The sequence below is a fragment of the Neophocaena asiaeorientalis genome, unplaced genomic scaffold, assembly GCF_003031525.2.
Source record: "Neophocaena asiaeorientalis asiaeorientalis breed wild unplaced genomic scaffold, Neophocaena_asiaeorientalis_V1.1 scaffold5, whole genome shotgun sequence".
NCBI classification, from domain to species: Eukaryota; Metazoa; Chordata; class Mammalia; order Artiodactyla; family Phocoenidae; genus Neophocaena; species Neophocaena asiaeorientalis.
The window spans coordinates 6,194,450-6,328,924 of NW_020174698.1; the positions used below are offsets into that span (position 1 = coordinate 6,194,450).

At 40.2% G+C, this 134,475-nt stretch overlaps 1 protein-coding gene across 1 annotated transcript; it reads right to left on the bottom strand.

Moving 5' to 3' along the window:
• Positions 1-24,283: 24,283 nt before the first annotated feature.
• On the bottom strand, positions 24,284-92,280 carry TMEM200A (transmembrane protein 200A). Its single transcript, XM_024758975.1, has 2 exons — positions 92,056-92,280; positions 24,284-27,250 (listed from the first exon to the last, which is right to left on the bottom strand). Exon 2 carries the CDS (start codon positions 27,232-27,234, stop codon positions 25,759-25,761), a length of 1,476 nt encoding a protein of 491 aa, XP_024614743.1. The 5' UTR covers positions 27,235-27,250; positions 92,056-92,280; the 3' UTR covers positions 24,284-25,758.
• Positions 92,281-134,475: the final 42,195 nt, after the last annotated feature.

A 134,475-nucleotide genomic window follows, 5' to 3' on the forward strand; every position in this document is an offset into this window, starting at 1 on the left:
TACAATGGAGAAAAGACAGTCTCTTCAATAAGTGGTGCTGGGAAAACTGGACAGGTACATGTAAAAGAATGAAATTAGAACACTCCCTAACACCATACACAAAAATAAACTCAAAATGGATTAGAGACCTAAATGTAAGACCAGACACTGTAAAATCTTAGAGGAAAAAACAGGAAGAACCCTCTTTGACATAAATCACAGCAAGATCTTTTTTGATCCACCTCCTAGCATAATGGAAATAAAAAGAAACAAACAGAACCTAATGAAACGTAAAAGCTTTTGCAACGCAAAGGAAACTGAAAACAAGACAAAAAGACAACTCTCAGTATGAGAGAAAATATTTGCAAACGAATCAATGGACAAAGGATTAATCACCAAAATATATAAACAACTCATGCAGCTCAATATTAAAAAAACAAACAACCCAATCCAAAAATGGGCAGAAGACCTAAATAGACATTTCTCCAAAAAAGACATACAGATGGCCAAGAAGTACATGAAAAGCTGCTCAACATCACTAATTATTAGAGAAATGCAAATCAAAACTGCAATGAAGTTTCACCTCACACCAGTTAGAATGGGCATCATCAGAAAATCTACAAACAACAAATGCTGGAGAGGGTGTGGAGAAAAGGGAACCCTCTTGCACTGTTGGTGGGAATGTAAATTGATACAGCCACTATGGAGAACAGTATGGAGGTTCCTTAAAAAACTAAAAATAGAACTACCATACGACCCAGCAATCCCACAACAAATGTATGGACACCAAAGGGGGAAAGCAGCGGGGTGGTGGTGGTGGTGGTGTGATGAATTGGGAGGTTGGGATTGACATGTATACACTAATATGTATAAAATGGATGACTAATAAGAACTTGCTGTATTAAAAAAAAATAAAATTCAAAAATCCAAGAAAATATATAAACAGGAACAGCTTGAGACTGTTTATATTTAAATATTAAAGATGCTAATATCTTCAATGAACTACAAAATTAATACATACAATTTTTCTAAGTAATGTTGCCATGGTAACTGTAGATTCAGGATCAACTTTGAGGTTCTCATATGCTCAGAATCTTTTTCATTCTAAAAAATTTTTTATTGATTTTTTTAAAGAAATGAAATTCAGCATCTGTATGATATACCCTCTAGCTTCCTGTCAGTTATTAAACAAAATAATCATAACAGTTCTCTATTTTCTAAAAGGATGATCCAAGCAGTGTCAAAGTACTAATTCCTGCTTTTTTTTAGATTTTTTTTTTTTTGATGTGGACCATTTTTAAAGTCTTTATTGAATTTGTTACAATATCGCTTCTGTTTTATGTTTTGGTTTTTGGCCGTGAGCCATGTGAGTTCTTAGCTCCCCAACCAAGGATCGAACTTGCACCCCCTGCACTGGAAGGCGAAGTCTTAACAACTGGACCACCAGGGAAGTCTCCTAATTCCTGCTTTGACACATCATTTCTTCTTCTTTTTTTTTTAAGCAAACTGATTTAATAGTAATTTAAAATATGACAGTAGTCACTGTTAAAAAAAAATTGAAACTCTACAAGTCAGTAAGCTGGGTCCTATTCCCGTGTCTGCCAGTGTAGCTGTGACCTCGATGGATGATGATTGTAATTTAATGTCTCAGGGTTTCATATTCTCATCTGTAAATGAGATTAGTGGACTAGATCGCCTCTACTGTGCCACTGTCAATGCTTCACAGACAATGGCTGATCTGTATCATCTTTTTGATCCTGAACACTGTTCTCACTGTGTCTATCCAAGAAGCCGAACCTCTAAGAATTAGGGGACAATAGATTTACTACAGTAATTAGACCTTTCACAATTGTGGGGAGGGAGAGGGTGCTGGGGAAGTGATGGTCTCACGGGGGAGCTGAAGTATCAACAGAGTGCCTGACCGGTTAATTTGAGAAGCCAAACACAAGCAGGCACAGACGGAGCCAGCAGAGAAGTCTAGACACAGCAGGTGTCTGGAGATAGGCTTGGGCTACTGTTGGTCAACGGTGAGAAGTCAGGAAGGATGGTTGACAGAGAAGCAGAGGAGAGTGAGTTGAAACTAGAACCAACTGGCCCCTCTGACCATACGACATCCAGAGAGGGAGGCTGCTGCTAAATCCTGCTTCCCATTATCTTATACAAGGTTCTCTTTTGGCCAATTCTAACCTGGAACCATCTAAGGATGGGGATTCTAAGAAATACAGTTGCAGCTTAATTAAGATGGTAACAGAACGATGTAATACAAACCCAGCGTGACAAAGTGGTGGGAACTTTGTTCTGATTCTCTCAACTGTTTATTCAATCTTTCTATAGTCTATGTATTTTGGTAATTAATCTCAAACCCTTGGTGCAGAAAGTTAAGTAATGAACACTTTTAAAGAAGTATAGCTATGAAAACATCTGAGGATTAGGGGACCATGTGGGCAATCTCAAAGTGAAGCTTTTGGTCTAGAATTAACCTGACTGCCTGCTCACACCAGCCCCTCCCTCCTCACAGATGCCCAGACTGTGGGAAGAAAGAGTAGGAGGATTTGCAGAAATGGGACATGGAGCCAGACGGGAAGAGGAGGCAGTGGGAGGAAGTGGCAGGTGGAGATACAGGATTGAGAAAGACAGACAGAGAGTTCAGGAGGGAATAGGAGTTCAGAGGAATAGGAGTTTGGAAGAAGCAGAGAAGAGCGATGAAAGTTGGAGAAACAATACAGAATGTACATCTGGACGATTGTAAGAATTACCTTAGAAACTTTTGTTTTTCATTACAGTGAAATAGTTTACATATCCCAAGGAATACAGATCACAAATATTTAAAGATTGATGCATTATACTACATCATATATCCGCCCCCCAGCTCAAGGAAAAGGATATTGCCTACTGTTGAAGCTCTGTGGGTGCCCTCCATGGACTGCCTCTCTTGCCCTGGGAAGGAAGCCTGTATCCTGAACTTACAGCCCAGCAATACGAGGTAGCTTTTCAAAAGACTGCAAAGGAGGGTAAATGATGTGAGTGAAAGGGGAGTGGATAGGGTTTCCTTGAACGACTTTTCTTCCTCAAGAAAATGTCATGGAGTTTTTGTATCTTCTGCATAGTCAGCTGGGTGGTTCCTGGGTACATTGGTAAGGTCTGAGTGGGCTGGGAGGTGTTATTGTTCTTACTCTGACTCCAGTATGTTACAGTTTAATGTCTTTTGCATCTTTTTCCCAGCGAAACCCAGGTCCTATGGCTATTCCACCTAAGCAAGCAGAGTAACCTCACTTGCAAACAGTCACTGTCTACAAATTAGAGGCATTGACTGAGATAGTTCTTACATAGTGTCAGTATTTAATAGCCCCATCGAAGGCTGTTTCTTTGTAAATGATAAATTACCAGAACCTTTCTATAAAGAGGGATATTGTTCTGTTGCCTTTTCTGGGACTTCGAGATTGGTCTCTTCAGGTCCTTTTAGCTTCTTAGATCCTAAGCAGCCAATAAATTGAAGTCAGTCATAAGGAAGGGCTTTTCAGGTGGGTGAGGGAGAAAGTACACAGCAGAGAGAAGAAAGGCAGAGGGCGCTGAGGCTGTGACTCCTTGAGGAAGGGACAGTCTTATCCAATTTTCAGTCTTTCCCTCTGTCTTACACTTTGCCTGGCACAGAATCCTTTGTTGAATTGTTGAGCTGAAACGAGACAGATGTAATTGGTCAGCAAAGCCTCCACAGCTTTCTAGCTTAACCATGCTTTTCGATCATCTACTTTGATTCCAACTCCACTGTTTCCGAACTGTAATTGGAGTTGAAATTCACAGAGAAATCTCTCCAGCGTGACTTTGTCTGACAACTGCAGTGATGACTCAGGAGTGGCCACAGAGCAAGCCCATCGTCCTTCAAGCCTCCGAGTCTAATTGCCTCCAAAGGGTCAGAGACGAGTTGGCATTTTCCATCCTAAATCTTGGTACCCAGGTTGTCAAAATGCTCTATAGTAAACTCCTGAGACTGAGCGGACATGGGAGGGGGTGAGTGGTGAGCAGTCACCAATACCAGGCTTGACGTGTAGGGAACCTGGAACTAAAGGCAGAATGTTCAGAGTTTGGGACCCAAGTCTGCCAAGGTCAGTGTAGTTATAGGGCAGGTTTTCTCAACCTCAGCACCATTATCATTTTGAATCAGGTAATTCTTTGTTGCAGAGAGCGGTCCTGTGCACTGTAGCATGTGTGGTAGCATCTTTGACCTGCCCTCACTAGATGCCGGTAGCACCGCTCCCCACCCCACCAATCAAAAATATCTCTAGACCTTGTCAAATGTTCCCTGGGGGCAAATTCACCTCCAACTGGGAACGACTGTACATAGAATGTGTTGACAGCAGTTTTTCCCAAGACATTTTTCTAACCTACCTGCATCAGAAACACCTGGTGTGCTCATTAAAATACAGAGTCCCAGAGACCATTCCAGAATCACTGGGATGGTAGCATGTGTATGTTTGATGAGTGTCCTAAGAAATTCTTATATACATGAAATTTGCAAACCATCGTCTTCACTAATATTTGAAATAGGGATTTGTTTTGATAATTCAATAATACATGGGCTGTAAGTAAAACTTTTAATGAATTTCCTTTAAATACAGAATTTTGTTTAAGAAAGCATTTCCATGTCTCAAGGTGAGGGCTTGTTGATATCATAACTAACCCTTGCAGAGTCCCTTAACATAATATTTTCCAAAATAAAATGCAGTCATCTACCTGGCTCTGACATTCCTTACTACACTAATCAATGTCCTTTCTACTCTAGTTGGTCAGCAAAGCCTGCAAATCCTACCACTGGACGTTTATGTAAGTTTGGGCGAGAAATCCTCTGTTACTATGCAAACATATTACCTGGTAGACGAAACTCTTTAAAACTTAATACCACTTAGTTTTAAGGTTAGTTTTAGCATAGTGCATAGAGGGATGTAAATAGACATTTCCATCTAGATGAGGGATGAGATGTTTTCTGAGTTTTGAATAAAAATTAATTTTTTTTTAACCAGACAATCTCTTAAGATACTTCTGTGGAGGCAGCCTCAGTCTTAACATTCTTTGATTCATGGGGGGCTGGGCACTATGTTCCTGGTTAACTTGGAAAGGGGCTTACGTTATGAGTCCTGGCTCTGGTGGTTACAGGGAATGTGTCTACAGACATTCCTCTGGGCTTTGGAAGATGGAAGCTGCCCACTAAGATGTGGGAGAACTGAAAGTAGAACAAAAAGACTCTAAAAATTAACAGAGCCTGCCTTCCATTTTTGCTTACGGCTAACTCTGCCAATAACCACAGCTAACATTTGTAATGCATTTACTACGTATTTAATGGGCGTTATCACGTTTAATCTTCTCAACAGCCCTAGGAGGCAGGCACTCTTATTATTCCCCTTGGCAGATGAGAAAACTCCAGTTTAGAGGCAGAACCATGGCCTACATGCAGACCTCTCTTCTCAAACCCATGCTCTTACCCCTGCAGGATGGGCTGCCTAGATTCCAAAGAATTGGACTTAGAAAATACCCTCTAGGGGACAGAGGTTCACAGGCTTCTACAGGTCGAGCATGGCTTTTGATTTGGTTTACAATTTGGGCTTCTATGTTATCTGCGTCATATCTGCCTGCCGAGATGGAGGTGGGTGGTGGGATGAAGGAGCAGAGCGGTCCCGGGGGTGAGATGGGGACAGGAGGAATGCAGATGGAGTTAGCAAGACCGGGCATCTCAGAGACGGTGGAACAAGAGGCATTTCTCCCAGCTGCTGCCAACGTGGGCTGGAGCCCTTGACAAAGTTCAGAGGCATCCAATTTATTTTTCTATGCTCCGCCTTTCTGCTGGATACTCCCTTTTGTGCCTTCTTTTCCCCTCTAAGACATTCTCTTTCATCTGAGTTCACTCACTTAAAAATAAAAGGGAGGGCTTCCCTGGTGGCGCAGTGGTTGGGGGTCTGCCTGCTGATGCAGGGGACATGGGTTCGTGCCCTGGTCCGGGAAGATCCCACATGCCGCGGAGCGGCTGGGCCCGTGAGCCATGGCCGCTGAGCCTGCGCATCCGGAGCCTGTGCTCCTCAACGGGAGAGGCCACAACAGTGAGACGCCCGCGTACCGCAAAAAAAAATAAAGTAAAATAATAAAAAAAATAAAAGGGAGGCCAGGAGAATGATTCCAAGTGAATTTGTAGCTCTGCGTCCCCGCAGGGAAGGCTGAGTCTCTAGAGCCCTGCAGAGACCCCAGAGGAGGCTGTCAGTCACCTGACAGTGTGGGGGAGAGGTGAGGGCTGAAAGGGAGGCGGCTGTCAGAGCTGAGTGCCTGGAGAGAAGTGTCAGCAAGCTTGGCTGTATTTCAAACAGGAGCCAGAGAGGGAACACATGGTATCTGATCAGACAGTAGGATTTTAGTGTCCGATCAAGTGTATTAACATTAGGATTTATTTATATTGTTCTATTTTGTGCCTCCATGATTCTGTCATCTTTTACTTCCTTTGTGTTTGCTCTCCCATCTCACCTGGTCTGGAAAACTGGTACCTTCAGAGGCAGGACCTAAGCCAATGTGACTTTTCCAGTTGCTGGCATACTGTGTTACGTGGTATACTGCTTGCCGTCCCCCAAATTCCATCTCCTCAAGTCATGTAGGGGATGTCAATCAGAACCTAAAATTGAGCTATATTTGTCTTCAGAACATATTGTGCCTTTACAGTAGGACACACCCCGAGAGGGCCAGTACTGGTCTGAGGCCGCAGACAGAGCTGCCAAGGAACAGGGCCACCAGTGATTGCTCCTTCTTTTCTTCCTTCAGCCTGTAAGCCACCTGCAAATCCAAAATGTTGCAGTTGAGGGCTTTTCTAGTATTTACTTCAGGGTCTCTCGCCACTTCAGGTTGGTGCGCTTACAATTATCATTGGGGAGGATTTGGCTCTAAGTGAGCCACTAACACCTGTTTTCCTGTGCAAAGTGCCAGTCTGTGGGGAGGGTGAGCTTTCATTCCAAGGCGCTTGTGTCTTGTGCCGTGTGAGCTCTTCACTCCAACATCAGTTAAGTATATTTGTGCTTCCATGTTTGGGACAGAGACCTGCCAGTTACACAAGCAGAAAAATGCTCAAAGTGGAAGAGAAATAAAGGAGGCAGAACTTGGCTTCCACACAGGAAGTGACTCGTTTTCTGCACACACGCACACACACCCTGAAAGAGCGATGTCAGGAAACCCCAATTTCCTTTCATCCAATAGAAAGCAGCCACCACTAGGAACCCAGACTCTGGAGTTTGTTCCATAAAATAATGTGCTTTTAAAGAATCACATCAATCTTGTCTATTGCAAAGACTTCCCTCCGGGAGTGTCCACTCTCTGAATAGCCACTTCAAAGGTACAGCGCTCCCTCTAAGAGAACTGAGCTAATTACATTCATGTCTAATTCAAATGATTCCTTTTATCATGATGACAGCAGACTTTGAAATCAGTCTGAGATTCTACAGGGATTTTCCGTAATAGGAGCATAAAGACATCACAGAGAAGCAGACCTAATTACTGTGTCCCAATGCTGGCAGTATTTTATTGTCCCCACCCCCCTACTTATATTGGAAGCACTGAAAGAGAAATAGAACCACTTAATTGTTGAGTTTCCAATTTTGGAGGAAGGAGCAGGGACTCAGGTTGGGATTCATTTTGCATGGTCCTATTTTCATATTTGGAGATGTCCACTGTGTCTGAATTAAGGAATACAGTAGAAAAAGTTTGAATTTTGAGATTGTTCACTGTTTCTTTTTGTTTGTTTTTTTTCCTTTTGTTTTGTTTTTTTAGCTAGTTGCTTGGGGTCACTTTTCTTTTTAAAAAATTTTTATTGCAGTATAGTTGATTTACAATGTTGTGCTCTGAAAAGTGAATCAGTTATACATATGCATATATCCACTCTTTTTTAAAATTAATTAATTTATTTATTTTTGGCTGCGTTGGGTCTTCATTGCAGTGCACGGGCTTTCTCTAGTTGTGGAGAGCGGGGACTACTCTTCATTGCGGTGCGCGGGCTTCTCATTTCAGTGGCTTCCCTTGTTGCAGAGCACGGGCTCTAGGCACACAGGCTTCAGTAGTTGTGGCACGTGGGCTCAGTAGTTGTGGCACATGGGCTTAGTTGCTCTGCGGCAGGTGGAATCTTCATGGACCAGGGCTGGAATGTGTGTCCCCTACATTGGCAGGCGGATTCTTAACCACTGCACCACCAGGGAAGTTCTTTCCATTCTTTTTTAAGATTCTTTCCCCATACAGGTCATTACAGAGTACTGAGTAGAGTTTCTGTGCTATACAGCAGGTTCTTATTAGTTATCTGTTTTATATATAGTAGTGTGTATATGTCAACCCCAATCTCCCAATTTAAGAGCTCTTTGTTTAGAGCTTCCCTGGTGGTGCAGTGGTTGAGAGTCCGCCCGCCGATGCGGGGGACACGGGTTCGTGCCCCGGTCCAGGAAGATCCCACATGCCGCGGAGCGGCTGGGCCCGTGAGCCATGGCCACTGAGCCTGCACATCCAGAGCCTGTGCTCCGCAACGGGAGAGGCCACAACAGTGAGAGTACCACGTACCGCAAGAGCTCTTTGTTTAAAGCTGTGCCCTTTGGCTGGACTAAAGTTTTTCCTTATTTTACTGCAGCCTGTCCTCTGAGCACGTGTTGTGTAAAGACCCTCTTCTGGGTGCTCAGTTTCCCTAACCCTCATCTCCTCTGCAGCCACCAGGCACCAGGCATGGACACTTCTGAACTTAGCAGAGGCAGAGCTCGTTACAGGACAGGATAGGAGTCCCAGTGCACACAGCAGTGAGACCCCACAAAGTGACTGAATCTTAATGACTTCACTCTCTGTCCTTACATTTACCCCTCTCTGCCCCTGCTGCAGCTTTCCCCACCTCCTATCCCAGAGACGATAAAACAGGTTTCTAAGAGGGCAGTGTGCCATTCTGCAGTACCTTCTGGCAGGGAAAAAGATGGGGCCAATTTTGTGCATGATCACGGTGGAAGATGCTTCCATGGCATGTTTTTTTTAAATCCTAGGAGAGCTATCATTTTAAAATGTATTAGTCTAACAGGTTAATCATATATTTTAGAAGACACACAGGATGAAAACAACTTGAAGAAACGTGCCAGGAATACTGACACTGTTAATTCAAGGGACCAAGAATCTATAATTTTGCCCCAGGCCATCTTTCAGAAAAGACTTTCTTCCACCTTTGAGTCCACCGAGGTGTAAGACAGCCTGCTCGATTTCATTGTTCTGGAAACTCTTTCTAGGAAAATTTTGATAACTGATACAATATTTATGACTTCTGGGGAAGACAGGAAAGATCAGAGAATTTTTCTTATTTACAATTCACTCTTGAATTTTATTCATTTTAACGAAATTCAGAAACTTTAATTCAATGTCCGTTGGGCTTTATTGATATCTCTGTTTTGAAGAATATATAAAGTTATACTTAATATTTATTTTCTTTTTCCTTGAGAGAGTTATACCTAGACCTCCTCAGTCTACTTCCATATAAATATGAGAGTGATACATTATGTATGTTTAAAGTTATCATGAAAATCTGGATGCAAATACCAGGAGCTTCTTTAGTCAGCAAAAACCCTTTGGACCTTAAAGCCTGAGAATGTGGAACTGAAGGACAGAGTTGTCTCAGAACACCTTTGTAATTCACTTATCTGAATACAGATTAGTAATAATACTTGGAAGTGAACTGGCTTTCTAATAATATCAGCAATGAGAAACTCATGACTGAGACTTAACATTTCAGGATTACTCTGCCCTTCCAAACACTGGAGACCAGCTAGTGCTATAGTGAAAAACTAAGTATTGCAGTTGTCATGGAAACTGAGATCACCTTGGAGATGATTAATACCCATAGGGCTAACAGTGGAGGCTATAATCACATCATTTCTGGCCAAATTAATCATGATCAAATAAAGAGAAGCAAACACTTTTATAAAGGCCCATGAGCCCAAATCCTCTTTTCCAGACCACGTAAGTATTATCAAGTTTTGTTCTCTGTGAGTAAAGAAGTCTCCTGGTAAACAGTTATATTTTAATTTACTGAAGAACTTTTTTCTCGTTCAAACGTAGCGGGTGTTGAATGACTCTGTCAGGGTGCAGAAAAGAAAGTCCACCTCATAAAGGAAAACTCTCAAGCATTTTTTTCCTATTATTTTTTTCCTTTTTCTATACAACTTTATCTTTTGAGAATCAGGTGAATCTAGGTTATTATGATCTTTGAGGTTTTAAAAGTTTGTGGCTTTTACAGAGATTGCCCTGCTTGAGAGAGCTTTGCCAAAACCATCAAATACACTAAGATGTTATCAAGAAAGTCTATTATTGGACAGGAAGAAATTATTATTGTGTAAACAAAAGAGTTCTTAACAGAATGTCAAGACAATAAAAAAATCTTTGTCACTGGGCATGGTTGGTTGAAAATTAGACTGTCCTTGTTTTAAAAGACCATAAAGTCATTATCAACAAATATAGTGTTTCAGTTACATATTTCCCTTCGAAATTTAAGTATCAGAGAGAGAAATAATTATAGAAATAGTTGTGTTTTTCAGGTAAAGTTGTGTTTTTCAGGTAAAAAATAATATTTAAAAATATTATTAAAACTTGATAATGTCAAAGATGATTGTTGAGTTGTTTATAATTTACTTTATGATACATCCTCCTAGATGAAGTGATATTTATTACCTTAGGTGTATTAATATTGAGGAACAACATGGCTTCTGTAGCAGAAAATCTGAGAAATTGCAGAGGTTTAATTCAATAAAGATTATTTCTCAATTCCTACACAATCCAATTTTAACAGCCCACTTAATCGTAACATTACTATTTTGGAAAAACTCAGCTCTTTTTCCTTTCTGTGTAAGGAAAAACCCAGTTCTTCCCTACTGTGTTTCTCTCCCCTGTGAGTCTACCATTACTACTCACAAAAATACTTCACTTCTGGTCACCAAATATGTGGAGGTTTTTCCCCATGACAAGCAATTCTCTGCAGCCTCAGCTGGGTGTCCTACAATTTAAGTCAATTCTGATGGTATCTACCTGGAGATAGTGTCAGATCCTACAGGTAATGACTCAGTCCTACAAGACCCCCTGCCCCTGCACACACACACTTCAGATGCCAGGCACAAGCTCCGGTTCACCTATGCTTCTGACCAACCAGCTATAGATCAGGGGTTCCAAAGACCCTCCCTGGGTTTGATTCATTTGCTAGAGTGGCTCTCAGATCTCAGGGAAACACTCAAGCTTACCAGTTTTTTAAAGGATATGATAAAAGACATAGATGAACAGTCAGATGAAGAGATACATCAGAAGAGGTCTGGGAGGGCCCTGAGCTCAGGTGCTTCTGTCCCTCTGGAGTTGGGACATGTCACCCTCTTGGTGTGGATGTGTTCAACCAACATGGAAGCTCTGAACCCCCTACTATTGGGCTTTTATGGAGGCTTCTTCATGTAGGCATGATCAATTATTAACTCCATTTTCAGCTCCCTCTTTCCTCTCTGGAGGATAGGGATTGGGGCTGAAAGTTCCAAGCTTCTAATCATGGCTTGGTCTTTCTGGTGACCAGTCCCCACACAGGAGTCATACATGAGCCCACCCAGAGATGCCTCATTAAAACAAAAGATGCTCCTAAGTGTTCTTATCACTTAGGAAACGACAAGGGTTTCAGGAGCCCTGTGCCAGGAACTGGGAGCAGAGACCATTTACAGATATTTCCTGTTATTTCAATTTACAAAAAGAGTCCATGGATTTCATGTGCCTCCTTAAGGGGATCCAGTGGAAAGTACACAATACCATCTATAACATGTTCTGCCAAAAAACCTCACTGATCAGATAACCCATACATAGGACATATGGGGCAGTGAAGCCTGTCAAATAACACCAGAGGGATGCAATCAGCTAAATCCAGAATGTGGAAAATGATACAGGAAAAATACTTTGTTTCCTTCAACAAAGAAATTGCAAGAGGAAAAAAAAGGAGGAGAAATCTAAAGATTAAAAGAGACTTAAGATATATTAATCAATGGTAAGGTGTGGACTTTATTTGAATCCTGATATGAAGAAACTGACAGGGAAACAAAAGTATGAAACAGTTGGAGAAATTTTAATACCAAGTGAGTATTTGATAATATTAAGAAATTCTTGTTACACTTTTGGGTGTGATAATGATGTTGTGATTAAATTAAGATGAGAGAAGACTCCTTTAGGGCTAAATGCTGAAACATTTACAGAAGAAATGGTGTGTCTGGGACTTGCTCCAAGATAATTCAGAGGTAGCGGTAGTTGGGGTGAGACCTTTACCTTTTTGTTTTTTCAATCACTCAGCAGCAGAGACTTTGCTAATTAGTATTATGATGTTAGAAATGAGTTTCCATTGTTAAAATCAGTGGCTTTCTAAAAGCAAAATAGCTGTGAGAGATGGGCTTCTGCTTGTGAAATCTGTGGTATTCAAGCCAAGAGAATTGGCTGAAATGTTTTGGCATTACTCCTACACATTTATGAACAGGTTTTAAAGTCCTGAGATCTGTTTTATTTCATTCTTCATCTTTTACCCATAGGGATGGTGCCTGAGGATTTTATTCTTAAATTGCCCTACATCCAAGATATCGGTTCAGAAGATTCTGGTTGCATCTGTTCCTTTTTGAATAACTGGATCATGACTGTAGAAGAGTGATTCTGAAAGTACGGTTCAGGGACGTCTGGGGGCCCTGAAGGCTTGAAAGAGGTGCATGAGGTCAGAATTATTTTTTTAATGAAAAGGTTCTGTTTGCTTTTCTCACTCTCATTCCTTGATGCGTATACAGTGGAGTTTTCCAGAGTCTCCATGATATGTGAAAACAGCATTGCTCTGGCAGCTAGAGGAAGGTGTGTTTATATTTTTTTAAGTTCTCAGTTTTATCTTCCAATGCAATAAATACCCATAGATATAAGAAACATAAACAAAATCTCTTTGCAGTCTTCAATAAATTTTAAGAATATAGAAGTTCCTGAGCCCCAAAAGTTTGAGAACCCCTTATTTAGATCGTTGTCGTGTCTGCCTTGAGTGAAACTGTCATGGAGGATATTGAGGGGGTTCAGGACACGCTACCCCAAAATATGGCACCTCAGCACACTGAACATCTTAAGATGAAGAAATTTGAGAAAACGGCAGAAGCAGGAAGGTCACTCTGATACCCTCCACTCACATTTTTTCCCCGAAAGCAGGAGATAAATGTCCCATGCGAAAGGCACCCTCTCTGTATCTGGAAGGACAGGGACATTCTTACGTTCCCTACATGTCCCCACGGATAGGGAGCATAGTGCTGAAAGGCTGTATGAACAAATTTTGTTATTTCATCATTTACTATCCCCAGCCCAAACCCCTTTGTCTTGTCAATTCTTCTCATATTTATTGTTTCTTTGTCTAAAAGGGCTATAAAATCGTCCTGCTCTGGTCACTTCTTCAGGTGTCTTCATTCTCTTGGGAAGTTTCCCATGTACATGTAAAACTTTAATAAAATTCGTATGTTTTTCTCCTGTTAATCTGCCTTTGTCAGTTTAATTTTCAGACCCAGAACTTCATGGTTATTTGCGCCCACATTGGCTTAGGTCAGTCTGTAGTGGTAATGAAAACCATAAATCATATGCTCAGGAGACTTGGAATAGAGAGGTAGGAAGTTGGAGGAGAAAATAAGGCGAAGGGATGAGAAGATAGAATGGAATCCAAATTCAGGCAGAGAAGAGACGAGGAGGAGTTGGGGGAGGGGCTGGCATGGAGGGAATGAAGACTGGTTCTAGGTCCTAGAAGAACAGGTGATCTGGGACTTCAGCTCCTCCATTCCCAGCAATTCCTGGAAAAGTTCTCTGGCAGCTAAGCCAGCCCTGGTTTTCCCTTCTTGAGAAAGAAGTTTCAAGAAGAGTAGAGCCTGCAGAAGTATTATTTTCCTCTGCCCCAACTTCTTGCAAAGACTGGGATAATTTACTGGAGAACAATGCCATTCATTCCACAGTTAGAGATAAAAAGGCTAAAAATCAAAGTGTAATCAATTAATCAGTTAACTAGCATGAATTATCATTTTAGATCTTTTCCTCTTGGAAGCACAGAGGATGGAGGATATTGTTCCAAAGAGCCACGTGTAGAGATAGGAAGAGGAGAGTAGCAAAGGCTGACTTGCAAACAGACATATGTTAAAAATTTCCTAGGGCCCCCTTGGGTTGGGTCAAGTACCCCTCCTTGCCTGGATGCTTTTTCAGGTGTAGTTAAGACTGTGTGCCACTCTGCTTCTCAAGTTGTGTTTTTTTTAACTTTTTATTTTATATTGAAGTATAGTTGATTAACAATGCTGATATACAGCAAAGTGATTCAGTTATACTTATACATGTAACTATTCTTTTTCAAATTCTCCTCCCATTTAGGTTGTTACATAATATCGAGCAGGGTTCCCTGTGCCATACAGTAGTAGGTCCTTGTTGGTTATCCACTCTAAGCATAGCAGCGTGCACGTGTCAATCCCAAACTCCCTACCATAAGTTCGTTCTCTAAGTCTGTGAGTCTATTTCTGTTTTGAGAAGACTTTGTTTCGGCTTAAGGGACTTTTTTTAAAATAATGATTTTTAAAGTTCTGAGAAGATCTGTCACTGAGAAAGAAAGAAACTTAGAATATACTCAAATCCATTCAAGTATAGGTGACTTGACAATAATTTTTCAGTTTCTGGATCATATCAGAAACAGTCCTTTCAAAATTGTTTGCCTTTGGTCCTCCTGGCCTCATCCAGCCTCTTCACTCTAAGCCCATTGTTTCCACCTCCTCGTCCCTCTTGCTGTCAGCAGGCGGTTCTGTGTATCTGCAGGGCTAGCACGGGTATCTACAGAGTGGGTGGTAGATACCATCTGGTAGTGTCCAGAGCAAGGTGTGAGCTAAAGGTCATAGCATAGTGGCTATTCCCATGCAGTGAAGGAGAACTTGGTTATCTGAGCTTGTAAACTCCTTGAAGGACAGGCAATGTCTTATTTTGCTTTGTTTATACAGCACTTAACACAATGCCTAGTGCACCCTGGGCTCTCTAAAAGTGATTGTCACTGTGGCTATCCAAGAGTGCAATCATGGGAGAAATTTCAATTTCTAAGTTTTACAGTTCCATTTTGTTGGAATGTGTGTGTTTTTTAAAAATAATGACTTCGGATTGTTTCCATAACCAGTAATGCCATGCAAATAATTTTAAATGTATGAATAATAGTTGAAGAAAGTCCTGAAAGCAAAGGTGAAGCAGTAGCTTGGGGTGTCAAATCAAAAGGAAAAACCTAGACACGAATGAGAGACTAAATAAACAGGGAATATAGTAACTGGCAAGAAGAGCAGGAGAGAGAGATGTGGAAGACAGCTCTGGTAGGAATCAGCATCCATCGTCCAAATGAGTCAGGACCCAGATGCGAATTCAAGCTATGCCTAGTGGGGACAGGGGAAGAAAGAGAGCATGAGAAAAGAGTAAACCATAAATACTTATCTCAGGCTCTGAAATGAAGAAGTGGCTCAAGGAAGCCCCAGGCATGTCATGCCACTTGATTTCTGGCAGGGGCAGATATTGAAGGAATAGCATTCTAGGCAAAAGGCACACACCGTGGAAAGTCTTGAGACGGGCAAATGCTTGTTGTGTTCAATGATCAGGAAGGAAAGTGAATGGGTGGAGCTCAGTGAGGCAGGTAGTAATAGATGAGGCTGGAGGTGTAACAAGGGACAGATTATGTAGGTCCTGCCAGGGCTGGGAAGCCACGGCAGGGCATGAGAAGACAAGTGACATGACTAATCCAGCTGCCAGGTTGAGAATAGACTACACTCCAGGATGGAAGTAGGAAGACTAGTTATGTGGGTATTTCAGAATTCCAGATAAGATAAGATGATGAAGTAAACAGTGGAGGTGGGTAAGAAATGTTTGGATTATATATGTTGAGGGCAGAGCCTACAGCATTTGCTGAAATATTGGGTGTGTGTAATGAAATAAAAACTAGAGTCAATGATGATGGTAAGGTTTTGGGGCTAAGCAAATGGAATGAGGGAGTCACCATCAACTGAGAAGTTGAAGACTACAGATAGACCAGGTTTAGAGAGAAAGATGGGAGTTCAATTTTGATATGTTAACTTTCATTTGTCTAGTAGACAGCCAAGTGGAAAAGACAAGAGTCTGAGTAAAAGGGAGAGTTTGGGAGTCATGCGCATGAGATGTTTTAAAAAGCCATCTGATCACCAAGTGAGTGAGGGTAGATCCAGAAGAGAGGAGAACCAAGGAATGGGCCCTAGAACACTCCAATGTTAGTGAAGAAAGGGAAAGACCAGCCATGGAGACTGAGAAGAAGGGACTAGCAAAGCAGGAAAAACAATCAGGAGGATATGTTGTCCAAGAAACCAAAGATGAGGGAGAGAAAAACAGACAAAATGAAGCTGGTAAATTAGTAAGACAATGACTGAGAATCAATATTTCCCTTTTCCTTGCTACTACCTTGATCCAGGTCCCAACTACTCTTTCCTTCCTTCCAATATTTCCCAAACCACTCTGCAGATCACCATTAAGCATATATTTCTAGAAAACCTCCCTTGATGTATTCCTCTTATGCTTAGGAGGTCTTACCATGAGTCTAGGAACCAGTTCCTGGCCTGGCTTTTGAAGTTGTTGTGAATGTGAACTCCGTGTTCCTTTGCAACTTACCTTCTGTTCTCTCCATTTTAAACTCAGTGCTCCAGACAGGCCATGTGTCTTGCAGGCTTTACTTCTCCCTGGCTCTGGGTCTTAACCTTGGAGGTATTTCCCTCTAAAAGATTGCCCTTGAACTATTTCCTTGATTCATACAAATCCTTCAGAGTATACCTCAAGTTGTTTCTTCCCAGAGAGCATTACCTTCTTTTTGATGTTCCTTCAGGGTGTTAAGGATAGGGCAGCTCTCATAGCTGGTTTCCAATGCTGTCAACAGCATCCCATGAGTGTGTATAAGACTCTTAAGAGTCTTTTAAAAAATCTATTTCTTTATCTATTTAATAAAATGAATAAGATCTGGATTCCTTCTCACTTAACTTGGAAGACTAGATATTTACATCTTAAATTTCTATTTTCCCTCCCTTCTGGTATCTGCTGTTAGCTCATAGCTATAAAATTTCATTAAGAGCAAGTTTCTATTTCAGGTTTACATCTATGAAATGAAGGTAATTTGCATGCTCAGGTAATGTCGGAATTCCTGGGAGACTGGAGAATGAGGAAGATGTGCTATACCAATCACAAGACCTTGGTAAATGGATTGTAACCTCCGACTCTCTAGAAACACTAACCGCAGATGATCCTTTTGACAGATAAATTCATGAAATTGAAACATTATGTATACCTGGGTAACTGTTTCACTGATGAAATGGAAATAACTGCTTTATTTCAAATAGGGCTTGGGCATTAAAATTAAAAGGTAGGTATATGGGACACAAAGATAATACAAAGTTAATGTTTCAGAAAGGCCATTGACCAACTCTACAGGTACTGAATTGCTTTTGCATTACAAAAATAGTTTTCTATTGATATGTTCCATGTTTTAAAAAAGATACACACAGCTTTTGAGATTACTTTCCTTATTCATTCTAGGATCAAAATACCAAGAGTACCACTGCATTAATTCCTTCTTTATCTTCCAGCAGTTGGTTTATAGGCCAGTCCATGCCTTATATTCTAGTAAAACTTAAAATTTTATAACCAGCCACATACGTTCTCCCTTTCTTATCATAGGGTCTTTTGGGAACTGACCTATCCATAAGTGTAGGGCAATGAAATACAGCCTATATTTTTTACCATGAACAAAAAGTAAATTAATTCTCTCAGTCTCCACTGGGAGTCCAGTATGTACCAGCATTGTGCAAGACTGATGCATCTTGATGAATAAAGTCTGAAGTCTAGAAATATTGAGAAAAGAGTCTACAAAGAATTTGTTTAAATCAGTTCCAGAATTTCCTGAACTTTCCAATATACAAATAATTCAATGACATACCTGAATTGACAATAACCTCCATTCTGACCAAGAGTCAACTCTTGGTAGACTGTGGCAATAGAAGTGAAAGAACAAAAATAACAAATATGAAATGCATAATTTGAATACCCCACTGTAGCACCTTCTCAGATTTCCTTCCTTTGCTTCTACTGTGAACCCATGGCAGTGTTATCATGTTGCAGAATGGTCAGTACTCAATGTTACCTCTCCTTTAACCCATCACCCAAAGAGAACATAACCATAACATTGTGTTAATGAGAGTAAATTATAAAATATACAAATAAATTTTAAAAGCTGAAAGAGAAGAGTGTGAATAATCCACAGATTAAAGACTAAATACTTGAGAGCAGGCTATACTTGTAGGACTAGACCCTTTTGGTATAATTTTATAAATATACGATAAATTTGTGTCAGAATTTCTTAGTGTATATCACTGCCAGAACTCTAGAGTAAGAAAAGAATGTTTTACATTAAATTTATTTTGTAAGTTGCTGAACATTTTCTTAGCCAATGTAAAACACAATGTAGTATTCACACAGCAAAGTGAATATCTTTCACTTAGATTACTTCATAAGATAATATTTTTTTCTCTCTGTTAAATGATAAGGAGCGTGCTACACTTTACAGGACAATTATTTATAGCCTATATTGAATATGATCCAGGTTCTAAATGTCTTCCATATTTTTTGCTCATATGCCCTCTTAATGCCCTGACATAGTAATAGACTATAATAGCGAACTCATAAAATGCAAGAGCCTTTGAAAGACATTTCCTTAACTCTTCAACTACCTGGCTGGAAAGTTAATGTGACTTCTTAGATTATTAACATTGTAACTGATAACACAAGGTAACACATTTGGAATTTGGAAATGCTTTAGGGAAAAATGCAGGGAACTCGGGTTCTTGCCCCGGTCCGGGAAGATCCCACATGCCGCGGAGCGGCTGGGCCCGTGAGCCATGGCCGCTGAGCCTGCGCATCCGGAGCCTGTGCTCCGCAGCGGGAGAGGCCGCGACAGTGAGAGGCCCGCGTACTGCAAAAAAAAAAAAAAAATTATAAGCTTGATTTTATTCCAAAATAAAGTGTAAATGGAATGCCTTTTGCTGGGCAAGGGTTTTCAATAAGCAGAAAAACAAAACAAAACAAAACAGAAAAACCATATGGCATTCTCTTCTCTCTCTAGCCCCCAAATCCCACACTTCTTCCTTCCCTCCCCCTTGTCTTCCTGCCTTCCTTCTAGTACATGTGCTTTATTGGATACGGGTGCAAATGACTCATTTTAGTTCCATAGATCTTCAAAGATAATATAATGGCTCAGAAGGGCATACTGGCATAATTTTCATGGCAGAGTTGCATAGTTAATAAATCAAACACAGGAAATCAAGCTATAAAATAAGTATTGAAAATTCTTGTTCCAAACTCTGTGCCTTCTCTAACGTCAGCCCCTAGCATATCACCCCGTGACCTCACACACACTCCTACGATGTGATGAAGCATTCAAATTACATTTTCTGCCTGAAATTTTAGATACTTTTCTCTTTACCAGTCCTAATAAACCCAAAATCTATTCATTGGATTTTGAATGTATGTTTTTTAAAAAGGTTTTTTCAAAAAGTTTGGTTTGGTTTTAATTGATGGTGATACTGGGAATCAACAGTCCTGGATTCAAGTCTTGCCTCTGCCATGACCTTGTGTGTTCCACTGTGTGTCAGCTCACATGTCCTTATTGCTTCTTGATTCCAGATTGGGATGTTTCTATTAGCAAGTATTCTATCATTTGCACCACAAATATTGTGACCTTGCCTAGATTGTAAACCATTGCACTGCCAACAAAATCTCTGCGTTTAATTTGTAGAGTACACATCATCCTGGAGACACAGTCTATACTCTTCAGTGATGAGAAAGAATTAGAGAATTATTAGAAGTCTCAAACTATTAAATGGTGAATTAATAAGGGAAGAGACAGAAATAAAAGTAATTTTCTTAATCATTTCTGGTATAAAACAAGGGCTGGATCAACCAGTAGCAGAGGGAAACAATAGAAAGAGTATACGTAAAGTTTAAGACTGTGAGGATAGCCAAACTGAAGTGAGAATGACAAGATCCTATGTGCAGAGATTTCCTATATCTTCTTTATGACTTATTTTCTCTTATACTGTCAGCAAATAACAAACATAAATGTAAATAAGTTTACCAGAGATGTGTTTCAAGAATAGGAATTGACTTATATTAACATATAAAGGTTGAGTGACCTAATTCTGTCATGTTAATGAGCCCTATTCTTGGGCAGACATGAATTTTATTATTTAAAAAAATTTTTTTAAATTGAAGTATAGTTCATTTACAATATTGTGTTAGTTTCAGGTGTACAGCAAAGTGATTCAGATATATACATAGTTTTTCAGATTCTTTTCTATTATAGCTTATTACAAGATACTGAATATAGTTCCCAGTGCTATACAGTAGGTCCTTGTTTATTTTATATATAGTAGTGTGTACCTGTTAATCCCAAACCCCTAATTTGTCCTCCCCACCTTCCCCTTTGGTAACCATAAGTTTCTTTTCTGTGTCTGTGTGTCTGTTTCTCTTTTGTAAGTAAATTAATAGATTTCATATATAAGTGATATCATATAACATTTGCCTTTCTCTGACTTACTTCACTTAGTATAATATTCTCTAGGTTCTCTAGGTTCATCCGTGTTGCTGCAAACGGCAATATTTCATCCTTTGATTTTTAAATGACTATTTCAAGATGACATCAGCTATTGAGTAAAAGGCACTTCAGTGAAGTGGACCTTTTTTCCCTGGTGCCATCATCCTGGGAGAAAGAGCATATAGAGAGAAACGAACTGAATTATTTCAGTTTGAATTCAGATCACAAAGGACTTAAATCATCAAATGGGGATCCTATATCAAGTTTATGTACCCTATTATTGACATAAGGTCTAAAACAGGTTGACATATAAGGTGGGGGAAGGGTAACAGGGCAATTCATTGAAAGTAAGAGACAGAATAATCTGTGTATGGCTCTTACGGTTCCTACTTAGGGAACAAATGATTAAGATCTTTGAACAATCTAAATACCATAGCAGTTGAATATATACCACCGGGCAGGTCAACGTTTTAATATTTAAAATGCTATAAGTAAAATTTTGGTAAACTGGCGGATTTTTTTAAGAGCCTATTTTACTTCCTTTAGTTATTCATGGTGTGTTCCTGTAATGATTGAAAAGGGTTAAATTTGAACTGCTAAAACAAGTAGCTAAAAACTTATCTTCATCTAGTAAATTGTTAAATGCTGGCATAATATCCACTTTGATACAAAGTTGTGCTAAAAATGGGTTTTTTTAATGATTTTTACTGTTTCTTCTAAAATTATGTAGATGGGAACACTAATTTGAGCCTGAAAGCTTTTATAATCGATGGTTACTTCTAAGCCAACTATAGGGTTTTCTATTTTTTATTATGTATAAAAATCAGTACTTCCTGCTTCAAAAAAGCACTACCACTTTTATTTAAATGATTATACTTACATTAAGATTATCAGTGTTAACATAAATCTAAACTGACCATACATTCTGCTTTGGGCCACCTGCCCTCACCTAGTATAGACACTTTCGACCCTGCTTATGAGTCTGCTGACTACTGGCTCATGGGTCTGAAGCAGTTCATCTGGACTGGGGGAAAACATTAGTTCATTATGGCTGCTGTAACAAATTACACAAAAATAGTGGATTAAAACGACATGTATTTCTTCTCTTACAATTCCAGAGGCTGCAAGTCCAAAATCATTTTCACTGCACTAAAGTAAAGGTCAACCAGCAGGGCTGGTTCCTAGAGAGGCGCTGAGGGCAGAATCCACTTCCTTGGTTTTACCAGCTTCTAGAGCCTCCTTCCTTGTATTTCTCGGCTCATGGCTCCTCCCTCCATCTTTAAAGCCAGGATCTTGGCCTTCCATTCTCTAGCTGCTTGGGTCACATCATCGTCTCCTCTGCTTCCTTCTTACAAGGACCTTTGTGATTACACTGGGCCCACCTGAATAATCCAGGATAATCTCCCCCACTTTAAGATCTTTAACTTAGAGTTGCAAGTCCATTTTGCCATATGGGACATGGACACTTTTAGAGGACTTTTATTCACCCTACCACAGGGGGTATACTTGGGGGGTAGGGTGGGGGCAGTGTGAAGCTTGAAGAACTCTTAGGTGACACTTTCAGACAGTAATAGCTCACATATGTTGAGGGTTCGCTATGGGCCCACGCAGGCACCATCCTGGATCCCCTATGAGCATCAAACCATTTAATCTATAGCAATGGATCTTCATCCCAAGGCACCAAGAACCTGGGACTTTTAGAGTTAGAAAGGACTTTAAAATTTATGTTCTTACCCATCTCATTTCCCACTTGAGGAATGAAGGCTTGAAATTAAGAAATTAATTGAAATTGAATTAATTGAAATGCAGAGATGAAGTGATTTATTCAAGGCTACACAGCGAGGGTGGCAAAGCCATTGGGGGCATACTGTGCTCTTGTCACCTAATCTAGGCTAAGAACACGCAGCTTTCCTGCTTCTCAAGGGCACACCTCATGTGATGGGCACAACCCCAAATTCGTTGTTTAAATCCTAACCCCCTGTACCTCAGAATGTAACCCTATTTGGAGATAGGGCCTTTTAAAAGGTAATTAAGGTGAAATAAGGCCTCTAGGGTAGGGCCTGAATCCAACATGACTGGTGTGGTCATAAGGCAAAGATACACCAGAGACACACAGTGAGAAAGTAGCTTCTGCAAGCCAAGGAGACAGGCCTCAGGACAAGCCAAATACCTTGATCTTGCACTTCAGACCTGTGAGAAAATAAATTTCTATTGTTTAAGCCACCCAATCGGTGGTATTTTGTATGGTAGCCTGAGCAAACTAATATACCCCGGATAGGCCACAGGCCTTAGAAACTCTTTGGACTAGAGGCAGCTAGTTCATGGTCCAGATTCCTGGGGTTTCCCAGAGGAAGAAATGGAGTTTATAAGTAATCTGCAATATTTATAAAAGCCTAAGGGAAATGTACAAAATAGAGTCTAACTAAAATTCCAGGTTCCATTGCTTTGGGGTGGAATTACATCAAGTCAATATGGCGACATCAGCTATTTCATATGCGTCTAAAATTTTACTTAGCAACCTGTCTTTGATTAATTTAAAATAAGAAAATTATTTATTAATAAACTTGGTTTGTCTGGTAAGTAAAAACTCAGGCTTTTTGATGTAGTGGAGGCTGAACAGAAATCTCTGCTTTGAGCTCCCAATTCCTTTATTCAAATCTTCCAAGACCCATGCTGTTTAATCCTCTTCAAATTGCTAGAGCTCTTTCAGGGGTGAGCTGAACAAATTATACGGCTTTAGTCATTTGTCACATCAGGGGTGTTGTGAGCCATTGTTTTCAGATCTGGGAGTATCACTGACATTTGCTAGATGCTATGTATCTGGTTATTTTCCTGAAAGTCAATGAAATTTTAAGTGTAAATCATCCTAAATGTATTAGTCAGGGTTCTCCAGAGAAACTAAACCAATAGAAGATCAGCTAGATAGATAGACATTTATACACACACACATACACACACACACACACACACACACACACACACACACACATATTTATTTTGAAGGATTGGCTCTGGAGCCAAGAAATCCTAGTCTCTGCCATCTGCCTGCAAGCTAGAGAGGCTCAGGAAAGCAAGTGGTAATTCTAGCCCAAACTCAAAGACTAAGAAACCAAGGGAGCCAATGGCGTAAGTCCCAGTCTGAGTCCAAAGGCCTGAGGACCAGGAGCACTGATGTCCTAGGGCAGGAGAAAGTGGATGCCCCAGCTCAAGTAGAGGGAGGGAATTCATCCTTCCTCTGCCTTTTTGTCCTGTTCAGGCCTTCGGTGGATTGGATTAGATCCACCTGCATCGGCGAGGGCAATTATCTTTACTCAGTCTACCAACTGAAATGCTAGTCTCTTCGGGAGACACCCTAACAGACACACCTAGAAATCTGGACATCCCTTAGCCCAGTCAACTTGACACATAAAATTAACCATCACATCCAAATAACAAAATATGAAAATAGCTTAATACAACAGGTGGATGGACCTAGCTCTTTACCCTAATAGAAGCAAAAGAATAAAAGCCAGAGCACCCAATGCAGACGCTAGGGTATCAAGCACCTTCAGTAGAATGTATCTGAAAGTTTGAAAAATGGTACTTTGAACAGAAATGTATTTTATTAAAAAAAAATAGAAATGTATGAAGAACACACACTAGTATTAAGACTGGAGGTTTATTAGATGCTTTATCGTAAAGTATTAAGCCCACTCCATTACAATACACAGGCTTGATGTTCTAACAAGTAACACTGTGCCTCAGTCCGAGGAAGCTCGTGATGCTAATACAAGGTGGAATCGTGGGGAGCTACAAATACAAAGCTATCTTCCTTCTCCTCTTCCACAACAACTGCAATACTGACGTTCAGAAATGTGTATGCATTGGGAAAAACTTGTAAAATTTCCTGAGTATTCCGTCAAACAATTTTTTAAAATTAGGTTACCTTAATGGAAAACATGAACATTTTCTGATGGAAAATCCATTTTAATATTTATTATCTTCAATAACTGAGAACCACAATCCAAAATATCTATTACACCATAAGAAAGTCTTCGGAGTTATCAGAAGGCTTTCTAGCATAAGGTAAATTTCAAGGCAATGTATCAAGGACTAAATTTTCTTCAACCACCAACTTAGTGATATGCAAAGATAAAAGAAATGTCAAGGTTAGCTGATTATCTTCCAAATAACAGGATCTAAAAGATATTGGGGGAAAACAAGGATATGGGAGTGAGTGGATATTAGATGATAAGAGAGATGGCTAGGAAAAGGTACTGAGACTAGTTAGCATTAACTAGCATGTATTTTTATCCATTAGTCAATCTTTTCTTCATATATATAATTATTTCAAGATAGCGCTTCTAAACACTAAATTGGTTCATTCATTTTTCAAGTCAGTTGCAAAGAAATTTTGATTCTGAATATCTAAAGTTATAGCTGAGCATTTTGATATTTACCCCTAAGAATATCTGGCATTCTCAGCCATGGCTCTTGAATACATGGTTTCTTAATAAAATATCACTAAAATAGAACTGATGTTGAAAAAAATACTACCTACCTAGAGCTCAGGGTACTAGTCACAACCAAACTCAACCAATTCTTGTCAATTAGCTACTCAGAACTAAGCCAATTTACCCAATTCACATTATTTAGCTTGTACAGAAGCTAGATCATTTTCCTTTTAAATAATTTAACTGATCCTATATAAAAGCAATTTTTCAGAAAATGACACCTAAGATTTGCATTGAATTTGGCACTTCTAGTCTACACTTTGATACCCTGCCTCTTCTAAACTGGACACTTTGCTCTATGAATATGACCATCAGTGAAAGAACTTTAAAGTAAAGGATAGGAACTTTAATTTGGATGGAAGTATCTTGTATTCATATTAATGAAAGAACCCATGCTTTCAAGGGGACAGAAAAAAAAAATTCATATGTAGTAATATAGAGTACTGCAATCCGAAGTAATCCAAACATATAACCATCTCCATTACAGAATTAAGCAGCCAGGTCTAATACACTACAAACCATTTGATTAAAAAGGCTTATAACCAAGGCTTTAACAAGGGAACACTGGTGAAAATAGGTTTAGAATATATAGCCTTGTAAAATAAGATATGTTTTTCAACATTAAAACCTTGTTTCAGAAGTTCCCCGCTTCAAGTTGTTACTCAAAAACTCATCATGTTCAAAACTCAAATTATTGTGAGATCTTGAAATCATAAGAAGCTTCTCCTTATTGGTAAAGTCTTTCTTGATTGCGGCTTGGGGTACAAGCAGCCTCTCCATCGGGTCCTCTTTGTTCTCTAGTTTCACGTATCCTTTGCTGTTGCTTCGATCCAACCGAGGCCAACTTGGATGTTTCCGTTGTTCTGCCTGAACGGTTAAGGTGGAGTGACCCCGGTCTAAGTCTAAGGATTTCGAGTGTGACGAGAGCAAATGCAAGGATGTGTTGGACCCAAACTGTCTTCTAGCATCCCCAGGAGACAAGAGCTGTCCAGCCCCAGGTCCAAGGGCCACAGAGGACTTGTACTGACTTGACAGTGACTCCCCAACAGAATTATTCCTTGGGAGCACCATACTGACTGGCTGGAAGGACTGGCTGGTATTGGGCAAAGGGACCATAAGGGAGTCCATTGACAAATTCCTCGACCTACTTTTGAGGTTGTCAGCATCCTCAGTGATGTTATCTATACTGGGCTCATCAATGACGCAATTATTGAGTTTGATCACGGGCAAAGTAAAAGTACTGATGGACGATGACACAATTGACTTGGTTTCACATTTCTTAGGGCCACTGGTCTTATCATCAGTTGTCTGGGAAGGAGGTGGATAGAGGCCACAAACAGAGTTAGAGCTGTCAGAGAGCAAAGGTGGCATAAGATGTCCAAAACTCTTACTTTCATTTCTCACCAGCTCGTCCTCCTCAACAGAGCCGTCCATCCGAAAACTGCTCCTAAAACCTGAAAAAGAAGCAATGGTATTTGCTGCCAGTCTCGAGGCACAGGAGTTCCCATTCTGTTTTACCTCCGTTTCCCCCATTAGACCAGGGTAGATGCCATTCATATGCTTTTGCTCCTTGATTCTTAGCGTGTGGATGTCGATGACTGTGGAATAGATATCCCTCATATGTATGACTTTTGTTTCTTTGTCACGGTTCTCGTGAAGAATGGCATTAGCGCAAATGAAAATGAAAATGCCAATCCCCATTGTGAAAGGGCCAAGCATTTTCATGTTATCAGAATGCAAATGCTGCTCAAAGAAGCGAACCACCACACCACCTTGGCTCCGGATGACCTGAGTTCCGTTTGTTGACAATGTCGTCTCAGCATCGATAAAACGTTCTTTTTGAGGCCAATATCCAAGGACTGCCATTGCGATTCCTACGATGGAGATGAGGACTCCTAAAATGAGGAAGAAACCAGATGGGGAGTAAAGCCGGATTTTGCCGCGAACCACCACGACGTCGGCCCGAGGTCGACGCCTGACCGGTTTCTTCTCCTGGGCAGCAGGCGACGGGCTGAGGTTGACATGATTCTGCGATCTGGCAGAGTCTTGCCTCTTCAAGGCGGCCAGGCCAGTTATCACTCCACCAGTTGCTATCATAGTTCAGTCTTTTATGCTGAAAAGAAGAGAAAAAGACGACAATCTTAAGTATGTTCTGCGGTATGCAGAGCAGTTCAGCACTTGTTTATATAAGACGTTATGGAAAAACCCGAGCGAACGTTTTGGCCAACGCTGTATATTGTTGTTATTGCTTCGTGTAATGCAGTGGGGCCGAGGAATAAGGCTTTAATTTGGGTAGAAGTTTTGTTTATTGACTAATGTAAAATTCTGGAGATTTCCTTTTTTGGCTGAATTAGTGTTTCGATTATTAATGAAATGTGAGCTCAAGGTATATTTTACTTAAATAATTTTATCACTTATTATATAAAACAGTTCCTTGGTCACAAGATACACATATTCTCTATCTCTGTCTCTCTCTCTCTCTGTCTCTGTCTCTCTCACACACACACAATCGTCCTTCATTATCTGTTATTTTAAAGAAACAGAAAAATCCAGAACACTTAATAGGCCCCAAACAAACACTAGATTTGCAAATAGAATACATTCCAGCAACTCACAGTTCTAAGACCATTCTTGTGAAGGTCACCAATGAACTCTTAGCTACCACGTTTAATTTCTCCTGCTCAATTCTCATCTTCCTCACTTCTCTCTTTCCAGGGATATTACCTGGCCCTTCCTTTCTTGGAACTCTCTTGTCCAGCTTTTTATGATACTAAGTCTTCTGTCTCTTCCCTGACCTCACTGACTATTTCGATTCTGGCTCACCTTCTCTCACCTACAAGTAGACCACCTTCCCTCCAGTGTCCTGTCCTTGGCCATCTTCTCTTTATGCTCTCCTTTGGTATTCATTTTCCCTCCCACGCTTTCCACCATTTCCTTTAAGCTAATGAGTCCCAAGTCTGTATTTCAAACTGTAGCCTGAGTTTCAATTTCACATTTCCAGCTCTCCACTGGGGGACATATATATATATATGTACATTCATGGTCCTCTAGCAAAGCTGAACTCACCTTCCATCCCACAGCACACAGAGCTGGACTCACTCCACCCATACTACTTGATTTGTCTGACTTTTTCAATGCTCTCAGTTCTCAGGCTTGACTCTCCATAGTTACTTTTAACTCCTCCCTTCCTTCTTCCTCTCATCTTCCAATCAGGTTCTAACTCCTAGAAATTTTCACTAGAGAATGTCTCTCAATTCTACCCCTTCATTCCAATCCTGCTCTTCCCAGCCTAGTGCAGGTCTTATGAACTCTTACTAGACCATTATAATAACTTCCCAACTGGTCTTCCAAACTCCATTTCTCTTCCTCCACAATCAAGCTCACACGCTGAGGGCAGATTAATTATCCTAAAATACAGTTCCGAAGTTGTTTAAAGAGTGGAAGAATAGATAAAATATTCCCCACTACCTACCAAAGTTTTAATCTGGGATTTCAAACCCATGAATTCAACTACTGCATTTAGCTTCATCTCCAGCTGCTCTCTTTCATTTACAAAAACTAAAACGCAACCATATTGCCTGTACTCCATACTATACCATTTCTGAGACTCCGTTAATAATGTTTCATCTGTCTAGATCCCCCTTTTCACATATTTCACATATTATCCTCTGGCTAATCGCTGAAGCTGATATTCCACTTCCTTTATAAAGCCTTCTCTGACTCACTAAGCAAACCCCTACACGAGTTCATCCCTCAGAGCATTTTAGCAAGTGTTCTACGGCACTCACCATATTATAATGTCTTAGTTCTTCCACTTCTCGTGGTCAAACATCAAGTTCAATCCACATTTTTATTATCAGAAAGATTTAATATAATACCTTACACATAGCTAGTGTCAAGAGATATTTGCTAAAATGCTCAGTAAGGGAGTAATACTTTTCCTGAGATTTGCTACATAATCATAATATTACTATACTAACTTTCCTAGTTAAAAATTTGAACAAATTTAATGCCAAAATAAACAGCAACATTTTGTGACTTGGTAAAATATTTGTCATTATTTGTGATGAATAGCTCTCAAGCTGCCAAATCTGGCTGGTAGAAAACAGAGAATATTTTAAGACCCACAAGGTCTCTGGCAAATTTCTGAGAGGGTTGCTTCATGGCATCGAATTCTGTCTTGCAAAATCAAGCTCTCCTTTTGAATTTCTATTTATGATTTTTGAATTGTCCTTAAATAACAGGGTCGTGGATGGTATCTGTAGTTTTAGCTAGCTGAACTGGCTGGTGAGTAAATCCAGCCTTCATTGGAATTGTAAGTTAGATTAAAGTTAGTTGAGTATTGGAAGAACAAACCATATTATAACCCATAGCTCTAGTCTGTGAAATTCATCAAAGAACCTTTGCCAAACCTTGGCTAAAACAAAGCTTAGTGTCAACCTACGTTTTCTTGAACGAAAAACAGCTTCGAGCTCTTGAAAAAATGCTTAGATTACATAGGAGCCATCTAACTCAATTATTTCCATAATGGCAGGATAAGAATTTTGTCTAAACTCTTTCTGAATAGAATGAAAACAAGGGCAAAAGACTCGCATCTGGTTTAAAAGCAGCCTCGGTTAATTCCCATTCCATACACATTCCCAGTCCTCCCCAAGTTGGGAAAACATTTTCTGCTAGTGATGCCAATTTCTATTCCTGAAGCTGATAGAGGAAAAGGGGCTGGAAGAGAAAAAAAAATAGTTTGAGAAATACAGATGAGGAGAGAAGGTGGAAAAGTGCAGTGAGTGACTGGGCTCTTTTGTGAGCAAGCACAGCCAGTCAGAAGAGACAGGAAGAAAAAGCAAGGGCCGTTTAAGAGTGTGAACGAAGGGAGGAAAGATTCCTGGAGGAGTTTATGAATCAAGATGAGAATGAGGGGGAGACAGAGGCTCACACAGCTTCTTCAGCCAGTCCGCCCTGGCCAGCCGGACAGGGGCACCAACACGCCCAAGGATCGGCAAGCTCAGGGTGGGTGTCTGTCCTCCCTCGATTCCAATCAAGGCAATTCAACACAACGTGAGCCTCTCTTGGGATTCAGGACCCCAAGCTGACCCTGAGTTGGCAAAGCAAAAGTGCGCAAACTCAGTCCCTGCTTCAAAGAGCTTGCAAGCTAATGAAGGGGCTCATACACCTACATAAAACATAATGTGGTAACCCCTAGAATAAAAGTTTCAATCAGGGAGGACCTTGACAGCAGGCTTCATGCAGGCGAGAGCATTCTAACATTTATCACGGTAAAAAAATCAAGTGAATGGCACTTCGGGTAAGGTCAAGAAAAAGAAAGGCCGGGGAACAGAGCTCTGCCCAGCCTTTGGCACCCAGCACGGCACTGAGGGAGGGAACCAGGCAAGGCTAGAGAGGAAGGGGAGGGCCAAGTCTTGGGAGGGAGTAAGAGTCATTCCCGAATGCTTGAATGCTACACTCACACTCAGTGGAGTTGGAGGAAGATGCAAAACACAGTTGTTGTCATCTTAGGAAAATGAATCTCAACTTGTAGATGAAAGCCGTAATGAGGGACTGATATTGGGAAATAGCGTGAGGACGCTAAAGGCAGCTTTGCAATAAGAAACTTAGTGAAACTATAAAACCTAGAGGCAGTGAATGCACAGGCCTCAGCATCTTCAAACTGCAATGTCAGCTTGGTCCACTGTGTTCGGTACATGCAAAAACAGCTTAAGTCTACTTCTTTACTTATGCTGCAAAGCCACATCTCTTCCATCCTACACTTTTACGACTTTTCTTTTTTCGCTGGTGGTGAAGGGATTGGAGTATAGGGGCCCTGTTAACTACAGTTTTCTTATCGTAACAAATCATAGCATCCTTCTAAGTTTTAATAATAACAATAACGATAATCGTAATAATAGCTGACACACAGGGCTCATAGGCACCACTCGAAGTGTTTTAGGTATAAGAACATATTTATTCTCATAGCAATTCTGGAGGTGGACACAATCGTTATGATCATTATGATCTCTATTTTGCAGATGAGAAAACTGAGGCTCAGAGAGTTTAGGTGACTTGCCTAAGGTCACACAGCTCAGAGGTGGCTCCAGAGCGTATGCTCTTACAGAATTTGAGAAGGGGTTGGGCCTCTAAATTTGCTCTGAATTTGCTTTTGCTTGAGGTCTTCTTTCCCTGTCCATTTTCTTATTTTGATTCCTGTTTCTGCCAGAACACCAGACCCTAAAAAATGCTTTGTGCCTTTAAAACTGTGACTATGAACCAACTGACTTCCATTTCCATTTCATGGGGAGTAGGTGAGGGTGAAGACCCGTCCTTGGGTGAGCACTGCCCTCTCACATCTGTCTAGATCACCTTCAGCATATGAAGGTGCAGACTCAGAACAGACCACTCTCCACCCCGACTCCCCTCCTTACTCTACCATCCTGGATAGGGTAGGGCTGGGGCTTATTTCCTCAAAAATCCAAGTGAAGGCTTTTTCTACACTGAATTTCATTTTGTTAACTTGGGCACAGAGTTTTTGTTTATCAGCCTCTCTGGATCCAAGGCTTCACCCAAACTTCTGAAACTTGAAGAAAGCCCTCTGGTATTCCCCTAGAGACCTCCTCCTAGGTGGACATTGTTAATTTATGTAAATATTCATTCACGTAATCAGTAAAAACTGATATCTGGTACTGTAGTAGATATAGGCTCAAAATATGTGTCCTGGCCTAAAGAATATGATGATTAGCAGCTGTTTTTTTGAGGGGGTCATTCAACTAGCCTAACGAGAGGGTCAGCTACACTCAGTGTTTCCATATTCTCCAAAGAGATATCACGATTTTGTCAAACGCCAAGCTAAAAGACAGATATTCTTCTGTTAACAATACAAAACAAAAAAAATTAGTTCGGGTTAACTTTTAGCTACATATCAATCGTCCTATTTTTCATTTTCAGTGTTCATAAATCAGCTACAATCTTTCTAGCAACAGCTATAAAGATCAGCAGCTAAAATTTCACACAACACACCCGCTTCTTCACTGTGCAAACCAGGATCCTGTTGGGCTATCTCCAGGCCTTTGCCATCGTACCCACTCATCGTAGAGCTCAGAAATCATCAGTAGGAATTCAATTTCATTTGCTACCTTTCCCACTACAGACGCAGACTCTTGCATTCTTTGAAGCACACTTAACATCTACTCGTCTACCTTGGGCTTATCTCTCCTCTGGACCATGTTTATTGTACACCTTTCAGCTGAAAGCTCTTTCTCCTTGACAAGGAGGATTTCTGCCTGTGTATCACGTATCAACACTACACCATCGCATCTAACTGTCAGGTTTATCCTCTCCTATTCTTGCTCTGATTATACTTCTGAAAGTCTTATTGTTGTTGTCCTTTACCCTTTTTACAAGTTTAAGCACATGCTGGAATTCGCTTTTCACAGCCCTAATCCATACAAGTTTTGAATATTCACAGCCCCATGGAAGTTTATTTCTGTACACTTAAGTCTTCTTCTGACCACACTGACCTACTATTCTGACCACACGTGACCCTGTTATACACCAGATGTGATTCTAAATACATTCACATGCTCATATCTAAGGTAATGGTAAGTAAATAGACTTGCAGAGTAGAAAGCTTTAGAAGACTTTGAATCCAGACATTCCTTTTAGCCAACTAAAAACAGGAATGTTGTCTAAGATCTAACAATGAATTAGCAGAAAGAATAGGATTGGAATTTAAGTTTTCAGACTCCCAGGCCAATGTTCATTCTTGGTTAGATATTCCTCTTTGTATTATTTTTCATGCCTCGCTCAGTGCCTGGAATGTAGTTAAGTGCTCAGCAAGTTTATCTGTTGACTGTGAACTGCCTTGATGAAGGCTTGACTATGACCGAAATATGCTAGTAACTAGGGACACAAAGATAACGACACCCGATCCTTGATTTCAAGGAGTATGGGGTCCAGTGGGAAAGCAAAGTACACGTTTAAAGTAGAATGAATGAACTGCTCTGATGGAGCTATACTAGAGAATGCTCTTCCACACTATCTGGAGGAATCGAGAGAAGCTTCCAAGAAGCAGCAGCAGTTCATGGAGACCTGGTGCATCAGTAGGAGTTTGCCATGCAGATTCTAAGGCATTTTCGTTCCTCACTGTTTCACAAGAGTCCTCGCCCTACAGTTTTTCTTCATCTTCTCAGCTGAAGTGTGCCTATTATTTTAAATATATTGGATATTGTCTTACGTATACTTTGAATTTTTATTCTAATCTCGAGGTTTAAAAAGTTGACAGTGAGGCTATCTGCCAACAGGAAGTGAAAATTAATCTATGACTTCAAGACCAAACAAAAGCATTGTATTAAAACCCCATGTGGTATCCACAGGTGTGACAGATGGAAATATTTTCTGTTCAAGCTAGAACAGTTTTAGGACTTCCTTCCCTGTAGAGACATTTTAAACTTTTAGAGGAGGATTTCTAATCTATATCTTTACCAGAGCTGAAAGAGAAAATGCCTATGGGTGATAGATAGCTCAATCATATTAAAGTTTAAAAAATAAGAATAGAATAGAAATCATTTTTTAATGTGTAGCATAATGGTTTTGCCCATGGGCCTTGAAATCAGAAAGACGGGTTCACACCCTTGCTCTATCACTTGATAGCCATGCAACCTTGGGCGAGTTGTTTTAAACTTTTCTCCTCTCAGTTCCTTCATGTATAAAACGGCAAAACCCGTCTTTAATACAGAGGATACAGTACACTGGGGGCAGAAGACCTGGGGGGACTTGAATCCTTACCCACCACTTAATAGCCATCCTTGAAAAACTGGCTCAACCTTTGGAGCCTCAGTTTCCTCATCTGTAAAACGAGGATAATACCAATAAGGTTGTTGTAAAGCAAAGGAAATGATAAATGCAAAGCACAGCTCAGTGCCTGGGAACTAAGGTCTACATCAGTGATGTCAGCTGTGTCTGATTTTAAGGTCTTCTTGAGGATAAAATGAAGCATATAAAGTGTTCACTATTACACTTTACAGTAAATTCTCAATAAACAATAGCTATTAACTCTTCATTGGTTGTTATTATTAACCCTTTCATTGCTCAGGTAGGCAAACTAAAAATATATTTTAATATATTGAGTTAAATAATTAATGATGGGCCACTGTACATGGGAAGGAAATTATGAGTGCAAGTTTGTCCTGGGATTTAGAGTCAAAAACTATCTGAGTGGCGTCTGTGTATTTTAGTGGCAGAAGCATTAATAATTTGGTGGTTGCAAAGAAGAGTTGAGCGTATGTAAGAGACAGGTGGGAAATATGTTACAGAGAGAACAAAGCATGATTTTCTTTTCAATTCATTCTGTTTGTTGAGATTTGGAGACTTGTCTCTGTCAAAAAATGATAGCAATAATAAAAAGAAGGTAGAAAAACCCACACCAGTTCATCTGCTGTTTTTACTTAGTGATGCAATTAAATCATATGCCTGAGTAATCTGATGAATTCTGCAAGCACCATTCTGTTTCCATTGGGACACCTGGACATAAAACAGACTGAAAATGAAGAATATGGGTTGGGGATATGAGAACTAGAGAAGATGCTGAAAGGGTGACATAAAGTGAAAATTTACAATATGTGAATTTTGTGACAAAAAGTTTAAGCTATGATTTTATGTACATTCTGAAGACCTTTGCTGGCCTACCATGGAGAGAACGGTTTCTTAATACTTAGTATAGCTCTACTTCCACGTGAATGCTAGAACTAAAGGGAGATACAGAATTTTTTGATAATTAGCAGCGTGATACCCAGTCATTAAAGATAAAATATCATTTTATGGTCAAGTACCTCCTAAACATGCAGAAATGCTAGGAATGGAAAATGCACTTGGAAATCTATATATGTTTTTTGTTACTGATGCTTTCATAACCTGCCAGCCTGACAAACTATAAAATATGGGCCTAAACCAATTATGAGCTGTGCAACAATGACGTGGAACAATTTCTTTCCAAGGGCTAAAAGCCAGGAAGCCCATGGAACACAAAGATCTTCAGGAGGCCAAATAACAGATCCATAATGAGCTGTTAGAAAAAACTCTGCTGAGAGCCAGTGGGAGACATTTTCCACAGGAACAGAAGAAATCAGAACCTCTTTCCCCAAAGTAGAAATATACTCCCCACCCTGGATCCCAATTCTTCAAATCTGGACAAGTCCTTAGAAGGATCGTCACACTCCCTGTTCATTTTGTTTCCTGACAGGAAGTCGACTTGAAATTGGTGTAAAGAAGCTATCACTAAAGAAGTCACAAATTTACTAAGATGCAGGAAATTAGCTGAGATATTTCTGCATAAAGAGCTGAAGTATTTAAAATCACAAATTGGACTTTTTATATAGATCCCTGCTCTGCAGGAGAACATATTTCGTAACTTCACTTACAGGTAGGGTGACCATGTTTTTGAAGACGATATTGGAAAGTGAGACTCTAAAAAGTAGTAATGTCCTTTCCAGTGATTTTAAATGTCTGGAAAATCCAAACACATGCTGACGTTCCTATGGGACAAGGGAAAAAGCTGGAGGGCAGTAGGAAGTTTCAATCCCAGTTGCTCCACTTTCTAGCCAATATCTTGTATATGTCTGTCAGTTTTTCATGGAACACAGCTGTGCCAATACCGTTAAGGATGCAAAAGGTCTTACCTTCTTCTCTACTGTAAAGAAGGAACCACCTCTCACCAGAGCAAAAACACCATCTGAATTGGCAGTGAGCCATGTCATCTTTTAATCCACGGTAACAGTACGGTAGCACATCAAATTTCTTATAAAGTTTTCCAACTGTAGCTTAGTAGCTCTAAGCTACATAGCATTTTTAAAACCCTAGAAAAACATTAGGAAATAGTTCAAAGTCCATCTAGAGAACTTACATTTTTCCCCATAAGTAAAATCTGAGCAGGATTGCCTTTCAGGCAAAATAGAAAGTGGTATGAAGAGAGGCCTTGTGAGGGATGGCAAGACCAGACTCCACAGCTCACACTAAAAAAGAATCTATTAAGCTTGGAAATACAAAAGCCCCTTAGCATTTAGGGGACATATGCCACAGGTCCTTTAGAGAAACTCTACTATTGGTAAACGTATTGAAAAAAAAATACAGGCGGCAGTGGGGATGCATGTGACTATTTTTATTTTCATTTTCTTCCCTCTCTTCTCCTATTTGTACAGGTTAGTGGCAGCAAGGGGAATTGAGGAAAACATATTTTTAGGCTTTCAGTTTAAAAAAAAGTATTTGTTGGCCAGTCTGTGTTTTTCTTATCTTCTCTATTTGGGAATTACTTGTGCTCAGGGTAAAAACCCAACAGTACAAAGTGAAGAAGTCTCTCCCACCCCTGTTTTCTCTAGTTCCCTTTCCCAGAGGTAAGCAGAGTGTTGGATTTCTCCTAGCTATTTCCAGAGAGGGGGGAGAATATTTTCTCATTTGGTTTTTCACAATTGATTTATACAAGTTGTTTATATACTGAAGAAATCAGCTCTCTGGTAGTGATATGCCTGGCAAACATATTCAATTTATATTTTTACTTTTTTTCATTGTATCTTTAACCAAACAGAAGATTCCAATTGTATGTGGTTAACCTTATCAGTATGTTGATTGATGGCCTCATCTAATCATTAGAAAGACCTTCTTCAGTGTTAGATTATATTAAAAATGTTCCCATGTTTTCTTCTAATAATTTTATATGCCAATTATCTTCCATTTTAATTTTCTGACGTATCTGGAATTCCTTTTTGTGTAAGAACTGAGATAGGGATCTACTTTGTTCACAGGTAATCAGTCACTCCTTTCTCGGTTTGAAATGCTACTTCCATTACGTATTACTTTCATATAGCAGTACTATATACCAAATCTCAGGTGCATATGGATCAATATTAAGGGACTGACATATATACACTAACATGTATAAAATGGATAAATAATAAGAGCCTGCTGTATAAAAAAATAAATAAAATTAAATTAAAAAAAAAAGACTTACCATTCTGCTCCATTAATCAGTCTATTAGTTTGCCAGAACCAAACTCATTTAATTACCATTTGTATTAAAATACATATTTGAATATCTGATAAGATTAGCCCATTCTCATTCTCCTTTGCCAAAAGTTTCTTGTCTATTGTTACACATTTTATGTTGCCTACGAACTTTAGAATTTGATTTTTTAAAAATCCGGTTAGTATTTTTATTGGGATCATGCTAAATTTCTATATAACTATAGGGAAACTTGGCGTTGTTGTACCACAGCAGCATTTTATCTAAAAGGTTTTATTTTACGTTATACTTTTTTTAAACATAGATCTTTCTTAATTTTTGTTACTTTTTATTTCTTGGGTGTTTTGTCACTGGGTTTCTATTGCACATTGATGTGTTTTCTGTCAGTATCATTTCTATCTTCAAGTGATTGTTGTTTGGATGTAGGAAGGCTACTGATTTTTGTACATTAATGTAGTGCTAAGCTACTTTACGGAACTCGCTCACTTAAATAAACAAACTTTTCAATTCATTCTCTTAGTTCTAGAAATATAATTATGTCATCCAGATATATTTTTGCCTCCCCTTTCCCAATTTTAAACCTACAATTTATTATCTAACTATCCCCCACTACCCAGAGACCAAGGGTAAACAAGTACACAACAGGAAGGACATCCTTGCCTCGCTCCTATTGAATGGGAATGCCTACTGTTTCACCCCTGAAAAAGTACCAATCAATGCCTGTTTTAACTGAGACTTTTTACCTAGAATTCCAGGAGACAAAATTAACTGATTCAGAGCTGCTGAGGGAGAGGAAGACAGAGAAAATGGGCAAAGGGCAGAAAAGAAGGAAGAGGGAAAGGTGGGAAAAGTGGAGGACAAGATGGAGAAACGTATTGGGGGAGAAAATTGTGGATTATTAGTGCAAACATTAACTATCTGAAAGCATGAACAACTCCTGTATATTTCCTTAAAGTTCCTTACTTCTTTTCATCTCTTCTTTTAAAGAAACATTTATATAAGGACAGGAATTGTCCTCCTGGGGTTGCTGGGATGACTGAATCTTCTACAAATCCTGACTCTAAATAAATATATTAGCTAAAAGGGAAAAATTGAGAAGAATGATAGACTGTATGAAATGTTAGAAATATGAAAAAGACTGGAAAGAATGCTTAGCAGTAAAAATGATTCAAGAGAGACCTAACCTAACATCAACAGGGGATAAAACTGTGTTTCTAAAAACATTACACAGGCACATTACGACTTTCTACAAGGGTAGGGTATTTGGGGATCATGCCTGAGATATTTTCAGCTTCAAATATCAGTTATACTTTAGAATGGTTTGCTTCATTGGTAATTTCCTGTGAGAGATAGCAATCCAAGAGAAAAATGGACAAAAGACATTAATGGTCAATTCACAGAAGAAAAAAATACAAATGTCCAGCTAACAAATGAAAACGGCAACTCAGTAGCAAGCAAAGAAATGCAAACTAAAGCAATATCAAAAGTAAAGTTATAACTTCACTTACTAATTGGCACAAATGAAAAAAAGAGGGATTGATTATGCCCCTTATTGGTGAAGTGTACGAAAATAAACTCTAATACGCTGGCAATGAGAGGACAAATTGGTACTTTTTTGAGGTTAATTTGGGAATGACTTTCCAAAGTTTAACTGTCCATTCCCCTTGCCACGCCCCCTCATTTCACTTCTGTGAAGACATCCTTTAGAAAGACTTGCAGAAGTACACATAAAATCATGCATTCAGTGCTCCAGTAATGGCAACAGCTTGGAAATAACTTAAAGGTTCATCAACAGAAGCTTGTGCTGCATCTGTGTAATAGAATATTATGCAGATATCAAAAATGATTGATATAGACCAATAAAGAAAAATGTTCACATCATATTTTTGAGATTTTACAACAGAAATAAGAGTCCAGGCCTGTTGATGTCAAACATACAGACGTGTTTGAATATGCACTGAAGTAACTCAGGAGGCAACCTCACTGTTAACGGTGCTTATGTTTGAAGAGTGGGAGTGCGGGGGCTACCTAACAGAATGCTCACTTTCTACATATCCAAATTATTCACGTTTTTGCAAGGAGCGTGCACTGCTTTTATTTCATTTCCATTTGGGGACTCTTAATTAAATACAGAGCAAAAAAAAGGATGCTGTAACTTGTCAAATAAGATTAAAAAGGAGACCAACCCAATAGACATTTGGGTAATTCGGTGGACTTGCTAATTTAAAAACAGGTGTAATGTAGCCTTTGAGGCAAAAATGCAGAACTTGAAAAAAATAGGAAATGGTGAAAATCACTAACCAGACTAAACCAGAAATTCAGGAATGAAATATTTACTTATGGTACATCATAATCTTGAAGCACAGGAAACAATTCTTACCTACCCGGGCAATGCTTGCATTTACTGGGTGCAAGGCAACATAAAGCATGAATTAAGAATTGGTATCTGCCTTTAAACAATTTATAATCTAGAACATGCTCAAGGATAATGCTGTATATTGTAAAGCAAATCTTTTATCAGGATTGATCAGCTTTCTCTGTGCCTGGGTCATCCTGACCTATTCACACAACTCCCTTCTGGCTTTCAGAGGGGGTGTGGCTTGATTTCTTTCCCCAGAGTTCGGTCCTTGCTGAGAGCCTTTGGTTACTCTCACCTTCCAACTTTGATTCAATTATGCAAATGGGTTTCTTATGGAGATTATCTGGCAACTTCAAAATTATTATTCTCATAAAGCATGCAGCCACCAAGTCTGGACAGAGATCTTCAGCTTCATTATGAGGGGGAAACTGGGCTGGGGCTCCGGAAAGGGGTCTTCCACTTAGCCTGATTTATATTTATCTCCTCGTACAGATGACGGAGCAAGACTGAATTTTATTTAATTTTCATGCTCTGCAGTGAAATCTCTGTCTGTCCCCTCCATTTACCCTGTTTCATCTTTGTGTGCAGCACAGCCCAGTGTCTACAGAGACCCATGAGTCATCCCAGTGGGAGGGTCCTTCTGGGCAGGGCCTTATGGCAGGAGCTGGATGGAGGGGCAGGAAGGAGACCACCCTTGCACTCAAGGATTACCTCATACGTGCCTTTTCCCTGCTTAATCTGAACCTAAAGAAGGTATATTTACATTGAACTTTTCTTCAAGGCATTAACAACCCTGGGCTTATTTAAGATGAGTTTATGCCAAGGGTGAGCTTTCCTATAAATTCACATGACTTCAATCTGAGTTTTTTTTTTTTTCGTTTTTGCGGTACGCGGGCCTCTCACTGTTGTGGCCTCTCCCATTGCGGAGCACAGGCTCCGGATGCGCAGGCTCAGCGGCCATGGCTCACGGGCCCAGCCGCCATGGCTCACGGGCCCAGCCGCTCCACGGCATGTGGGATCTTCCCGGACCGGGACACGAACCCGTGTCCCCTGCATCGGCAGGCGGACTCTCAACCACTGCGCCACCAGGGAAGCCCAAATGGTGACTTTTTAATACTAATGAATCCCAGAAAGAAGGGAAAAAGTTTTATCCTGAATCTTTTCCAAGAGCACTGCCAAGAAGTTCAAATGATTTATCTGGAGACTTTGGGGGAGAGGATGTAAATTGAGAAAAGAATAAAAAGTTAAAAATGAGAAAGGTACTAGTGTTTATTGAGCTCTGATTTTTTTTTTTTTTTTAGGAACTTAATACATATTATCATATTGAATCTTCAGCAAAAGTCTGTAAGAGAGGAAAAGCTGTACCGTTTCACTGCGGCTCAGCTAGGGTAAGTAATTTGCTCAACACCACACAGCCAGGAAGTAGAAGAGCAAGATTTCAAGCCCAGATCTGTTTAGCTTAAAATCATATGATTTCTCCTTCAATTGTATTGCTTGTTAACAGAAATAGGATTAGGGGAAGGAGGCATAATTGGAAATGTTGAGAGTAAACAAGGACACGAGGGGGAGAAAGAAGAGTTTACCATCGTGAATTTAGGATGTAGTGAGGAAAAATACATTATTTATAGAAAACAAAGGTGTCACTAAAGAAAAAATACATTATTTAAAGAAAGAAATCATATGCATCTCTGAATTGCATGGCATAGTGCCACGCCCTCAATAACTTGCGATTCTTGGTGATGACAAAATGAGTTCAGCTTCTAACCTTTACAAGAGCCACTTACATAAAAATTTTCAAGATAGTATGTGGGAAGTAATCAAGTTCCTCAAAAAAAACCAAAAAACAAAACCAAGTACCACAAATACCCAAATACCACATCACCCAATACATAGATAAAAGAAAGATCAAATATCCCCAAAAGCAAGTAATGGATGGCAACACTCAATCTATTTAGCTTCTTATATATCTTATTACTTTGAGGCATAAGTTTTGGTATTTTATCTTTTTACTGCTACAGATTTTACCATCTCGCTCCAAAACTAAGGATATGAAAAACTGACTCCTGTTACCCTAAACTTATAGATAATATTTTAAAACCCAATCATCTTAAAGATTTCACTTTTCACCTAAAGTATCAGATGAGAAGTATAAACTAAGGAAATGTTAGCAAAAGGCTTTTGTTAGCACTGTTTATACAAAAGCTTTTTCTTTCTTTCCAGAGGGTAATTTGACATGATTTTTTTTTCCTTTCAATTATATTAACACAATGATTTGATCAACTAATAACTTGCGATTGTTGGTGATGACAAAATGAGTTCAGCTTCTAACCTTTACAAGAGCCACTTACATAAAAATTTTCAAGATAGTATGTGGGAAGTAATCAAGTTCCTCAAAAAAAACCAAAAAACAAAACCAAGTACCACAAATACCCAAATACCACATCACCCAATACATAGATAAAATACACTCAAATAAAGGAATACCATGTAGTCAGTTTTAAAATCTAGAAAATCATTTAATGACAGGAAGAAATGTTCAATAAATATGCTAATTGAATATAAAAAGAACAATGTGGTAGCAATCTCATTTACTCGAAAATTTATATTTTACATACACGCACACACACACCCACACACACACGAACACACACACCCAAACACACATGGCTGGAGAACAGACACCAAAATGTACACAGCTGTTTACAGTGTACTGATTAAGCTACACAAATTCCCCTGTTGTAACTAGAGATATACATAGAGAAAAGATATACATAAAGAAAATACCCAGATAAGCCATTTGGAAAAGAGCTGATTTTATGGTCTAACTAATGTAATTTCTAGTTTGCTCATCTATTAATAAACATCTCAAACAGAAAATCGCTTAAAATCTGGACTTTCATTTCTTCAGGCTCACGTGTGTCTTTATTGTCAAAAGTCAGATTACTCTGTTGTTACGTCAAGATCAACCTAAGAGCTAATACCATGAAATTAAAACTTGAAGCAGTCAACTAAATGATAAAACTCCTTGTGCAACACTGCAGACACATTAATTTTATCTCCTACCAATATAGCTGAAGTAATTCCTTTTTAATGATTTCAAAAAGGCTGACCAGCTAACTAGCTAGATACCAGGAGTATAATAAAAAAAGAAAAAACCTCATGAATTTCTTAAATAGTTGGTTAAAGGCTCCAAATGTTTGCTACAAGGAAACCATCCCTTTACTGACCAAATACAGCCTTCATAAGCGCTGGGCAGGCAACTCCCTCAGCTTTCTCTCTGTACAAGGTCTTCTGGGATGAGACAGCTCCCGTGCGTAGGAATTCATAATCCGTAACAATCAAAACAACATTTGGGTAGACACATAAAAGAGAAGACAAGTATTATGATATCGGAAAGATAAATAATTAGGAACATTCCACCAGTTCAAAAGCAACATGAAAAACGAAGCAAAACCAGTACCTAGAAAGAAACTAGCACTGGAAAATTGGTGCTCCTTCTGGAAGGAGCAGCAGAACAGTTCAGATGGAGTAGTGCCGCTCAAAGTAACACAGCATTGGTATAACCCCTGAGCTTGTTAGAAATGCAGATTCATGGGCCCTCTGCCACCTACTGCATCAGTAACCCTGGGGATGGGCTCAGTGATCTGTTTTCACAAGCCCTCTAGGTGATGCTGACGCTACTGAAGTTTGAGAGCCACTGAGATGGAGGAATTTCCTTAACAGACCCAGTCTTTACTCCGATGCAACAGTGGGGAGGGGACGGCTGACTGTATTCTTCTAAAACAGGACGCTTTTTCAGGGATAGAAGGAGGTGGGGAAGGCAATGCTGTTGTTAGAGAAATATGGCTCGAGGCAACAATGTGCAACAGTGCTGTAGGATCTGGGAGACCCCTCCTTGCTTCCTCAGTGGTCACTGCCAGCCATGAGGATGAAAGAAATGAGGAGAAAGGAAAAAGATAATTAGCATAGGATTGCAGGGGTCCCTGCACTGAGAAAATGTCCCCTTGTTCTCTCTTTATGCCTGAAATTCCTTTAATTGGGGACTGTACCTTTGTTGCACTGTCATTCTGTCCTTCATTCACGGTTAATGAAGACCAACTAAGTTCCAGATGCTTCTGGGCATTGGGGACCCAAGGCTAAAGGATGACTGTAGAGAAGCTCACAGGCCAGAATAACACATTTAAGATCAAAGTGCCAACTAACACACGAAGTCATTTGTGGTAAAATGTAATCAATCAACCATCCACCACAATGACCCAATGACCAATTCTTTCCTGTTTAGAGGAAAAGAGTGAAAAAATAAGGCAAGAGAAATGTCTCCTCCCAAGGAAAAAGGAAGACAAAAGAGGACTCTAAAAACCAAGAGGACCTGTTTTTGCCTAAATGGCTTTGACTATAGTATGACTTGCTTACCATCAACCTGGAAGAGTCTATGAACCATAAGCAGGGCTTTGCAGCTGAATACAGTGCAAAGGAATGTGCAGAAACAGGGTTGGACACTCAAAAATAATGAACTTGGCTCTGTAACATGAAATGTATAATTCCAATCCTCTTTGTTATTTAGCAGTTTATAAATAACAAATTTCCCATCTGGACAGAAAAGAATAACTGACTACTGTTACACCTAAGTCAGCTGGGTCCTGATGCTGTGTCTGTGTAGCACAATGAGGCATTTCCCTCATGCAAGGTTAGGAAGTCATGCAGCTCTATTTTTCTTCCAGACACAGGCTCTATTTCAAAAATTCTATTTTCCTAAGACACACTACGTGTAACAAGCTGATATAAGGTTCAAATCATCATTATGAATAAAGTTTGTAACCAATGTAAGTCATAACAATCCCTAACATTTACTTAGTTCTTGTAAGGTACCAGGCATTAAGCTTAGTGTTTTACATTCACTAAATTAACCCTCCTGGCAATCCTACTAGGGCCAGGTGGTGATCGTTAGGGCTGTTCATCAATATTTCAGTTCTCTTCCCAGGCTCACAGGCCCACTGTTGGTTTTCATTTTCCCAACCCCATGAAGTTAGGCAAGAGCGGTGGCTTACCTTGGTCTGTCAAATGTGAGTGAAGAGATGTATGTCCTTTCCTGGCAAAAACCTTTAAGAGCCCGTGTGTGATTTGCTGTGATCCCTTCCCCTTGCCATAATGGTCATAATGCCATAATGACAACCTTCCAGATAATGAAAAGACAATCATCCCAGGTTCTCATATAAGGGTGATGTGAAAGAGCTACTGGGCAACCCACAACGGACATGAGTGAGTAAGAAATACATCTTGTTTTAAATCATTGAGATTTGGGGACTCTTCGTTACTGCACATAACCTATTCTGACTGATACAGATAGGTACTACTGTTATTCCAGTGTTATACCCAGAGAAGCTGAGAGTCAGATGGACTGAAAAATGCCTTACTAAAACACAGAGGGTTGCTGTCACGAGGAAATGTCTTTTTGTTTAATACCTGATCCTCTGGCTTCAAAACCCAAAGGAATTCATTAGCTGATTCCTCAAAGATTCCCCCTTGTGGCTCCAGTTCATACTTTGCCAAACCGATATATCACATGACTAATAATTGCTCAGTTTGCCCTCATCTAAAGAGATTAAGCACATCACCCACTGTGACTCAGTTCGTATGTGGCTAAAGGAAAGACAAATCTAGATGTTTCTGACACTAAAGCTTGTGATTTTACCACAACGCTACATTGGTTTTATGGTTAAATGTATCCAGAAAGACTAAAAGTTCTGGCCCTTAATAGCTGTAATCTTGAGGTAATAATTTATGTTATAGCTTCAGGGTTTTTATTTGTAAAGTGAGAACACTTACTCTCTTTTCTTCATAGGTTGCTGTCAGATAGGTTGTTTAAAGGGTTTGCAAACTATACATCAATAGAATTAGGAGTCGTAAATAGTAAAACTTCAGCTCTGAGACACTCCATGGTTTATAAGTGGCTCTAAAAAATGGAAGTAATAACTTTGTATTCAGTTCTTTTAGAAGAAAAGCTTTTCATTTCCATTATTAGGTATGAAAACATTTCTAAAATATAATATTTCATTCCAGGTTCCTCAAACAATATTAAACATAATTCAATTTTCTCTTGATGACTCAGAGTTGTTTTGCTTTATTTTAATTATGAGTATCAACTATGACATGGTTTTGTGTGATACTCTGAAAGTCTTATAAAAAGTCAAGGTTTTCCCCTTAAGAGCTTATGATCAAGAATGGGAGGGGCTTCCCTGGTGGCGCAGTGGTTCAGAGTCTGCCTGCCGGTGCAGGGGACAAGGGTTCGAGACCTGGTCTGGGACGATCCCACATGCTGCGGAGCCCTTGGGCCCGTGAGCCACAATTACTGAGCCTGCGCATCTGGAGCCTGTGCTCTGCAACAACAGAGGTCACGATAGTGAGAGGCCTGCGCACCGTTATGAAGGGTGGCCCCCGCTTGCCACAACTAGAGAAAGCCCTCACACAGAAACGAAGACCCAACACAGCCATAAATAAATAAATAAATACATTAAAAAAAAAAAAAAAGAATGGGAAATGACTTTTTGAAAGCACAATCATGCCACTTTTTGAAAGCATATGGTTAGTGCTGTCACACAAGTAAGGTCCCACCAGTCTGGAGGAGGGCGAGATGACCCTGCTGTCAGCCGACACTGCCATTGGGAACAGTGGGTTCCTGCAACCATCTTTCCCTGTCCAGTTCTTGTTTGGCGCTTTGGCCTTAGAAATGAGAAAGCCAAGCAAATAGATTTATTGATACTATCTACAAATTAAGAGCAAGCAAAGTTGGAGTGAAGGCTTTGAGGATACATACGCTTTGGGCTTTATGACATCTACTTGACTTGTTTTTTGACTTTTGGGGTGTGTGTCTACTTCCTGTTTTGCTGCCCTTAATCTGTCTGCAAATTTCCAGTGAGTGTAAAGTTAGTATACTGGAACCTCTTTTATGTGTTTAGATACATGCAGCATGACTACAAGAAAATAAATCTCTTCTAGATTTTACATTCCACATACATTCTCATAAAGAGGCCACTTGTTCAGGGCTTACCAATATATTGAAATTTCTTCACCTGGAAGATTCTTTCCATATGTACCCATACATTGCCAAGTCAATTTGAACCTGAGTAAACGCGACTGTTGATGATACTTTCAAACAAATTTTTAACAAGCACTACCCACTTGTGTTCAAATTTTAATTATTTGGGGTTTTTTAACTCTGTCATTATGTCAAAAGTAAGTATAATGTCAAAAAGGATAAAATGATGAACAACTCAAACTTGATCCTCACCTCCTTGGATCTACCTGTTGAGTGGGAAAGACAGACTTTGAATAAATAATTCTGAGTTACATGTGTTAAGAAGGGAAAGTGTAAGATGACATGGAAGTGAATATCAAGGTGACCTATCTCAGTCCGAGAAGTATGAGGAAGTGACTTTACACTGAGATAGTGTAGAGAAGGGAGGGAAGAACAGCACGTTCCAGGACTCTGAAATGGTTGAGTAGCAGGTTCTCAAAGAAATGAACAGAAACAATGTGGCTCAGGCAAGGAGGTGAGTGAAAAGATAGTAAGGGCAAGATCACATGAGGTTTCATAGATCATATTAAGGGCTTTGAACTTTATCTTAGGAGACATGATGAATGGGCTTTATGCGGAGAGAGACTAGGATCAGATCTGCATTATTATAAGACTCTTGTTGCCATATGGAAAGGAGGTACAAATGATCTAGGAAGACTAGTTAAGAAGCCCTGTGGCAATCCAGGTAAGAGATGGTGGTAACTTGAATGAAGGTGGTGGCTATGGGATCAATGAGTGGACAGAACTGAGAAGGCAGTTTAGAAGGCAGAATAAATAGATCCTGGCATTAGAGTAGATGTGGGAGATAAAGGAGAGAAACTTGTCGAGATGATGCCCAGTTGCTGGCTTGAGCAACTGGATGTGGATAATGGCACCTTTTAGAAAAATAAGGAACAAATAGAAAGAAGCTGCTGGAGGGGAAATTTTAGCTTTGAACATGGTATTGGATCTTACATTCCTAGAGACTTACTGTTAACTGACGATACACGTACACACACACACACACACACACACACTCATCAAAAGCTGAAAATTTAATCCACCGATAAAACAAGCATGAGGCTTAATGACTATGAATCATAATGATGCTGTTTTTCTTAGTGACACAGAATCTTTGAATCTTTACACTAGTCAAATACTACATGATGAATGTGATTTTGGAACTAATTTATGTTCTCTTACAGTATTATTTATTTTATAACTTGAAAAAGAATCTCAGTAGCAATTAGTATGGAATATTGTTAAACTTAATTTACTACTAAGAAAACAACAACCCAAAAAAGCCTGATTCCAAAATACATGTCTTAATAAAAATCAATGTAATTATGACATTTAAAATGCAAAAAGAAAAAAAGTAGCAATGTCTATAAAATATTCAGTGTATGAAACAGTTTGAAGTCTTGGAAGAAAAGGGAATTCAATGTACTATTGTTACCAGATTATTTGTAGTTTAATCTTCAAATGACTTGTTTCAATAAAGATAAATTTTCACTAATGATGCTTATAAATACTACAATACTTCCTTACACATATATAGCACAGTAACTCATTTATACATCAGATTGCAGTTTTCTTTTAAATAAGGGCACAACCTCAGACACCCTCTAAAAATTGTCTTGTGGGCAGCAGGAAAGGAGGCATCTAATGACACTTCAGTAGAGAGAAATAGATCTCATGAGCAGGAAAGGGGTGACACATTTATCGTAATTATTTAGTAAACTATAAAAATGGTGTTCAAACGAGTCCCAGCGTCCTTTCAAAAGTTAAGGGTCTATTACATTATGGAGATTTTGGTTCTCTTTTTTCTAACTACTGACATGTAGTTTTCTTTAAATTATAAAGAGCTAGCTTCTTCACCAAGTAATGATGCAATTCATTAATAATGAAGCCTGCTGTTGGTAAGTCAAGCACACAGAATCGAGAAGCACATACTAATGGTTCATCTCTTCAGCTTCCAATTTCATCTTGTCGTCTCTACAGGGTGCAGGGGGAATTACTCTCTTCTGCTTATCCTCCTGACTTGGCACCTTATCATACACTTGGAAGGAGAAAAAAATCTCTCCCTGTCTGGGCTAGATCTCTGTTCTTTACAACCCCCACTGTCTCTAACTCCTTGACTCTCTTCCCCTTGCTCCTACTTCTTCAGAGGCTAAATTTGCAAGCCCTTACATTCCACTGAATTCTATTCTGAATGGGGCGGTAGGGGTGGGCTTTTAGCTCTCATGGATAGATTATCCATAAAAAAAAATAAAACCTTTTATACTGCCCCCAAATATTTTACAAAACAATAAAATATTTCATAATGCCGTAAAATGATTTACCTCCTATGAGTTAATAATGCCAAAAGAGTCTCTGACTCTTCCCTTCCTTTGTATTTAATATCCAAAGATTGGTTTGGAAGTTCAGTACATTCCTGGCTCCAGAAAAACAGTGTGTATGAACAAGGAAAAATACCCCTCCAGCCACATGTATGCATTTGCTGGCTGACTTGTTTATTATGCATCTACTCCATCAGGCCAGGAGCTCTAAGAGAACATTTTTGTTCATAAATTCCTAGCATAGCCCTTGATGCACAATATACTCTCAGATAACATTTCTTGAATGAAGATAAGTCTAGAGAACTGGACTTGGCCAAGTGATGCTACAACAAGTCACTTCTCTGTGCTCAAGAGGTTGGAATTCAAGAAAAACAATGCATGCACACATTCTTGTACACTGGACTGTGCAACGTACACGTAAGGAATTATAGTGTTTACAAACACCATTAATAAAAATTCACCATCTTTACTGAAATGAGTCATGTGAAAAGTAAACTAGTAATAATTTGGTAACAATAATACATTGAATTCCCTTTTCTTCCAGGGTTTCAAAGTGTTTCATATACTGAATATTTTATAGACATAGTGCCTTTTTTTCCTTTTTACATTTTAAGTGTCATAATTACATTGATTTTTTATTAAGATTTTTATTTTGGAAGCAGTTGGAAGCAGACTCTTTCTTGTTGTTTTCTTAATAGTAAATTAAGTTTAACAATTATTTCATACTAATTGCCACTGAGATTCTCCTTCAAGTACAAAATAAATAATATGTAAGAGCACAGAGATTAGTCCCCAAATTACACTCATCAGTAAGCATTTGGCTCTAGTGTAAAGATTCAAAGGTTCTATTTGGAATAGGGAAGTTAATGATATTTTAGACAGATGATATTCAAAAGTTCTAAGGTAGCAAAATGTTTGATATGTTCCAGGAACAGAAAGAAGGCCAAGCGCTTGGGGGTGAATAGCACAAGGTGAGGCTGCAGAGATGAATAGGGGGCTAGTCATGCAGGTGTACATAAGAATTGTAGAATTTGTTAAGTGTGTTTAAGTAGGTTCGTGACATGATCCAATATGCAGACATCACTTTGGCAGCTGTGAGGATAATGAATCACAAGGTGGCAAGAATGGAGTAAGAGGTAGACCATGCGAGAGATGTTGGTGGGTTGGACTAGGCTTGAGACAGGAAGTGCTGAAAAGAACAGAACAGACCACAGAATACACTGATCCATTCTACATAAAGGATAAAGGAGAAGAGCCGAGAACATCTCCAGATCTCTGGCTGGGGCTTTGTGGGGGGCAAGGGGGGATGGTTGTGCCATTAACTGAGACTGGGAAGAAGTAGAAGATTTGTGCTCTGGAGGGAAGTATCAGAATTCAAGAGTTCAGGTGTGGGCATGCTGAGTTTGAGATGCCCGTGACACATCAAAATGGAGATGTCACATAGGCACTGGCTATAGGAGCATGAAGCATAGGGGATGCCTACTTGACATCTGCATTTTATATCTCATAGCCATCTCAATGACAAAGTTTTAGCACAATTGAGACTAAAGGGTAGTCCAAAACAGAGGGAGTTTGAAGGTAGTTCTAGGGCCAAGATCTGGGCTGGAAATATAAACTCAGGGTCCTTAGTATACATCCCATGTGTAGAACGGAGAGTACCTTAGACCTTTTGTCTGATTTAAAAGTACAGATCTGGGCTTCCCTGGTGGCACAGTGGTTGAGAATCTGCCTGCCAATGCAGGGGACACGGGTTCGAGCCCTGGTCTGGGAGGATACCACGTGCTGCGGAGCAACTAGGTCCATGAGCCACAACTGCTGGGCCTGCACATCTGGAGCCTGTGCTCCGCAAAGAGAGAGGTCACGATAATGAGAGGCCTGCCCACCGCGATGAAGAGTGGGCCCCGCTTGCCGCAACTAGAGAAAGCCCTCATACAGAAACGAAGACCCAACACAGCCATTAATTAATTAATTTTAAAAGAAAAAAGTACAGATCTGATGGAATGTAAATGAGGAACTGCTGGTACTTGGATTCCAAAATTTTCATCATGGATTTTGGATACAGAATCCTCTGAAGATAACTTACTCCTAAGTAATTAATGCACATGTATATTTTGGAGAAGATATGCTATAAATATATGTTAGTTTCTCATTGAATGCAGAATCAAACATCAAACCTTTGCCTTACTAAAATATGTATTTTCACATTAAAAATAAATCTTAAAAAAAATCGACATAAGGAGTCTCAAGAAATCATTTCTCTTCAATTATATGTTCCAGAATCTTGGTTAAAAAATAAGACCACAGATCTTCCGACTTTGGTAAATTATTAGGTAACTTCTAACTCCACACTTTAAAATGGCATTGAGCTCTATTCCCCTTCATGAACAATTCATTCGTGAAGCCATGTGGTGGAGCTAAGGAAGGCAGAAATCCACACAGGAGTAGAGGAGCCACGATGACAGAGAGTGGGGTGTCAAAGGCTGGCTAGGATGAGGATGATGTACACTCATAGGCGTGGCAGCTCCAACCAGGGTGTCAAAATCTGATTGGAAGAAAGAAGGCATCGCCACAGCAGGGCATGGGGCTGTGGGGTGGGAGGTGTCTAGTCACAGAGTTTCAGAGCCCAAGCAAAGCAAGAAGCATTTCTACCTGGGACTGTGGCCCAGCACAGGGCATCAGAGCCTGAGCAAGGTGAGCTAGGACTCCCTGTGGGAGGGGACAAGGTGGCCTGACGTGGGTGTTGAGACCTGGGCAGCACGAGGAAGAAGTGCTATTGCACAGTAGCCTAGTGCAGGGAATCAGAGCACTGACAATGAAGAGGGAGTCCCCAAGGGGTGGGTTGGGAGCAGCAGTGATGAGAGATTGTGTGCCTACTGAGAGAGTCTGTGGGCAGCAGTAACACCCTGATAGCGATGAGCACACCTATCATCCAGATCTTGGTTTCTAAATACCATTTTCCACTAAAAAGAATCAGGGCTTCTGGGAGAAATGGCTAATTTTACAGCTAAGGCAGGGAAAGTATAAGATGCTCTTGGAGCAACATGTGCCTCCCCAAAAACAAGGAAATGCTCAAAGATTAATGGGGGTGTGTCAGCATAAAAGTCAGCTTGAATAAGCTTCCACTGGCCAAATAAGGGATAACTGAGCATCAAAATAAATGATAGTAACAGATTATAACCCATTAAACCATGAGACCACAATAATATAAACTCACATATGTGTAAAGTGAAAGATACTGGCATAAATTCAAAGTACCCCTCACAAAATGCTTATTAACTAAAAATGGAAAACGATGTGAAACTTTACAGTGGCACATACCCCTTTATCAAGGGATCAAAGTGAACATCATTATCATGAGATGAACTGAAATCACACATCACATGACACAATACAGCGCCATGAAGGGATCCAGAATAAGCCACTGTGGCATAAAAATTATTTTAAGCTAAAGCCATTTGAGTTCCTGAAATCCCTTATCTGCCTAAAAGCAGAGCTTCTCAAAAGAACTCAAAAAATTCAATTGTCATAAATCCCATCCCTGGGAACAACTCCAATCTTCTCTTTCAGAAAGAGAAGTTGGCACTACCGCCAAACAGATACTGTCACAAAACTATTACATATCCTATCTATTCTCCTAAGGCCCATTTATCTTTCCAAAATGTCATTTGTTTTTCCTTAAGTGCCCTTTCTCTCCACTTCCCTTCTAAGAAGTTATTTGCTCTCCCAGAGATATCTCTCTGGCCCTTCCGATTCTCTATTAAGATGGTATATAAGCCCCAAATCCTAACTGCCTCTTTGAGTCACATTTCTTTGAGAACTTCTGTGCATATGTGCATTAAATCTGTTTTTCTTTCCTCTCGCTAATCTGTCTTTTGTTAGTTTAATTCAAAGGCCTCCAAACACTGAACTAAAGACAATAAAGGAGAAGTGATTTTCCACCTCAACAACACTTCTGTGATATTCCCACCAAACCTGAATCTAGCAACAAGGGAGCATCAGACAAACCCACAGTGAGAGACATCTTACAGTAACTGGCCTTTCAAGATCATGAAAGTCTAAGAAAGACTACAGAAACATTCCAGATGGAAGGAGACTAAAGACACATGACCACTGAATCCAACACATGATTCTGGACTAGATCCTTTACGTTATAGAGACAACTGGCAAAACTTGAATATGGTCAGAAAATTAGACGGTAGTAATGTGCCAATGGGAATGTTTTGAATTTGATGGTTATATTATAGGTGAAGGTATCATGCCAACAAGTTATTTTCAAGTGGCTTAGGAAAAAATGTTCTTTGTACTATACTTGAAAAATTTCTGTAAGCATGAGATTTAAAAAAAAATAAACACCTCCCAAAATGGCATTGATTTGATTTAGTGCACCATCCAGTCATCCCAACATAGTCAATTACTGGTTTGAAACAAATCTCGAGTGTCAATGTGAGATGCCATATTGAGTTTTCCAAAAATTCCACTTGACAAAGGCAGCCTCCCGATAGTAGCCAAGTCTACAATCCACTGTGGTTTCCCTAGACCTGTGACATCACTAATAACTTATTCTTTTCTTTTAAACATCTTTATTGGAGTATAATTGGTTACAATGGTGTGTGAGTTTCTGCTTTATGACCAAGTGAATAAGCTATACATATACATATATCCCTATATCTCTTCCCTCTTGCATCTCCCTCCCTCCCACCCTTCCTATCCCACGTGGTCACAAAGCACCGAGCTGATCTCCCTGGGCTATGCGGCTGCTTCTCACTAGATATCGGTTTTACATTTGGTAGTGTATATATGTCCATGCCACTCTCTCACTTTGTCTCAGCTTACCCTTCACCCTCCCTGTGTCCTCAAGTCCATTCTCTAGTAGGTCTGTGTCTTTATTCCTGTCCTGGCCCTAGGTTCTTCATGATGTCTTTTTTTTGTTGTTGTTCCATATATATGTGTTAGCATACGGTATTTGTTTTTCCCTTTCTGACTTACTTCACTCTGTATGACAGACTCTAGGTCCATCTACCTCACTACAAATAACTCAATTTCATTTCTTTTCATGGCTGAGTAATATTCCATTGTATATATGTGCCACATCTTCTTTATCCATTCATCTGTCGATGGACACTTAGGTTGCTTCCATGTTCTGGCTACTGTAAATAGAGCTGCAATGAACATTGTGGTACATGACTCCTTTTGCATTATGGTTTTCTCAGGGTATATGCCCAGTAGTGGGATTGCTGGGTCGTCTGGTAGTTCTATTTTTAGTTTTTTAAGGAAACTCCATACTGTTCTCCATAGTGGCTGTATCAATTTACATTCCCACCAACAGTGCAAGAGGGTTCCCTTTTCTCCACACCCCTTCCAGAATTTATTGTTTGTAGGTTTTTTGATGATGGCCATTCTGACAGGTGTGAGGTGATACCTCATTGTAGTTTTGACTTGCATTTCTCTAATGATTAATGATGTTGAGCATTCTTTCATGTGTTTGTTGGCAATCTGTATATCTTCTTTGAGAAATGTCTATTCAGGTCTTCTTCCCATTTTTGGATTCGGTTGTTTGTTTCTTTGATATTGAGCTGCAGGACCTCCTTGTAAATTTTGCAGATTAATCCTTTGTCAGTTGCTTCATTTGAAAATATTTTCTCCCATTCTGAGGGTTGCCTTTTCATCTTGTTTATGGTTTCCTTTGCTGTGCAAGGGCTTTTAAGTTTCATTAGGTCCCATTTTTTAATTAATAACTTATTCTTAATTGAATAAGAAGGTCATGCCCCTGAAATTCAATCTTATCAGAATTAAGACATAAGTTCATGAGTATTTCACTTGGGCTTTTGAAGTAATCGCTCTTGTCATGTTCACTGATTATCATTTAGCTTTTTTTAAAGAAGGGATATGCCACAGGAACAGGAGCAACATCTCAATTGTGCATGGGTCTTAATACTGCAAAATTATATCACACAAAATCCTTTCACCAGATAAACTTCTTAGCACTATTAAGTAAGTTCAGAGAAATAGGAGATTTTTCTTCACACGGTTCTTTTCACATTTAAGCAACTACTATGTATTCTCTTTAAATGAAAACTTACTAGATAATGCCCACAACTCCAGTTACATCATTAGGGCTTAATAGATATACATTTTTTAATGGAAAAGTTAATGTTAAAGGTATTTAGCATTTTATCATTCTGCATAGTTTGAATCCATTTGAATTTCTGTCAGCCTTTTAGTTGTCACTTACTGAAGAGATTCTGTGTGTAAAATGAGAACAAAGTAGTGCAGCTAAAACCATGAGGTTGGTCCTCAATCCCTCCTTAAATCCTGGACCACACAGGGAATCCCCGGTCACAGAGAATTCATGAAAGACCTCCGATCACAGGAACACCTGAAAGTCTGCCCAGGAGATTAGATAATGCTCAATTCTACAACTTAACTCAAACAAATTCATTTTAGTTTCAAAAATCTTGATACTCAACCTAGCATTTCATTTTAAATAAGTGTAGTACACAATTTTGCTGTTAGCCATATTATATAAACTGCAATATGACAGACCTTCTAAAAACAAAAAATTAACTTCCATAGATTTCTTATGTTTGAAGATCACAACCTACTTCAAGAACAGGATTCACTGTTTTTACTTAAAGTGATATTTTTATTAAAGAGAGAGAGAGGTAGTGCTTTTCATATATAAGGCACCATATTCTAGAGAGAAACGCTGCCTCAAAAATCATACAGTGATTTGCTATAATTAATCCTGTCCTCCCAAATGCTAGGTCACGGGCTTTTAAGATGCTGAATTATCTTCCTCTTTTATCTAACCACCTGCTAGTCATGAGATATCAAAATACTTTATAAGAATGAGAGTCAGGAAAAAAGTCTTCTCTGTCTGAAGCATTTCCTGTTCATCAACTCTTTGAACCTGAGCCAATCCTGCCACGATGGGATGTAGGAAATACATTACTAAGTAGAACTAAGCAAGGCTGCCAGTTCTGCCCTAGTTCCTCAGAAGCCTGTCAGATCCCAGGTAGTTGTAATGACAAACTTGTGCGGAGAAGCTTGGCATGCCCAGGAATCCAAACTGTCCTGAGATCATTTATTTAAGATTACCTCTGACTTCATAAAACAGTGTATTTCATATAAAGGAAAGCATGCTAGTTCAGAGAGTAAAAATATAAAGAACCGCTTAAAGGTACATGCTAAAATTTAAAAGTAGGCTTTGAGGCATCTTACGTCAGTTCATGTCCTATGGAAAGCCAATGTCAAGACAGAATTAGAACTAAAAGAGATCACTGGGGGAAACTCCTGAAGATAAAGGGCGAGGGATTCAGGAATAGACAGAGGAAGCCTGAGACCATCATAAACCCCTGGCACCCATGAAAAGAAGGAGAAGGATTGAATAGGAGGAGGCTCGGGTGTGTACAGCCCTGAGAAAGTCTCTGCCAGCCCAGCCCCAAGCAGACCACCCACTGGAAGAGTCCCCGTTGGGCAGAACTGGCCTGGCCCCAGGCTCTGCTCAGTCATTATGCTGGGAGCAGCCCCCGGAGAGTGTGGCCCTGAGGGGAATGTTTTGGCAGATCAGAAGATGTGGCACCTACAGGCTATTGGCTAACTACTCTTACAGCAGTTCCCTCCTGAAGGGAGGTCAGAACAGAAACCTCATCAACGGCTTCAATGCAGAAACAATAAAACTAGCTAAACAGTATGAATATACTTACTACACAAGTCTTTCATGTCATTCTGCTACTTGAAAGCCTTTCAGGGTTCTCCCATTTCGACCTAATAATGTCCAAACTCCTCAGCAAAGCACATATGTTCTTTCAGGATCTGGATCCTGCTTTTTCTGGTCAACTCCATTTCCACCTCTTCTTCACAAGCATCCTACCTGTGCTCCAGCCAGGCGTATTTACTCATGCACCACATGCTGCATGCCAGTTTTGCTTCTCTGACTCTTCACACGCTCCCTTCTTTCCTGTTGTGTCTGATTCCCCAACCCCATCTAAGCCGCAACTCCTGACAAATCCATTCTGGGCTCTGGAGGCATCCAGAACCTAGAGTCAGAATTCAAGGAAAGTAGGTGAGAAATAGGAGGTCGGGATCTGAGGATGCAGGGTGGAGACCAGAGCAAGGCTAGAACTAATCAAAATGTCTGGGAAGAGGTCTGTCATAGACTTTCACCAGCCCCAGGTGTAGTTGGAGAAAAATGTCCGCCTGGGCAGAAAACCTGGAACACCCCCCTTCTGTGTCCCTCTGGTAAGTTTCTATTCATCCTTTAAGAGCCCCACTGGGTCCTGAAGCCTCTGCAACCTGATCTAATCAGAGCTCCCGCCTGACTCTCTCTACCGGGTCACTACAGTATTGTGTACACTGGGGCACTTAAACTGTACTAGGAATATGGTCTCTGTTTTTAAAATTTTATTGAAGTATAATTGATTTACAATGTCGTGTTTAATTTCTGCTGTACAGCAAAGTGATTCAGTTATACATATATGCATCCTTTTTTCATATTCTTTTCCATTATGGTTTATCACAGGATATTGAGTATAGCTTCCTGTGCTATACAGTTGGACCTTGTTGTTTATCCATCCTAAATATAATAGTTTGAATCTGCTGATCCCGAACTCCTAATCCTTCCCCCGCTCTCCATTCCACGGTTTTCACATCTATCTCCTTACTGCTCTGAACTTCTCAGCCACATCTTATCAAGCATTGTATGCCTGCACTTTGTAGTGGAGCATAGTAAGTACCAACACAAGTTTGATGAATGAACTGAATTTATCACAAGTGTTAGAATACCGACGGTATGTAAGTAATACATCAGCATAGTTGTTATATAAAAATAAAAGGATAGAGGACAGAAAATTCAAAAATCAGGTCTGAGATGTAGTCTTAAATCTGCTTCAAAAGAAAATTGTCTCAAAGTTTGTGAGAGTCAAGCTCCCTTTTCACATGAACCTTTATGTACCTTTTCTCTTTATTAAATGCCATTTTTAGGCTGATTTGCAATATACATTATTTGTCTACTTTGGGTTTTTTCTCCTCTAGATTGGTGGCAACTTGAGGGCTGTCTCTCCTATTCATTGCTGGGTTTCTTACAGCCCGAATCAGTGTTTCAAACATCGTAGGCATTTATGATATTGGCCAAATCGAGTAACTTCATGTACATAGGTATCTTCATGTACATAGGTGTACATAGATGTAAAGAGTATCTTCATGTAAAGGTGTAACTGATGTTAAATTATTGAGATAATTATTTGAATAGAGATAATTTAGGCAACAAAGGTTTGGTTTTGAATTACCTAGATCATTATTTTAATAATCTTTGCTAATGCAGACAAAATATATCTCTTAAGCACAGCAATCCTACTATAGTAAGACCCTGGCCCAAATGAGAAGAAGTTGTTAATCCTGATGCCAAACATGTGTCATATTTCACAATCTTGATCCCTGTCACTTTCCAAAGTGACTGAATCCCTGGATAAAAGGAAACATTCGGTAAGATTTTTTCCAATTAATTTTGCTTCGATCATAGTTATTCAGAAGTTACTTAAAATATGTTTAAGCATTTTCAGATGCAAAAAGATTTTTAAGAGATACATACACATGTGATTAAATGATAAAGAAAAGGGAGAAAATAATATAAAATTCAGGATATTGTTTGGGGGAGAGAAGGAAGAGGATCAGAGTACACAAGTGGTTCAGATGTATTGGAAACAGTCTAGTTTTAAGCTAGGTTGTGTGTGTTAAACTGTGCATACATTTTATATTTCTCCTTTATACATGTGGTATGTTGTATATAGTTTTCAAAATCAAATAAAAGGACAGAAATAACTTGGCTATATTATATATTAATGGAAAGGAGCCAAGGTGAAAGTTAGAAATGCAAGTTATGAAAAGACAAGGATAACTGTTGGAGGTGGATCCCAGAAGAGCAACGATTTATGGGTTCCTGAGATGGATGAATGAACCTTGGAAAAGAGGGTCATCTATTCCTTATTAGAAGTCAGGGAATGACAGAAGGATGAAAATATGAGAAGAAGCACACATTAGTTTGAGGCAGATGCAGCTGCTGACTTTGCAAGTCAAAACCAGTCAAACATTGGCAGTTTCATATGGATCTGTCCAATACGTGGAGAGGCTGTGGTCCAGCGAGGTGGTACGCATTGCAAGTCTGTCATCTGGACCAGAAAGCAGTGGGTGAGGAAACCTGGGGAGGGCGGTATGAGCTGGCATAGGAAGAGGACAAGAGGCTCCCAAGAGGACCTCTGAGCAGTGCTGAAAGCACACCCGGGGCTGGAGACCACAACTGTGTAAGGGCAGTGATGTGCAAGGTTGTGGCATTGTCTCCAGCAGCCCTGAGCAATCCAGCTGTCAGAGGTGAGTGACTGTTCACAAGGATGTGATGCACATCATTTCTCCATCTTGAAGTGACTCTCCCACCATGACACCAAATCAACTAATGGAAAGTGCATGGTAAGAAGAAATCAAAACAAACTGCTACAGCAGTGGATTTAAGTGAGTAAAGCAATTCTTCAAAGTTTCCGTAATAAGAATGACTCGGGCTTCCCTGGTGGCACAGAGGTTGAGAATCCCCCTGCCAATGCAGGGGACACGGGTTCGAGCCCTGGTCCAGGAAGATCCCTCATGGAAATCTGTGATCTGCTGTCATCAAAAATTAATTATTGTGAATGTTCTGTTACATTTATCAACAGAATTCAAAGTAGTAATTAGTGATCACTAATGCAGTCACATGTCAGATACCTCTCAGCATGGGGGGGACCATTAGTGTGAGGAGTACAAGAAAGAATGTTCCATCCATGTGCTTTTCCCAAATGTTTTTACCTGGTGCAGCTGTACCTAGAGACAGAAGGAGAGAAGCAAGGCTGCCAGTGACAGAAATAATATGAAATTAAGCCACTGCAGATTTGGAGTATGAAGGTTGCACTGACTTGTATTTATTTCTTTATACTTTTCTAAATTATCTGATTTGTTTTTTAAGAGAAAAGTTGAGTATTATTTTCACAAAACCAACAACAACAGTCTCAAAAACCAACTCCCTCATTTCCTCTTGGGAAATTTGATTTTTTTTATAACTTTTATCTCACCAATTTGGAATATTCTTAGTTCAAAAATAAAACTGGTCAAAGCCCAAAATGTCTGAGGATTTTCTCAAAATTCCAATAACAATATAAGCAAACAAAAATACATAAATAATACAATAGCCAAGACATGGAAACAACCTAAATGTCCATTGACAGATGAATGGATAAAGAAGATGTGGTACATATATACAATGGAATATTACTCAGCCATAAAAAAGAATGAAATAATGCCATTTGCAGCAACATGGATGGACCTAGAGATTATGATACTAAGTGAAGTAAGTTAGAAAGAGAAAGACAAATACCATATGATATCACTTATATGTGGAATCTAAAATATGACACAAATGAACTTATCTACAAAACAGAAACAGACTCACAGACCTATAGAACAGATTTGTGGTTGCCAAGGGGGGTGGAGGAAGGAGGGAGTGGGAGTTTGGGATTAGTAGATGCAAACTACTCTATATAGAATGGATAAACAAACAAGGTCTTACTGTATAGCACAAGGAACTATATTCAATATCCTGTGATAAACCTGTGATGAAAAAGAATGTATATATATGTATAACTGAATCACTTTGCTGTACACCTGAAACTAACACAACATTGTAAATCAACTATATTTCAATAAAGTAAATATTAGAAAATACATAGAGAAAAAGTTGGTGCAAAAGATTTTCCTTAAATTTTTTATATCTTTTTATATTATCACCTGCCAGTATCTGCAGAACACCCACTATGTGTAAGAAATTTCTGGCCCCATGTCCATAAATGTCAGAAACACTAATAAATATAAAGTCTGAGAGTGGAGAACGTTTTTTAAAGCTTTCGCTGATATTTTTAAGGCCCCTAAAAATGTAAACCGTATAGATTTTGCACACAAGTTCATAATTAAAGTATGTCTGATACTTTTGTTTGAAAATGATTTCAACACCAAATGTCCCTTATTAGCATTTTCATACTTAGTCCAAGGAGGAAGATGAAGACATTAAAGTGTTAAGTTTTAGCTACTAAGGGCACCATCACAAAATTGATATCCTTGCCCTTTTTAGAACTGCCATCAAAAAAGACCACACCATTATGCTCTCTATATTTTAACTACCATTATATGCAGCATTTGCTTTCAATTCAATCAGGGGATTTCCCTGGCGGTCCAGTGGTTAAGACTCCGTGCTTCCAATGCAGGGGGCGCGAGTTCGGTCCCTGGTCGGAGAACTAAGATTCCACATGCTGTGTGGAGTGGCCAAAGTAAATAAATAAGTAAAATAAAATAAAATCATGGGCTCTAAGGTAAAGGGCACTAAACTACAAGTCAGAAGATCAGTGTTTTTTTAAAAAAATCCAATCAGACTTTGATCCAGCTAGTAACCTTCTTGAATACATAACACAATGCAGTCAAGGAAATGAGTGGCGAGCCTCTTCTAACATCACTACCAGCAAAACCTTCCCCAGCTGACCAGTGAATTTAAAAGCAATTGTTATGAACAGATATATAGTTTATTCACCTTTTATTTAAAAAAAAACACTTCCTGATGCCAGGTTTCATAAGAGCTTTGTAAAAATTACTTAATTAAGCATTTAAGATTCTCAGCCAGAACCTGAAATATTTTCTGAGCTACTTTCACACAAATTAGTTGTTTATGTAATCATTCCCTCTGAAGAAACAATTTGTGAGATCTGTTTTTCCTGAGTATGCCTTCACAAATGTGCTATTAATGTTTCAGATAGTATAATGGAACAGACTGTCCAGGGCAGGCGATTGGAACTGCTCCAAAATTACAGATTGATTTTGACATGTTTCAGCTGGCTGGCATTTCAACTAAGGGTTCCAGCCACTTGGGAGAAGGGAAAACTACTGAAATGACCCTTTTTCCAGGAAACTCAATCTAGCTGCAAGAATTATAGCCAATCCATCCAGTATGGCTATGCAGCTAGTCAGGATTGTTTTGGTGGGGAAAGGGATGAGGGTTTTTTTTTTCATCCTATATGCAGAAACTACAATGAAGGTATTCGATATACCTAATAAAATGTACTGAGTGCTCTACTCAGTGTACTACTTTCAAAGCGTTGAGATATAGTGAAAATAATGCAAGACAGAGAGAGAAGACCAGTGTTCTGGCGTAGGTTCTAGCACGGGCCAGCTGGGTGGCCATCGGTAAGTCACTTAAGTGTTCTCAGCCTCAATGAAGGCAACAGATCACGTGGCAATAGATCACATGAACTTTCAAATCCTGACCCACTTACAAGCTTAGGATTCTGTGATTCACTGTTCACTAAAGGGTCTTGAGACTTTTGCGAGAAGGCAAGTAAATCACACCCACTACCCTTTATCTACCCAGTACTATAACTTTCATTCCCAAGACAGAACTTCTAACATCCCATACCTACTGGAAGCTCCAGAATGTAAATTCAGCCTTCACTCCAATGCTCTGTATGTACCATTTGACATCTTAACAAATGCATAAAAAATGCCAAAAAATAAATCAGCAAGGGCTCTGTCAGCCAGACGTGAAGCAAAGAGGCTAATCCGTGCCCAAAAATGTCCTCCCACGTGTAAAGAAACTGGTAATTTGGAAGTAAGAGGAATTCCCCACCTCCAAGAGCAGACTGTGCAGAGGCGGGGCGCCCCTGCCAATACCCAAACCTTTGCCCGAAGCAGAAGCAGCGTGGGGAGAGAAGAAAGCTCTTCCACCCCCGCTACTCTGAGTATTTACAGGGATGCATTCCAGCTCCTGGCAGGAACCTGCTGGCAGAAGGAAGTATTCCCTTCTGCAGGAACGGAAGGGAATTTCAGTGTGACAGTTGTGAAACAGCAAAATCAGATCAAGCCTTGATAAAAGGTCTTCCTTGCGCAGCAGTTCTGCATTTCCCTTGAAGCAGTCCCAGGCTTACAGATTCTCAGCTGGGTTTAGAGGAAGGGTGTTGGCATTTTCCACACAGAGCAGTCGAGACCCAAATCTGGGGTTGGTATAAGGTTTTTCAGAAATGGATGAAATTTGACGTCAAACTCTAACAGCTGACTCACAAATACAGTTTACTGAATCCCTTAAATAAAACCAGGGATGCAATTCACTGCTATTTCACCTCAGTGACAAAGCAATGTACAAATAACGGGCGTGGAAACTTGTTCATTACTCTAATTGAAGGGCAACATGTGCTGTTCGATATGTCAGATCAAAAAGAGGGAGAGAAATCCTTCCTGAGAAGATGAGATGACATTTCAAACGATAAAACATGACTAGAGAATTTTCAAATGTAATTTATAAAAGGCACATATTTGAACAACAAAGAAATGTGTTCCTTTGCCCAACCAGAAAACAACACGGTTCCTTCGATGGAATCATGGGTTAAAATAATTAGTGATGTCACTAAATGATATTTTGGTCACCTCCTTAATGTTGAGAAAGCTGTACACCATGTTTCCCCACTTTGTATGTCAGGCCTGAAAAATGATCTTCCTGAAAAAGGACTCTTGAGACTACTGCTTTTTAGCAGCGAACTAGTCTAAAAACGCTTAGGTAGAAAATGACAAAACACTGGTACCTTTTGTGGCTCGGGCCATGTGATCCCAAGGCAGTGTGGCCTGCTGAACACCATCTTTGATCAGGCTCTTTATACACAGCTGTTACTGGCACTGGAGGCTCGAAACTGCTGTAAACTATCTGCCCACTGCGCATGTGCCTTTGATGTTTGAGCTGGTCATTTCTGGCCCCCAGGCAATGACTCCATTTGTTGCAAAATTACTTCATCTCTCTTGCCATAACACTAGGTGTATACCTTTTTAAATAGCACTCTATTATAAGCATTGATTCACTTTTCCTTCTGGTGTGTCTCCCTAGTGCTCAGCGACAGTAAGAGAAGGCAGCATGCCTGAATACCCAGACCCTTTGGAATTCCTCCCTCTATTATCTATTACAGGTGAGCTTTCTCGGTTAAGACTTCTAACCTGAGCTCAGCTTTAAGCTTCTGTAACTACTGACCGCTGGATTCTATCCAATAGAGATACCTACATGGTTTCTTCATTCCTAATTTTGCTGGTTAATTCTGTCAATTTATTCTGATTCAATTTTGTTCCTGCAGTTTTGTGAGTCTACACTGCCTGACTCAATCTTATGGAATCCTAGCTTTACTCAACTATAAATAGTAGTTATTTACAGTCGTCACCTTATTTTGTGCCAAGAAATGAGCTACTCACTAGGGAAACCAAAATGGATGAGAAATCAAAATGAATGCAATGTCAAAAATTGACAATTTAGGGAATTCCCTGGCCATCCAGTGGTTAGGACTCTGTGCTTTCACTGCTGAAGGCTCAGGTTCCATCCCTGGTCAGGGAAATAAGATCCCACAAGCTGTGTGGCAAGGCCAAAAAAAAAAAAAAAAAAAAAAAAATTCACAATTTAGTGGGAAACACAATCAAGAAACATAAGTCATCACAGTAAGTGCCAGAAGATACCTATGCAGAGTGTTACTGTGGTAAGAGCACAGGCACATAGTGGACAAATTATTTCAGCAAAGGGTGGTCAAGTACTGCTTCTAAGATAAAGAGACAATGGAACTTTGACTTAAAGATGAATAGACGTTAGCTTAACAAAGAAAAGAGAAGAAACAAGGAGGAGGGAACAGTTGGCATAGGCATGGAAGCGTGAGTGAACCTGGCATGTTAGGGTCTGATTGCTAAAGCATGTTGGGATATTACCCATGGTGAGCCTAAGAGGTAAGCAGGTCACCAAGGGCCATCCACATCATGCTTGAGAGGCTGACCTTCATTATAAAGGCAACGGGAAACACTAAGGAGTATCCCCACCCAGGAAGTAAGACAAAGAACAGATAGGCTGAAGGTGGAACTAGAGGCAGAAAGGCTGGTTTTAAGGACTGCTGTAACCATCTAAGCAAGAAAGGACCAAAGTCTTCACTGCAGCCATTGCACTTAAAATGGATAAGAATGGGCCTCACTGAACTGAAATGACAGGTGGGATTAACAAAAGGGATTTGTAGGGATTTGCTGGGTGGGACCAGGGAAATAGTGAGCAAAGGAGTAAGAGATGATTCTCAGATACCTGGTGAAGGCATGTTTTTGGACAATAACAACAGCTACCATTTATTAAGCAGGCCAGGCAATATTTTCTAAGTGATTTACATGCATTACTTAATTTGATCTTCACAATAACCCTGGAAGATCGGTATCCGTTTGACAGAGGAGGACGATGAGGCAACAAGAGCAGAAATAATATGCCCAAGGTCACTGAGTTATCAAAGAACAAAGGAAGATTCTGACTCCAGAGCCCTGCACCAGTCCTTGGGATAAAGAATCCTGAAGGAAGTTGAAAAGGGGCAAGGAAGTAAGATCATGATTTCAACTGGATACACGCTGGGTTTTTGTTTCCAGAGTTTGTGAAATATATAAGACAAGATCTCTAGTAGGGCTAGGAAACATTATTCTGGAATTAATAGGGAGGTTCTAAGCTAAAGATACATGTTTAGGAATCTTCAGGGTACAGGTGGTACTTGGAGCCTGGGTGCAGAAAGTGTTATAAAGTTTAAAAAAAGAGGTGGAGAGAAAGAGGCGCCTTTGATCTCTGCCTGGACCTTGAAGCCTAAAGTCTCAAGTATCCAATGCCACTTTGAGTGAACACACTGCATAATTCTGTCAACTATCAAGGCACGGGGGAAAGGAAGATTGAGAACGAGGTGGTAGCAGAAAAGAGACTTGAGATTATGGTGGATCCTTGCCCTTTTGGTCCAGAAGAAAACAAAAAATTCATATAATGAACCAATGCAGTTACTATAATTGATTCGTTCTTTAAGTGTCTTTTCCTTTTCTTTCCATATTCAATGCACCTCTGCCCTGTGTGGGAGCCGAGGCTCAGAGAAAGACACAGTGCAGCCTCCTAGGGGCTGGCAGTCTGGTTGGGAGGAGGTACAGGCAAGCTGATTATTACGTACAAATCCAGGGATGCTGGATATACAGTGATTCTCAACTGCTGGCAACTTTGTCCCCAGAGGCCAAGCGGCAATGTCAGGAGATATTTTTTACTGTTCAACTTGGTCTGCTCTTAACGCTGAAGTTACTGGCAGATGGGACTAAGCATCCGAAAATGCACAGGACGACATTCCCCAACAAAGGATTACCTGGTCCAAACAATCAATAGTGGGAAGGTTGAGAAATCCTGCTCTAATGGAGGAGAGCAAAGTCCAGGGCAGAGGGACCAAACACTCAAGGGGCTGCCTTGGAGGATCAGAGCAACCTCGGCATTGGAGTGGATTCCAGCAGAAGGAATCTGCCAGGAAATGAGTGGATATCTGATCTTAGTGGACCCGTGCTCCTTGCCGAGCCGTATTTTTTTCACAGTCCCAATCCATTATCAGCATTTATTAAGCACCTAGTATATGCAATGCAATCCCCCCATGATATGGAGGAGAAATATTCATAAGAAAGGCAGGGTTCACACTCTTAAGGGTATAAAGAAAGCTAATTTAGCAAGCTTTTTCACATACTTTATCGTTTAAGCCTCAGGGTAATCCAGTGAAGCAGGTAGTACTAGCCTCACTTTGTCAATTCATTAATGGCTCACTGAGATTAAATGACATACTTCAGACCACACAGAAAGTGGTGGTGTTGCTCCAAACGCTGATGTCACCCTCTGCTTCTCCCGCCCTCTGCGTGATAGCACCCTGCAGAACATAGCTCACACTCACCTGACATGACACAAGGCACCTGGCATTTCACCAAAATGGGACTCAGTCAAGTTTGCTATTCAGCTACAGTGAAGAACTTCAGAATGCTTCCTGGTTAAAACTAGATGACTGGGGGGCTGGGGATAGGGATAGATTAGGAGTTCAGGATTAGCAGGTACACACTACTACCTATAAAATAGATAAACAACAAGGACCTACTGTATAGCACAGGGAACCATACTCAATATCTTATAATAACCTATAATGGAAAAGAATCTGAATAAATATCTATATGTATAGCTGAAACACTTTGCTATATACACCTGAAACTATCACAACATTATAAATTACCTATACTTCAATGAAAATAAAGTAAAAGAAAAGAAAAAGAACAAAAATAACTAGATGACTGAGAGGTATAATGAGATCTCGTTTCTCCAGAATCCAAACAACTGAGATAAAATAAGTAAAATTGTATGATTTATAATTATGTCTATCAGGGCTGAAATTTTATAATCAAAGAAAAATTAAATTATGTAGTCAAAAATAGTTTGAAGGCTGTTGGGCATTTAATTTTTCATACAGTTTTTTGGAAACTGATAAAGCATTCAGGGTAATTTTTAGTTAAGCAGAACATCCAAGAAATCAAAACACTTCTGGCCATTCTTGAGGTGTGCTTCACGTACTTGTAAGCAGGATAACTTTTATTAGTAACTCAATTGTCTATATGAGCAATTTTTACCTGGTTAAACCTTCCTAAGGAAGCATATTAACAAAAAACTGGGTGGAGAATTTATAGCTTTATTGTGACAAAGTGGGCCCATGTAATGAGCCCACAGAAGTTTGAACATATGTCCTTTACTTAGTTAGCACAACTAACCTGGAAATTTTACTGAGACAGTTTGAAATTTCTGGGAAAATCTGAAATTCAGTAAATCATCAGAATCTACTGATGGTGTTAAAATCTGGCTGTGATCTCCTATATCTAAAAGTAATGGTTTCTCGGGCTTCCCTGGTGGCGCAGTGGTTGAGAGTCCACCTGCTGATGCAGGGGACGTGGGTTTGTGCCCCGGTCCGGGAAGATCCCACGTGCCGCGGAGCGGCTGGGCCCGTGAGCCATGGCCGCTGAGCCTGCGCGTCCGGAGCCTGTGCTCCGCAATGGGAGAGGCCACAACAGTGAGAGACCAGCGTACCACAAAAAAAATAATAATAATTAAAAAAAAAAAAGTAATGGTTTCTCAAAATTCTGGAGCTGTATCACTGCTTTCCTCCTATCATACTCAAAAATTTTTGGTGGAGGGCCCTGGGATCCACATTAACCTTATATATTACTCTCCAGTATATAACGTTTACTTTCAATTTTTCATAAGATGATGGTACAGTTGTGGGTTGAGGGAGGCAACATAATGTCAAAGGAGCAAGAGCTCCAGTGACAGACCCCTTACTCGATGAGCAACCATGGACAAGTTCCTTCACTTTTCTAGAATATTCTTAGATGCACAATTGTTACCTCACATGGTACAGTGAGAATCAAGTGGGAAGGCATGGACAAAGTACCTAGCAAGGTACACAGAGTACACACTAACAAATGTTAGGCATTTTCCTTCACAGACAGATGAAATTCAAGTTCTAAAGTAATATTTACCTTTCCATTTGGAAAGGCCACCTTTCACAGGGGTCATGTACAATGGAGCTGGCTTGGTGAATCAAAGTTCCTGCTCCAAGCTTTCCTCAATCCTTTTCTGCAGGCTCACACCTCCCTCTTCCCCTAATGGTACAAGCACTGATATATCTACTCTGTTCAACATTATTCCCAGCATGTGCCTTCATTGCCCTTTTCAAAGTCTACACCTGGCATTCTGGACAGTGCACTACAGTAGAACATGCCCTGGGCTGAGAAACAGGAGACCCCTCAGGCCCTTCCCAATCTGCTTCCACTAATATTCCACTAATATCTTGCAGTATGACTGGATCCCAATTCTAAATCTTTGTTCTCTCATATGTAAAAATCAGAGGACTATATTAGAAGGTCTTCTATAGTCTACCTAAATCCAACAATCTATAGTTACAACCTAAAATTATATCCTAAGGTTCTAATTTGTTGAGAGGCCATGAAGATATCATTGGCTTATCTAATTATCTAAACATAATGAAGCTAGAATATAGTAGTATTTTCGAATTATGTTTATTTTATATTTATATTCAATTTACCTTTATTAGATTAATGATGAGCAGTTGCTTTTTTAATAAGTTTTCTTGTCTTCTCCTTTAACGTAGTGATCAGTGTTAAAATTACCACCATTCAGTGAGTGCCATGAGTTATATGATTTTGTAAGCACACATACCTGCAGAGGTTGATGTAATTCACATAAACTGCAATCAATATGCTTTCTGTAAGGATACTGAAATGCTTCTTTTTTTCAGTCTTAGTGATTTTAGTGTTTATAATTGATTGATGCACGTATTTTTCAAGTACTGGAATTATTTTAAAAAATCAAATATGTACTTAACGTACATAAAAATCAATAGTCATTGTTTCTAGTGACAAGATTGAGAAAGCACGGTTATCTAATTATGCCACTCACTAAATCAATCACCTTATCAGAAGTAGAAAAAATAGGGCTATATGAGTTTAGATTAGGGAGTGAAAACACACATAATCAAGAATGCACGTGTAACATCAACAGACACTGAACTTATCTAAGCAATGAATTGTCATACTCTGGAAATAGGTCCCATTTTCCCTGAGGACAGGTATAATACCTCTCTTGATCATCCATTCTGTAGGTTATCAACTTAGGAAGTGTCTACATAGCTAATTTCCTAATGTTGTAATTTAAGCACATTTCCTTTCGAATTGTTTTTTCCCTAAAGAGGGAGGTATCTGATTCTTACATTTGAAAGCTATTAATATACTTTCTCTTTTCCAGAATAATCCTAGTTCCTTTCACATTTTGCAACATCTTAAGCAGGGCTTATTGCTCATCTGAACATCAACTCCCTCACGGCCTCTTCATTTGGAGATTACTGAAGTGGACAGGATGATCTCCACTGGTGTACAGTATAAGGATGTTACTGATATTTAAAATTTCACTCTCCTCTTTCCTGGGTGGAACTTGCCTTTCTCCCTTCCACTCCCATATACTCATTATGAAAATGTCCACCTGTGAAGGGAAAATTCTCCTGAGAAGTGGAAACTAACTGTAAATTTTCAATTCTCTGAGACACTGGAATACCTACCCTTCACATCTTTGCATTCTTTCTTACTTTCACAAAGGGAAACAGAATTTTTGAAACTTCCAAAGAGAAAACAATTGGACAGCACTCTGAGTCACTCTAATCAGAAAATTTAAACCTAATAAATATACAAAACAATGAATATATCAGAAAATCTCTAAAACAAAAAAGTTTAAACCTAAATACTCCCAAACCCAATAGCCAAAGAGCCTCAGCTATGACTGTTCCAAGGAAACACAGTTAAGGGTATGGAAACTGTACCATGATTTTGGTCTAGAGTTCCCTCTACAGATTTGAGTTCCCTTAGCTCAGCCATTTGTAAACAAACTTGAAAAGTCATGTGGTTGAGTCCACATGACCACACTCAAAAGACCACACCCAATGACCTATCCTTTTAAAACACTACCCAAACAAAACAGCCTTTCTGCTACAAAGGAATTATGGGAATTTTCCCAAAGGCCTTTAATGTTGTTATGTGATTTATATTTTTATGATAAACACAATAGGGCTGGGGGACAGTTACCTACAGGTAACCCCTCCTTCTTTCTTTTCATGCATTTCAGAGTCTTGCACCACCAACTGCACATAAGGAAGACATACTATATCACAAGATGATAGAGCTAGAATGGACCATAAAGGTCAGATCCTCTTAGAATTGATAATTAAAGGGCCTTCTCCTACCCACTCACTCAGCATCAGAGGATTATTGATGAGTGAGCCATGTTGTGAGACTGCCTTCAACACAGCTGAAAGGTTTCCGATTTAGAAATAGGTTCTCAGTGAGGGAGTGCCTGGGAGTCCTGCAGGGAAATCTGTTAAAGGATCTGGCCTTCAACTGCTGCTGCTGAAGAAAAAGGAATACTGAGTTTTGAGCACAAGTTTTAAAATAACAAAGCAAAATTTGCAAAGCAAATTTACTATAAAATGTTCCAAGGTCACACCTGCTGAGATTACATTTTTACTAGTTTCTTTCTTTCTTCTTCTTTTTGGTTTTTTTTTTTTTTTTTTGGCTGTGGGGAGGTGGGAGAAAAAGTGTTTCAATGCTAATGACCTCGAGTAGCTTTTAAAGACCTACGGTTTCTTTCTAGATTTTTTGATGATGGCCATTCTGACTGGTGTGAGATGATATCTCATTGTAGTTTTGATTTGCATTTCTCTAATGATTAATGATGTTGAGCATTCTTTCATGTGTTTGTTGGCAGTCTGTATACGGACCTACTAGAGAACGGACTTGAGGATATGGGGAGGGGGAAGGGTGAGCTGTGACAAAGCGAGAGAGAGGCATGGACATATATACACTACCAAACGTAAGGTAGCTAGCTAGTGGGAAGCAGCTGCATAGCACAGGGAGATCAGCTCGGTGCTTTGTGACCGCCTGGAGGGGTGGGATAGGGAGGGTGGGAGGTAGGGAGACGCAAGAGGGAAGAGATATGGGAACATATGTATATGTATAACTGATTCACTTTGTTATAAAGCAGAAACTAACACACCATTGTAAAGCAATTATACCCCAATAAAGATGTTAAAAAAAAAAAAAAAAAGACCTACGGTTTCTTTTCTGTCCTAAAAGGGTGAAATACTTTTCCATACTTTATATTTTTCCCAACGACTATACAGTTGCTGTATAAACCCAGATACATACACATGAGTGAAATAAAGAATACAGGAAAATTCTAGATAATGTAAATGTAAGAGCCCTTTGCTCGCAAATATATTAACAATTTTCCTTAGAATATCAATATGATTTCAGAAGAACAGGAGTTTCTTTCTCAACTGAAGGATAATATTCTCAACTGTTCATTTTGCATTTCAAAGCATGACCAAAGGGCAAAAGGTCGCCCCGAAAAACTCATCTGAAAATTCTTCTTATGGTTTATTTATAATAATGTGAGATTACATAGCGTTATGAGTTAGTTGAGGCTCAGACTCTTAGAAAAGGTTTTCAAAAAGGAAAATGACAGGCAAGATCAGTGGTTGCAAGGTTATAGACCTCCTTTCATTCCAAGCAGAACATAATGTAGCTTTAAAATTACAGAAGTGCAGAGAAATTAATTTTTCTTTTCGACAATGAGCTTCTAATTAAGGACATTTTCTTTTGGGCATTTGGGTGGAGAGCAAAGACCTGGAGGAATGAGGGGCAATCCTGCTAAACAGCCTCCTCAACAAAGTGATCTGCAAACTTTTTTACAGTGAGTGTTTCACCAGAGTAGCAGCCTATCTTTATTGTGCATTAAAAGTATTTACTGGAGAAGTTTTGGCAAAATAAGACAACTGCTTTATATAATCAGGTTAACAAAAGCAATGGCCTGCCAAATCCCTGACAATAAACTGTTAGGAATTTAAAGGAACTTTGTTAGATCCCTGAAAGAATAAAGAGATAATAAAAATAATCATAGAAAGCCACCTTCCAGGTGACCATGTCCTCCAGGGCCCCGATGTCATCCTACACTGTCGCTCACTCACCTCCAGGCACAGAGTCCCAGTAAGGAGCCCTGGTCCCCATCAGACCTTGCACTAGCTTCAGGCTATAAGAAGTTAAAAGTTTTATCATGTGGTCTCCATAACTGATAATTCCTCCAAAATGCATGCATGGAGCAAAATGTTAACAAAGAAAATCCCCTTTCTAGATAAAGACTTTTTTCTGACTACTTTCTTCCATATTTATATCCAAAAGATTGTATTAAACCTGACAGTCTTCCTGTGTTTCTCTCTACCACTGGATGAGATGCTAATAAAGATAAATCCTTTTACGAAAAGATAATAAATGTACTCCAGATGTTAACTGTTGTAATATTAGAAGAAAAGCAAAAATAATCCCCAAGTGTCTGACACCGTGAAGCTTCTAAGAGAAAAAAATTCCTTCGGAAAACTTTCGGGGATAGTTATCTGCCCCTTGACAAGTTAACAAGTGTGACCCGATCTTCACGTTAAATGTTAAGCTTCATTAAAAAAATTCCAAAATATCCAATGATACATCTGAAAAACATGCTTTTCTTTCCCAAGATTGCAAAGAAATTGCAAAGGAAAGTTTTAAATATCACAAGAATCAATATTTCCTTTTTAATTAATTAAAAACTATAATTTGAAAACGTTGGTAGCAGACCACATTGCAGCCTTTAGAAAGCTATGTTTATCAAAACTTCAGTACCATGACAAATGCTTATAATAAACTAAAAAAAATTCATAAAGAATAAATTTACTTTTTATAAAGTACCGATAAAGACAACTTACAATGTTGAGAAAGTACTTAAGAAATGATTTCTTCTTTTTTCCTATTATTTGAGTATATTATTCCTGTAAAATTCTTTGGGTCCATTGGCCCTCAAAGTTTTAATATTTGTCAGAATTATTCAGAAAAAATTTAAAAGAGAATGATAATCCTCTGTACTCATAATGAAGACAGTATTCCCCACTTTCTGATATTCATTTTTATCTCTATGCCAGCCAAATGTGATTTGCGAAAACATTAAAAATGGAAACTGAAGACACTTATTGGGTTTTGAGCCTGACAGCTCATACTTTATTGATCAGTATTTTCAGAGAGACTGGGGAGTAATATCTAGATACACAGCTGAGTTATGAACTATGTTTGGGAAGCCGATTATTTCTCACTGCCAGGCATTCAAGTGTTCAACTTTCAGTTTTCTTAAGATACCTCCATGGATGTTTCAAAACATCAAAATGAAAAAGGCCAAGGAAAGGACTGGATTATCTACTGTCACTGAACACTCCCCCTCTGGCTATGTTCTGGAACGACAGGACACCCAGACTTCCTACCTCATACTGTTTCCACTTCGTGTCTCACACTGTGCCAGACCCTTTACTTACATGACCTTTTATAACCCAACCATGCTTCCAAGGAAGTCATGCTGTCCCACGCTAGGGAGAGTGAACTAAGGCTCAGAGAGGTTAAGTAACTTGACCAAGATCACATAGCTTTTAGGGTGTAAAGCGCGAATTCTCCAGTGATTTTCAAATTATCCCTGGCAATGGGACTCTTTTTTTCAAACAAAATCTCACTTAAATCATAAATAGCCCAGATAATCAAAAGTTGACTCTATATTTAAAAAATATCTTTGAAGGGGAGCCACTTCAGCCAGGTGATAGGGATTCTGGAATGAATGGAAGAGAAAACGCAGGTAAGAGATGGGATCCCACTCAGAGGTGGTCCAGCAGGTCCGGGAGCCAGCCTTTCAAAAGTTAACCTTTAATTAGCAATTCCTCAAATCTCATCGGCTAAACTATAGAACTAAAGGATAAGAACCATATAAACCTTTCTGGTGCCTACACTTAAATTTAAAAATGGCACTCTGCCTCTTTCCACAGACTGCTTTTTATATGTGCACCTCGACAGAAAAAAAAAAAAAAGGCTTTCTCCCACTCTGCAGGAATAATATCATGCTATAATGTGTGTCTGACATAGCACAAGGCAGCTTAGGGACTGTCACTCAATGTACTGCAGTTGTACAGAAAGATGGCTGACATTCTAAAAGAACTGCACTTCCAGAAAAGTTACTGGAGTCCCCAGCACAGTAATCCAGGGCTGACAGTTATTTCTCATTCATCTTCTGCACCAGACATAGTTATCCACAGGGAAGTCAACTTCCATGACTAGTTTATAAAAAGTCCTCTCTGAACCAGAAAACGGCCCCACTTCTCTCCTCAAAGGTTATCTTCAGAAATGGTTCACGCAGAGGCACAGATGTGGGGAAAAAAAATTGTTTTTTGGTTGGGAGCAAGCATGAAGACAGATCATCAAATATAGCCAGGAGTATCTGGCACTAGTTCTCAGGACACATTGCTGTGAAGGTCTTATGTAACTGATGGACACTTATGCCAGGAGGGATAAAACCAGTGGTAAGTTCACCTTCTAAGCATTCAAATAGCAAAAGAAAGGTGCCAAAGGAGGTCTGGAGGATTCTCATTGACACAGGGGACCCTGGGCAGCAAGGTGCAAACTCCCAAAGGACTCAAAGTCCAGGAGAGTTTTTTATTATATACTTTTCAATCATAACTTAAGAAAGTACTATGGACATAATAGCACTATTAAGTGTTTTGATAACTTCATACTATAAATAAGGTCATTCCTGAATCTTAAATAATCTTTTAATATGAAGAAAAATGTTAAAAAATGATAAGACTACATTAGAAGATTAGAGAAAATGTAAATGTAGTTAATCCCCTCTAATTTGACAATGCGCACACAAGGGTGATTTTTAATTTTGCACATTAGTTTCATGTACTACTGGTGAATTTCCACTGTGTCTTTTCCTGTAGGAAAATACAAAAACAAGGATGCGATGCTCCCTCAGGGTCCACTGTCACACACAGAATGGGCTAAGCTGAGCTCCCAAGTGGGGAGGCTAAAGGCAACCTCAAATAACAGGTGTCTTTTCTCTTCAATTTTAACGAGCTAAAATGCAATTGTAATAAGAGCCAGGGTAATCCTCTGAGTCTTCTGCTAGCTATCCAAGCAACTCTCTTTTAAATTATATACTTTCCTTATAGTGTCCTGGAAAAGAAAATAGCTTTAAAATGCCTGTCACATAGATAACATATGACCTAGTAATGCTTTAAAATAAAGTTATAAAATAAATAAGTCCTGGGGAATGTAATGTACAACATGGTGACTATAGTTAATAATACTGTACTGTATATTTGAAAGTAGCTGAGAGTAGATCTCAAAACTTCTCATCACAAGAAAAAAAATTTGTAACTATGCATTAATTTGATGGATGTTAATTTAAGTAGACTTATTGTGGTAAGCATTTCACAACACATACATATATTAAATCATTATGTTGTATACCTGAAACTAATATATTATACATCAATTATGTCTCAATTTTTTTTTACTTTCCTTTCTTTCTTTTTGTGGTATGTGGGCCTCTCACTGTTGTGGCCTCTCCCGTTGCGGAGCACAGGCTCCGGACGCACAGGCTCAGGGGCCATGGCTCACGGGCCCAGCCGCTCCGCGGCACGTGGGATCCTCCCGGACCGGGGCACGAACCCGTGTCCCCCGCATCGGCAGGCGGACTCTCAACCACTGCGCCACCAGGGAAGCCCTCAATTTTTAAAAAGTATATATAGGGACTTCCCTGGTAGTCCAGTGGTAAAGAATCCACCTTACAACACAGGGGATGTGGATTTGATCCCTGGTCAGGGAACTAAGATCCCACATGCTGTGGGGCAACTAAGCCTGTGTGCCACAACTACTGAGATCACGCCCCTCAACTAGAGAGCCTGCCTGCTGCAAACTACAGAGCCCATGCGCTCTGGAACCCGCACGCCACAACTACAAAGCCCACGCACCCTGGAGCCTGCGTGCCACAACTAGAGAAGAGAAAAACCCGTGCACGACTAGAGAGAAGCCCGCACGCCGCAACTAGAGAGAAACCTGCGTGCCGTGGCGAAAGATCCTGCACGCCACAATGAAGATCCCGCATGCTGCAACTAAGACCTGACACAGCCAAAAATAAATAAATCTTTAAAAAATAAATAAAATTTTAAAAATAAATAAAATTTTTTTTAAAATTTAAATTAAAAATGTATATGCAAATGCTTTTAAAAGTTCAAAGACCTACCAAATTGGAAGGCAGCAGTGGAATTGATAGTAGGAATAGATGAGTAACCAGCATGATAATGAAAATGACCTTCAGATATGCTATTCTATCATGATTTTTTTGTGAAGGTATGATTCGTGCATCTATTCTGTTCTAATTTAGCGTCAACAACTATGACATGGAATTCAAAAAAAGATTTTCAGCAATTTCTAATCCCATTTCACCCAAAAGTTTATAGGTTAAACTACATCACGGTTGCACTTGTAAGTTTAATTGGAGAAAGAAATTGAACCTAAATCTTCAGAAGGGGCTCAGGAAGGAGCAGGCAAACAAAGCTTTCTTGCTAATACCACGTACCTTTCATAAATGACATCACACCGCTGGCTTTTCTCCTACCTCCAGGGCTGCTACTTCTCTGTATGTTTCTCTAACCACCCTTAAATGTGGAAATCCCCAAAGCATGCTCCTAAGTCACCTTCTTTGTTTGGTCTCTATCTTCTCCAGGACTTTATTACCAACTACAAGCTAAGGGCTCTCAAATTTACGTCTCCATTCTAAATTTATCATCTGAGCTCCACACCCATCTGTCCAGAAGCCTACCTGCCCTTTCCCCTGGGATATCTCACCTGCAACTCCAATGTAACATGTCCAAAACTGAACTCATGAACGGAACTTAGGAAAAGTCTTCCTCACCTATATGAATACTACCACCATCCATGCTAAAATCTTGGAGGATCTTGGACCACATTTTCCCACATGCTCTCAGTTACCAATGTCTGCTGGTTCTGCCTTCAAAACCTGTCTTTAACTGTCCACTTCTCTCGAACATCACTGCCACCACCCGATCGAAGGCCCTGTTACCTCTTCCTTTATGCATTCTTGCTTCTTCCAACTCCTTCACCAGGAAACTCCTAGAATGATACCTAAATGCAAATCAGTTCACATCATTCCTCTTTTTTGCAAAGCCTGCTCTTTGGATCAAGTATCAAACCCTTACCATTTCCCTCAGGGCACTGCATAATGGCTGGCCCAGCTTACAGCTTTTCCTTCCACCGTCTCTCCCCTGCTCACTTTGACCAATAACAGGGCTTGTTTTCTGTCCTTCAGAAACAACCCAACTCCTTCCTTCCTCAACCTCCCTGCTTGGGTTTCCCTTTCTGGCAAGCATCTTCTCCAGACAAGCTCCTCTCGTCTCTGGTCCCATCTTACAAGACATTTCTCAGGGGAGCCTTCATTGACCCTCTGACACACGACCCTCTCTCCTAGCAACCTGTGTGTCTTCATGCCAAGAATCACACTTATTTTTTTAATATAAATTTTATTTATTTATTTATTTATTTATTTATTTATTTATTTATTTATTTATTTATTTATTTATGGCTGTGTTGGGTCTTCGTTGCTGCGTGCGGGCTTTCTCTAGTTGAGGCGAGTGGGGGCTACTCTTCGTTGCGGTGCATGAGCTTCTCATTGCAGTGGCTTCTCTTGTTGTGGAGCATGGGCTCAAGGCACACAGACTTCAGTAGTTGTGGCACGCGGCCTCAGTAGTTGTGGCTCACGGGCTCTAGAGCACAGGCTCAGTAGTTGTGGTGCACGTGCTTAGTTGCTCCGCAGCATGTGGCATCTTCCCAGACCAGGGCTTGAACCCATGTCCCCTGCATTGGCAGGCGGATTCTTAACCACTGCGCCACCAGGGCAGTCCCACAGTTATTATTTATGATGTAATTTTTTGCCCCCATTACTAGAGCATAAGCTCCCTGTCCACCCTGTGAACACAGCTCGCTGTTCCCCCTGCACCACACGCAGTCAGTAACCAGAACACAGCAGTTGCTCCATGAGCATCTCTTGACCAAATGAATGCTGATATTTAAGGAGGTTAACCCTGACAGTCCTGGTTCTTATTAGGTAGCTAATCTCAGGCCAAATATCACCGTGTTTCTCCTCCTTAACCCATGTATGTCACCCCGTTCTTCAAGAGCCAAGATCGGGAGGAGGAAGGCCTGGATTTTAATCCTGTATCTGCACCGAATACTTAGTAAGTGAACTTTAGCAAAAGCGGACTGCTTCTCCAGACTTCAGATTTCTTACTGTTGTATGAAAACGTCTCCTCATGGCTCTCACACTCTGGATCGGTGAATGCAGTTTCCAATCTACAGCAAAATTTGCCTCACACCCAAAGTAAAACGTCTCCTTTGGAATTCTCTGGGTTATCCTTGCTTCAAAGTCTTTATCCGTGTCACTTTCATTTGATCACTGCTGAGAATTCTGAACTGGAGTTCAGGCCCATCAAGTCGGGCCTACAGCCGAGGGGGCAGAACACCTAGGCCTCCACTCGCTGCATGTTCCCTTCTGAGACTAGTTAAGGACCATGAGGACTGAGCCCAGCAAAGCCCCCACTGTAGGTTAGGACCCTGGCAGATGCCTCTTATGGCACTCAGAGTAAAGTCCAAAGTTGCCTCGTGGCCCCAAGGCCCTCTATAAGCCCCTGCTCTGTTTTTTCTTTTACATCTTTATTGGGGTATAATTGCTTTACAATGGTGTGTTAGTTTCTGCTTTATAACAAAGTGAATCAGTTATACATATACAGTTATTGGGGTGTAATTGCTTTACCATGGTGTGTTAGTTTCTGCTTTATAACAAAGTGAATCAGTTATACATATACATATACACGTTCCCATATGGCATCTTTGCTATTCAAACATTCCAAGCCAACTCCCACCTCTCCTGCTGCCTCCTCTGGCCTTTGCACCCTCTGCTCTCTGCCTGGCACTCTCCTCTCCCCCAGACGTTCTAATGAGTCCTTCCCTCCCTTTCATTCAGACCTGATCACAGGGGCTTTCCGTGACCAGGCTACACTACCCCCATCCCAGCGTTCTCTGTCCCTGAGCTGTGCTTCATTCTTCATATTACTTGTCACAAGAAAGTATACATGTATTGTCTCTCTCCTGAGGAACTTCATTTTGTTTCCTGTTATATATCCAGTGCCTAAATTAGTAGGTACTCAGAAAATATTTATTGAATGAGTGGATGGATAAAGCAATGAATAAGTGATGTTCTATTAGCAACCGACAAGACAGCAGATCTAAAGCTGCAGGAGTATATGAAGGTCTGGAGGAGTGGTGCCCATGAGGATGTGCAGGACGAGCTTAGGTCCCTAGACCCCAAGGCTGGTGAGCCAAAGGGGCAGGGTTCATGGGGTTGTGTGTTGGGGAAGGCAGGGGGGTGTTGCCAGTCCCTGGGTCTCCTGCCAAGTGAACACTGAGTCACTGGCAGCTGGGGAACCCCCAGGGTAATATCAGTAGAAATGAGAATCGGGACGCAGGTGGCCTTGTTGCCAGAAGATGGATAGCACGTGCTGCCTTTTTTTGTCTTTGTCTTCTTTTTGTAATCTGTCTTAAAAAAAAAACCTAACCAAATTCCACATTGAAGGCTTCTGTGAAATAATGCACAGTTTCACTCATTACCATCTCCTTTCCCCAAGCTTAGACTCAGGGAGACCCAAAGATCATCTTTCAAAACTCTCACCCTTGCTCTAAGTACGTACCAGATTGCTCTCTGGACTGTGAGTTCCTCGCGAGAAGCCTGTTAACTTCCAGAACCGACCACAGTGGATGGCACTTGGCCCACTCTCCATAAATGTCTGATGACTCAATAAGTATATTTTGAACTTGGTCTCCCGTAAGACAATGAGCTTAACAAACATCACTAATTATATGCTATTATCATCTATGTTCCACTACGCCAGTGTTGGCAGAAGATTTCTGAATAGAGGTTGGTTCAACGATAGGGAGACTCATAAAATAAAGAAGGAATTTCCACATGTGTTAAATAGAGTGTGATAAAACCAACTGTTGCTAATGAAACCTTTATCTAACATGTGGACTTTCCAGAGACTTCCACCTATACTGCCTGTAAAGAAGTAATCATAGCTGTGAATTAGATTTTTATTTTCAATTTTTAATTTTGACTATAATTGAAAATTAATATTCAGAATACAGTTAACATTTTATCTAAATTTTTTTCTAAGAAATAATTTGGTCTTTTCATAAAAATACTCTGTCTTAAATGTGATTTTATATCGTAGGGTGATATTTTACTGACAGTACAGAAGATTCAATATAATTCATTCAGCAAGCATTAACTGAATGCGTACAATACACAGGTCACTACGCTAGGCACAGTTAAAAAAATATAAACTTTACATAAAAACTTCACAGGGGACTGATTAAGCTGTTTATATTTTATGGACAGAACTATACTTCCATTAATATAGAATATTTGTAGTCACATTAAAAACCCTTTGAAGGTGGAGATACTATTTATGGGATGCCTTCAGCCACATAATGATGCAGGGCACATCTTGAGCGGAACTACACGGGGAGTTTCTAACGCGAACGTTGCTTTCGTTCCCAGCTCCAACACCATCATCACCATATTGCTTAGCATTCTAAACCTCAACCACTATTTTTAATAAATGACCTCAGACATCATGCTCCAGAAGAAAAAGCCTTCTAACGGCTTCCCAGTGCCCTGAAAATAAAGCCTACCTCCCCTCCCCAATAGGCAAGGCTGGTCTTAGTTCAAATGACAAACCCAGAGAGGTCTTTCCTGACCTTCTGATCTACAGAACCCCAGGCACTCTGTTACGTCAGGTTCCTTCCTTTTCTCATAGGACTTTCTACTTCCTGAAACTGACCTGTCTTCCTCATTTAGGATGTACACTCCACCACAACCTTTCTTTTGATCTTTACCCTATCCCCAGCTCCTGGCACATAACATTTTTTTTTAATTTATTTATTATTTTTGGCTGTGTTGGGTCTTTGTTGCTGTGCGTGGGCTTTCTCTAGTTGCAGTGACCGGGGGGCTACTCTTCGTTGCAGTGTGCGGGCTTCTCATTGCGGTGGCTTCTCTTGTTGTGGAGCACGGGCTATAGAGCGCACGAGCTTCAGTAGATGTGACACGTGGGCTCAGTAGTTGTGGCTCACGGGCTTAGATGCTCTGCAGCATGTGGGACCTTCCCGGACCAGGGCTTGAACCCTGTCCCCTGCATTGGCAGGCGGATTCCCAACCACTGCGCCACCAGGGAAGCCCCCGGCACATAACATTTATTGAATCAATTATTAATGAATCAACTTCCTACAGAGCTTGCATTTACTACGTTATGCATGATGATTTGAGAACTTTTATATGTTTCATCAGAGAGCAAATAATAAATGTATAGGTCATACTTTCCTACCTGGTTTCTACACTATCATGGTGTAAGGCACACCTCACATTTGACAAAATGGGTCATAAATATAACTCAACAGCAACTACTGAATGAATCTCAGTAAATAATGATTTGGTGAACAAATGAATGAAAGTAATTTTGCTCAAATTATTGACTGAGATCCACAGAAGAAAATGGAGTCGTAACACTATAATAATATTCTCCAACTTTTAGAAGAAAACCAGAAGTATTTGTATTGTAGTTGTGAATTATTTCTGCAGTAAAAGGGCAGTTGTGGAAAAACTGAAACAGGCACTGAGAAACCACCTCAAATCGGCTGCTGTGGTAAAGTTCAATAGTTCCTTTGCAATAAACACCCCACAGAGGTCTGAATAAACTCCAAGTTCCTCCTTCTTGTGCAATAAGGCAAGGTTTATCACTCTGAAAACGAGACACTTCAGGCTTCCCTGGTGGCGCAGTGGTTGAGAGTCTGCCTGCCGATGCAGGGGACACGGGTTCGTGCCCCGGTCCGGGAAGATCCCACGTGCCGCGGAGCGGCTGGGCCCGTGAGCCACGGCCGCTGAGCCTGCGCGTCCGGAGCCTGTGCTCCGCAACGGGAGAGGCCACGGCAGTGAGAGGCCCGCGTACCGCCAAAAAACAAAACAAACAAACGAAAAAAACTAGACACTTCGATATGGTTGGCTTGCCTTTGGGAAAGGGAGTAAAACCAGAAGGTTCCAAATTCAGGATCTTTGTTTGGCTCGTTTTGCGCGGATCAGTGACTAAGAGGGCCTCGGGGCTCGGGAAGGAGCGATCTCTCAGGTGTTCACATCCTACCTTAGGGCACAGCCGACCTCAGATTCTACCCATCAGCACTAACTGCTCCTGGGTCGCCTGCTGAGAGCACAGCCCTGAACAAAACAGACCATGCTCCCTGGGGGACAGCCCCTTCACACAGTGTAGGGACCACGAGCTCAACAGTTCCAAATGTTCCACAGTTCTAGGACTGCGAGGACCTGACTGCCAAGCCACAGAGGTGGGCTTGGCAGAGCATTTGCTCCCAAAAGTGGGGCCTTTGTCCAGCATCACCTTCACACACAGGTTCTCCACGCCACGGTCTGAAGTGTGCCCTCGCACGATGTGCCTGCCTGTCATTGGCTTTAAAAAGTCATTCACAAGCTAATTTTCTCTCTGTCATGGGTCCCTATCTGAATATTCAGGACCACTTTGTGAGTAAATTTTTTTAAATCGAGTGGTCCATCACAACATTGGACCAACCTCCACTTTAAAAGAGAGGTTTGGGTACAAAGGAACCAAATCAGCAGTTGGCGGAACTGTTACTCATTTTGAAATGGTAGCTTTTCTCATTTAAGAAAAAAATAAATAAACCCCTAGTGCAGGCACGGTGAGGGGGGATTCCCCTGCACTGTCAACCACAAGTTCACTTATTCTGAAAATCAGTCTGGCATTAAGTACCAAAGGTCTTAAAATATTTATACTCTTTGACCCAGGAATTACTTTTCCATGGATCTTGCTTAAAGAAGTAATCTGAAATATGAACAAAGATTTCATCAAAATGCCAGTTATAAGACCAGTTATTTGGAAACAGCCTAACGGTCGAATCTTAAGGGAATAGTTAATAAATTATGGTAAATCATACAATCAAATATTATACAACATTAATAAAGCTTGCCAAGAAGCTGGAAAATATTTAGGACACAAGGTTAAGCAAACAGAGCTCATTGTAATATGTTATTAACTATGGAAAAACGTCATTAAATATAAAGGGGAAGAAAAATGCCAGACTCTTATGGGTGTTTTGGGGTCATGGGATTATAGGCAAATTGTCTCCCTGATTTTTTTTACAGTTACTGTATTTTCCAGAGTTTTCATTAGAAGCATGTATTGCTTTTATTAGAAATAATAACACCCCTTCAGAAATGCTAAGTCTACTGTATCACAAATACTTGCACATGTATGTTCTCATACTTGCACTGAGCTGATCTGATACTTGCTTTGCCAAGTGAGCCAAAAATGCATGCCTCTTCTATACCAAGATCAGCTTAGAGAGAGGACTGAGAATCTTTGGGTTCATACTGCATTTCGGCCCAAAGATGCTGTTTCTCAAAACTGCAAACATACCTTAGCAGCTGCCAACCTATGAGCACCTCTGTGATTAGCTCACTGTTTGTAAAAGAGCATCACTTTTCTCAGCATCACTTTCATCCCAGGAGCCCCTATTCTTCTTTACCTATTCTCATATCTCTACCAGCTTTATTTCAAGGCATCATAGTCACTGACTTGCATGCAGTTCTCTCATTAGATTATGAGATTCTTGAGATCCTTGCCATCCTGACCTCCCCAGAATCTAACAGGGTACCTGGTAAACAGTAGGAACTTAATAAATGCTATTAAATAAAATTTTACAAAATAGGAAGAAAATCACCTCAATAACTCCAAGAGAAGAATTCACTAACAGTATCATATTGTAATGGGAATCTCAGTTGGTGCATGAAATCGGGTACACTTTGGAATATCATTTGCAGTTTATGAAAGAGCACAGTAGACATGATATCCGGGAGCTGGCCCTGAAGTCCTCCTGTTGGATGGAAATGATTTCACAGAGCATCCGCACCAGACAAGGCCACTCTGTGACCGTGGTGAATCAGGACAGAAAGAAGACCACTGTGTAATCCTATCTGCACACAAAAAAACCCCACAAATATTATCCAACCCGCAAAATGACCAATATTCCCCTAATCTGGCTAATGACTATTTGCTGCATCTTTGCCAATTATAATGTCAGCGTCTCTAGTCTTGCTCCTTCTAGATGAGACTTATTAAGATACAAACTCATAGCATTAGCACTGTTGTGGCCTCTCCCGTTGCGGAGCACAGGCTCCGGACGCACAGGCTCAGCCGCTCCGCGGCATGTGGGATCTTCCCGGACCGGGGCACGAACCCGTGTCCCCTGCATCGGCAGGCGGACTCTCAACCACTGCGCCACCAGGGGAGCCCAGTCCTGCTTCTTTAAACCCTCTCCCAAATCACTTACAAGACCAAATCCTATAATCACGCATTTCTAACACCCTTTTACTGCGACACCCCATGTTTTCCTGTGGTGTACCTTTTCCCTCACTGTAACAAGTAGCAAACCCAACCTGTTCAACTACAAGTCATTTCCCCGTGGTCTCTGGCTCATTGAGAAGTTTAGTCATCCTACCTGGAAAACGCTTGTCTCTTCTTTCTGCCCACACATACTTATCGGAACTCCCAGAAGCTTCCCGTGATCAGCCTTCCAGGTTTCAGATGGTTCCACTCCTTTTAGTTTCCATAACATTTATGTTCACCTACTACTATTAAGTTTGTATTTCATAATACTGGCTGGCACTGTGATCCTGATGACTCTGAAAAGTACTGCCAACTCCGAAATCATATTATGCCATCGTGCTGCTTTAAAAGTTTACGCATGAGTTGTCCTACCTCCCCAAACAGGCTATGAATTCTCAAAACTATGTCTCAAATATTTCTTTTCACTTACCTTTTCGTCCCCTTTCTTCTCATCATATGTATACACAGTTCACTGCACACAGCGAACATCTACATCCAGTCATAAATTACACAGAGACCGATTTGACCTTGCATTTGTTGGGGAAGGATATATCACTCATATTTCATCAGTAAATAGTTTCATTTAGAGCGTCTTCAAGTATAGACCTTTATAGCTGGAGTGTATTCCACATACCTGCTACATTCAGTATGTGCTAATGCTCTTCCTCTCTCTCTAACTCTCTCCATATATGTATCTATTTCTTATTTATCATATTTCTGGGAAAAGTACCTTTGTGTATAAAGGTAAATTCAGGCCATGGCAGCTGGCAGAGGTCCCTTCTCTTCAACTGAAGTCAGTGACTAAAATTAAGCCCTCCAAACATTTGACTTGCTGACGTATCTATCCTGCATGATGATAGCGATTCTGCACTGAGGGGGAAAAACCTACTAGGTTATTAAGTTTTCTGCCAAAGCCGGATATAGTCCTGCTGGACAACGCCATTCAGGTGACCTGCTCTCAGCTCACATTAAGATGTCTAAACGTTCACTCACGATGTCCCTTCCCAACCATACAACCCTGCTGACTTCCCCCTGTCTATGGCCCAGACTTGAAATTGACCTTGCCCTGCCAGGACCAGGATGTCTCCCTGAAGATCCAGGATGAGGTGGAGATACAGATATATCTCGGTTTCCATGACAGCTCCTTGGTTTTCCAGTCTGGCTCCAGGAGCTCAGGCAGTAATTTAACTTCTCTAAGTCTTCATTTCCTTGCTCAAAAAAAAAAAAAAAAAAAAAAAAGCCAAGATATACCTCCTCCCAGGAGTCTAATGAAGACTCAGTGAGATTATGTATCTAAGGCACATGGCAGATGCTCTACAAATGTTAGCTTTTTTTTCCCTTAATAGTACCTGACAACTAATAGAACTCCGTCTCCCTCTAAGGAGTTGCCCGTTGCCCATGCCGTATTCTTATTGACTTACACCACGAAGGATATTTAAAGCAGGGCAGATGGCAGAGTTCCTGTTCTCAGATCAACAATCAAGCTCTAGTTCTATTGATCTGCCCACCTATTCAACTTCCTGATGCCGTTCCCACTCACTTTCCTCCCTGTACCCAAACCCCAAACCAAGAATCTACGCCTGTTCTATTCTTACTGTGGCACTCTTGTCCAGTTTGCCACTGAGCACGAATGCTCTACACCTTCACCCTGATAGCCTCTATTCCATCCCCTCTGTCTGACCTGGACTCCTGGCACTCTGGTTGCCTACTGGGAGGCCCAATATGGGGCCCACCCTTCAATTTGGCCTGATATACTAGATTCTGACCTTGACCTTGGGAGGTGGTGTTGCGTAGTTTAAGCACAGGCTTTTGTTTCAGACTGCCAGGGTTTGAATCCCAGGTCTACTACTTAATGACCACATAACCTTGAGCAACTTATTTACCTCCCTAACTTTCAGCTTTCTCACAGTAGAGGGCTTTTATGAGATTTCAATAACATAATGAATGTAAAGCATTTACCATGGGACTTGGCATACTAGGTAGGTCTTTAATAAATGTCAGTGCTACACATAAAAATGTTTTGCCCCTAGGACACGTGGTGGCCACAGGCCTCCTTTCGATACAGTCCAGTTGCTATGAATCTACCTACAACACACAGCCACTTCATCTACTGGCCCAGCCTACCTTCCTGGTTTGGCTCCCCTTGATCTGTTTCAACCTACCAATGTTTTTGTCAACACAGATGCTCCTTCATCCTCACCAGACCTTAATAATGTTGCTCACACATGCCAATATTCTAATTTGGGACCTATTACCTTAGGTCTCCTAAGTGGTAACCCTAATCTGTGCCTGCTGCCTCCCCTCTGCCCATTTTCCACAAATTCAATAAACTTGTATAAACAATAGTTCTGTGTTCATCATCTTACTTCCTTGTTCAAACTGTCACTGTGTCACTGGGTGTCTAATCTCATAATGCCCGAAGTAGGGGTCTCTAATCAAATGATCCCTAGAAGACCAGGACTTCTGGAAATAAAATCCCTAGGCTGGAAATAAGGCACAGGGGTATTTGCTAAAAGCACATGGACATGGATAAATGGTGGGCTCCTCATTCAATAATATTCTGGGGGCTTCCCTGGTGGCGCAGTGGTTGAGAGTCCGCCTGCCGATGCAGGGGACACGGGTTCGTGCTCCGGTCCGGGAAGATCCCACATGCCACGGAGCGGCTGGGCCTGTGAGCCATGGCCGCTGAGCCTGCGCGTCCGGAGCCTGTGCTCCACAACGGGAGGGGCCACGGCAGTGAGAGGCCCGCGTACCGCAAAAAAAAAAAAAAAAAAAAAAATTCTGGATCCTCTTAGCAAAGTCTAGACATGGAGGGAATTATTTCATCACCTAGCTTTGCCTTGGCTGGGAGGAAGGTCCCACTTCTGGAATTTGCATGGCCGTGGTCACCTGAGTTGCTTCCATGTGCAAACTTCACATCGTTGTGCAAGTGGCTGTCTCAAAATGGAGGGGGCAATTCTCCACAATAATAGGCATGTTGTTTTTGATTGGCAGCCTCATTGTCTTGGGAGATCTATATGATCTTAACAGAGATCATGTCAATCATGGTGCCTCTACCGGTCTCCTTTTCCCCATCCCACCACTAGCATCACATATATACAGGGTTGGGCACATGATCCAGTCCAAGACTGTCGCAGTGGCACTGTCTGCTGGACGCAGAGACAGATTCAATGACGTTCATAGCAGGGCCAACCATAGCCCTTTCAGGAGATTTCTATAAATGGGACATGGAAGAGACAAGACCTCTCTTTCTTATGGATCAAAAGCCAAAGGATGCAGGTTTGGAACTACCAATGGTCACCTTTATTAGCACGTAGAAAGAGGCCTCAGAATGAAGCTGATTCAGAAAGAAGAGAAGCTGAGAAATGAGGAGAGACAGAAAGAACCTTAACAAAGTCATGTGAGGCTCTGGGTTCCAGCCATGACTAAAGCAAAGTCCATGTTTGGACTTTCCAGTCGCATGAGCCAATAAATCTACTTTTTCTGCCTAACGCAGTTAAATGTAGATCCCTCAAGTGTATAACCAGATGAATCCTGATCAGCTCCCTTCCACAGGAACACAGGGGGAGGGGGAGGGGACTTGACCCCCTTTAGTGCACTTGACACCCCTTTAGTGCTTGGAGCAGAGTGACAAGGACACTGTAGGAAGGAATGCACACATCCACCTCTTCACACTTTGCTCACATTCCCATGAATTTTGTGTAATTTCACCTCTGGTGACAGTTTCCAAAGCACAATTTGCTATTGGAACATATCCCATTAATTAACAGTACAATGGTCCAAGAATCCCCAGCTTTGTATGAGGATTTCCTTTTTCCTATTGCACTCAAAACTCTTGGAAAAGTCTTATCAATGGCTGTAATAATGAAATCACCAGAACTCCTGCTGGGAATGGGGAGGGAGATGAGATCAGGAGGAAGCCCAGAACAGGAGTAATCAAACTAAAGGTTAACAATCAGAGTTCCAGATGTGTCAGGTCTTGATCTCACAATTGGAGATTCTTACCTTCCAGAATGTAACCTAAATTTTTACTCAGAAATTTGAAACTCCACTAAAATCTGATGCCACCCTTATATCTCTCTCCCATTTACACAGGGTTTCCAAAGTGTGTTCTAGCTTTTCCTGTTTCTACAGAAAGGCAACGGAGTGTACTGGTGCAAACGTGCTTTGAGAAATTAGTCCTGGTTTCATCACCTTTCTGCTTGAATAAACTCTTGTGGTTGTAATGAAAATCGATTGGCATTATGTGTGAAAAGTCATCGAAAACCATCAAGTACTAAGTGAATGTTGCTATTTATTACTTTGTTATGTATTTTTTTTTTTTTTTTTTTTTTTTTTTGCGGTACGCGGGCCTCTCACTGTTGTGGCCTCTCCTGCTGCAGAGCACAGGCTCTGGACGCGCAGGCTCAGCGGCCATGGCTCACGGGCCCAGCCGCTCCGCGGCATGTGGGATCTTCCCGGACCGGGGTACGAACCTGTGTCCCCTGCATCAGCAGGCGGACTCTCAACCACTGCGCCACCAGTGAAGCCCCTGTTATGTATTTTAAACTCATATAATCAACGATGGGCCAGATGCCCCAGGTCAGATCTCCCTGACCTTCTATTATCATGGTCATTATTCTTTCCCTGTGTCCAGCACAGCCTGTCTTCCCCCAACCCAAACTCTACTCACCCACTCCACCACCACCCACACCTCATCCTGATTTCTCCTCATAATGCAGCATTTTAAAAAGAGGATGAAAAGATCACAGTCCGAAGTTCTTGGTCTGTCGATGAAACCAGAGAGGCTCAGAAAAGCCTAGAAACACACCCAGGGCCACATCATTAGTGTCTCAGCCAGGAAAACAACTTGGCTTTTCCAACTCCCCATCCAGTGTCCTTGGAAATCCACCATCCTGCCCCCCAGTATGAACCAGTCCCCTGATGCTCAAGGACTCCTCCAGGTGCTCAGCGATCTATGGCACATTTTCCAGTCCCTTCCCCGCCAGCCTGTAAGCTCCCATAGGAGAGGCTACTTTGCTGTCCTTCAGCAAGCCTGGCACCATAACAAGGGTTCACCCATGTTTTCTGAATGCTTGGGCACATATCAGACCTTAGCAGACAAAACATATCTTAAGTGCTGAAATGAATACACTTGATAAAACTGCAAATCATATCTTCCATCATAAAATGAGGGGTCCATCTCACTGCAGATTTGTTTTTTCCATCTCTACACAAGTTCTTTTTGCAGATGTGTTCTGCTTGACAGAACTCCCCATGCAGTCTCTCATTTAGGGAGACCAACACTAAATGAAATTTATTTTAAAACTGCCTCCTCTTTTAGACTGTACGTTCTATTGATAAGTAATACGCATTACCATGAAGACTATTTTATCTTCTACTAATTTTGTTTAATAAATGTAAAAAGTGACATCTGCTTTTATTTTTGCTCTTATCTATTTTCCTAAATTAAAATGAATTTCTTTTCCTTTATGCTGAGAATTATCATGGGAATAAGAGAACTTAAACCGTTCAAATCCACTCCCTCTGTATGTCAGTAGTTATCTTTCTCCGTCCAATGAGCTGTTGTCAAAATTCTGAAACTACAAAAGTCCAAGTATAGCGATCTCACTCTGGGAAGATTCAAAAGCTTCACTAATAATTCCTCCAAGTTGGAATACAAGTGCAGCCATCATTCTTTACAATAATCTTTCCTGAAGAATCCATTCTGCTTATGGGTGCCTTTGGAATACTACATGTGTTTCTCTGGACCTGACTCGGAAGCAGCAGGTAAATCTCTATGTGCCAGCTGCCTGGAAATTGCACACAGAAGCTCCCCACACAACTCTCTTTCACTGAAAGATTTCCCCAGCCTAGGATACAAAGCTAATTATAACCAGGGTTACAAATGATACCTAAATCATCTCACAATTATGAGCTCTGTGGTAGGACTTCATTAGAGAAAATCATTCCTAACCCTTCAGTATATATATTTTGAGTGAAAAATATCTCATAACATTACTTTACTAAAGCATTTAACTATAGTTTCTACTTAATAGAAGCATTACTTTCTTTTAAGAAGAATGCCTATTCTTCATTTAAGCTGTTTGAAAAGCATGAAACTAAAGCAGATGCTTCTGTATGGGGAAAAAGTAGTGGAAAAATAAAGTAAGATTTGAGAAGTTCCGAAATTTAGCCTACTTTTTACAAAATGGTAATATATTCTAGTATCAGTAGCCAAATAACAAACTTGAAGGTCATAAGAGTTTCCATAACGCAAGACGTGACAAACCAGCAAAGTAAATAGCTTTCATAGGAGCTGGTAATAATTTATTCATAAAGCACTACAGAAAGTGTATCTCAGAACTCGGTTTGACAGCAAAACCTAAAAGTTCAATATTCTTACTGACAAATAAGAATAGTTGTTGATTCTTGAAATGTTTTCTGTATGTACAGTTGTCCACAAGTACTTCTGAAGGTCTTTAGAAGAAAAATCCGGGTAAGAGACATTTTAGCCCAACATACTTAGTCCAACACCAGACTAAGGTGTACTTGGTCTGACTTCAATGAGTAAATTACATAAATGTGAAGCATCTGACTATCTGGCATTACCAATGCCTGAAACTGGTATTGAAATAGTGAACTGTTCTTATTACAAATATCACCTCACACACACATACACATACTTCTCAGTCGAAATCTAGCAGCAGTAAATACACACAGAGAGCTTGTACCTACAAAATGTGAAATGCTGGCTTGGGCAATTAATTATAGCAAAAGAATGATTAATGGAGAAAATCTTTCAAACCCTCAGCCCTTTCTCTTAAGGACAGACTCCATAGGGAGAAGAATAGTGCTGAACTTGGCAAACAATTGCTTCGCGTCTCCATTTCGCCTACGAAGATACTACCACATACAGATATTGCTTTAGGAAACCCTGACCACACTTTGCTCTTGCCAAGGACTACTATAAATTACGCTGTGGACATCTTTACAGAGAATGCTGAGTCTCTGGAACGAAGACAAAGGAGGGTGTAGCTTGGAGAAACCCAGCCAGGCGCTCCAAGGCTCCGGGTTCTGAGAGGCTGCCCCTCACGGCTCCTCTTGCGCTCTGAGGACTGGGGAGTCCGGAACTGACGGCGGGCTTGGTTTATTTCGCAAACTTCAGGAGACAGTGTTTACCCTAACTCCGGGGTCCCAAGCGGGACGGGGGAGGGGGAATAAAGCAGCGCCCCGTTTCAGCTGCACTGACTGCCCACCCACCTCCCCACCGCCGGCAGCACCCTTTCCTTCCCCCTCACCTGTCCTGAGCTCGGGGCCTCGGGGGTCCGGGCGCCTGTCGCGGCTCTCACTCCCGGAGCTGGTGCGACGTCCGGCGCCTCCGGAGCCGAGCGAAGGAGGCGACGGGGTCGGGGGCGTCAGCAGGAAGCTCGGCAGCCGCGGGCAGTCGCGGTCTCGCTCCCCATCCCGGCGGTGCTCGGGCAGCGGTCGCGGCGCTGCCACGGCAGGCGGATGAGTCAGGCGAGGGGGCGGGCGGCGAGGTGTGCGGGCCGGCGGAGGGGAGTGGCGGCGGCGGCCTCTGGGCGGGGGGCGCGTCGCTGTCTGTGCCCGCCGTGGGTCGCCGGGACGCCGGCCGCAGCCGTAGGGCGCACGGAGTCCAAGCGCTCCCGCCCTCGGAGGTCACCCGGCGCGGTGCGCCGGGCAGGGGACAGGGAATCGCTGCTCAGTCGTCGCCGCCACCGCACAAGAAAGACAAAAGGGACCGGGGGCTGGGAAGGGAAAAGTTTTCTGCTCGGCTCCTGAAAGATGCCCACCGAACCTCACGCCCCAAGCGCCGAAGAGGAGGCTGGGGACGGGGTGCAGGGGGCCGGGCGGGCTACCAGGAGCGTGGCCACGCGATCGCGACCTGGTGCACGCCAAGCTCCAGCCGTCCACGACCCGTGGGCACTCCCCCGGCCCGGCCGCCCCCAATCTCGCCGCCAGCCTCCTCCTCGAGGATGCAGACAAAATCCAATCCTCTCCCTCCAGGACCCCCAGCCCCCAAGACCCGTGCAGCGGCCGCAAAGTTGCACTTCCAGAACAGGGAATCACCGCAGACAAAAACCTATCTTTGAGAACAAAATACCAGCTTCCAGGAGCTCTTCTCCGGGCTGGAAGGCCAGAGGGTGGAAACGGACACTCCCACCCTCGGGGCTAGCCTCTCGCTGGAACCCCAGGTCTCGGAGCCGGGGTCCCGCCAGTCCCCGGAGGAGTGGAGAAGACCCGGCTGAATCCCGGTTTTCCTGGAGCAGGCGCTGCAGGACCCTGGCTCCACGCCCCTCGGACTCTTTCTTATCAGACGCCGCCTGGGCGGGTCGGGGTCCCCCTGGCGGGCTGCGCGGGCGCTGCGCAAGCGGAGCCAAACACCGCGCGGAGCGGACACCGCGAACGTCCGCTAGCTACACCGCTCTGGAGCGCCCACCAGATCTAGCCCGGAAAGGGGCTCCGGGAGAGCGGCTCGGGGGCGAGGGTCATGGGCAGGGAGGACGAGGGCGAACCGGATCGTTGAGGGCTTCGATGAGCAGTGCTTAGGTTCAACTCCAAACATCACAGTCAAGGAGGGGTGTAGGTTAATCCTCCTTGCCCCCAAACATCCTGTGAGTGGGGACTGTGCCCTATTCATAGAGTAAAATGTTATGATAGTTACCTCCTATTCCGCAGAGACAGAACTGATGGTTATATATATGCCGGTCAATTCAATAAATAAAGTTTTATGTAAAACTCTGGATTACCAGATATTCCAACCACAACCCTGGCAGGTACAGAGCATACAATCCACCAGCACAGGGAGTGGGTTGTACCTATGTGTCTCCTGAATGCATTTGAGCTGGTAACTAGAGGGCAAGTATGGCATTCTAGTGCAGTGTATTTGTGTCTTTCAATGTGCAATCTGCTGATCTCATTTTCAAGAAGGGTTTGTTTCTGGATGTGGAAAATGTATGCGAGAGGGAGAGAGAGAGAGAATAGAATTCCATGCAAAACTTTAACATTAAAAGAAATCTTGGAAATCAGATAGGGCAGTGAAGAGAGACTGCTGTAGAAATGGATTTCTTTGGTACAATCTTCCTGTCTCGACTAGAAGAACTTGGAGATTTGGCACTTTTAGTAAAAATTTCACAATCGAAATGTTAAAAACAAAACTAAAAGGGTTGGAAGTTGGAAGGGGGTGGAGAAATGAGTCACCGCTGTAAACCATCTGTGGTTTTATTTTTGCCCCACCTGTTTCTATAATCTTTAGCCCACAGCCAACTGCTCAACTCACTTAGGTGTTCTTACACATTTCCCCAGGCATCCCATTAAAGGAGTGTGATTCCATGGTGCCTTCCTTCCAATCGTAGCCTCTACTTTTTATGACTAAATATCTTGAACCCCACATTTCTCTGTAAAGCTCCTGAGAGAGGATACCTCCTGATTATGTTCAGTAGCTTTCTAGGAAATGAAGAATGGGCTCATGGTGTCCATCAGGACCATTAAACATGACATCCTAAGACAAGTAGTGACACATTTAAAATGGTCATCTAGCCATGTTACACAGTGAAAGACTGAGCCTCCCTCAAAGATGCAGGCCATGAAATAAGGAATAAGCACATTCTTTTGGCCACAAATATTGATGATTCATTTCTGAACTTAGATTTTAAAAAAGAAGCCGAAAAATGGACTACATAAGATCACCAAAGGGGAATTATTTACATTTCTGTTAAAAATAATTACTATTAGTCTCAGAAAAAACGGGGTAAAATATTCTATAAACAGAGGATTATCTGCAATTCAGTAGACCAAGCAACTCCCAAGATATTATTTATAAATTCTTCCCTGGCATTGAGTGCTCAAACTCAGGTAAATTATTTAATCTCTGCTAATGGCCAGTATCCCTCCATCTGGGAAAAGTGCAGCAAAAATACCAGGTCAGTAATGGATTTTGAATTTAGCTCCATATTTTCTTTTGAGGTAATGGATGGAAGCTCTCACCATCAAGCTGCACTGCACTTCACATATAATATTTTTTACAGTGTCCTTCTGAGATGTGTAAATTTCCACTAGAACAAACCCATCTTACAAGAGTGCGTAGTGGGAACAGAACATTCCCTATAATTCAAGCTCAACTATGTACTAACAGAGGGACTTGAAACTTCATTTTTCCCATCCCTTAAGTAGGAACAAACCTATTTCAAAGTATTTTTGCACAGATTAAATGAAATAATACATGTAAGACTCTTTTTACCTGTGACACAGTTCCTCAACACATATTTAGTTACACACCACAAACTTGTTTTAATGCTGTTAACATAGTAAAAAAGAAGACTCTTCCTCTGGAATCAAGAATTGACTTGAGAAAAAATGTTGAAATGTGAAGTTCAACATTTTTATTCTTTTTTTTAAAATTTAATTAATTTATTTATTTTTGGCTGTGTTGTGTCTTCATTTCTGTGCGAGGGCTTTCTCTAGTTGCGGCAAGCGGAGGCCACTCTTCATCGCCGTGCACGGGCCTCTCACTATCATGACCTCTCTTGTTGCGGAGCACAGGCTCCAGACGCGCAGGCTCAGTAGTTGTGGCTCACAGGCCTAGTTGCTCCGCGGCATGTGGTATCCTCCCAGACCAGGGCTCGAACCCATGTCCCCTGCATTAGCAGGCAGATTCTCAACCACTGCACCACCAGGGAAGCCAACATTTTCATTCTTGGTACACTACAAATATAAGCCCGATGGATGGCAAAACATTTTGAATGAATTCATTTTGAAAACATATATTAAAATGAAAAAGAACAAGTATTCATAAGCAGATCGTGTAACAAGGTTAAGGGAAGGCTTATTAGAAGGTTTATATGGGATGGTAGTCATTTGCTTTTGCCATAAATGTAGCCCATAGCATCTCCAGACCTAAGGAAAAAATTCCTCAACCAGAAAATAAAAATATCTTTAATGGCAAACAAATGGAATTGTTTGCCAGACTCTTATCTGAATTATTTTGTTCCAGCTGTGAAATAGATTGATAGTCGTAAAGCCCCTGAGCAAGCTTTTCCGGCACCCAGAGTTGCTGTTTCAAAGTAAGGGGTAAAGAAGGACAAAGTCAAAGAAAATTATCTGCCTGAGTTCATCCTTAAAATACGGAATTAGGTGGAAAGAATCCAGAAGAAAGTAAAAGGTAGCAGAAATACATTTAGAATTAAAATTTTAAATCATTTTAATTTCACTGTTATTTTGAGTAGCATTTTGCCATATTTAAAATTTTTCCCTCTCATTATGTACAAGTGGCTAATAGTTGAGTAGATTTAACAGCAGAAAGATGTTGCTAGTTTCTGTTCATCAAATGTGCAACTCAGATATCTCAAATAGATATTTTATAATGTTGAGGCTGATGATATTACTTAAATATTTTATGAATTCCCTATTTGATAATAAACCTGATTAGATTCTTTCTACCTGAGTAGCACTAGTGGCATACACTTTTAAAATGCAGACGCGGGCACCCTCTCTCCCTTCTAAAGCCCCAGTTCTGGGCTTCCCTGGTGGCGCAGTGGTTGAGAGTCCGCCTGCCGATGCAGGGGACACGGGTTCGTGCCCCGGTCCGGGAAGATCCCACACGCTGCGGAGCGGCTGGGCCCGTGAGCGATGGCCACTGAGCCTGCGCATCCGGAGCCTGTGCTCTGCAACGGGAGAGGCCACAACAGTGAGAGGCCCGCGTACCGCAAAAAAATAAAAATAATAAATAAATAAAGCCCCAGTTCTTTCCTCTGGACAGATTTGTACCTACTTATATAAAGGGAAGGATCACCACATAGCTGCTAGCAATCCAAGAAGTACTTTAAAAATTTCTGACTGTGTGTTTTGTTACAAGAATCTACCCATAGAGAATATTAGAGGTTTGAGAGAAATGGCAGAGAAGATGGTAGTGGTGGCCCACCTGTTCTACTGTCCATGGTACTGAACCAGTCAAGGTGCGTGAGCACCTGGCTGCCCAAAGTGTGGTCTGAGGTTCGACAACATTGGCATCACTGAGGAGTTGTTAGAATAGCAGGATCTCAGTCCCAGCCCAAACCTACTGAATGATATTCTGCAGTTAACAACAACCTCAAGTGACTAGTCTGCTTGTTGAAATTTGAGAAGTGTTAACACAAGGACACAATTCTCACTGCCTTGTGACTTCCCTAGTTCTCTGCTTATATCACCCCTCAATTCAGTCCCCTCCAGAGGCATACCCCAAATGTTGCCCTTTTAGATACATTTTATTTGGTGATGGTCGTGTGGTGTTACCCGGAGAGCATAGCCTTTGAATCAAACAACTTGTACTGACCGTTCTGAGCTTCATCGTTCTCACTCATAAAGTGTCAATAATTATAGTATGTCCTTATGATGCTGTTTTAATGATTCAATGATAATAAAATAGGAGCCTGGTACATAGCAGATGTCTCTCAACCATTGTGTGAATGCTACATCCTCTAACCAGGGTGGAGGCCCTCTTTACATAACATTCTCAGGCATGGTGAAAACTTATTGTAAAAAAGTTTAATCGCCAGTTCCTGCTCAATCAAATCAATAGCACATTACATACACATTAAATTAATAATATTCAATAAAACAAAAATTTTAAACCTACCAAATCTTTCAGTTTAGTGTTTCTTCACCCATAATTTAATTTATTTCACATGTTGTATGATTCCTTTTATATGAAATATCCAGAAAAGATAAAGCCTTGGGTATAGAAAGCAGTTTAGTGGTTACCAGGATCTGTGGGAGAGGGAATGGGGTATGACTGCTAAATGAATTCAGGGTTTCCCTTTTGAGGTAATGAATATTCCACCTATAATTTATGATCTGGAGTAAAGAAAGATAATGTCTTTCTTGACAGTTATATTAGATCATTTTTATTAATTTAGTACAAGATGACTTGTCATTTTGAAATAAAAAATGTTTATAAATATCTGGAAGTCTTAATTATACTACCAACGGAAATCTGTACATCACACAGCTGACTCTGTAAACAGTAATCATTTACACTTATGTACGGACCTTAATTAAGCCATGATGTTGGTAAAATAGAATGCAGCTTTAACTGTGCTATTTAGAAGCCCTGGGAATACCCTTTCCCACATTTATTTTAGAACATTAGGAAATGTTGAAATATTCATTTTTCAAAAGAAATGTCAAACCTGATCATCCGCTCTATTACAATAGTAATTTGATGAGTTTTGACACTTAGGATCTTTGCTCATTGTGCCATTGCTGATCTGAAAGCACCTGTTTCTATAAGGGAATGAGCTGTAATGAACTTGAGCAGGTCAAATCTTCTTTTAGGCACTACATTCAGTTTTTTTTTTTTTTTTTTTTTTTTTTTTTTTTTTTGCGGTATGCGGGCCTCTCCCTGTTGTGGCCTCTCCCGTTGCGGAGCACAGGCTCAACGGCCATGGCTCACGGGCCCAGCCGCTCCGCGGCATGTGGGATCTTCCCGGACCGGGGCACGAACCCATGTCCCCTGCATCGGCAGGCGGACGCTCAACCACTGCGCCACCAGGGAAGCCCCTACATTCAGTTTTTAAAGTTGCTGGAAAGCAACCTTTAAAATACCTTAGCTGTCATTCCTTTCAGCTCCCTCATTTTTAAATTTATGAACACAAGATAAGTGCCTGTCTCGGGATCATATAACCAGAGAGTGGTGCGAACATGATCATAACCCAAGTCTTTCTATTCCTACTCAGTGCTATTCAACACTTGTAAAACATGACTAATGAAAGGCTGTTTTAAAATCCCCAGGCGACTGAGAGATTTCAGCACATCCCTGGACGTATATACATTTCCCCAGCCTTACCATGCCTCCACACCTAAGGAAACAGCCTTACCATGCCTCCACACCTAAGGAAACAGCCTTACCATGCCTCCACACCTAAGGAAACAGTTTCCGATAAAATAAGTAGAGCCTCAGTTTTAGATTGTTCATTCATTAATTCAGAAAGCATTCACATAATGTACTGGACATTATATTCAGTTAGGATCTTATAAAAATCAGAGTTCGAGCTCTTTTCTTCCTATTTGTGGCCTGGTATGTTTGGCACTTCCATAAGCATATAGTTGCAGTGTGAAAAGTGCCTAATTAGGGTAGAAAATGGTGATATAAAGTTAAAGTCATCAGAAATCCTTTCAGAAGCTATAGTTCAAAGGAGATATCAAAGACAGGGGGATACAAGATCTTGGCTTTAAAAAACAAGGAGGCTTCAAAAGATCGACAAAGGGGGTACAGAAATCAAAGAAGGAGGACTGTGCATGCAATTTCCAGAGGATGAAACAGTGTGGTACATTCAGATGTGTGTTGGTTAAGCCAGTGTGGCTGGAGTATGGAAGTAAGCCAGAGCTGTAAAAAGGATTGGAGAGATAGGCAGGGACAAGCTCACAAAGGGCCCTGCATCCCAGGTTAAAGAGTTTACATTTTAACCTTGAGAAATTAAGGAACATTAAAATGTCCCTTTGGCAGCAGTGGTAGAGGTTGGTTGGAAGGGATGGGGGACCCAGAAGCAGGCAGGCAAAGATGTTAGAAGATTTTTGTAACAGCCCAGGCAAGGGAAGATGATGGACTGAACTAGGACTTTAGAAATAGGGATAAATTGGAGAAATTCAGAACATAAATGTCTTTATTTATGGTTTCTAGCACTGGGGTTCCATGAACAGAGCAATGTATTGCCTTTTCTGTTCATAACATTTCTGCTATATAAGAAATGAAGGCTAAGAGTTCATGGGCTATTTTCACCACAGCCTAATTCTGTGTCCTTAAAAACATACGATCTGTTCAAGAGTTAAAATTCAGATGTATATGAAAGCAATAGATTGCAGTATTGTCCCTAGCAACAAAAATACCGTAGTGAACCTTCACATATTACTTACAGTGAGGAAGGCACTATTTAAGCATTGTATACTTATTAACTCTTCACAACAACTTTCTAGGGTAAGTGATAATTTCTTCCCATTTTACAGATGAAATAATTGAGACCTAGGAAGTTAAGTAATTTGAATAAGTTAGTAAGTGGAGGAACTGGGCTTATGAGCACGTGCAGCCTGCTGCCAGAGTCTGGGCTCTCAAGAACTATGTTAACTGTTTCTCAGTGAAAACTGGAAATCATCCCGTGCTCATCACTAGTTAAATTATGATGTTCATACAATGGAATACCATGCAGCATTAAACAGAAAAGATCTAAAACCAGTGATGTGGGTAGATGTCAAAGAGATACTGTTAAGTGAGAAAAGAAGTTGTAGAACATCTTGAATAGTGTGATCCCATCTTTGCTAAAAAGTGTGTGTGTGTGTGTGTGTGCGTGTGTGTGTGTGCGTGTGTAAGGCATGGAAGGATATATACTAAAATATTAGCAGAGGCTACCAATGGGGAATAAAATTAAACAGTGAGAGGATTCTTCTAATTTTTATTTTATACAATTTAGTTTTTAAAAATGGTTTTATAGTGACATTATGTTACTTTTATAATGAACATTCAAAAAATGACAATAACAACCTTGGAGACGTTTCTCTTCTCTGTAACTCTGGACCTAGCAGCAGGATGGATCTTACTTATAAATGACAGATTTAGGAAGTTCACCTTCATATTTTCAGAGCTTTTTCCCAAAACTGACATATACAAGCAACCACAAATTTAAGAACCAGGTTTCACCTTATAATTCATCAGCTAAAATATAAAATTTCTGAAATTCTTCCTGAGATCTGCAAACTGAATTGAAAGCTTCCTGAACTTTCATTATATCTAAATGAAAGTCACAAGGAATCTTTTGCAAATGCAATCAATCTGCAGCTTCATTGTCTTTCTTTCTTTTAGATGTGTGAAAGAATAATTTACTTCAAAATGTGGAAAAAGATAAGGTAATGGCTGCCTGATTTTCTGTTATCTTGCTAGCAAGAGCATTATCTGCTTCTATGGGAGAATGCAACTTTTTGCTGTAGTATATTTGATTAGCAACCATCAAATAATTTTTTAAAAACAGAAAGTGATAATTATTGCTTTTAGAGAAATTAATCCTATTCACTGACCATGTACCAGTGAATAGGAAATTTAGAATTTCTTTTCCTACCGACAAGGTAAGTCCCCATTCTTCAAGTGTTTGTCACATCAGCTCTTTTTCTTTCTTTTTTTTTTTTTTTCTTTTGGTACGCGGGCCTCTCACTGTTGTGGCCTCATCCATGGTGGAGCACAGGCTCCGGACGCGCAGGCTCAGCGGCCATGGCTCACAGGCTCAGCCGCTCCGCGGCATGTGGGATCCTCCCAGACCGGGGCACGAACCCGTGTTCCCTGCATCGGCAGGTGGACTCTCAACCACTGCGCCACCAGGGAAGCCCCAAATCAGCTCTTTTGTCTTCCTATAGGCTTTCTCATTAACTACTTAAACGAAAGTTGACAAGTGCCAACAAAAAATTGAGAACAGTGCTTTCACAAAGTTTACCGAATATAATCATGAACAATGCTCTTTTACAGTGTTTAAGTGTATAGTGTGCCAGAAGGTTTTCCTTCACAGATTGATTAATTACCCAATAGAGAATTTGAAATTACTTTTTTAACCTTGAGAGAGAAGATAAACACTGGAATGTTGGAGCAAAGAGTTTAACTTGCCCAGATTTTGACACCTAATAAGTGTCAGGCCTAGAACAAGAATACAATCTTCCTGTCCATCAGAGACCCCAAAGGGAGTAAAGAGAAAAGTATGTACTCCAACACCTGACTATGCTTTTTACCCATAGCAACATGAGGAAATGGAAGATAAATGTTTCAACCACCTCCAACAGTACAGTTTTTCAACAATTATAAACCAAAAATACATAAGCTATATCACAATTGATCCTTTTGGCTGAGACCCATTAATATCAAAGCTCTAAGAATCTCAGAATGAAGATACGGTGTTACACGTACGTCTCCCTAGAGCAGTGTATACTTTCTTTGCTGCTCACAGAAACCATGTGTTCCACTGAAAATAAAAGTCTACTCTTCAAAATGTTTAATTTCTAACTCAGTGAGCATGAAGATCTCAGACATCTTACAATGATAAGTTCTGAGAAGGAGAAATTTTCATATTCTTCGATGATCTTTAAGTGATGCTATATTGCCTTATCCTTGATTTTACATTAGCATTGGTGTTGAAAGGATGGGTAGTTAGGGCCTTTTTCATTGGAAGTAATTTGTAATCACAAATATGAGAATTGGTGGTTACTATTGGCAAGGGTGAGGGTTCTATTTATAGTAAGAAAAGTCATAAAGTGAAAAGGTTTCAATTCAAACTCCTTAAGTTGTGAGTCACACTTGGGTTTTAAACTAAGTCCATTTTAATGGACTTTTACTCATAAAGACTTAATATCTTTGTTCATTAACTTAGCTCCTTAACTGGAGTTGACCCTCCTTTCTTTCTCAAAATGACCGCGTTAATTTTTAATCAGGTCATTTTCTTGCCTAAAAACTTCTATGGCTGCCTCTTACAGAAAGATAAGATACAAAATATTCAGCTTGCCATAGCAACCTAGTGTGTTTTTCGACCTTTCTAGACTTCTCTATAACCTTTCTCAGGACACTAATAGAATTGCTTTACTTGTTGTCCTAACATTCAACTTGGGAACAGGGCACGATCCATGACCCAGGACAGATACTGAGAATTTTCTAGTCCCAGTTATGAGGGTCGGTTCTCTATTTTTGGTTTTTTTTTTTTATTCTTGAGCTCCCTGTTTTCATATGTGAAGTCAAGCAGCCCAACTTCTTTTATGCCAGTTGGGGACAGCTGATGAATTCTCACTTCCCTGCTGGGAGGGAGCCTAAGGCTCGGTTTCCATGTTTACTCGTTCAAAGAACATGTGTCGAGAGCTTTCCCTGTGCCAGGTACAAGGCCTTGAAAGCGCTCTGAATGCTGCTGTCTCTGAGGGGCTTTCTGGAAACCTGGATTCTCTCCCTATCTCCACCTCCTCAAAACCAACCTCCCTCATGATTTTGCCTAAGGCTTGTCTCAGTCTAGGGGATTCTTATTCACCAACGCGAATGCAGTTCAATCTACACTAACACAGCTCTTCCTGCTTCATCCAAAGCACCCCTTTCAGGATGCGGAACACCCTCCTAGGCAGCAGAAGCTGAGGAGTTGTTTCCAGAGCTGCCAGACAGGAAGTGCCTCAGTGGGTGTCAGCATATACTCATTTCTGATTGATTGATGAAAAGAGATGGTGAAGTTTTGAAATTTTGTCTTTTTCATCCCGAGGCCCCCTTTTACAACACCTCTCTCCCTTGAGTGGGACCCTACTAGCTCCACTTCCATGCAGGCGCCTAATGCCTTCCTGTTGCCTTCAGGCTTCTCCCACCTTTCCCTGCCCTCTCCCCACTCAAAACATTCACCTCAATTCAGCACTCATTCATTAAGTGCTCATTAGCTATTGGGCCACTTGATCATTGCCCCACCTCAAGAGGTTTGGAGCAAATTGACTGGTTACTTTGACAGAAATGTATTCATAGCACAATATTAGATCAATAAATGGTCCCCCTTTCCTCCATTTGTATACTGTTCAGTGTTTGGGGCTCAAAGAAAGTGTGCAGAAATATTGACAGAAGAGATGGAGGGGGTGAGTTGGGCATAGAGGGGGCAGGTGTCCTGAAATGGCAGAAAGAACATTTCCTAGGCCAAAGTAAAACTAACACAGTCTCTCTTCCTCTCTCTCTCTCTCTCTCTCTCTCTCTTCCCCCACCAGCCCCTGTCTTTTCTTTTGCCTTTTCCTTTCCCCTTCCTTTCCTTCCTGTTTTTGGTTTTGTGAGAATAATACTCAACTTTTCTCTTAAAAAACAAGTCAGATAATCCTACATGCCGCAATGAAGATCCCGCATGCTGCAACTGAGACCCAGCACAGGCAAAATAAATAAATATATATTTAAAAATCAGATAATTTAGAAAAGTATATGTATATATGGGGGGTGGGGTGTCAGCAGGGAGGGATTGCCTATCAGAACCTGGGAAAGTCAGAAATAAGTGTCTCTGCAGAAATATTTACACATAATACATTAAATGAATAAAGTTGGATTACCACTTAGATTTTGGGATTTTGTCAGTGTGCAAACATATGGATGGAAAGCAATAGACATGTAGCAAACCACTGGGAGGAAAAGTAACAAAATGTCAGTAGTTGTTCTTACTGGTTAGGGATACACTTATATATGTATGACCAAATTTTCTACAATGAAGATTTGCTACTCTATAACAAGAAAAATAAATTGTTAATAAGACAAGGAAAACAAAAACCAGAAATAGTTTCCTCCCTGAGGGTTGCCTCTTGGCTTGGGGACTCCAGCAAGCCCCTCTCTCAGGGGATTTACTGGGGTGAAGAGGTGTCCATTACTCTTTGTCAGTGATTTCTTCTTAGACTGGCACTTGGTCTCCTGCTATTTCCCTCAGAACTCCCAGCCTCTAACTTGCCTGGATCCTACTGTGCTACTTGTCCTTTGCCCTTGACACTGAACTCTCCTCATAGTGAATCAGCATTCATCCTCTGACCCCTAGGAGAGGAAAATGTAGACAATGTTTGAAACAGGACAATACTGGAGAATTAGGGCTATAGGATACATTTAGCTTTGCAACAATACTGCTGAGACATGCCTTTTATTAATTATTTCTCCACCCATACATTGGCATGTTATTTTTGCGCTGTCCCAAACTCTCCAACAAAGTTCTGTGTGACTAGAAAGCATCCTTTCATCTCTTGGTCATGACTTATAATACAGGTAATTCATTTAAGACCTCAGGCTGTGGAGATTTGGGGCTGACTCGAGGGATGTCAGGGAGAATGAACGTTCAGTGAAATGAAATCTTTTCTAAGTAAAAATTTATTTGACAAGATTCTGAGAGCTGTTGGTAATGCATCCCTGAAATAGCCTTTTATGCCAGATTCAATATGAAATTACAGAAAAATACCCAAAGTACATAAAAATCAATAACAATAATCCCCAAAGTAATTAAATTCCATCATCTTTTCCAAAAAGTTGTCTTCTTCCAGAAGTTTTCTAAAATTTCTTATTTGATTCCATTCTAGAAGAGTCAGGTTTTGTTCCTAGTAGCTTTGAATCAAGGCCCCCCAGCAAGGTCTGAATTTTCTAGGTTCATCAGCTACACTGCTTACCAAAGCATGGTCAACACCTCCTTTTCTTTTACATACTAAAGACTTTGATAACTTTATAACATTTTAATAATTTTGTTACTGCTACCTTTCAAGAAAGCTAGTTAGCTTCTTAGAGTAGATAAAGAACAGTTAAAAATCAACTAAAATATTGAGTTACATGCAAAACGTTATATGATTAAGAATTGGGTTAAATAATTTTCTTTTTGAATGATAGAGTCTCACATTTTAAGCTGTCATTAAAGAAAAAGATCCATACATTTCCAGTATTGTGGGACTCTGTCAAGACGATATGGGGTTTCATATTTTTAATAAGAGAAATCCTTGCAAAAATCAAAACATGCTATGGTTTGCAGAGCCTCTAAAGTGAGTTTTAAAGTGATTAACTTCAATTAATTATGAATGTGATTGTAAGATATTAAAATTAATAGCCCAATTCTTAGCTAAAATTAGTTGAAAATGATGCTTAATGCACAGGTTGCTTAGCAATTACATTTTTGTGTTTTCATATTAATTTTCCAAAGCGGCTGCTCAGCTTATGCATGCTAGCCAAAACCAGCTCATTATGGATTCTAAAACAATTTTTTCCTGAGGTTTGTAAGCAACGTTTTGTTTAAAAAAAAAGATTCTAAATCTCTGGTTCTTAAACATTTTATTTTCTTCCTTATTATTTATTAGACACAGAGCCATTTGAGGATTAAATGAGAGCTATGGTTTCTCATCCCAGAAAAATACACATGCAATCATATCCAAAATTTTTTCCTATGCTTGGAGAGAATTCACAGTTGGCCTGATATCCTTTAGGATCATTCAGTTATCCATAAACCTGAGGTTAAGAACCCCTGTCCAAAGGCTAGGTCAAGGTTTTATGTCAAGGTCAAGAGACATGTCTATGTCTTTGCTTTGTAAGAACTACTTCCCTGACAAGTTTAATCCATTAAAATAGTTTATGAATAGTTAAAATTTATTGAGCTGAATTTCAGCTGAGCTGAAAATTTATTGAACATGAAGGTGTTTGGGTGTAGAAAGTGCATAATTATGCATTTTAATCTTTCAGCCAGTCAGTAGGCTTAGAGAAAGTAGAGAAGACATAATGAAATGCCATCCTTTTGCCATTTATTTCCTGAAAGGCTCCCAAAAGAGCATGCTTCAGTGTGTTTAACAAGATGCTATGATACCAACAACTTCCCACTCACACGTGCTGCCATCAACACCACATGTAGTGCACCAATGCCAAGACGCCCTCCGGGTCCTTGCTCGTGGACAGATGAAAGTCACGCCACACCAACGCAAAGCTCTGACTACAGACACACCCCTATCACCTGGGTCATGGAATCTATAGCCCCAGAATATCCTCATTCACCTGTATTTATAATGGAATTTTTAAGCCGGAGTGGGCTTCAACTAACTGGACTTCGTTTGTTTTTGAGGCAAGTGAAGCATGATTTTATTCCATTTCTTATTTAAAAAGTATCAGTAGGTTCTTAAGTGAGAAAATAATCAACAAATAAATAAAACTAAAATCTGAATTAAAAGCAAGAACTAGGCATTCCTACTGCATCTTTATTCTAAAAGTCATTCATGTTTGACCGTTTTGCATTGTCCATAGAATAGCCTACGTTGTCAATTAGTTGACGAATGCTGATTTCATGTTCTGTGGTAAAGAAAGGTAGAGTGACAGACCATATTAGTTATTACCACTTAGCTTTTCTTTACTTCTTGACAGCAAACTGTCAAACAATACACAAACAAACCTTAACACTGAGAGTCTGTGGAATCTAACGTCAGTAAAGCTCAGTCGTTAGCGGTACCTAAAACTTTGTGTGGTCCAAATATACTGGAAACCTTTTAAGGCTTCTGGCAACCGTTTTTGCTTCCAGACAGATTTCACTCAAAGATGACACACTTGTCTGGAAGCTTGACTGCATCAGGGAAATGAAACATCATCAGAAAAAAAAAAGTCTCAAGAAGAGATTGAACACAATTTGAAGCAACATAACCTTGAACTTAATCATAACAGATGCCATATGGCTGACTACAATAGCAGGAAACTAAGGTGTTTGTGAAAAAAAGTCTCAAAATGATATAAATATGATCAGAATATCAAATTTGATTGTATCTAGTATTTTCTTCTTCTTTTTTTTTTTAGAGATTCCTAGGAATTCTTGTAGAACTAAAAGATGAGGTTTGGAGAATCCATCCTGGTTTTACCTTAACCCTTCTTATTTTTACTTAAAGGATTAACATTTGTGGTCAGCAGAGTAATGACTCTTTAAAGATATCCATGCCCCAATGCTCTAGAAACTGTGAATATATTATGTTACATAGTAATGAAGCATTAAGGTTGTGGTAGAGTTAAGGTTACTAATTAGATGGCCTTGATGTGGGGACTTTATCCTGGATTATCCAGGTAAGCACAATGTAAACACGGAGTCCTTGTAAGTGAGAGAGAGGATAAGAGAGTGAGAGTCAGAGAGAAATTCGAAGATGCTATGCTTCTGGCTTTGAAGATGGAAGGGGCTACAAGCCAAGAAATGTTGGAAAAGGCAAGGAAACTGATTTTCCTCTAGAGTCTCCAGAAGGAACCAGCCCTGTCAATACCTTTACTTTAGCCCAGGCAAACTCATTTTGGACTTCTGCCCTCCAGAATTATAAGATAATAAATTTGTGTTGTTTAAACTACTAAGTGTGTGGTGATTTGTTATAGCAGCAATAGATGACAAATAAAGTACTATTAAACACATATTGTTTGACCATCTCTGCATTAAAGATAGGGTACATACTGAGGTATAAGTTATGGTCCGACACCCTCAATAAGTTTAGTGGAGAATAAGATTATATTTACAAAATATCTCCACTACTTTATCACATATTAAGTCCTATGGGGGAGCTTTCAAGATATTAGGAGTCTTCTGACTTTTGAGGGACTACATTAGGAGGATACATTTGATCAGGTAAAATGAGAGAAATAGACTTAGAAAATTATGTAGAATATTTGAATGGGAAAGGCCAACATCTTACATTGAATTGGGACAAATATCCAAACTAGTAATATTCTTTCTTCTACACCCAACAACCTGCTGCAGAAGCTAACAGTGTGAATTAATTCTTAGAAGTCCTATTTTCTGAGTGATGGGTTTGGAAAGGAGAAAGTATAATTGTGGATCCAGGTGCCCAAGTGTCCTCAGTGCAAGTGGCAGGTGGTGAATGCTGGTGGCACTGAAAGTCAACAGTCCCCACTTATGGTTTGCTTCAAGCTGGTCTGATGGTCTTTGCTGGGTCCCTAAAACAGTTTCTTTAACGACATGCCCATGCATTATATAGAAGTGTTGCAGGATTATTCACTGAGATGGTAATTTGTTTAAATGTGTTTCCCTCCTCCTCTTTTCTCCTACTTCCAGTTTCAAGGCTATGCTCCTTGGACTGAGAGGATATGTGTGAAAGGTTGGAAAGCAGAAGCTACTTGAAATCAGAGAACTTCCCTGGTGGTGCAGTGGTTAAGAATCCGCCTGCCAATGCCGGGGCCACAGGTTTGATCCCTGGCCCAGGAAGATCCCACATGCTGCAGAGCAACTAAGCCCGTACACCACAACTACTGAGCCTGTGCTGTAGAGCCCGCGAGCCACAACTACTGAGCCCGTGCTGCAAAACAAGAGAAGCCACCACAGTGAGAAGCCCGTGCACCGCAATGAACAGTAGCTCCCGCTCACTGCAACTAGAAAAAGCCCTCGTGCAGCAATGAAGAACCAACTCAGCCGAAGATAAATAAATAATTTTTTTTAAAAAGTTTTTTTTAAAAAGAGAACTTTCCTAGTTTTTTAAAAGACTAAACTCCTTGACGTTATTATGATAAGTCCTCCAAGGATAGATGAAAGAGAAAGTAGTGCCTTTGAGGTTAACAGAGGGAGGTGGAAATATTTCAACAGAGAAGGAAAAGAATGGAGATCTGTGTGCAGGAACCTGAGTGTAGCTCCAGCTCAGAGCCCCAGAGAAGTGGCAGCTCCACAAGGGGTCTGGCTGTCCTCTGGTCCCATCGTGGCTGGGCCTCAAGCATAGGCTTTGCAGCCTCCGTGTGGCATAGAAACAGAGCACATGGGTGTAAACCATGAGGATAAGATGACCACGGCAAACTGGAGATGAAACAATCTTCTCTCAGTTCGTCAGCACTACATACACTTCCTTGATTCTCATGCAGCCTTAATGACTAAGACTGAATTTCTCCTCTGTCTGTATGGGAGCTTAGAATAGATTTTATATGAATTTAAAATAAGAAATAAGGCGATATTTCCTGCCACTAGAGTTTATAGACTGAATCACCCCTGCTCTACAGTACTGGATGTGACTCAAACAAGAGTCAAGTGCATATGGAAGCTTTACTCAAACTCATCTTCCTGTTGTTTATAATCTGTCATAATGTTCCCTTTTCACGGTGTACTTGAATTAAATATAAATTTACTCAAAATTCTATACTAAATTATACTGAGCTTCCATTAGAATTGCTAGTTGATCCAGATCTATTTAACAATATAATGGCTAGTAGTGACTCACGAAACTATCAGGCGGGAAGGGGTTAGGATGCATTAGATCACTAATTCATCTTAGGCTTACAACACACACTTCAGAATCTTGGTTACTTCTCGGGGGGTGGATGGAGCAATGGGATCAGGGAAGAGTATGCAAGGGTGTGAGTGGTTGGGATCAGGTTCTAAAGTCTAGATCTCAAATGGGCAGTAAGAGCACAAGGCTTCCTTTTATTATGTATATTTCATAACTTACACATGCATAGCAAGTACTCTTTTGCATGCATCAAATATACATTAAAATCGTTTTTAGTGTTGAAGACCTTCAGCAAGATCTAGGGATTGACATCTTCATTTGGATATGTAATATATCTCTCAAACTTAACATGTCCAAAATGTAACTCTTGCTTTACCCCCAAAAATGTTCTTTACCCAGTCTTTTCCTTCTCAGTAAATAGTGCCACCTTCCACAGCCTTAGTCACTCAAAACAAAAAAATTAGGAGCTGTACTTCATTGTCCTCTCCTTCCCCTTCCACGTCTGAATTCTCACATTCTGTCAATTCTACCTCCTAAAAAATTACCCCCAAACCCTCAACTTTGCTCCATTTCTACCACTACCATCCTAACCCAATCATCCTCATATTTTGTCTTGCCTACTGCAGGAGCCCCCTAACTGGTTTCTTGCTTCCTAATCAGTGCATTTTCACTGTGTCCTCGTGTGGTGGAAGAGTCAAGATATCTCTCTGGAGACTCTTTTATAAGAACAGTAATTTCACTCATAAGGGCTTTGCCCTCATGATTTAAGCACCTCTCAAAGGCCATACCTACTAATATTGTCACACAGGGCACTGAGATTTCAACATATGAATTCGGGGGGGGACACAAACATTCAGATCATAGCAGATGTACATGAATATTTTATTCACATTTTTCTTCACTGTTTTCTACATTTTCTTCACTGTTTTCTACCCTATTGAAGTCCTGATGTTGGTAATTTCTTGATTAGTTATGTAGATTAAAACTTTGGTGGCAACATAAACTCATAAATACTGTTTAAGTGGAAAGTTTTTAATACAAAATATAGCCATTTTAACTGCATTCCAATACCATGCCAATACTACACCAATACCCTAACATGTCATTTCATCCTTATATTATGTCCCCATATCCTACAAGTCCCCTTCTTGCATCCATCTCAAGCCCAGGCAATATCCTCCCATGCTCTGGGGCTATCTAACTTTTAGATAACTATCCTTACTCTATGATACATGAGATGTATTATCCTGCAATTATTCATTGTTCTCACATTTAACAGAGTCACTGGGCTGTTTCATTCTACCACCCTTTAGGACCTCACTTTGGGTGCTGTGTATCTGAAAGTGGTTGGTAAAGATGTCAGGCAGATGTCATTGTTCCCCAAAATGAATGTAGTTTCAGTAATAGAGGCAAGCCTAATCAATAGTGCTAAACTCTACCAGACATTTTTTTTGAGATTTGTTGTTGGTGCCATCTATTTAGCTATTATAAACAAGGCAGTGGTAATGATAGCAGCCACCATACCAAAGACAATTGTTAAAGATATGGTCTACCTGATTAAAAACAGAAAACAGAAGTGGTTAATCCAGTGATCAATACATATAAATGTGCCCACCTCAAATCAATCTCTTATGTTCTAACTTCCCTCTGAAACTATCAACCTGATCTTGGCAAATCTACCATCTCTCCTTTGTACTCGTAAACTTTACTTATTTTCTCTCCGCTTAAATATCTCTACATTACATCCATCTACTTGGGATCCCAAATGATTTTCCATGTTTTATCCTGAGTATTCCTTAAAGTTGACAATAGATAGATGCCATGAATACAGAATTCGAGCAAACTGTGTTAATATTTGGGTGACTGGAACAAATGAAAAATATTTTCAAGGTTCTAGGATTGTTATTGGCTAAGCAGGTTTGGCCTCAAGGCATCCTATGATCCTAGCAGCAGCACGGTGGGCTGAGGGAGGTGAGTTGGAAGTATGCTGGATAGAAACTGAGAGGACCAAACTTGCTTTGGGGTTGATCTTGTGTGTAGCTGTCTGGTAGTAAAAAGCTCCAAGTCCAAGATGACTTGGCAAACTCAGTTCCCTTCTGGGCTAGAGTGAATATCCAGAAGGTCTACTCTTTTAGATGATGTGTGGAATCAGTATTTCCTGGGCATTGAGGACGTGTAAGTGACAGCATCTGGATCCTAAGATAGGTGGGGAAAAAGAGAATTTGGGACTGAAGTAGAACCCCAGTCAGTGTCTCTAGGTAGGAGACAGAGTTCAGCCCACCAGGAAGCGAGAGTTGGCAAGGGCCGGACCGTTTGGCTGTAGCCAGCAGTCAGGGTCCAGGGCACATAGCTCCAGGCCCAGAAGGTCCTGTAATATGAGTCAGAATTGGACATGAGTCCATCCCACAGTTAGGCCTACTAGTAGCAATTGTGGGAAGGGTACCAGTCAATTGGCCCATGAGTCTACTTCCAGGGACCCATACCAGATCTGCAACATGAACTGCAGGTGAATTTCAAAGCTCAGTTTCTGTGGAAAACTCAGAAAGTGGATGGAAGACAGGCAGGGACAGACAGGGGCTGAATGGACCATATGTGGAGAGTTATAGCCTCCTTGGCTTGTCTATATTTAACCTCATTTCTAAGGATAGACAATGATGGGCTCGTTAATGTTAACTGTCAATTTGAAAATATTTACCTTTTGATTAATTTTTCATTCAATTCTTCCATATTTTATTTATTTACCTCTTCACACATATATTTTCTCCATCATCATATGGACATTGTAATCATCTTTATCTTATAAATTCTTTTGAGTATTAAAATGACAAAATTAAAAGTACATAACACGGAGCAGAGTGCTTGTTATATAACCCTCAATATGGTGGTTGTTATAAATATTAATATCTATATCTGTTCCATACAGATTATAAATACCAACTGTTCATTTAATAAGTCTGCACTAGGGCTTATGCCAAGTTGGCCATTTATCCAATTTTTATTTTGATACTTTCTTCTTGTTTTTTTTTTCGGTACGCGGGCCTCTCACTGTTGTGGCCTCTCCCGTTGCGGAGCACAGGTTCCAGACGCGCAGGCTCAGCGGCCACGTCTCACGGGCCCAGCCGCTCCGCGGCATCTGGGATCTTCCCGGACCGGGGCACAAACCCGCGTCCCCTGCATCGGCAGGCGGACTCTCAACCTCTGCGCCACCAGGGAAGCCCTATTTTGATACTTTCTTGTTGCACAAGTTTAATGGCTATTTTTACTAAATTCACTTTCTTGAAATAGTTATCTGGTTTATTGTCCGTTAATTTATAATTTGCTAGCTACTAAATATGGAATTTCATGTTTTTTAGTCCTAAATTCTCTAAGAGTTAAGCTTTCCTATTTCCTAGAGAAAAGTAATGTCTTTTTTAAAGCTATAAATTTGAAATTTAATGATAAATTCAATTACTAAGTCTAATTCTAGAATCTGGAGGAAGGTAATATCTTTCTACTGACAGCTTATTTAGAATCAACTCCTTATCTTCTGATTAAAAAAATAATGTTCTAATTTTGACTGATTCGTTTGATGGAAATAACTATTTTACAAGCCAATGTTTATTTTTCATAGTGAAATCAATTGGCTTATATCTGTCCCTTTATACAAACTTTATGTTCCAGGGATTGCAAATTCAATCAAAGAAATGAGACTATGGTCCAGGAAAGAAAGGTAAAACATTTCACAATTTATGAGGTGTGTGCTGGAAGGAAATAGATCGTGTTAAGACAAATGTTTTCCTATGAAAAGAGACAGTATCAGAAAAATTATCACCAACTTATTTGTTTAGTGAATATAGATCTGATATTTAAAAACCCAAAGTAAATTTCAGTTTAAAATATAATCATCTTGCAGTTGTTGCTTCCTCTGTCTCCATCAGGGCAACTGCCTGTAGTTGGGTAACTTGTATAATTTACATAAAAGTCAAGGGAGCACGATGTATACAATATACTCAGTGGCCTTAAGATATTGTAGACACATTTAAAATTAGGAACAATGTTAAATTCCTGTTTATTCATTCCACAAAAAGAAAAATACCTACATTTCAAATTAATGAATATTTATGGACTGACTTTTGTGTACCACTGAACTTATTACAATGCCTAAGAGAGAATTCCCACCCAAAAGGAGCATAGAAGGAAAGCCAGACAGATAAACAGAAAAATAGACTATAATATGTGTATTCAGTTAGGGAAATGCAGCTAAAGACAAAAATAGACTATAAGACATCTGTTCAGTTAGAGAAATGCACAAGGTGCAACGGGACAAAAGAAAAGGGACATTTAATAAAAGCTGGGACTGCAGAAAAGAATTACTGGGAAGTTTGTCACATGGACTGAGCAATGTGTATGACCAAGTTTGCAAATAAAAAAAAAATAACCAAGCATTTCTAGAGAGAAACATCATGGGTAAAGTCATAGAGGCAAGAAATATAAGGGTATATAGGAGCTATAGCCAGCTCAATACTATTTAAGTTAATAAAATAAGGTCAGGAGTAAAGAAAGAAGAGGCTAGACTTAAGGCAAATGCAATGAGATGTGAATAGAGTCAGAGAGTCCAACTTAGAGGTTATTACAATAATCCAGATAAGACTATGGTGAATGGTGAAACTAGGGTCAATATGGCAGAAATGGAGAAGAGGGAATAGAGTAGATAAATGTTCATCATTCATTCATTCCTCAAATATTTATTGAACATCAGAGACTGTGATAGCCTCTCTGAGTTCATAGACCAAGTCCCTGCCCACATGGCAGCTGCAATCACACAGGGGAGACACACAAGAGACAAACTCAAGGATTAGGTTCCTGAGAAATGTGGAAGCAAGCAAGTAACAGCAATGCAGCCTGGCTTCTGGATTTCTGAATGGACAACTGGATAGACTTCAGGTGCATTCCCTGAAGTCAGTAATACTGGAAAGGAGACGGACAAGGCCAAGTTCCGTAAAGGACACATTGAATTTGAAGCACTTCAACCATGAAATTTAAAGAATAATCTCAGTACTGAACTACGCCAAGAATACAAAGAAATATATAAATTCTAAATGAACGGCAGTGAGATTTCTGCTAAACTAAAAGTCTGCTTGGTACAGCTTTTGTTTGCAAATGGATACAATTCTCCAGGGCCGAATTGCACCTGCAGAATTTCATCTAAGGCTACACTGATATTTATGGCAATAAAAAGATACTCAATAAAAATGGCAAGATTATCATTTAAAATGGTAAAAAAAAACAAAAACAAAAAAAACCAAAAAAGCCCCACAAGACGCCCTAACTCCTTGGCAAGCTTGCCGGGTTGTGTTCCAGTGTGAGACACAAGGAAAGGATTAGTTCTTGTGTGAAGGCTGCACCCAGACCAGATTAGGTGATGGCGTCTGGGCAAGTTTTATGCATGAATTAACATTTTTCTGTTCCAAGAAATTTTTTCCAAAATGTAACTTTTGTTATTTTAGTTCCAGTTATTTTCAAGAATAATGTTCAAATCTTTTGAACTAAGGAATTTACTTGATATATTTAAAAGATCATTTATCTACCCTCCAAGCCTAATTTTCCTGATAAGCAGAGATTTAACCTAGTTTCCTCAAGGGAAGAGAAATAGTTTCAAGGAAGAGGAAAGCACACAGTAAATTGGTACAAACATCCAGAAAGTGCTTCATAATTTGAAACAGTCTAAGACAGATCCAAGAATAAAATTTTATATTTTTATGATAAAGAAGCCAGTTCTAAAATTAATTATGTTTTGGTACTCCATAAATTGATACAACCATACAAAAACATAAGATGCCAAGAGTATTCCTCACATATATTTTTAAACAATAAAATCAACTACACTTAACATACTCATCATACTTACGGCTTTTACCAGATTGGGGCAGCAATATGGGTTAAAAAGGAGAAAAAAATTTACTGAATTTAAAGGCCTTGTTTTGAGAGAGTTCACCTAATTATCTCAAAATTAGTTTCTAACTAATAAAGTCTACTAAATCAATATTTTGGGATTCAACTAATCTTTCTTAGCTATTATCCTAACGTTTAATAACATTTGATCTATATAAAATGTAAAAATATATTTTAAATGTTAAAAAAAAATTTTAAACGTTTTATTTTTCAATCACAAAAGGGACTTCCCTGGTGGTCCAGTGGTTAAGACTCTGTGCTCCCAATGCAGGGGGCCCGGGTTCAATCCCTGGTCAGGGAACTAGATCCCACATGCATGTCACAACTAAGAGTTCACATGCCACAACTAACAAGCCGCATGCCGCAACTAAAAAAAAAAACCCGAATGCTGCAACGAAGATCCTGCATGCCGCAACTAAGACCCAGCACATCCAAAAATAAATAAATAAATAATAGATTAATAAATAATATTTTTAAAAATCATGCAAGAATAATATACTCATAAAAATGTTCCAAAGTTAAATGCCAGATTGTATTTATTAAGTCCTCCCTTGTGTATCTCAAAAGCACCATCATATTTTAGCCATTCATTTATTCATTCATTGATTTAAGTATTTACTGAGCATATACTGCATATCCAGAACTTATAAGGCACAAATAAAAGGGAACAAGAATGCAGTTTTTTTCCCCTTTTCCCTTACATTCTGGTGGTGAAACTGAGCAGGACCCTGCAAGGCTTGTGATCAGCTTGCGGACATTCTTCTGATTGGTTGGTGGTGAGGTAACTAGGTGATACTTCACCTAGTCAACATCATCAACCTTCTGGTTCCAACCGGTCTGGGGTCTATGTGCTTATGGTAAGCATGCAGCTAACTTCTTCCACCTGGTGGGGGTTTTAGTATCTGCAAAACAATGCAAGGATATGGCTCAGTATATTATCTATAGCCCTTGAGGAAGAACTCCCTCATCTTGCCTTTAAAAACCCTTCCCAGAAAGCTATTGTGGAGTTCAGGTCCTTTGAGCATGAGCTGTCTATTCTCCTTGCTTAGCCCTGCAATATGCACTGTAATTTCCTACAACACAACCTGGTGTCATTAGATTGGCTTTATTGTACATCAGGCAAGCAGACCCAAGTTTGATTCAGTAACAGTTGGGGAACAAACTATTGTGTGGTGTTTACCATGTGCCCCACTATTTTAAGCGCTCATATTAACTCATGTAAGCCCTACAACAATCCTATGAAGTTAGTACTATTGTTATCCTATTTTACAGATAAAGAAAATGAGGCTCAGAGGGGTTAAGTAATTTGTCCAAGGTCACACAGCTAGCTAGTTAAGTAGTGGTCCCAGAAACAGAAAGGAATAGAGAAAATTAACAGTGCAAAATGTTTGAGTGTCTTTGTACATAACTTCAGAGAAATACAAATGGAGAGAATGAAGTAAAATAGTCAGATGGGGCTTCCCTGGTGGCGCAGTGGTTGAGAGTCCGCCTGCCGATGCAGGGGACGTGGGTTCGTGCCCCGGTCCGAGAAGATCCCACATGCCGCGGAGCGGCTGGGTCCGTGAGCCATGGCCGCTGGGCCTGCGCGTCTGGAGCCTGTGCTCCGCAACGGGAGAGGCCACAACAGTGAGAGGCCCACGTAGGGCAAAAAAAAAAAAAAAAGTCAGATGAAGTGACTTGTCAGGGATTTGTCTCCAATAGCATTTCAAAAGGAAATGGAATGTGGACTGATTAAGAGGAATTGTGGCCTGAGGACAGAAAACGCTTGAAGCCTGCTAGGCACAGCTAGGCAACCTGGCTTTTGTAACGGTTGGCAAAGAGGTACTCATCATCCTATTCTCTCACCTGTCTATACTTCAGATATGTCTAATATTCATCTATCAGAAGAATCACTAAAGAACATAACAGGCAACATTCTTTGCTGTTTTGACTTTTATAAAATGCTTCATTGTTAACTACTTGTAAAACAATTTTATTTCATATGTCAATGGCTGTTGGCATGATAGTCATTGTTTGACTTTCCATCTACTATTCTGGGAACATTTTCTATTGTAAATTTATAAATGTCAGAAAGAAATAGTAGCTTGAGATTCAACTCTAGTTATTCCATTTTCTGTGTTTACCAGCAAATCACGAACACACTGCCACCTAGTGGGTCTTAGCAGCAGCCTCCATGATTGACAAATTGTAATGCAAGTATCTCAAGACCACATTTCTTTACAATTTCTGTTTATACGTTGATTGCTTGGAATAAAAAACTCCTTTGAATATAGAAATGATATCATGAGTGGTTGTTAGATTTCCAGCTTGTTCACAAAATCATTCATCCCATAATGTACTTTGAATGAACACTTTCCAGTTACGTTGATCCATCTGCAGTCACAGGTTCAAGGAGTCGTTTTTCTTTTTTTTTTAACAGTGTCTTTTTCCTTTTGAATTTTATTTTATTTTATTTTTTATACAGCAGGTTCTTATTAGTTATCCACTTTATACATATTAGTGTATATATGTCAATCCCAATCTCCCAATTCATCCCAACAGCACCACCACCCTGCCACTTTCCCACCTTGGTGTCCATATGTTTGTTCTCTACAACTGTGTCTCTATTTCTGCCCTGCAAACCAGTTCATCTGTACCATTTGTCTAGCTTCCACATATATGCATTAATATACAATATTTGTTTTTCTCTTTCTCACTTACTTCACTCTGTATGACAGTCTCTAGATCCATCCACGTCTCTACGAAAAACCCAATTTTGTTCCTTTTTATGGCTGATTAATATTCCATTGTATATATGTACCACATCTTTTTTATCCATTCGGCTGTTGATGGGCATTTAGGTTGCTTCCATGACCTGGCTATTGTAAATAGTGCTGCAGTGAACATTGGGGTGCATGTGTCTTTTGAATTATTGTTTTCCCTGGGTATATGCCCAGTAGTGGGATTGCTGGGTCATATGGTAATTCTATTTAGTTTTTTGAGGATCCTCCATACTGTTCTCCAAAGTGGCTGTATCAATTTACATTCCCACCAACAGTGCAAGAGGGTTCCCTTTTCTCCACACCCTCTCCAGCATTTGTTGTTTGTAGATTTTCTGATGATGCCCATTCTAACTGGTGTGAGGTGATACCTCATTGTAGTTTTGATTTGCATTTCTCGAATAATTAGTGATGTTGAGCAGCTTTTCGTGTGCTTCTTGGCCATTTGTATGTCTTCTTTGGAGAAATGTCTATTTAGCTCTTCTGCTTATTTTTTGATTGGGTTGTTTGTTTGTTTTTTAATATTGAGCTGCATGAGCTGTTTATATATTTTGGAGATTAATCCTTTGCCCATTGATTAAGTTGCAAATATTTTCTCCCATTCTGAGGGTTGTCTTTTCATCTTGTTTGTAGTTTCCCTTGCTGTGCAAAAGCTTTTAAGTTGCATTAGGTCCCATTTGTCTATTTTTGTTTTCATTTCCATTACTCTAGGATGTGGATCAAAAATGATCTTGCTGTGATTTACGTCAAAGAGTATTCTTCCTATGTTTTCCTCTAAGAGTTTCATAGTGTCCAGATTTTAAGGTTTTTTGTTCTAGTTCTGTAAAATATGCCATTGGTAGTTTGATAGGGGTTGCATTGAATCTGTAGATTGCTTTGGGTAGTAGAGTCATTTTCACAATATTGATTCTTCCAATCCAAGAACATGGTATATCTCTCCATCTGTTTGTATCATCATTAATTTCTTTCATCAGTATCTTATAGTTTTCTGCATACAGGTCTTTTGTCTCCTTAGGTAGGTTTATTCCTAGGTATTTTATTCTTTTTGTTGCAATGGTAAATGAGAGTATTTCCTTAATTTCTCTTTCAGATTTTTCATCATTTGTGTATAGGAATGCAAGAGATTTCTGTGCAATTAATTTTTTATCCTGAAACTTTACCAAATTCATTGACTAGCTCTAGTAGTTTTCTGGTGGCATCTTTAGGATTCTCTATGTATAGTATCATGTCATCTGCAAACAATGACAGTTTTATTTCTTCTTTTCCAATTTGTATTCCTTTTATTTCTTTTTCTTCTCTGGTTGCCGTGGCTAGGACTTCCAAAACTATGCTGAATAATAGTGGTGAGAGTGGACATCCTTGTCTTGTTCCTGATCTTAAAGGAAATGCTTTCAGTTCTTCACCATTGAGAATGATGTTTGCTGTGGGTTTGTTGTATATGGCCTTTATTATGTTGAGGTAGGTTCCCTGTATGCCCACTTTCTGGAGAGTTTTTATCATAAATGGGTGTTGAATTTCGTCAAAAGCTTTTTCTGCATCTATTGAGATGATCATGTGGTTTTTCTTCTTCAATTTGTTAATAAGCTGTATCACATTGATTGATTTGTGTATATTGAAGAATCCTGCATCCCTGGGATAAATCCCAGTTGATCATGGTGTATGATCCTTTTAATGTGTTGTTGGATTCTGTTTGCTAGTATTTTGTTGAGGATTTTTGCATCTATATTCATCAGTGATATTGGTCTGTAATTTTCTTTTTTTGTAGTATCTTTGCCTGGTTTTGGTATCAGAGTGATGGTAGTCTCATAGAATGAGTATGGGAGTGTTCCTTCATCTGCAATTTTCTGGAAGAGTTTGAGAAGGATGGGTGTTAACTCTTCTCTAAATGTTTGATAAATTCGCCTGTGAAGCCATCTGGTCCTGCAGTTTTGTTTGTTGGAAGATTTTTTTTTGCATTACGCGGGCCTCTCACTGTTGTGACCTCTACCGCTGCAGAGCACAGGCTCCAGACGCGCAGGCTCAGCGGCCATGGCTCACGGGCCCAGCCGCTCCGCGGCATGTGGGATCTTCCCAGACCGGGGCACGAACCCGTGTCCCCCTGCATCGGCAGGCGGACTCTCAACCACTGCGCCACCAGGGAAGCCCTTCACTCCTTTTAAATAAAAGACATTTTCTTGGTCCTGGATGGGCACAGGCCACTGAAAGCACACTCTTCCCATCAATGCGTTCACACTTTCTATTCCCTCTCTTCTCTTTCGTTTTTTCTTACATTTTCTTCTCCTTCCTTCTTCTCCCCTCTAATATCCCATTTTTTTCCATCTCTTTGAGAATATGATGAAAGATATGGCTCTTCTTCCCAAGAAGTTGCCTCTTAGCACGTACACACACTTTCACATTCATTTCAAGGAAGCCACAAATTTCCCCAGAGTCTATCAAGGGATCCTGCTTTGGGGAGCTCATCTTTATGTCTAAGAAAAATCCCATTCACATGATAGATTTTTTTTTTAATAATTTAAAATTATTTTTGAAACTATTTCATACTAAAAAAATACTGTGCCCAGTTTTAATAGATACAATTGTTAAATGTTTGGAGAAAATTGAAATATCATCAAAATAAATAAAGGAATATACAGATAAGTTGCTTTCCTGAATGGCTTTGGCAGGTGAATAAACCAAGCAATCTCTTATGGATAATAGCAGTTCTGTTTTTTTCTATGATTATATTCTTGTCAACAACATACAATCTCCCAACTGACATATATACAAAAATATGTATAAAATAGATAACTAATAAGAACCTGCCGTATAAAAATAAAATAAAATTCAAAAAAACCAACATACATTCATGTAATATATATAGTTTATAAAGTGATTTCACCTCTATTATCTCAATAAATCCTCACAAACCTCCTGAGAGCCTGGAAAGACAAATATTATCTTCATTTTACAGATGAAAAGATGAAATTTCAGAGAAGCCAGATGACTTGTATCTGAAGTCACAAGACTGGATCTCCAAATGTCAAATCCAGTGACTATACCACCATATATCACTGGCTCTTATGACAATTATTCCCATATATGCCTTCTCCATTCCAAGTTTTCATCAACATTCTAAATTATCTCTGCATTTTGACTTCTTTTTGATACACATATAATTATATTGTTTTTACATACATTTATATATTATATATGTATATAGAGAGAATATATAAATGTTCCATATATATTTCTGGCACACTGTAGGATGGCAATGACCTCTTCTCTACCCTCCCACACTTTCTATTGACTTTCCATCCTAGCACATTCAAGTTATACAACATGTCATTGTAAGTCAACAGATGTTGTGAAAATCAAGGACAAGAACACTGTATTATTTCTCAATGCTTGTTAGCTTGAAAGCATGGTATACTACATAAATTTATTTTTATTATTAATTAATTAATTAATTAATTTTGGCCATGCAGTGCGGCTTGCGGGATCTTAGTTCCCTGACTAGAGATTGAACGCGGGCCCTTGGCAGTAAGAGCACAGAGTCCTAACCACTGGACCTCCAGGGAATTCCTGCAGATATACTACACAATTTTAACGGAGCCCTCTGGTCTGTCCATATATTGAGATCCAAATAAGTCATAATGCCATGGAACTATTCACTTATATTTAATGACTCTGTGCTAACCAAACTTTTTAAAGTGCTAGTATTCAAAAAGCACTGATCATTCTTAGAAGTAGCTGGAGGGCATTTTGTCACATACAACTATACCTGCAGAAAGCTCAAAAGAAGTCAAATGCAAGGTCAAAGCTTTAGACATGGGACACTTAGTCTATTTCAGCCGTGATGTTCGTACAGTTCCCCTACTGAGAGAGATTTACTCCTGAGGGATCCAGTAATTTTCCCAGAGCCAGATATGTATCTATAAAGAATTTCCACTTGTCATTTTGTTAATCACTGAATTTAAATTCAATAACCTCTTTGGTTACTTATGACTAAATCCCACCTGATCCCCAAAAGTCACAAGTTTGGCTCTCTCAACAATAAGAGGAGTTATACATGAGCAAGTATGACTAATACCTAAATAACACATTCAGATTGTGTTCAGATTTCAGATTATTAATATCTGGGGGGAAGCAGCCAAGTGGTTCTGCTGACTAGAATATTAATAACAACAAAAAATTTTAAAAATCTCTCAATTCTTCGGGGGCTTTTAAACTCATTTTTAAGCCACTTGGATTACTGCCAGTGTTATTTTCAAAGTAGAGAACAAGTCTACTATAAGAATATATGGCTTTGATTTTGTGGGTAAATTAAGACCTATAATCTTTATATTCTTAAATGAGGAATTATAGCCTAACATAGGTGTATATTTGAAATTTATAAAAGGTTTTTAATAAATATTGTCTTGCTCAAAGATATTTGCTTTTTGGGTTTCTCCATTTCAGAATCTCATAAGGCCTATATTTTCCACTTCGAATGCTGTTTTTATTGAACAGATGATAACAAAGTATAACACTAAGGACTTTAGGCCAAAACATGTGAAAAGAATGTATTTTGTATCTTTAAGTTTCTCTTCTTCATCTTTAACCAAAGTCATTAATAATACCTCCCCAATTCACATACTTTTTTGCCCTTTCCACCCTCCCTCTCACCAAAAGCTAATATCAAAAAAGCAGCTGGGAATTCTGGTTATACAGAGTGAATTAAACACACGCATTTACTGTCGATCCTTTCTAATACTGCAAAATGAAAATAAATGCATAAAAGGGCATAAATCTACAAAAACAAAAAGAATGGAAGTACAGATAGCAGCAGATGAAAGATGTCAACAAAACTTTGGGCTCAGGGAAGCAGATGGATGAAAAGTAATTCATTTAACAGATCAGAGATAACAGAACTGTGAGCTTGCCGGAGAGAAAGTTGCTTAGCTCTGCTAAACGTCAGAAAGGCACAAATTCTAGAGACAGTAGATATTTCTGAAAGCAGAACTTGAGAGCAAAACTGCAACCCGGAGGATAAGTAGAAAGTTTGTGTGAGAGTCAGTTAGACCCCCAGGTTCCCTCTCCAAGAGTCTGGCCCTTTTCTACCTCTACTGAAGAGATTTATCTTTGGAGAGGCTTACAGTTGAAAATGGAAAGTGTGTTGGTATTGATGAAAGACAAAACCAAAACTAAGGGAATTAAACAGAATGTCTTAACTGAATGTCCTAACTGAATGGTGAGACTCTCAAGGCTCCCGTTGTCTCCCAGATTGCTTATAGCTGGACTTTTCTTTTCTAGGCAGGGGACAGAAAAACATAAGGTAGCCAGTGGTTCTCAATCCAGGGTGATTTGCCCCTTTGGGGACTTTTGGCAATGTCTGGAGACATGTTCGGTACCGGCATCTTAGTGGTAGAAGCCAGGGATGCTGCTAAGCATCCTGCAAATGCACAGGCCAGCCCCACACAACGAGGTATTATGTGGCATAAAATGTCCATAGTGCTGTGTGTGAGAAACTCTGTACCAAGGCAGTGATTTTCAAAGTGTGGTCCCCAGATCAACAGCATCTGCAATGACTGGGAACTTGACAGAAATGCAAATTCTCCCTAGATGTCTCTAGAGATCTCCTGGATCACAAACCTTGAGGACTGTGCGTGTGGCGGTGAGGGAGGTGAAGCTCAGCCCTCCTTTTTAACAGACCCTCCGAGTAATCCTGATCCAGCTACAGTTTGACAACTATTGCTGAACCAATGCTCTAAGGAAATTGCAACCCAAGAAAAACGTCCTACAGGTGCTGAGAGCTGGTGATCCTCCATGCAAAAGTCTTGTCACTTCCTCAATATTCTCATCACATGCGAAACCCACTCCTACCCCGTGAGAACCATCAGCTTGTTAGTGCTTTACTCTTTAAAAAGAACAAACATCAAGATACATCAAAAGATTATTGAGAAAGTCAGCCACCAAAACAAACAGAAGGTTTATGCGTGTCATATATGTCCAGTTGCCCCTTGAACAACAGGGAGGTAAGGAATGCTGACTCTCCCACAGTTGAAAGTATGCATATAACTTGGCCCACCGTATCAGCAGTTCTGCATCCACGGATTCCACCAACCATGGGTCATGTAGTATGTACTATTGAAAAAACTCCATGTACGAGTGGACCCATGCAGTTCAAACCCATGTTGTTCAAGGGTCAGCTGCACACACACACACACACACACACACACACACACATACACACACACTGAAATCTTATACAGACATACCTCGGAATGTTTCGGGTTTGGTTCTCGACCACCACAAAAAAGCAAATATCGCAATAAAGTGAGTCACACAACTGTTTTGGTTTCCCAGTGCGTATAAAGGTTAGGTTTACATTTTACTGTAGTCTAGTAAGTGTGCGGTAGCATTATGTCTAACGAAAACAACGTGTGACCTTAATTAACAAAAACTTTATTGCTAACCATCATCCGAGCCCTCAGTGAGTCGTAGTAGTAACATCAAAGATCACTGATCACAGATCACCATGACAAATATAACAACAATGAAAACATTTGAAATATTGCAAGAATTACCAAAATGTGACACAGAGACATGAAGTGAGCAAATGCTGTTTGAAGAGTGACGCTGATAGTGTTGCTTGATGCCTTCAATTTGTAAAAAATCACAATATCTGTGAAGTGCAATAAAATGAGGTATACCTGTAATTAATATTAATACACGAATATTCAACAAAATAAGACGGGGTTCAAAAACAAGGCACAGAATCAGAACAGGGGCCTCAAAATTAGGTCCCAAATTATAGCAAGGATAACTTGATACTGAATCCCAGAGTGAACAGAGTTAAATGACTTTATTATCTTCTAAGGACTGAATTGATTCCGGACAGATAGTTGGTTCAAACGTTGAGACACTGGCTCTGGCTGAGGGGAGCTGCAAAACTTAGAGACCAGGAAGGTCTTTCCTGACAAGGCAAGAGCATTTTGTAACAATATCTTGAGCATGTATGACTTGGGAATCAGTGCCTACTTAACTTCTTGTTTCCCGCTGTGGTTTTCAAAGTTGTTCAGTGAAAGTTGTCTTCTCCTGTCTTCGGAAAAAAACATTCAGCAGTTTCATGTCTTCTCACTCTTAAACTAACAAAATATTCCACCACCACTTAGAGTCACGAAACACAGTCTCAATTTACACATGAGAAATGTCCAGCCCAGTATATCAATCAACACTTCCATATTTATTTGTTCCAAATTTATTCTCCTCCTTCTTTCAGCTACAACTCACAAAGGCAAGAAGGTGTTCATTAGGAAGACGTGTTTGTTAGCTCTGGCTTCTTCTCTTTTGCTCTGTTTCTGCCACCAGAGCTAACAGTGGTTTAGCACCTGAGGTCTTGGAAGTGAGGAAGAAGAGGGGAAGAGACACTCTCTGGGCTCGATGGAGGTTTCAAACAGGCTTGTCCCTCACTGGGCACTTCCTTGGTTTCATCAGAGGCCCCTCTCCTGATGGGAGATAGAATCCGTTCCTCTAGCTACCTCTCCAATCTTGGTTCCTGGTCCTCTGGTTGTCCAACCAAGTAGAAGCAGAAGTTCCTCTAGGACAGGACTTTAAATTCTACTCCAGACCAGTTCCCTTTGGCTCTTCGTCTCCCTCTCTCTAACGCAGCTGGCTTCTGGCCACAGAAAACCCTTCCATAGCCTGTGTCCTCAACACAGCCACCTCCATTCTGCTTAAACTTTCTCAGGTTGACTCAGGCACCAAGCTCTCTGAGCAGCCCCCTCACTCACTTAGTGTGGAGTTGGAGGTCAGTGACTCCCACTGTGTTTGGTGGGGATGAAGGGACAGTATAACAACTCTCTCTAAGAACTTCTCATAGTTGCCCTGCTCTCAGCCCTTTTACATTTGAAGTTGGCAAAGAGGTCAAAAAAATATTGAATCAGTTCTCAAATATTTTCTTCATAAGTTCTACGTGTGAGGCTTTGCCTCAATCATTTTATATCTGACACCTATTGTATTGCTGCCCAAGTTGACAATGAGGCAGATTGAATCCTACTCTTACAGACTTGTACAATTATACACATGGAAGAAAGTGGGAAGCTCCAACAAGGAAATGTGTGGTAAGTCAGCCCCCCAAAATAAATTTTTAAAAAATCCCCTCCTCCAACTCCAGGTTGTAACTACCCACACTTTCCTTGGCTAAAGACTGCGTAGTTTGCTCTTTTAAAAACTCAGTCATGGTCTGGGGAGAAAAAGGATCTAGGACTGGAAGCCCCATAAACTGGGTCAGCCCACCAGTGTGTGACCGAATCCAAACCTTAGGATAGGAAATGCGTATTCAGCAAAGTATTTCCTTTTATGTATATTTGATCCTTCTCAATGGGATGTTTCCAGACTAGAACCCAGGAGATGAATCAGGAAAAAGCCTAAAAGAAAACAGTAGTCCAACAACCGTCTTTACAAATTTTATTTTTAACACTTCAGGTATTCCCCTTGCTCTACGTTTCAGCTGATTTTTAAAAGTATAGGAAGGTCAGCCCCTGGAAGACGCTTCCCTCGCTTTTTCAGGAAGACTCAGAATACTGCTGTGCAGGCACCCAGTACCATGAGAGTGGCTGCACGAAAGTCCAGGGCAGGTCAGTGTGCTGGGGTGGGGGCTTGCCCTTGCCTCTGGCCTTTGGCTGAGCACATAGCTTCTCCAAGCCCCAGTTCCCTCATGTCTTGTCAAATGCATCTTTAATCAAATGTAAGTGATTTCTAAATAAGTTTCCAGGGCTAATATGTTGTGATTCTGACAATGAAATAAAACACTCTTTTGATAACTGGATAAATAAAATCAATACTCACAGTAGAAAAGACTCAATTACAAGAAAAGATTCGAATCAAATACATTCGAATCAAAAACATCACTTCTGAAAGTATGAAAAACAGAAGAATGAGGAGGAGGTCGATTCTATTTGCTTATTCTATTGGTTTTCCTTTTTAAATACAGCTCCTCCTGTCTGTAGCTGCGTGATTTGGCAGAGGAGGTGAGATGGAGCACAGAATGTGTGGTTCTTTGTCAGGGCTTCCTGGCTCTGCTTCAGCCTTTATTCCATCCTCCCTGCACTGCTCCATGTGAGATCATATACCTAAGGTACTCCTGGCTAGTACCTACCATTGGGTTTACCACTGACCGACTCTCCCTTCTCAATCCCTGGGAGAAGAGTATTAGCTATGATTTTAGTTTATTTTTTAAAGGTCTAAACCTGCTAAATCCAAAACATTGCTGTGGCTTTTGAATGCCTCATGCTCAGATCTATCCAAAGCAGTAGAAAAACTTAGTGGCTGTCTTAACAGATACACATTTGCAATCAATCTTCAGCTCATTACTTTTGCAATAGAATTCAGATCCTTAAGCCTTTGAGATATGCAATCTACAATTGTAGGGCTTGGGAATTTACAGGTGTTACATTATCTGCAGTGAGCACATTTACTGTAATTTTGAATTCAATAGAAGCACATTATTTATTGCCAGGAAAAATTATAATACTAAAATAGAATAGAAAACTATAACATTCAAGAAAATTGTGTTCCCTAGATCAAAATCAGAGCTATGTATATGCACAATGTATAGGAATTTTGTTACAGTGTGGTATATTGTGACTTAATATTTAAACAAAAAGAATTTAAATAGTTTTATTAACCAACAAGTACTTTTAGAAGACAAAGATAATTAACCTTGTAAAATAAATCATTCCTTTGGCCAATAATGAGATAAAATATATGAAATATTTCTACTAATACAAATGCTACCCATGAAGGGTTCTAAAATGCTTTGCATATGAAATGAAGTCTTCTCAAAAGGCAATATAGGTTTTACTAAGATTACATTCATATTAAAGAAGTTCCAATATTTATAAAGGTAGGGAGGCAATTATGGTGATGGTGTTTTACCTTCTTATAAACACACTGAAACTGATTCTGTGACTCAAATGGAAAGGCCTGCCAGAAAACTCTCATAGAATGCTATTCCTTAATATAAGAAGACAGGGGCAGACCTTCAAGATGGCGGAGGAGTAAGACGTAGAGATCACCTTCCTCCCCACAAATACATCAGAAATACATCTACATGTGGAACAACTGCTACAGAGCACCTACTGAACGCTGGCAGAAGACCTCAGACCTCCCAAAAGGCAAGAAACTCCCCACATACCTGGGTAGGGCAAAAGAAAAAAGAAAAAACAGAGACAAAAGACTAGGGACAGGACCTGCACCAGTGGGAGGGAGCTGTGAAGGAGGAAAGGTTTCCACACACTAGGAAGGCCCTTCACGGACGGAGACTGTGGGTGGTGGAGTGGGGAAGCTTCGGAGCCACAGAGGAGAGCGCAGCAACAGGGGTGCGGAGGGCAAGTGGAGAGATTCCTGCACAGAGGATTGGTGCCGACCAGCATTAACCAGCCCGAGAGGCTTGTCGCTCACCCACCAGGGCGGGCGGGGACTGAGAGCTGAGGCTCGGGCTTCGGAGGTCGGATCCCAGGGAGAGGACTGGGGTTGGCTGCGTGAACACAGCCTGCAGGGGAGGGGGTTAGTGCACCACAGCTAGCAGGGAGGGAGTCCGGGAAAAAGTCTGGAGCTGCCCAAGAGGCAAGAGACCATTGTTTCGGGGTGCATGAGGAGAAGGGATTCAGAGCACCACCTAAATGAGCTCCAGAGACGTGTGCAAGCTACAGCTATCAGCGAGGACACCAGAGACAGGCATGAGACACTAAGGCTGCTGCTATCGCCACCAAAAAGCCTGTGTGCGAGCACAGGTCACTATCCACACTCCCCTACCAGGAGGCTGTGCAGCCCGCCACTGCCAGGGTCCCGTGATCCAGGGACAACTTCCTCAGGAGAACACACGGCGCATCTCAGGCTGGTGCAACGTCACGCTGGCCTCTGCCGCCACAGGCTCACCCCGCATCCGTACCCCTCCCTCTCCCCGGCCTGAGTGAGCCAGAGCCCCCAATCAGCTGCTACTTTAACCCCGTCCAGTCTGAACAAAGAACAAATGCCCTCAGGTGACCTACACGCAGAGATGGGGCCAAATCCAAAGCTGAACCCCAGGAGCTGTGCAAACAAAGAAGAGAAAGGGAAATCTTTCCCAGCAGCCTCAGGAGCAGCGAACTAAATCCCCACAATCAACTTGATTTACCCTGCATCTGTGGAATACCTGAATAGACAACGAATCATCCCAAAATTGAGGCGGTGGACTTTGGGAGCAACTGTAGACTTGGGGTTTGCTTTCTGCATCAAATTTGTTTCTGGTTTTATGTTTATCTTAGTTTAGTATTTAGCGTTTATTAGCATTGGTAGATTTGTTTATTGATTTGGATGCTCTTTTCCTTTCTTTTTAAAATATATATAGGTATATTTTTTTTTTCCTTTTTCTTTTTTGCTGAGTGTGTGTGTGTATGCCTCTTTGTGTGATTTTTGTCTCTATACCTTTGCTTTTACCATTTATCCTAGGGCTCTGTCGGTCCATTTTTGGGGTTTTTTTTAAATATAGTTTTCAGTGCTTGTTATCATTGGTGGATTTGATTTTTGTTATGGTTGCTCTCTTCTTTCTTTCTTTCTTTCTATCTTGTTTTTTTTATTACTTTTTAATTTTTATTATTTTTTAAATAACTTTCTTTTCTTTCTTTCTTTCTTTCTTTCCTTTCTTTTTTTCCTCCCTTTTCTTCTGAGCTATGTGGCTAACAGCATCTTGGTGCTCCAGCCGGGGGTCAGGCTTGTGCTTCTGAGGTGGGAGAGCTGAGTTCAGGACATTGGTCCACCAGATACCTCCCGGATCCACATAATATCAAATGATGAAAGCTCTCCCAGAGATATCCATCTCAATGCTAAGACCCAGCTCCACTCAACAACCAGCAAGCTACAGTGTTGGACACCCTAGGTCAAACAACCAGCAAGACAGGAACACAACCCCACTCATTAGCAGAGAGGCTGCCTAAAATAGTAAGGTCACAGACACCCCAAAACACACCATGGGATGCAGTCCTGCCCATCAACAAGACAAGATCCAGGCTCATCCACAAGAACACAGGCAGCAGTCCCCTCCACCAGGAAGCCTAAGGAACCCAATGAACCAACCTTAGCCCCTGGGGGCAGACACCAAAAACAATGGGAACTATGAACCTGCAGCCTACAAAAAGGGACCCCAAACACAGTAAGTTAAGCAAAATGAGAAGACAGAGAAACACACAGCAGATAAAGGAGCAAGGGGAAAAGCCACCAGACCAAACAAATGAAGAGGAAATAGGCAGTCTACCTGAAAAAGAATTCAGAGTAATGATAGTAAAGATGATCCAAAATCTTGGAAATAGAATGGAGAAAATACAAGAAACATTTAACAAGGACCTAGAAGAACTAAAGAGGAAACAAACAATAATGAACAGCACAATAAATGAAATTAAAAATTCTCTACAAGGAATCAATAGCAGAATAACTGAGGCAGAAGAATGGGTAAGTGACCGGGAAGATAAAATAGTGGAAATAACTAATGCAGAGCAGAATAAAAAAGAAAAGAATGAAAAGAATTGAGGACAGTCTCAGAGACCTTTGGGAAAACATTAAACACACCTACATTCGAATTATAGGGGTCCCAGAAGAAGAAGACAATAAGAAAGGGACTGAGAAAATATTTGAAGAGATTATAGTAGAAAAATACCCTAATATGGGAAAGGAAATAGTTATTCAAGTCCAGGAAACACAATAGCAAGGATCTCATTCAGATTTGATGGAAAAATTAAAACCTTTACACACAAGAAAAAGCTAAGACAATTCAGCACCACCAATGGGAGTGAAACACTCCCATTTACCACTGCAACAAAAAGAATAAAATACCTAGGAATAAGCCTACCTAAGGAGACAAAAGACCTGTATGCAGAAAACTATAAGACATGGATGAAAGAAATTAAATGTGATGCAAACAGATGGAGAGATATACCATGTTCTTGGATTGGAAGAATCAACATTGTGAAAATGGCTATACTACCCAAAGCAATCCACACCTTCAATGCAATCCCTATCAAACTACCACTGGCATTTTTCACAGAATTAGAACAAAAAATTTCACAATTTGTATGGAAACACAAAAGACTCCGAATAGACAAATCAATCTTGAGAAGGAAAAACAGAGCTGGAGGAATCAGGCTCCTGGACTTCACAGTATACTACAAAGCTACAGTATTCAAGGCAATATGGTACTGGCAAAAAAACAGAAATATAGATCAATGGAACAGGAGAAAAAGCCCAGAGAAAAACCCATGCACCTATAGTCAACTAATCTATGACAATGGAAGCAAGGATATACAATGGAGAAAAGACAGCATCTTCAATAAGTGGTGCTGGGAAAACTGGATAGCTACATGTAAAAGAATGAAATTATAACACTGCCTAACACCATACACAAACTTACAAGCAGCTCATGCAGCTCAATAACAAAAAAACAAACAACCCAATCCAAAAACGGGCAGAAGACCTAAATGACATTTCTCCAAAGATATACAGATTGCCAACAAACACATGAAAGAATGCTCAACATCACTAACCATTAGAGAAATGCAAATCAAAACTACAATGAGGTATCACCTCACATCAGTCAGAATGACCATCATCAAAAAATCTACAAACAATAAATGCTGGAGAGGGTGTGGAGAAAAGGGAACCCTCTTGCACTGTTGGTGGGAATGTAAATTGATACAGCCACTATGGACAACAGTATGGAGGTTCCTTAGAAAACTAAAAATAGAAGCACCATACAACCCAGCAATCCCAGTACTAGGCATATACCCTGAGAAAACCATAATTCAAAAAGAGCCATGTACCACAATGTTCATTGCAGCTCTATTTACAATAGCCAGGACATGGAAGCAACCTAAGTTCCATCGACAGATGAATGGATAAAGAAGATGTGGCACATATGTACAATGGAATATTACTCAGCTGTAAAAAGAAATGAAATTGAGTTATTTGTAGTAAGGTGAATGGAACTAGAGTCTGTCATACAGAGTGAAGTAAGTCAGAAAGAGAAAAACAAATACTGTATTCCACATGTATATGGAATGTAAAAAAAAAAAAAACAGAAAAAAATGTTCTGGAAAACCTAAGGGCAGGACAGGAATAAAGATGCAGATGTAGAGAATGGACCTGGGGAGGGGGAATGGTAAGCTGGGACAAAGTGAGAGAGTGGCATGGACATATATACACTACCAAATGTAAAATAGCTAGCTAGTGGGAAGCAGCCACATAGCGCTGGGAGATCAGCTCGGTGCCTTGTGACCACCTAGAAGGGTGGGATAGGGAGGGTGGGAGGTAGATGCTAGAGGGAGGAGATATGGGGATATATGTATATGTATAGCTGATTCACTTTGTTATAAAGCAGAAACTAACACACCATTGTAAAGCAATTATATTCCAATAAAGATGTTAAAAAAAACAAAAAAAAAGAAGAGAGAAACTATGGGTACACTACTCTCTAATTTTTCTATATGTCTGCAGCCTATTTAGGGTTTCAATTTAGGACAGGAGGTTATGCTCAGAAACGGTATTATCTTAATTGAACAACAGAATTACCTGCAATTTTGTAAATTGCAGAAAGGTTTTTCTCCTTCATATGATATTATTAGGTGATTGCTTTCTGAGCCGGAAGGAGAAAACTGGGAAGGGTGATGTATATAATTAAAAAGGAGTCAGGTATGGAGCTTTTACTTTCCAATGGTACAGGAGCTTAGAAGAGAACGAGCAAGGACGTCGTAACACACACGATAGCCGTGAAAATGGTCTGGATTCTGACTCCCCACTCCACACAATAATTGGCGCCCCTAATCCCATGAGTCTCCTCCTTCCTCTGGGAGGGTGCAAGGAAGCTCATACTTCTTGGTGACTTTTAGACTTCTTGCTACTCTGTTTCAATTCCACTGCTTGGTGGCTATGTGAGCTATAGCCTAGCTGCTTCTGAGGATTTCACCTGTGCCTCTCAGTCTGATTTATTGACTCTGTGGCTTCTGATGTCAACGAACTTAAAAGCACTAACACTAACTTTGTAGCTCCAATATTAAAAGAAACAGCAACAACATTCAATAACAATAGCTACTACCATTTCTTGAGCATTTGTGCGTGTGTGTGTGCCAGACAGAGTGCTAACCCTAGCACCAACTTCTCTGATGACCACAACAGCCCTACAAAATGGAGAATACTATTGTCCCTATTTTACAAGTAAGAAATGTGAAACTGGGCTTCCCTGGTGGCGCAGTGGTTGAGAGTCTGCCTGCCAATGCAGGGGACACGGGTTCGTGCCCTGGTCCAGGAGGATCCCACGTGCCACGGAGCGGCTGGGCCCGTGAGCCATGGCCGCTGAGCCTGCGCGTCCAGAGCCTGTGCTCTGCGGCGGGAGGGGCCGCAGCGGTGAGAGGCCTGCGTACCGCAAAAAAATTAATAAATAAATAAAAAGAAATGTGAAACTTTCTGAAAGTCACACAACAAGCTGTGTTACAAACCCAGAATTTAGAATCTCACACCTAACCTCTTATGCCTTTCATTCTAATTTCCTGTATCGTAAGAAATGATATTCTCTGACAGTTTACAAAATGCCAGGTAGGATATCAAGTACTCCACCTGCATCTTCCCATTTGTGATCACAGTGTTTAAAATACTCTGAGCCTCCTTCAGTGCATTTGGAGAAGGATCTCTTCCCACTGAGGTCAAAATTACGTAAAAAGACTGCTGTAGTAGTAGCCAAGTCTTACCACCAGAGATTAGAATATGAGTCCTGATTTTGCCACTCACTAATTTTGTAAAGTTATTTAAACTTTCTAAGCCTATGATTCTTCATCATTAAAATAAAGATAATAGTTATATCTGTTTCGAGTTATTAAGAGAATTAAGAATTATAACATGTAAAGAACAACATATACTCATTTTAATTTCTCAATAAATGTTGGCTATTCTAACATCAATATTGGTATTTTTCTCCTGAAAGCCTCACAAATTTCTCTCCCAAGTACGTTGGGACATCTTTACTTGGATCTAGGTCAAATGGCCATTGTGAATCAGTATCTAGGAAGAATTTTCAGCACCTTGATTTTCTTCTACATCAGAGTAACTCTGCTTCTTTGAAAAGGAATTTTTGCCTTGATTTGAAGCAGACATTATCATTCTCTTGTTCCAGAGTCTTAATCTAGTTATCTAGAACCTACCCACCAGCCCCCAAATTTATTCTACTTGTATCTTTTACAAGGTATGCTGTGTCACCATCAAAACTGGGATCTTGGAATCTTTCCAGGTCAGTTTACAGATGAAATTTCTCTCCTAGGACCTTTTCTACTATAT

Bases quoted from the DNA above. Each gene is read 5' to 3' on its own strand.
- TMEM200A (XM_024758975.1), bottom strand. From the start codon at position 27,234: ATGATAGCAACTGGTGGAGTGATAACTGGCCTGGCCGCCTTGAAGAGG.